Here is a 121,896-nt window from a genome sequence, read left to right as displayed (position 1 = left end):
AGGGGTGGGGTGGCAGATTCTGGGGCCATGGGAGGCAGCAAAGGCTCGAGGAGCCCAGCGCTCGCCACCGCGCCATGGAGCTGCACTCATGCGGCTGCGGAGCTGGTGGTGGAGGGAGGGACCCGCGCGGGGGGCGGGGGGGGGGCGAACGCGTCGGAAGCCAGAGAGCACCATGTCCCTGCGCTCCATCGGTCAGCGGGCGCGGGCCCACAGGATGGAGCCGCAGCACGTGCGCCCCATGCTTGGATCCCAGAGCCCAGCCTGGGAGGAACCGGTGAGTACCGCGCCCACGCCCGCGCCCACCCCTCCCGCTTGTCCTTGCTCCCCGCCTCCCCGTCCCGGCCATGTTCCATTCCGGAAGCGGTCCGGGATGAGGTCCCCAGCTGCTTCCCAGCCGGGACAGCGCTTCCTCCCGCGCCCTGGCTCCTCCTTGCTCGCCGCCCTAAGCGCCTTTGTCTGGTCGGCCTCTGGATCCAGAGAGGACCATTTCCGTGCTTCATTCTTTTCTCAGCTTTGCACTTTATTTCCTAGAGTGGCATGGAGGCCAGGGAAGTGGAGGGGGCTGGGTTGCGCGGTCAGCGGGTGCTGCCAGGAGGAGACGGGGGTTCACCTCTTGACCATGCGCTGGCAGTCACCTGGGCACGCAGGTTCCCGAGGAACTTGGCGTATATAAGTGGCTAAGGCATTTTATTAGTTCAGCACATATTCTTATCCAACACCTGTCGTGTTCTGAGATTGTTGGGCAAGCTGTTAACTCTCAGACAAGCGTTGTCCCCAAGAACCTTACTTTATAGCTGAAGGGTGACATCTATCCAAGTATGTGTCATAAAAAGTTCTCACGAGGGATTTTATTCAGAACTTTGTGTAATGACTACAATATTTAAGGATTTTTCAAATGCTTTATATAACTACATAAGAAAGTTGTGTTACCTGAACGACTAAAAGAGGAGTGTATTCAAGAGAAAGCAAGAATGTAGTAGAGGAAACACCTTTAAATGTAAAATTTTAATGTGTTCTTGGATTCGGTTAGCGAGAATTTTATTGAGGATTTTTGCATGGATATTCATAAGAGAAATTGGTCTGAAGTTCTCTATCTTTGTTGGATCTTTCTGTGGTTTAGGTATCAGAGTAATAGTGGCTTCATAAAATGAGTTGGGTAGAGTACCTTCTACTTCTATTTTGTGAAATAGTTTGTGCAGAATTGGAATTAGATCTTCTTTGAAGGTCTGATAGAACTCTGCACTAAACCCATCTGGTCCTGGGCTTTTTTTGGTTGGGAGACTATTAATAACTGCTTCTATTTCTTTAGGTGATATGGGACTGTTTAGATGGTCAACTTGATCCTGATTCAACTTTGGTACCTGGTATCTGTCCAGAAATTTGTCCATTTCGTCCAGGTTTTCCAGTTTTGTTGAGTATAGCCTTTTGTAGAAGGATCTGATGGTGTTTTGGATTTCTTCAGGATCTGTTGTTATGTCTCCCTTTTCATTTCTGATTTTGTTAATTAGGATTTTGTCCCTGTGCCCTTTAGTGAGTCTAGCTAAGGGTTTATCTATCTTGTTGATTTTCTCAAAGAACCAACTCCTCGTTTGGTTAATTCTTTGAATAGTTCTTCTTGTTTCCACTTGGTTGATTTCACCCCTGAGTTTGATTATTTCCTGCCGTCTACTCCTCTTGGGTGAATTTGCTTCCTTTTTTTCTAGGGCTTTTAGATGTGTTGTCAAGCTGCTAGTATGTGCTGTCTCCCGTTTCTTCTTGGAGGCACTCAGCGCTATGAGTTTCCCTCTTAGAAATGCTTTCATTGTGTCCCATAGGTTTGGGTACGTTGTGGCTTCATTTTCATTAAACTCTAAAAAGTCTTTAATTTCTTTCTTTATTCCTTCCTTGACCAAGGTATCATTGAGAAGAGTGTTATTCAGTTTCCACGTGAATGTTGGCTTTCCATTATTTATGTTGTTATTGAAGATCAGTCTTAGGCCATGGTGGTCTGATAGGATACATGGGACAATTTCAATATTTTTGTATCTATTGAGGCCTGTTTTGTGACCAATTATATGGTCAATTTTGGAGAAGGTCCCGTGAGGTGCTGAGAAGAAGGTATATCCTTTTGTTTTAGGATAAAATGTTCTGTAGATATCTGTCAGGTCCATTTGTTTCATAACTTCTGTTAGTTTCACTGTGTCCCTGTTTAGTTTCTGTTTCCACGATCTGTCCTTTGAAGAAAGTGGTGTGTTGAAGTCTCCCACTATTATTGTGTGAGGTGCAATGTATGCTTTGAGCTTTACTAAAGTGTCTCTAATGAATGTGGCTGCCCTTGCATTTGGTGCGTAGATATTCAGAATTGAGAGTTCCTCTTGGAGGATTTTACCTTTGATGAGTATGAAGTGTCCCTCCTTGTCTTTTTTGATAACTTTGGGTTGGAAGTCGATTTTATCCGATATTAAAATGGCTACTCCAGCTTGTTTCTTCAGTCCATTTGCTTGGAAAATTGTTTTCCAGCCTTTCACTCTGAGGTAGTGTCTGTCTTTTTCCCTGAGATGGGTTTCCTGTAAGCAGCAGAATGTTGGGTCCTGTTTGTGTAGCCAGTCTGTTAGTCTATGTCTTTTTATTGGGGAATTGAGTCCATTGATATTAAGAGATATTAAGGAAAAGTAATTGTTGCTCCCTTTTATTTTTGTTGTTAGAGTTGGCATTCTGTTCTTGTGGCTGTCTTCTTTTTGGTTTGTTGAATGATTACTTTCTTGGTTGTTCTAGGGCGTGATTTCCGTCCTTGTATTGCTTCTTTTCTGTTATTATCCTTTGAAGGGCTGGATTCATGGAAAGGTATTGTGTGAACTTGGTTTTGTCGTGGAATACTTTGGTTTCTCCATCTATGGTAATTGAGAGTTTGGCCGGGTATAGTAGCCTGGGCTGGCATTTGTGTTCTCTTAGTGTCTGTATAACATCTGTCCAGGCTCTTCTGGCTTTCATAGTCTCTGGTGAAAAGTCTGGTGTAATTCTGATAGGCCTTCCTTTATATGTTACTTGACCTTTCTCCCTTACTGCTTTTAATATTCTATCTTTATTTAGTGCATTTGTTGTTCTGATTATTATGTGTCGGGAGGAATTTCTTTTCTGGTCCAGTCTATTTGGAGTTCTGTATGCTTCTTGTATGATCATGGGCATCTCTTTTTTTATGTTTGGGAAGTTTTCTTCTATTATTTTGTTGAAGATATTAGCTGGCCCTTTAAGTTGAAAATCTTCATTCTCATCAATTCCTATTATCCGTAGGTTTGGTCTTCTCATTGTGTCCTGGATTACCTGGATGTTTTGAGTTAGGATCCTTTTGCATTTTGTATTTTCTTGGACTGTTGTGTCGATGTTCTCTATGGAATCTTCTGCACCTGAGATTCTCTCTTCCATTTCTTGTATTCTGTTGCTGATGCTCGCATCTATGGTTCCAGATCTCTTTCCTAGGGTTTCTATCTCCAGCGTTGCCTCGCTTTGGGTTTTCTTTATTGTGTCTACTTCCCCTTTTAGTTCTAGTATGGTTTTGTTCATTTCCATCACCTGTTTGGCTGTGTTTTCCTGCTTTTCTTTAAGAGCCTGTAACTCTTTAGCAGTGCTCTCCTGTAAATCTTTAAGTGACTTATGAAAGTCCTTCTTGATGTCCTCTATCATCATCATGAGAAATGTTTTTAAATCTGGGTCTAGATTTTCGGTTGTGTTGGGGTGCCCAGGACTAGGTGGGGTGGGAGTGCTGCGTTCTGATGATGGTGAGTGGTCTTGATTTCTGTTAGTAGGATTCTTACGTTTGCCTTTCGCCATCTGGTAATCTCTGAAGCTAGCTGTTTTAGTTGTCACTGTTAAGAGCTTGTTCTTCAGGTGACTCTGTTAGCCTCTATGAGCAGACCTGGAGGGTAGCACTCTCCTTAGTTTCAGTGGGCAGAGTATTCTCTGCAGGCAAGCTCTCTTCTTGCAAGGCAGGTACCCAGATATCTGGTGTTCGAACCAGACTCCTGGCAGAAGTTGTGTTCCACTCACTAGAGGTCTTAGGATCACGTGTGGAATCCTGTGTGGGCCCTTGCGGGTGTCAGGCGACTCAGCTGGCAAGGTAGCCGGGGCTCGAGTGGAGTGGAAGGGGTTTGTGCCCCAGATCAAGCCCGGGTAGCCTGCTTCCCTATGTACCGCAGTCTCAAGTTCCGCGCGATTGGATTGGGGCAGGCACTGTGGTCCACTCACCAGAGGTCTTAGGGTCCCGTGGGGAGTCCCGTGTGGACCCTTGCGGGTGTTGGGCAAGACTCTGCTGGCAAGGTAGCCCGGGGCTCGAGTCTCGAGTCGAGCGGAAGGGACTTGTGCCCCAGATCAGGCCCGGGTAGCCTGCTTCCCTATGTACCGCAGTCTCAAGTTCCGCGCGATTGGATTGGGGCAGGCACTGTGATCCACTCACCGGAGGTCTTAGGGTCCCGTGGGGAGTCCCGTGTGGACCCTTGCGGGTGTTGGGCAAGACTCTGCTGGCAAGGTAGCCCGGGGCTCGAGTCTCGAGTCGAGCGGAAGGGACTTGTGCCCCAGATCAGGCCCGGGTAGCCTGCGTCCCTATGTACCGCAGTCTCAAGTTCCGCGCGATTGGATTGGGGCAGGCACTGTGATCCACTCACCAGAGGTCTTAGGGTCCCGTGGGGAGTCCCGTGTGGACCCTTGCGGGTGTTGGGCAAGACTCTGCTGGCAAGGTAGCCCGGGGCTCGACATAGTACTTGAAGTATTAGCCAGAGCAATTCGACAACAAAAGGAGATCAAGGGGATACAAATTGGAAAAGAGGAAGTCAAAATATCACCTTTTGCAGATGATATGATAGTATATATAAGTGACCCTAAAAATTCTACCAGAGAACTCCTAAACCTGATAAACAGCTTCGGTGAAGTAGCTGGATATAAAATAAACTCAAACAAGTCAATGGCCTTTCTCTATACAAAGAATAAACAGGCTGAGAAAGAAATTAGGGAAACAACACCCTTCTCAATAGTCACAAATAATATAAAATATCTTGGCGTGACTCTAACTAAGGAGGTGAAAGATCTGTATGATAAAAACTTCAAATCTCTGAAGAAAGAAATTAAAGAAGATCTCAGAAGATGGAAAGATCTCCCATGCTCATGGATTGGCAGGATCAACATTGTAAAAATGGCTATCTTGCCAAAAGCAATCTACAGATTCAATGCAATCCCCATCAAAATTCCAACTCAATTCTTCAACGAATTGGAAGGAGCAATTTGCAAATTTGTCTGGAATAACAAAAAACCTAGGATAGCAAAAAGTCATCTCAAGGATAAAAGAACTTCTGGCGGAATCACCATGCCAGACCTAAAGCTTTACTACAGAGCAATTGTGATAAAAACTGCATGGTACTGGTATAGAGACAGACAAGTAGACCAATGGAATAGAATTGAAGATCCAGAAATGAACCCACACACCTATGGTCACTTGATCTTCGACAAGGGAGCTAAAACCATCCAGTGGAAGAAAGACAGCATTTTCAACAATTGGTGCTGGCACAACTGGTTGTTATCGTGTAGAAGAATGTGAATCGATCCATACTTATCTCCTTGTACTAAGGTCAAATCTAAGTGGATCAAGGAACTTCACATAAAACCAGAGACACTGAAACTTATAGAGGAGAAAGTGGGGAAAAGCCTTGAAGATATGGGCACAGGGGAAAAATTCCTGAACAAAACAGCAATGGCTTGTGCTGTAAGATCGAGAATCGACAAATGGGACCTAATGAAACTCCAAAGTTTCTGCAAGGCAAAAGACACCGTCAATAAGACAAAAAGACCACCAACAGATTGGGAAAGGATCTTTACCTATCCTAAATCAGATAGGGGACTAATATCCAACATATATAAAGAACTCAAGAAGGTGGACTTCAGAAAATCAAATAACCCCATTAAAAAATGGGGCTCAGAACTGAACAAAGAATTCTCACCTGAGGAATACCGAATGGCAGAGAAGCACTTGAAAAAATGTTCAACATCCTTAATCATCAGGGAAATGCAAATCAAAACAACCCTGAGATTCCACCTCACACCAGTCAGAATGGCTAAGATCAAAAATTCAGGTGACAGCAGATGCTGGCGAGGATGTGGAGAAAGAGGAACACTCCTCCATTGTTGGTGGGAGTGCAGGCTTGTACAACCACTCTGGAAATCAGTCTGGCGTTTCCTCAGAAAACTGGACATAGTACTACCGGAGGATCCAGCAATACCTCTCCTGGGCATATATCCAGAAGATGCCCCAACAGGTAAGAAGGACACATGCTCCACTATGTTCATAGCAGCCTTATTTATAATAGCCAGAAGCTGGAAAGAACCTAGATGCCCCTCAACAGAGGAATGGATACAGAAAATGTGGTAAATCTACACAATGGAGTACTACTCAGCTATTAAAAAGAATGAATTTATGAAATTCCTAGCCAAATGGATGGACCTGGAGGGCATCATCCTGAGTGAGGTAACACATTCACAAAGAAACTCACACAATATGTATTCACTGATAAGTGGATATTAGCCCCAAACCTAGGATACCCAAGATATAAGATATAATTTGCTAAACACATGAAACTCAAGGAGAATGAAGACTGAAGTGTGGACACTATGCCCCTCCTTAGATTTGGGAACAAAACACCCATGGAAGGAGTTACAGAGACGGAGTTTGGAGCTGAGATGAAAGGATGGACCATGTAGAGACTGCCATAGCCAGGGATCCACCCCATAATCAGCATCCAAACGCTGACACCATTGCATACACTAGCAAGATTTTATTGAAAGGACGCAGATGTAGCTGTCTCTTGTGAGACTATGCCGGGGCCCAGCAAACACAGAAGTGGATGCTCACAGTCAGCTAATGGATGGATCATAGGGCTCCCAATGGAGGAGCTAGAGAAAGTAGCCAAGGAGCTAAAGGGATCTGCAACCCTATAGGTGGAACAACATTATGAGCTAACCAGTACCCCGGAGCTCTTGACTCTAGCTGCATATATATCAAAAGATGGCCTAGTCGGCCATCACTGGAAAGAGAGGCCCATTGGACTTGCAAACTTTATATGCCCCAGTACAGGGGAATACCAGGGCCAAAAAGGGGGAGTGGGTGGGCAGGGGAGTGGGGGTGGGTGGATATGGGGGACTTTTGGTATAGCATTGGAAATGTAAATGAGTTAAATACCTAATAAAAAATGGAAAAAAAAATGTAAAATTTTCTGGCATGGGGTGCAATGGGGTTGACGATTTAATCTAAATATGTTTTGAAGGAACACTGGGTCCACCCGAATCTGTGTTGTTTATGTTTGGGACAGAGCATCACACTGTAGGACAGGCTGCTGTGGGATTTACCCGGTAGGCCAGGCAGGCCTGAAACTGCATGCCCTGGTCTTGCTTCAGCAGAGTACAAGGCATCATCAAATTCCCCAAAATCAGAGTCTTTAACTTTGATTCAGGGATCTCAAGAATCTGAATGAAGTGAGTTCTGGTTTCCTTCAGAATGAATCGATATGACCGCCATGCGGTAAGCTATACTTAGAACATTAATTGCTAGTCTATATATATTTTAAGAAGCCACACTGTCTGTCTGTCTGTCTAACACACACACACACAGACACACACAGACACACCGACACACAGAGAGAGAGGGGGGAGCGAGAGCGAGAGAGTAAGAGAGAGAGAGAGATATCAGATCTAAGCAGTAGAATCACAGCTTTTTGAAGCCCCAACTCTGTGTGCACAGAGACTCTCATTTTCAAGCTTTGTGTGTGTCCCCTCCCCCAAGCTTCCTAGTAGGTGGCACAGAACAAGCAGCTGGTACATGCTCTGGCAACCACAACTAGAGACCCAGCTCCATGCCTTTCCCACCAAGATATATTTATCCTCTGAGCCAAAATAAATCCATACTCTCTTAAAACAAAATGAAAGAACAACAAAGAAAGCAAACCTGTTTTCACTGGGATTCCAGTTCTGAGTTGGTTTTTCAAAAACTTTCTTAAAATTTAAATATAGGGTATTTAATATTTTACCATACAAACTTGACTAAATGGGATTACTGTGTTATCATGGCATGTGGCAACATGTATGCAAGAATTTGCTCTCTCTCTCTCTCTCTCTCTCTCTCTCTCTTCCCCTCTCTCCCATCTATGATGTATTTTTCAGTGAACACAGTTTGAGTTTCAAGAAGATTGGATCTTGTAACAAAGGGTATATTTTAATGTTTGAAGCTATATGTGATCATATTGACTAACAGCACACATGTGGTCCAGGCTTCATAAGAGAATGACAGTAAAAGAGCCATTAGCTAGAATCCAAGTACCTTCTGCCCTGCTTTCTATTAGAGGTAGGGACCAAAGAAAATGTTGGGACACAAGTTGAAGTAGGGGAGAGAAAGGAGGTGATGGGAATGCCTGGCCTGGTTCTGCCTGCCTTTAATTTCAGCACTTGGGAGTACTCAGAGACAAGTAGATATCTGTGAGTTCAAGGCCCTGCAGGCTCTTCCTGGGTGTGCTTCCAAGCATCAGTACTTGAGGCAGGTGTTCCTTCTGCATCCATATTCATCCTAATCTGAATTTTCAGGAGTATTTTATTTCACATTTAGATGAATAGGGGAATTTTGAGAAAGAAATGAAACATTCCTGGGGAAATTTTTGAAAATAAACAATCAGTTCCCCATGGGGGAATTAGTAATGAGTTTCCAACCAATCTAATGGAGGTCTTTGGAAGGAGGAGGTACTGAAAGGATTCCCTTCAGTGTTAGGAGTGGCTCCTGGAAAGTGCAGCATGAATTGTGAGGAGAGCTAGTTAGCATGGTTGCAGTGTCAGCTCCCCATGACATCAGCAGTTCCTTCCCTAGACATTCTTTTGTATCCTGGAGAGGCCTGGCATGGTTTGAGATGTCACCTGTGTTGTGGCAACACCAACTGCTCTTGGACCACTTTATGCACTGTCTTTCCTAATCATCCATAGATATGTTGGCCAGAGGAAGGATGCTACTTAGGAGAAAGAATGGACACAAGTGAGAGGAAGAAAGATGACCCTTGACCCTCAGACCAAAGCATCAAGAAATAAATGGTCCTTGAAAATGCGCCACCATAAGTATTGGTCAGAAGATGGGAAAATTCCTGAAGGAGACCACAGTCTGTTTCTGGGTCTTCAGGAATTGGGACTCAGTAGTTAGTCTCTCTTTCCCAGAGAGACTTCTGGCCTTCCCTGCTTGTCATGGATCCTGAATTTGTCAATGATTACAGGACATTAGTTTGTCCCAGATCAATGAAGTTTTAAGGCCAAAGCTGTTGTCCTGGGAGTTTCAGGCTTCTGCTCTTACAGGGGAAATGGGTTTGAATGGGACAAAAGTGAAAGCAGCAGCAGGCAGAGGACTGTGAGTGAGATGTCAGCACCTCAGGGCTGGGCATCACTGTCCTTTACCCCAGGGACTCCATTAGGTGAACTGTCTGTCCAGCTCTCCTAAGAAGGAAAGAAATTGGCTTCCCAGGGAAGACCTTTCATTTCTCAGATGTCACAGAAGAACGTCTCTGAACAGTGTTCCCTAAAAGTTGCCCACATAGGTAGCAGGTGTGGGTATCAGTTTGTTCTCTAGTCTAGCCACTGGACTGTCAAAATAGTGAGCCAGAGTAGAGACTGGTGCTTTCTTGCCAACTCTGGGCACACTGGGCTCTCACGCAGCTGACTTGGTGAGTCTGGGAACGCGTTGTGCTCTTGCACTGTTTTTCCATCCATAGTCTTGTTTCTAGAGTGACCTGACAGGAGATATGGGCATCTCCACACCATCTTGGTGCTTGTGGGCTATGATAATTTTCTGATGGTTTCTATACCACAAGCTTATGGACAGTACTGCCTAATTAAATCATACGTAGCTATGAATAAGCCTGAGGATCCTGTCCTTGGTCACATGATGCATGTGCTAATGAAGCAAAAGAGGAATGACTGGGTCACATGCATTCCTGTTTTGTCAGATGTCTGTATAGGACTCAGTGTTCTGTCAATGCTCTGTGCCTTGACAGTATGCATATTCACTTGTGTTCATCTACCCATAGGGGCTCCTGGTGTACCATCATCATCCCCAACACTCCTGTTCAGAAGATGGGTGAGGAAAGTGGAAAGTCTAACCAGTCAGCCGATGACCAGTGGGAAAAATGAGCTACAAGATCACCTGATCTTCATCAGTGAGAAAGCTTTGCACAAGAGGTATTTTTCATTCTGTCAAACATCATGGTCAATTTCTTGGGTCTATGGTATGGCCTACAATTTATTCTTATTAAATTTTATGGTACTTGGAGACTGTAACTCCAGGGTGTCACTGTGCCCAACCTTTTCTCGCTAAACGTTCTCACAGGCTGAACTTGAAGTCAGAGCAGGAGTGAGCTGCGGACATAGGGTATTCTATTTTTTTTATATGAAAATGAAAGCCTACAACTGAGGGATTGAAGAGGATGTGATGTCTCAGCATGTATTGATAGAAGCACTGACATGTGACCGTTTGAGTGAGATATTAGTTGCTGTGAGGTTTTGATTGATTGTTTGCTTGCTTGAGTTCGTTGTTTGTTTGTTTGCAAAGCTTTGTAATTGTCTGGCAGGTGTTGCTTGCTGAAGCTTGCTATATCACCAGGAAAGCTTGGTCCCATTTGGTCCATCCTGATACATGATGGAAGGTCTTGGGCTCATTAATACTCTTCTCAGATTTTGGGTCTTATAAACAGAATGTCCTCTGCATTTCCTCTGGATTCTATTTCAATTGTACTTTCTCATTCTCCCTGCAAACACACGCTGATTCTGTGTGCATGCATGTGTGAGTGTGTGTGACTCTCTCTATATTCTGGTCATAAGGGTATGTGGTAGGACCTGAGGAATTGCCTGCCTTACAGTCTGCTGACAATGCCAATGCTTAGGACTGGAAACCATACTTCAAGCAACAATGCACTTGCATTATGTGTTCAACTTGATGAAATATTTGAGTTCTGTGGTGAATTCACCATGACCTCCTCATTCTGGGTAATTCTCCCTGAAATGTGGATTATATAGTTTGGCCAAATTCATAGAACTAGGCCAAAGATCAAGAGTCCTTGTTCTGAAAGAAAAAAAAAAGGAGAAATGTCCTCATAGTTTCTGTATACCCACACCTGTGCCATAAACTACTGAGAGTTTAGAGACCTCGTCTGTCCCTCCAGTCCTATGCGGGAGCTCAAACAACCAGAACTCTAACCACCTGGACACCCAGCCTCTGGAGACCTTTGGACAAGATAGCAAGATTAATAAGCTTAGATGATCCTAGTACATAGGAGGTAGAAGGTAACATACTGTGAGCTTGGATAGTTCAGAATCCATCCTGGATTCAGGTGACCCTTGAAGCCTGTGTTCTTGGGACTCTTTGCTCTTGGGGCCAGGCCCAACCACAGATCAAATCCTTACTATGAAAAATTGAAAGTGGAGACTAAGCAGGTAATGTTGGACCTGCAGAGCTTACAGAATGTGTACACTGAGGCCTCAGAGACATTTGAATTCCTGGCAAAGAGAAAGGCTGCTATAGGTAACTGTCTGTCTTGCTTGGGAGCACATGAGCTGTAGAATTGCCATCTCTGCTTTTGATCCTGCACAGGAGACTCTCGAGCTCTGGTTCTTGCTTTCTGCCACTTCACACAGGAGCCTTTAGATTTTTCTGTTGTAAACCTGTGGGTTGAAACACTTTTTGGGGTAAAAAAAAAAAGGTCAAAGGACCCTTTCACAGAGGTTGTGTATCAGACAATCCTTTATCTCAGACACTTCTATTATGGCTTATAACAGTACAAAAATTATAGTACCCAAGTAGCAATGAAAATAATCTTAAGTTTGGGAGGTCACTGCATTAAAGCATCCACAGCATTTGGTAAATTGAGAAACCCTGGTCTTGACAGAAGAACTATTTGTATCATGTGAGGTCTTCTTGACCCCCGGGGCTGAGTCAGGATCTGTAGAGAGCTAGTTACCAGCAGACACATATATAGCAAGTATTCCCCTTGTTTCTCCTTTCCAATTCATAGTGCCTTTGCCCATTCCTTCGTGATGTTTCTCCATTAGGATGGACAGGTAGGGACAACTGTAGTCCACTTCTTCTTTTTAGGAAACATGGATCCCTCTTAGTGTTGGGACTTTTGGAAGTAGCATGAGTGTTTCTGGAATTTGCTGTTCTCTAATTTTTGCTTTCTGAGTGCAGCTCACCTAGATGTCCTGAGTTCTTATCTAGGTCTTCCTGAGAACCAGGGTCTGGTGGGGTTGATGGTGTTTCTTATAAGTTAATAGGAAAAGGATAGCAGGGGCTTTGTATGCATTGGGTGTTTGCAGAAACCTGCAGAGCCACCTTCTGATGGAACTGAATCAGCTGAAGAAGAAGGTAGACATTCTGAGGAGGTACAGGAATAAGAAAGTGCTGGAAGATGAGGCACTGGTGCTGCAGTACTTGTGGGACTTAAAGGGGCTCCATAAGGACCAATAGGAAGAGGCCAGTGACTTCCAGAGTCAGGAACAACAGGTAGAGACAGGCAGCTTTGTCAGGCTAATGGTTAGCTCCATCTGCCCTTGTAACTTCTAGACGAGCTCATCCACCTACCTGTGCTTTCATCCATTATCTTACTCATCCACACAGCAATCTAAGTACATACCTCATGACAGCCAATTGTTCAGGTCTATGTCCAAGCACAAATATTTCTGGGGAATGACCTTCTTGTGAGAAAGTGGATTATCAGCAAGCAAATCCACCTCTGCTTAATACTTCAGCCCAAAGATGAGTACAGTTCAATAATACACCACACACCTACAGGGTTCAGTGCACAGAGCTTTAAGTGAGTGAAGTCAGGGCTTGTGGCTTATTTGCTTGGCATCAGTCATATAATTCACATGTGAGAAGCAGCTTGCAAGGGTGGGGGGAATCCCTTTGCAAATGCCAAATGAGCAGTTCTTGATGTCATCTTTTTTGGGGTGACATGTGGCATTTCTCATCTTTGCTGTCTACATTTCAAGACAATCTTTTTAATCTGCCCAGGACAGACTCACACTGACTGAACTCTGACTAGCAGAGTGTTAGCCATGTTTTTTGTCAATGAGGCTGGAGTATTCTCCTTTTCTGTAGATTGCATTCTCCTGTTGACTGGATGACTATGGATGTGGGTAGGGATTCTGACAAGCTAGGGACATGGTGTCAGAGATTTAAGATTGCAAGAGGAAATTTTATGCAACCACTTCAGCATAGTCTGGCCAATCAAAGCATGCTCACCATAGCAATTGTATCTTCCACCGTTTGTTTAGCATAGTGTAAGATACCGCTGAAATTGCTGGTATGCTATAACTAAACGAATGTGTTCTTGCAGCACGAGGTGCTTTTTTTTTTGGTATTTTGCTCTCATTTACATACTCTGTGTGTGGTGGATAGGCTGCGGATATGTGTGTTTTTGTGTGTGTGTATATTTTCTTTTTTGTATAGTATAGGCATGTGGTATTTTTTTTCATGCACTTTTTCATGCATTTTCTTCATTTTCTAGAAGATCTCATTGGGTTTCATTTTCAGCCTCTGTCTTGAAATACTGTTTGCTCTTTCCCCCAGAAGCTCGCTGCTTTGCTTGCCTGGCTGATCATCAACCACTGGTATCCTTTGTAAACACTTGCATTTTTATTCCAGTGTGTGCATGCTTTTTGATACCCCTCCACTAAGAACACATTCTCTAATTATCAAAAACAGGATAGTCTGGAGCAAAGGCTATAGTACTGCTGAGCAGAAGGACCTGGTCATGCAGAAGAAGAACAAGCAATAAAAAAAAGAAAATCTGGTCTTGCTTGGTTGTCTCTCAGATGAAGTAGGAACAAAGCCTGGGAGGATCCTGTGGAGTGACTTTTGTGGGCTTCTTTCTGCTCATGGACAACCTGATGGTCACAGCCAGAAAGAGAACACATCAGAGTTTACATGGATCTAGTCTTCAGGACCTTCTGTCCAGGAAACAATATGTTTGATACTCAGTGAGTGTCTTCCTCCATTCCAAACTCTCTGATATGTTATGAGCTTGCTGTTTTTGAACACACAGAGATCCTCCTGTTTATAACTTTTAAGTGATGGGATTTAAAGGAGTGCATAGCCATCGTTGGAAGAAACTACACTTTTATTGAGAAATACTGCCTGTAGACCTGAGATTGCCACCCTTGAACCCGGGTCTCTGCAGTTTCTGCCTATTTCTAGTGAATAGTGTTCTCTGGATAGAGAAGATTTAGGAGGTAGCTGGATGAACCCAGGCAGAGCCTCTGCTGCAGGGATGCCTAGAGCACTTCAGAGGAGTGTTCTGTAACAGAGTCCCATAAGAGCCAGCATACAGCATCCAGAGCTAGTCCTAAGTCTAACACATCATAATGAAAGTCATTTTTAAACAAACAGGATCACTTTCCCTCCCAGGTCCTTCCCTCCCTCCCTAACATGGTAGGGGGCAGTTGGTGTGGGGAGAGGGAAACCTGATCTGGTATTGGTAGAGGGAAAATGATTGAAGTCCTGATGTCTGGCAGAAAGAATGTAAACAGGCAACCTCAGGAAACTGGACCCCCAGAATGCACCAGAGGCAGTGTCTTTTGCTTTGCAATTTTGTGAGGTCCCATTTGTCGATTCTCGATCTTACAGCACAAGCCATTGCTGTTCTATTCAGGAACTTTTTCCTTGTGCCCATATCTTTGAGGCTTTTCCCCACTTTCTCCTCTATAAGTTTCAGTGTCTCTGGTTTTATGTAGAGTACTTTGATCCACTTAGACTTGAGTCTTGTTTAAGGAGATAAGAATGGATCAATTTGCATTCTTCTACATAACTGCCAGTTGTGGCAGCACCATTTGGTGAAAATGCTGTCTTTTTCCCACTGAATGGTTTTAGCTCCCTTGTCAAAGATCAAGTGACCATAGGTGTATGGATTCATTACTGGGTCTTCAATTCTTTTCCATTGATCTACCTGTCTGTTGCTGTACCAGTACCATGCAGTTTTTAGCACAATTGCTCTGTACTACAGCTTGAGTTCAGGCATGGTGATTCCCCCAGAGGTTCTTTTATTGTTGGGAATAGTTTTTGCTATCTTAGGTTTTTTTTTTTTTTTATTATTCCAGATGAATTTGCAAATTGCATTTTCTAACTCAGTGAAGAATTGAGTTGGAAGTTTGAATCTGTAGATTGCTTTCATCAGGATAGCCATTTTGACTATATTAATCCTGCCAACCCATGAGCATGGGGGATCTTTCCATCTTCTGTGTTCTTCTTCAATTTCTTTCTTCACAGACTTGAAGTTCTTATCATACAGATCTTTCACTTCCTTAGTTAGAGTCACGCCAAGGTATTTTATATTGCTTGTGACTCTTGTGAATGGTGTTGTTTCCCTAATTTCTTTCTTAGCCCGTTTATCCTGTGTGTAGAGAAAGGGCATTCATTTGTTTGAGTTAATTTTATATCCAGCTACTGCACTGAAGCTGTTTATCAGGATTAGGAGTTCTCTGGTGGAATTATTAGGGTCACTTATACATACTATCATATCATCTGCAAATAGTGATAGTTTGACTTCTTCCTTTCCAATTTGTATCCCCTCGATCTTCCTTTGTTGTCGAATTGCTCTGGCTAGGACTTCAAGTACTATATTGAATAGGTAGGGAGAAAGTGGGCATCCTTGTCTAGTTCCTGATTTTAGTGAGATTGCTTCCAGCTTCTCTCCATTTAGTTTGATGGTGGTTTTCTGTAGATTGCTTTTGTCATGTTTAGGTATGGGCCTTGAATTCCTGATCTTTCCAAGACATTTATCATGAATGGGTATTGGATTTTGTCAAATGCTTTCTCAGCATCTAATGAGATAATCATGCGTTTTTTTTCTTTGATTTGGTTTATATTGTGAATTACGCTGATGGATTTGTGTATATTAAACCATCCCTGCATCCCTGGGATCCAGCCTACTTGGTCATGATGGATGATTGTCTTGATGTGTTCTTGGATTCGGTTTGTGAGGATTTTATTAAGTATTTTTGCATCCATGGTCATAAGAGAAATTGGTCTGAAGTTCTCTTTCTTTCTTGGATCTTTGTGTGGTTTAGGTATCAGAGTAATTGTGGCTTCATAGAAAGAATTGGGTAGAGTGCCTTCTGTTTCTATTTTGTGGAATAGTTTGAGGAGAGTTGGAATCAGGTCTTCTTTGAAGGTCTGCTAGAACTTTGCACTAAACCCGTCAGGTCCTGGACTTTTTGGGGCTGGGAGACTATTGATGACTGCTTCTATTTCTTTAGGGAAATGAGAGTGTTTACATCGTTAATCTGATTCTGATTTAACTTTGGTATCTGGTATCTGTCTAGGAAGTTGTTTATTTCATACAGGTTTTCAGTTTTCCTGAGTATAGCCTTTTGTAGTAGGATCTGATGATGTTTTGGATTTCCTCAGGTTCTGTTGTTATGTTATAAAGAACTCAAGTAGATAACCTTCATAAGAGCTAAGAACACAATCTAAAAATGAGGTAGAGAACTAAACACAACATTCACAACAACGCATCTTGAATGGCTGAGAAGCACTGAAGAAGTGTGCAAAGTCCTTTTTTTTCAGGTAAATGAATACCAAAATGACCCTGAGGTGGTGTCCAGCGTTATACTTTCCAGTGAAGAATGCTAAGATCAAAAAAACTCATGTGAAAGCATATGTTGGTGAGAATTTGAAGAAAGAGGAACATTCTTCCATTTCTGGTGGGACTGCAAAGTGCTATGGCAACTCTGGAAATCAAAATGGAGTTCCTCAGAAATTTTCAGATAGATCTACCTGAGAGCCAAGGACCGACCTTACTGGTGCATGGCCTGCTACTTTCAGTTTTCACTTGATGGCTTGTTACTCAGATTTTCTTATTGGGCTATGACTTTGCATTGTCTTTCTGATTCTCAAGCAGTTCTCTGTTCTTACACATTGTTTTGAGGTACCTCTAGCCACTGGGACTTATTTATACCTTCAAATCCCTCTAAATTGGGGGACTTCTAATACTTGGAGAAGCTGAGTGACAAAAGCAAAGTATGTTGAGCCCTTTGGTGTCCAGTGCACACGAATCTATGGGAGTTTAGATATGCTAATCCTCTAGAACATTCTTTAGGAAAGCAGCAGTATGCTCTCAGGTCCCTGTGTGACCTCAGTTACCTTTGCCAGCTTTGTGGGCTTCTCTACTGCTGGTCTGAGAACAATTGGAAACTCCTGGAATAGATGTCTCATATCTCATTTCCTTTGTCCTTGTTAGTATACTGATGGGATTCAGTTTGATGGAAATATACTCTCAAGAATAATTAATAAAACCAGTGCTTCTTACGGACCATCAGGATGAAGTACCAAGTTCAAGGACAGTTCTGCAAGAACTGCTCAAAGACAGCCAAGTGGAACAACAAGAAAGCCAAGCAGAAGTCATTCATTCCCAGCACCCTCAGCACCTTTCTCCAGGACAGGGTCACTCAGCTTTGGTAGAAGAAGGGATGACCTGAGATAGCTGCCACATATTCCCACAGAAAAGAAGCAGCCAGCAATATTGGGGAAAGAATATAGGTGTCAGGGGGCAGAAAGCAGAGTGTAAAGTGAATAAATAAAAAGATATCAATAAAAAATATTTAATTATTTAAAAAAATTGGACAGAATGTATTGTTCTAGTAACTCTAGTGTGTATACACAGGCAATAACTTTAACACCCAGAGAGAATAGATGTTGTAAAGTAGGGTGCCTTTGGTATTGACATAAACTAGGAACATAGCAAAGATAAATAAAAAAGAAAGATGTTTGTCCCATAGATCCATTATTCTCCTCAAGTCTAAGTGTTTGTGCTCACTTTTACCAGAACTCTGGAAACCTCTGTTAATCCAGGTCTCAGGGCTCATCCAAAGTACGGTCCTGAACTGGCTGTGGCCAAGGGTTCCTGTGTTGTTGGCTGACCTCTGCCTCAGGCTTCAGAGGAACTGGAGGGGCAGTGTTGGCCTTCAGGTGGCAGCCATTCCAGGTCCCCTACCATACCAGATAGCGAGTCTTCCACAGATGCCTGACATCTCAAAAATAGAAGCTTGGGTATTTCAAAGATTGGGATGCCACTCTACAGTCATGATGAGTTGATTACGTGAGACCATACAAGTTAACTAATGTCTGTATGACTGTTCTCTTTATTTGAAAGTGAGTAATGAGATCATCTCAGGAGTGGTTGCTAAGAATAAAATCACTGATTAACATAAATGATAGGACTGTACAGAGCATGGGCTTAATATTCTGGGTCCAGTGCAAATAGCTGGGAGAGTTCAAAACAAAACCAATAAAAGCAACAGGAATACAAACAACAACAATTGTTTAAAACCCTTTTGAGTGCTGAGATTACTGGCATGTACCAACTGTGGCTAACTTTTTTTTGTTTTTATAATTAACAACCAAACATACAAACAAACAAACATCCCTATTCCAATTCCAGCAGTTTGCATCAGAGAGAGCTGTGTGACACTGCATGCTGCTTCCTTTCCTCAGATAGCTCAGGTCGTCAGTCCTATACCAGGTCAGCTGGACCTAAGACAGTGTAGTTGAACTACTTGCTGTCACGACATGATTCTACAACAATCCTTTTCTTGATAAAATTGAGCCTCTATAGAGTAAGCCCCATGTTGTTGGAACCAGGACCCTTTAGGCCAGCAAACACACAAGCCACCCTTAGTGAAAGAGAAAAGGAAAAATCACATTGGAAAAAAATATGCGCCCTAATTGTAAGAAAAAGCACTCATCTTTGAAGCCATCACCTATCTCCCCCTGATTTTTGAGCTCTGCATATTGATATTGTGTGGCTCAAGAAGGTAGTGAAATTCAGATGTTTTCTGAAAGAAGATATACATGATTTTTCACTCTTAAATCTGTGAGGTTAGGGGGCACAGGTTCAGCAAAGCCAGCATAAGAACACAAAAGCCAGAGATGATAATGCCAAAGGGACAGCATCCTGACCTTATAGACACATTAAAATTGAGGTTTCATCTCAATTCAGGTCATTGCACTCCCAGCCCTACCTTCTGAGTATTATATTTGCTGTGAGTACAGTATGACGTTACAACCTGCAACACCCTCATTTCTCAACTTAGCAATTCTGGAAGACAGATATTGGAGAAGTAATTGCTATGAGGCTACAATGCAGTAATGTACAGTCCAGGATGACCACTACTCTCTGTTGCCCACTTAAATTGTCTGGATGTATTTGAGAATGGGAGCATGTGCAGGATAATGTTTTGAAGAAGGGACAGCAAGTTAACCATTTATATTTGCCCTGTAGATGATTCCGTATGTTCAAAAGAGTAGGGAGTTTTCTTTGTAAAAGATAGGGTTGTAAACCAGAGATTTTGTGAAACTCATGTATATATACATATATATATATATGAAAAAATGCCCTCTGTCAAGGAATACACCGTTAGAAAATATGGTCCATGTTTTGTACAATTAAACCTATAGGAGAAAGATATTTGCCTCTGTGAGACAGGAAAACCCTGGGAAATTGGAGTGTATGTCACATGAATTGACACAGCTGGTATATTTACTGTTGTGAAACATCTACTACATCCACAGTCCCTAGAGATTTGGGTGCTAACAAAATCTCTTAAGCATGTCAGAGTCCTAACCAACGTTCCCCCTCAAAAGCACATGACATCTAATGAAGCAGTAGAATTCTCCAGCTTTGGAAGGAGAAGTTGCCAAAGGGGATCCCACGGGTCCAAGAGAGGCTCCAGGAGAGGCTCCCCAGAAAAGGACCAAGCTGGGCAGAACTAGTTAACAGGTAGGTCATGGCAGTTGCTAGTGACATCATCAGTAATGCCTTCCTTGGAGAATCTCTTGTATCTAGGATAGAACTAGAATCTTCTGTGTTGTCACCTGTGTTGTGGTGACAGCAACTGCCTGTGGTTCATCCCTTCTGTTTGCTCTGGGTTCACCAGCAGGAATGTTTTCCTGGCTGCTCAGGCTATTTCAGAAAGAGAATGGCGATGAAGGAGAGACCAGACCAACAGAGAAGGAAGAGGGAATCCTTTCTCATGAAAAAGGAAGAAGGAAATGGTTATGGAGAAGGCACAGTGAGTCCTGGGCAGAGTTGGGGAACTTCCTGGTAGAGGTAGGCTTGAGCTGGGCCTTCCAGGAGTAGGTCTTACAAGCTGAAGCCTTGGACTTTGTCAATGTCAGAAAAAGAGTCAAGAATTTCTGATGATTAGTTTGACAGAGCCAGGAATTGACAAACCTGCAGCTACTTTGCTGGGAGCTATTTAATTTCATTTTGAGTGGCAAAAAATGTCAGGAGTGGGCACTATGAGAATAACAGTGTGTCCTTTCATGGAAGGGAGTTGAAGCACTTCATCTTCCAGATTACTGTAGGTAACTTGAGTCTCTGATGAAAAGAACAGAGAAGGATGCTCCCCTGGTCATGTCATGTGGTGAGGACTCAGACACATTGGATTTGAAGACACTCGATTAATTAGTGCTTGATAGTGCTAAGCACTATGAACTTCAGGATTTCCCTGCGTCCCATCTGATATGACCTGACAATGTTCCCCATATCTTTATGTCTGAGGCAGCTTATACATTTCAAGGCAACCGGGCCTGTAACAGGGAGTGTGGCATATGTCTGACAATGGTGGTTAGGAAGAGGAACATAGCTTAGCAAACCAGCTGGAAGATAGCTTTTCTGCTCTTTTAGGAATTCACTGTCTTTATCTTTTCTCTCCCTCCATCTTCTTCTTGGGACTCAGAATGGTCTCCCCTGCCCCTGGGCCATCAAGTATGCAAATTCTTTTGTGTTTACCTATCTGCAGGGTCTGCTAGAAATACTTCAACCCAAAATTCCAAAATGACCAAGAAGAGATCAAAAATAAATGAACTAGAAGAACTGAAATTGGATATGAGGAAGATCAGCAATGACATGGAGGAAATGTGTGGAATCCTGAACCTTTACATGTATGAGGATTTGAACTACAGGTAGGAATTATGCCCAGTACCCTGTTGACTGTATTGTGCCATCTGTTAACCCAATTTCCTTCCATGAATGGAGTGCGTCATCTCCCATCATTCAATTAAGTAGCCCTGACAGGTGTTTAATTGTTGGATAAACAAGGTGCTGTGTGTTTATTATCATCTTCTTTTGTACTTGACCTTGGGGTTTTTGCATTCTGATTGTTGCTGTGAACAGCTAGAATGTCCTGCTCACACTTACTGTCTCTCAGTGTGTGAATGCAATGCCTGCAGGCTTCAAGGCTTTACTCTGATATTGTTCATTATATTCTGAGAGATGGCACCTGTCTGGATTTATTTGGCATTCTAATTGTGTCTGTGTGTGTGAACATAGTTGCGTGTGTTTTGTTCAGGACTGGGGCTCTGGGACCTTTGATGGGGTCTGAGGAATTGTGTGATGCACAGTTTGCAGGTCCTGTTAGTGTTGAGTCCATAGAGGTCCAAAGTGATCACCAGGGAAGTTTGCTCCTGGTGTTTCCTTGTTGTCACACAGGAATCTCCTGGAGGAGATGTGATAAAGCCTTTCTCCTGTAAATACTAGTTGTGTCCTCTGGGAATTCACATAACAACAGAAACCAAGAAATGAGAATCCCTGCCTTAAAAATAAGAGGAAAGACATTACAGATATCTACTGGACCCTTGCCTGTGGCACAGTGTAGTGTAAAATTGTCATAGAAGTACTCTATTCCTACATGCTTGCCCGGGAAGCCCTTGAAGGTCAGCTAGCTCCATTTGGTCTCCTGGCTCTGCTGTCCTCTGCCCAGGATAGTAAGTTTAATTAGCACCTAGGGGACCCAGTTTGAATGAGCCAGGATGTGGCATGCACTTGGCTTGGGTAGTACATGATATAGCCTGTTTGCACATGATTATTGATTCCTTAATTCAGCATATTATTTGCTTCTTGGGCCATGCCACAGGATGAACACTGAATTCAACATCATTAAATCACAACATGAGAAGACAATGTTGGATATGAATAAAATGATCCAGTCCATAATTGGTTCCATGCAGTACTCCAAGGAACTGATAGAAGATAACTATTCCTACAGGTGAGTCAGTGACACAAATGAGACCCCCAGAACTAGGCAGGGAATGCTTCTGTCCTTTTAGGACTTTGAACAAAAGCAAGGGTTCTGGTTTTATGCTATCTGTTTTTATCCAGGAACCCTGCCCTGAGGCAAGGGTCTTGGATTTGTATCTCTTGGACACAGGTGTCCTAAGTGTGAAGAGTGTCCAAGACCCTCCAATCTTTATTCTTCCAAATTCAAGATCCTCTACATAGAAAACTTTTCCACCATGCTGGGAATATCCAGGAACCCTGAACCTCTGGGTTTCTGACCACAGATTAAAAGATCTAGGATTCCCAACAAAAATGTAAAGATTGCACACCTGTTTGGTCGTCTCACCTCTCTCAGAGGGGCTAAGCCCTCTCCCTGCTGAAGGTTTTATGGTACCACAGACCTATAATCAACCATGAGGAACATTTCCTCTTCTGTCATGTATATGGTGTACTCTTGGTGTCAGGGTTTTTAGAAGTTTGTTGAGTCCTGTGGAATATGGCTGGTATCTTGATATGACCTGCCTCTGTTTGGTGCTGCTATGTAACTGTGGACTCTTCTGGGGGCTGTCTGGGAATCAGGGCCCTTGCAGGGATCATAGGACTTGTAGGAGTGGCAAGCCAATGGAATCTGGCTGGGAATCACCAATTTTTCTTTGTGGATCAGCATTAAGGAGGACCACCTCCTCCGTGAGTGCACTCAACTCAACGAAAACGTAAGGATATTACTGAATGAGAACAGAAGGCTGCTGGTGGAGCAGGCTGGCCATAAGTGTCCTGTGGGGAAGAAAAGAGGTTCTGTGAGGAGGCCAGCAAGAACATCTGTGTCCCAAGTGCCAAGGAACAGCAGGTAGGATGATGCGTATCAGAGGCAGATTGCCCTCATGTCTAAACATAAACATAGACAATCAAATGTAATAGTCCACCAACTTCTCCAGGCACTCACCTATGTCTCCTCCAAGTGTTTGTTTATGTGATCATCTACAGGGCTCTCTGTGGAGGTAGCCTGGTTCAAGAAACTGCATATATGGCATGCAAATGTTCCTGCTCTGCTATAATCACTAAGGGAGATAGGTTGATTAGACATCACAACACTATATGCCTTAAGTTTGAAGGGTGCTGTGTTGGAGCCCTTCTTGAGAATAGCAAGAGCTTTGAGGGAAGAAGTAAAGGCCTGTAGCTCATTTGCTTTACAGGGAACTTGTGAGATTCTAGGTAGGAAATAGTTTGCAGGGATGACAGCCTAGTTTAATTGACAAATAAGTGGATTTCATTACTGTCTTTTGGCGGCTTTTCTATTCCCCCCTTTTCTGCTCTATCTCAAAATGGTCTCTTCAGGCTTTATATATCTTGGTTCACACTGAGAGAGCCTGAGTAGCAGCTTGTCAGTTTAATTTTTCTTTGAGTTCTGTTGAAGTGGTCATTCCTGGGCCTTAGATTCTGGAGTTGGCTGGATGACCAGAGATGATAGAAAGGCTTCACACAGGCTCAGGTTTGGTGTGTGATTTCTGAGGCTTCATGAAAAAATTTCTTAATATATGCCCCCAAATTGGACCATTGTTAGATGTTTCCCTCCCCCCTCCCCCCTCCCCCCAGACAGGGTTTCTCTGTTCACACTGGCTCTCCTGGAACTCACTCTGTATATCCTGCTGGCCTCAAACTCAGAAATCTGCCTGCCTCTGCCTCCCAATTGCTGGGATTAAAGGAGTGCTTTTTATTCCTCTAAAATTATCGCAGAGTCCTTGGGTCTCCCTTGAAATATTACCTCTGCAAAGTCTGAATTATCTTGGTCCTGAACCATAACAGATACCTCATTGTTTTCTGCTCAGTTATGATTTCATGTGAATAAGTCTGTGTGTGCTTGTGTGTGTGTCTGTGACTGTGTGTCTGTGTGTTTCTTTTTGTGTATGCATGGTTTTTCCGACCTGTGTCTCTATCAGCCTCAGTGGGGGCTGAGAGAAATGAGGACCTTCAGACAGTTCTGGTTGTATAAAACTGGTTATGTCTGTTAGAAGCCATGTTCAGAAAGTGGAAAAGAAGTCCACTTTGACCCAGTGCTTCCAGAACAAGGAGGAGTTATCCACAGAGTCTAGGGTGCTCAGGGTTGTAGTGGTCCTCAGAGCATCCCTGAAGGAGAAGCTATCCTGATGTCCATCTGCTGAAGGATGAAAAGGCCCTGTGTGGTACAGCCCTTCCATGAACTCAGTGTGAGATAATCCATGCAAGCTTTTGTCCTTCAACTAGTCAGCCTTATCCTACTCAAAATAGCCCTGACACAGTCACATTCTGGGGAGAAAACGTTTCTTTTGGATCCTGGTTGTAGACAGTTCCTATTACTTTGGGCTCATGCCTTTGGACACCAAGTCAGTTAGGTGATGGAAAAGGGAGATCCTATTGGAAGAAATTGTTTACTTTAGGACAAGTCTGAAACAGGGAACAAGAACAAGAGCCTGGTCCACCACCAACATGTGAGCCTAGGCTGGGAAACAAACCTATTCTACACAGCCTTGGGAACTTGCTGAGCCAGATTGGATAATAGGACAAGAACCCTGATTCCCAGACCGGTTTATGAGTGGAAAGCATATCACTGACTGCGCTGCCTATATGCTATGTCCACTAAGTACCTTTCCCATTCAAGATTTGTTTTTTTATTCCTGCAAAGTATCCTGGGAGATTTTTATATTTGTATTAACCACGAAACTAAAAAGGTCACTGCAAAACAATATGCTTGTATTGCATAAACACAAATATTATGTGTGTTTGAGAGTGTGCCCTGCAATAGTCATAGATGTACAGGGGTGTTGTTCTGTTTCTTCATGACCATCACTTTTAAGGTTCATTGCCCAGCCTTGGGAATATTTTTATTTAGCACACTCTTGCAGATTCTAGGAACCATGAATTACCCATGGGTATTGTGTTGTATGGTGTCTCTGGTTATTTGCAGATAGAAGATTGACAAGAGGAACCCTGTGAGGTTCCTGACTGGAGAAATAATCATAGCCTTCACTTCAGTTCAGGGCATGCTCCCACCCCATAAGGAATCCACATGGTTTCTAGGTAGCACACATCTCTCTTGAACTCACATTCAAACATTGCTACAATGTTATTACTCAATATAATGTACCCGCACAACTGGGGAAATGTGGTGTTTTTTAGAACTCCAGTATAATGTGTAGTTGACAGTTCAGTTTCTAGCAGTTTTTTTTTCCATTTTTTATTAGGTATTTAGCTCATTTACATTTCCAATGCTATACCAAAAGTCCCCCATATCCACCCACCCCCACTCCCCTGCCCACCCACTCCCCCTTTTTGGCCCTGGTGTTCCCCTGTACTGGGGCATATAAAGTTTGCAAGTCCAATGGGCCTCTCTTTCCAGTGATGGCCAACTAGGCCATCTTTTGATATATATGCAGCTAGAGTCAAGAGCTCCGGGGTACTGGTTAGTTCATAATGTTGTTCCACGTATAGGGTTGCAGATCCCTTTAGCTCCTTGGCTACTTTCTCTAGCTCCTCCATTGGGAGCCCTATGATCCATCCATTAGCTGACTGTGAGCATCCACTTCTGTGTTTGCTAGGCCCCGGCATAGTCTCACAAGAGACAGCTACATCTGGGTCCTTTCAATAAAATCTTGCTAGTGTATGCAATGGTGTCAGCGTTTGGATGCTGATTATGGGGTGGATCCCTGGATATGGCAGTCTCTACATGGTCCATCCTTTCATCTCAGCTCCAAACTTTGTCTCTGTAACTCCTTCCATGGGTGTTTTGTTCCCAAATCTAAGGAGGGGCATAGTGTTCACACTTCAGTCTTCATTCTTCTTGAGTTTCATGTGTTTAGGACACATGCTCCACTATGTTCATAGCAGCCTTATTTATAATAGCCAGAAGCTGGAAAGAACCTAGATGCCCCTCAACAGAGGAATGAATAAAGAAAATGTGGTACATCTACACAATGGAGTACTACTCAGCTATTAAAAAGAATAAATTTATGAAATTCCTAGCCAAATGGATGGACCTGGAGGGCATCATCCTCAGTGAGGTAACACATCCACAAAGAAACTCACACAATATGTACTCACTGATAAGTGGATATTAGGCCCAAACCTAGGATACCCAAGATATAAAATATAATTTGCTAAACACATGAAATTCTAGCAGTTTTTAATAGGTGAGAAACAATTCCAAGCTCAGGTGCTCTATGGCACTTGGGATGCACGTTATGATCTTAGCTGATAGGACATGTTGGTTTGTCCAGCTGAATAGAGCTGTTCTGGGAGAGACAGCTCAATTTACAAATGCTTAACTGGCCTTTGTTTCTTTCTTCCCTAAGTGTGATATAGTCCAGCAGAAAGCAGAACATGGCACAGACCACGACATGATCTCCCTCAAAGAGAAGTGCTGGAGGAAGAGCACTGAGTGTGCACAGGAAATACACCACTGTTGCCTCTCATCCCTAATAACCATGGCTGTAATGGGCTGTATGCTCCTCTTTTATTTTGTTTCTTTGGTATGAACAGGCCTTAATTTCATCTAGCCTCTGGCCCAGGAAGAGTGCACATTTAAAGGGACTCAGAGAAATGCTGAGACACATCAAGAGCTGCTGGGCATCCAGGAAGATTCTGAGAGTTTATATTTATCTTTTCCTGATGGGTCATCATCAATAATTACATGGAGATCAGTCAACAAAATTGTAAAACCTTGGATCCAAGTCTACAACATGTGTTCTGCTTTGACTTGGGAGGCCATATCCTTCAGACCCACACTCCAAAAGGAGAGTGTTGCTTAAATTTCTCCTGCAAAGTTTGTTACCTCCAGGAACTACTTTTCTACTAAGTTGCCAAGGACAGCCACAGGCTGTAAGTCTGTGCTACAAAATGAGCAGACTAAGAATTTTGCTTTGCACAATTTTTGTGGTTTGATTTTGGTTTGAGTTTTGATTAGTTTAGTTATTTGTTTTTTCTTGTTTTCATTCAAAGTTTTGTTATTTATTGGTTATTTATTGTTCTTTTAATTAATTTGATATTTTGATAAGGTTATACACAGTACATATTGACTGTCAGCTTTCAGTTACAATTGAGTACATTGCATTTTTTCTTATGACTAACACAGTGATCTCCAACTCTTCACTCTAAGAGCCTTGTTATTTCAGTTGTGATCATGAAATCCCACAGATATCAGACCCAGATGGATCTCTGCACTCTTCATGGGACTTGGGCTCCATAGTTTCTTCTGAGCCGGACTTAACTACAAAGTCCTTCATACATTCAGTATGGAGAGTTTTTCTAACTGTCTGTATAGGAACTTAATGATGGAAAACTTACCCATGCTGCATCGTTGCTGTCAAATATTTAGCTACTGTGAAAATCCTGTGGATTATGGTGTTGAACGCATTAATGGCAAATACATCAGTATTTCTGTAATAGCTCTCATTAAATCAAAGCATAGTCTAAGGGAATAAAAAGCTGTCAGAAAACACAGCAGTGTATGCTTCTGCGTTCCTTCAAATATACAATCACTGGTAATTGCAAGTGGTTTCTGTGGGGGTCCTTCAATGTTCATTTTATTACTTTATGATTCACCTGTGTCTGCCAAAAAACATCACTCAAAAACAATGAAGATTGTAATTAGGTATCATCCTATAAAATCCTAACAAATGCCTTTTTTATTTGATATTTTCTTTACTTACATTTCAAATGCTAAACCCTTTTCTAGTTTCCCCTCTGAAGATCCCCTGTTTACTACACCAACCCCTGCTCCCCAACCCACCCACTCCCTTCATCCTGGCCTTGGCATGCTCCTCTACTGGGGCATAGAACATTCATAGGACCAAGGACTCTCCTCCCAGTGATGACCAACCAGGCCATCCTCCTCTACACATTTACCTAGAGCAATGAGATCCATCATGTGTTTTCTTTGTTTGGTGGTTTAGTCCAAGTGATCTCTGGAGGTACTGGTTAGTTCATATTGTTGTTCCTCTTATGGGGCTCTAAACCCTTCAGCTCCATAGGTCCTCTCTCTAGCTCCTTCACTGGGGACCCTGTGCTCTGACCATTTGATGGCTGTGAGCATGTACTTCTGTATTTGTCAGGCACTGGCAGAACCTCTCAGTTGGCAGCTATATCAGGCTCTTGTCAGCAATCTCTTGTTGGCATCCGTAGTAGTGTCTGGTTTTTCTGGTTGTTTATGAGATGGATCCCCAGGTGAAGCAGTCTCTGGATGGTCATTCCTTCAGTCTCTGCTTCACATTATGTTGCTGTCACTCCTTTCATGGGTATTTTGTTCCTCATTCTAATAAGGATCAAAGTATCCTCACTTTGGTCTTCCTTTTTCTTGAGTTTTGTATGCTTTGCTATTTGTATCTTGGGTATTCCAAGGTTCTGGGCTAATATCCCCTTATCAGCAAGTACATGTCATATGTGTTCTTTTGTGATTGGATTACCTTACTCAGGATGATATCCTACAGATCCATCCATTTGTCTAAAAATATCATGAATTCATTCTTTTTAATAGCTGACTAGTTCTTCATTGTACAAATGTACCGTATTTTATGTATCCATTCCTCTGTTGATGGACATCTTGGTTCTTTCCAGCTACTGGCTATCATAATTAAGGCTGCTATGAACATAATGGAGCTAGTGCAGATTCAAGGCAATTTATATACTACATAGCCTATAAATCATCATTGTTACCTGACTTGAAAGGGACACAGCAAGTCAGACTCATCTGTCATTTGGGGACAATAAGTCTTGAGAGTAACTTTTAGGATTTTTCAAGTTTAAGACAAGCTTAAGTAGAGGACCAAAAGAGGAACGTGGCTGTTATCAGTCTGCAGTCAGTTGACCCCTAGAAAGGTTGGTATTAGTTAAGTGCTATATGCCTCTACAAATCCTAGTGTAAGTGGTCAGATTAACCCTGCAATTGAAAACATTACCAAACCAGGAATGTGCTATGCTGAGCACTCACAGAGAGTTATGAGGAGCTGTCTTAGGCTCCTTTTACAGCAAGTAAAAATAGACAAAGAGATCAAATATCCTAATACCACAAGATGATAAAACTGACAACTGTAGATTGCACTGAGTATCAGCGAGTTTAGATTCTTGTGCATCTACAGATTGTCATGCAGCATCTGCATCAGGGACAATACATAAGGAGATGGCTGCTCAGTGGCATGACAAACAACCAAGAAGAGCCATAGCCTCTACCCCTCTGATCTGGATGATGAGACTTAAAAGTCTTAGTTTGTCACCATCTCTCCCAGGACTGCTGGCATCATTTCTTGCATATGTTTACTCTAGCACTTGTCTACCTTAGGTACAAACACAGTGGACAGTCCCACAGCCCACAGAGGAGGCTCCACTACCACGCACTCACTCTATCACGACCAGGATCTTAGGATCCCAGGATCCCAGAATCCCAGGAGTTAGTCACACAAGAATCTTAGAGTCTCACAGGCAACTTGACTCCCAGGAACTGCGACACACCCAGAATCTCAGGGTCACAGGATCCCGGAATTTTACACCTGTATCCTTAGAGCTTTAATGATCAAGGACAAGGATGCAGCTGGGACTGAGGGTGTGAAGAAGATGCAGGACATGTTCAACGCTGAGATCCTGTTGTCTAGACATTCTTAAGCTCTGCAGATGTGGGCTCACAGATGCATCTTTGCACTCAAAGGACATATACTGATTGAAAAATTAGAATTACCTTCAATCTTGCTATTTCCTTAGAGAAGTGAGGTAGGATTTCTTCCTTGGGGAAACAATTTTTCCATGCTTTCTTAAGCACTTCAGTTTTACTTTGAAATCTTATGAAATGACTTCGTGAAGATGCACAAACTGTGATTCCCTAGGCTCATGGTGAATATCCTTCAAAGTCTTGTCAGCAGACTGATCTAAGAGTAGGGACCAGATGTCATTGTCATAATTCTGTTCAGGTTTGTACTTTAAACTTTTGCTGAATATGTGCTCGCGGAAAGTTTTTTTTTTTCCAGAGGTCTTGTTTTCAAAATAACTCTGTCTTTACATATTACAATGTATGGATTAAGAAAAAAGGAGCAACTACTTACTAATTCTCAGTTAAATATCTTCTTATGTGTTCCTGTACTCACACAATCACTAGAAATTGTTAATCAGTCCAAATCATTTATTTTAGTAGAGTAGACTATAACCATGAACCAATATACTTAGTTTACTATTGATGACTGTGTTGATTACAATAAATACATGAATGATATGACTGTACAGAGTATGGGCTTAATTTTCTGGGTCCAGTGCAAATAGCTGGGAGAGTTCAAACTAAAATTAGTAGAAACAGCAGGAATACTAACAAATCCCAAAGATCCAATATTCTCCTCAAGTCTAAGTGTTTGTGCTCACCTTTACCAGAACTCAGGAGACCTCTGTTCATCCAGGTCTCAGGTCTCACCCAAAATACAGACCTGAACCAGCTGTGGCCAAGTTTTCCTGTGTTATTGGCTGACCTCTGCCTCAGGCTACAGAGACCCTGGAAGGGAAGGCTTGGCCTTCAGGTGGCAGCCATTCCAGGTCCTCTGTCAGCTAATGGAGTCTTCCACAGAGGTCTGTCATCTCAAAAATAGAAGCTTGGGTATTCCAAAGATTGGGATGCCACTCTACAGTCATGATGAGTTGGTTACATGAGATCATACAAGTTAACTAATGTCTGTATGACTGTTTTCCTTATTTGAAAGTGAGTAATGAGATCATCTGAGGAGTGGTTGCTAAGAATAAAATCACTGATTAACATGAATGATAGGACTGTACAGAGCATGGGCTTAATTTTCTGCCTCCAGTGCAAAGAGCTGGGAGATTTCAAAACAAAACCAATAGAAACATCAGGAATACTAACTACAACAACTTTTTAAAAACCTTCTGAGTGCTAGGATTGCAGGCATGTACCAACTCTGCCTTATAATAAACAAACAAACAAACAAACAAACAAACAAACAAACATCCCTATTCCAGTCCTAACAGTTGCCTCAGAGAGAGCTGTGTGACACTGCATACTGCTTCCTTTCCCCAGATAGCTCAAGTCTTCAGTTCTCTACCAGGTCTGCTGGACCTAAGATACTGTAGTTGAACTTCTTGGTTCCATGGTATGATTCTGCAACAATCGTTTTCTTGGTAAAAATGAGCCTGTATAGAGTAAGCCCCTTGTTGGTGGATCCAGGACCCTTTAGGCCAGCAAACACAGGAGGAAATGTGGAGATAAGGTGTGGAGCAGAGAATGAAGCTAAAGCCATCCTGAGCCTTCCCCACCTGGAGATCCATCCCACATACAGACACCAAGGCCAGACACTATGGAAGATGCCAATAAGTGCTTTCTGAGAGGAGCCTGCTACAGTTGTCTCCTCAGAGGCTCCACCTGAGAGTGACAAATACCAAGGCACATTTTTGCAGCCCCTCTTTGGAATGAGCATAGAGTCCCCAGTGGAAGAGTTGGAGAAAGGACTGAATGAGCTATAGGGGGTTGCAACCATAGGAAGAACAACAATATCAACCAACCATATCCCCTAGATATCCCAGGGACTAAACCACCAATCACACATGGACTGGCCCATGGCTCTAGGCACATGTGTGCCAGATGACAGCCTTGTTGGACATCAATGGGAGGAAAGGCCCTTGGTCCTTTAAAAGCTCCATGCCCCGGTGTATAGGAATGCTAGGCTAGCAAGAGAGCACTGTGTGGTGGAGCACCCTCATAGAAGCAGTTCAAAGGGGCATGAGGTAAGTGGGTTTTAGGCAGAAAACCAGAAAAATAGCTAACATTTGAAATGTAAGATTAAAGTGTTTTAAAATAGAAAAAGAAATGATTTGAAGACCGAGAAATTAAACTAGACTGATGGACACTTGATCATGTACAAAGTCATGAATATGCAATGCAAAAAGAAACATCTTCAATAAATGTCGCTGGTCTAACTTGGAGTAAGTATGTAGAAAAATGAAAGTAGATGCATATTTGTCACCTGGCACAATACTCAAGGCCAGGTGAATTAAAGAACTCAACATAAAACCAGATTCACTGAATCTAACTGAAGAGAAAGCAGGAAAGACCGTCAAACTCATGGGAATGGGGATAAATGTCATAAACAGAAGTCCAATAGCTCAGACTCTAACATCAAAATTTATAAATGGGCCACAAGAAACTGAAAAGCTTCTATAAGACAAAGGGCATAGCCAATAGGACAAATTGGCAAACTACACATTAGGAAAAAAACGTTCACCAACAATGTCAAGGTCTGCCTGATCCAAAGTCAGGACTATGAAGCTCAACCCTATCTCAGAAAAGCAAAGCTAAACAAAAATAAAAATAAACGTTTGTCAAGAAAGCACTAGGTAGAAAAGTACTCTCATCTGTCTGAAATGCCCAAACGTGGTGGTGTGTGCTGTAGATTCAGCTACTCAGGAAACTGAGGCAGGAGGATGGTTTGAGGTCAGGGATTAGGTGGGAAGAACATAACAGACCCTGTCTTCTTATAAAAATAACCCAAATAACCCAAAAAACACCCACATCTGTAAAACAAAAAGCCCCAGAGTGAGAAATAAGTGCATAGGTATGTGTGTGTGTGTGTGTGTGTGTGTGTGTGTGTGTGTGTGTGTGTGTGTGACAGAGAGAGAGAGAGAGAGACAGAGACAGACAGACAGACAGACAGACAGACAGACAGACAGAGACAGAGAGAGAGACAGAGACAGAGAGGTGGTGCTAGCCCAGGGGAGCTTAGAAATAGTGACCATCTTTATTTCAGCTCCTAGAATGGTAGTTTTACCCCCACGGCCATCACATTCTTTTGAGAACATTTTCTGTACCACACATCACCACTTTTAAAATCTTTTTTAAAGAGGAGGATCTTATAATGCCTCTGTAATCATGGAGTTTCTGCAGCTTCATAATTTTAATTTTTTGCATATCACGTGTTTAGAATGCACTGAAAGCCTCAGCTTTGTCAACCACAATGTCAGTGGTTCTTTCTCAACCTGTGGGTCACAACCCCTGTACAGGATACCCTGCATATCAGATATTTACATTAAGACTCATAACGGTAGCAAAATTACAGTTAAGAAGTAGCAATGGAAATAATTTTATGGTTCAGACCATGAGGAACTGTATTAAAGAGTCACAATTATGAAGGAGGAGAACCACTGCTCTGGCCAATCATATCTGACTCGGTCTGTTTCCAGAGCAAGGCAGGTGCTTTGTAAATGTGTGCCTGTGTCATTCTGCCCACTTTCTCCATTTCTCTCCTGGGTTTAATTCTGTGTACTGTTCTTTTTCTTATGTTCTTCACACTCTGTCTCAGGCTTTGTTTTGGTAAAGTATGGACAGGCGACTGTTATCTAAGAAGGTTATGTTGATCAGGCAATACGTTCAGTAAGGGCACACCATGTGGTCTCCCTGACATTCTCACAGCACTGCTGAGGGATGAAGTAGATGTTCTCTTCACATCCACCATAACAACCCCAGGGGTACCATGATGACACTCTCTCCTGTAAGGCCCATAGAGAAACTCAGATTTCAACTGAGTGACAGCTGCCACTCAGGGGATCCAAGTGAGACACTACTAGTTCTGAGTAACATAGGCACAAAGGTGCAAGTAGTTTTTATTCCTTTGGCTTTTTGAGGCAATGTCTCTCAAAGGCCTTGAACCCCTGATCCTTCCCACCCTTTCAATTGATTTCTGCAGACTGAATAAGTATCAGGAATTTTGAATTACCTTTTCCTTAAACTGGGTTCTCTTGCAGAACTCGGGCTATGTTGTGTTTTATTTTGTTTTTCGTTTTCACTTCCACAGATTTGGAATGTTTTGGGTTGAACAGTATGTTAGAATGCAAGGGAGGTCTATCAGTTCTTAGTGGCTTTAAAGATTGGAGGGAAATGATGAGACTATTGTATAACAATGTTTGAAAACATGTTTAGATGGTTTCACAATGAATACATTATTGTGAGAACAGTGTTGATACCATGAGCCCCTGAATAATTCTTTTGTTATTACAGTGTTTGTGGGTTTCCTCTTTCCCTTCCCTCCTCCATTTACTTCCATCTCTTCCTCCATCCACCCCTCCACCCCTCTCTCACTCCCTCTTTCCCCCTCTACATCCCTCCCTCCTTCCTTTCTTCCCTTCCTTACTTCTATGAGGTTATATAAAGGAGGAACAGAGCAAGGAGAAAGAGTGGAGGATGCAAAGAAAAGCAGTGATGTCACACCTCACATTTTACCTTGTGTTTATAAACTAGTATGTACATTATTCATGATGGTCTCTAGTTATATTTTTTATATTTTAATGTTCACAATTTTATTACAAACATCCTTATAAAGGAGATACTAGTAGTATGAATGCCTATGAAGTTGGCCATGTTACCACATCCAAGTCATTAAAGAAACTACTAAGTATTTATGAGCAATCAACATCAAAACTTTAAAAATCTAAGTATATAGTAGCCTCCAAAAAACCTCCAGCTTGCAGATGGTGGTGGAGTAACCATTAATGCATCACCAAGGAGGCAGGAGCAGGGGGATCTGTGTGAGCGGAAGCCTAGCTTGATGACAGAGAAACTGCTTCAAACAAACAAATGAACACATAAACAAACCCTGGGGGGAGGGGAAGCTACAGACTGTATTGAAAACTTCTTTCTCTACCAGAGTACTAGGGATTGAACTCAGAACCTTGTGAATATTAAGTTAGCACTGAAAGCACCCACTACTGAGCTACATCCTGATAACATTCAATAAAATCCATTCATACGTGTATACAATGTATCTTAGTTGTAGTCATTCCTTGGTTACTCCCTCTAGCCTTACCACCATCACCTCCTGCCCCTAGCCTGTCTTCCATACGCTTCGATCAACACCCTTCCCTCAACAAGTCTCCTGTATCCCTCCCAACTTCATGTTGTTTAATAAAATCACCCACTAAGTCCAACTGGTGCTGCCTGTATTCGTGCATGCCTGCTGGGCATACAAAGGGGCGTGGGAAACCTGCCAATGGCCACCTTTCTCAAAGAAAAGTGGCTCTCTGTCCTTTAGTTTTTATCAGTTGCCATTAGCAACTCAGCAAGGGATAGGGTTGGGGTATTGAGAATCCCTCCCCCTCCAAAATGGAAAGTTTAACTCTCTGGATCTTGTGACGGGCTTGCATGGGTAAACATAGCTGCTGTGAATGTGTGTGTGTAACAGCCATGGTGTGTTCAGAGGCCAGCCTCTCACAGTATTCCTCACCATTCATCAGGTTTTTACACTCACTCTTTCCATAGCTTCTTCAATACTGTTTCCTGAGCCTTGAAGTAGGTAGGGATCCTGTACAAAACAAAAAACTGCATGATATTTATAGAGAAGCCAGTGTTAAGCCGTACTTAAGGTTCACATTTGTAATGAAATAGGTAACTGGGCCTCCACAAGTTCCATGGGAATCGCAGACTAACCATTTGGTTTTCCTCTGCCTCATTTTCTCCTCCTCCTCCTGCTCCTCCTCTTCCTCCTCCCCTTTCTTTAGCATCCTCCTCCTCCTTCTTCTTCTACATCCTCCTTTTCCTCTTCCTCCTCCATCTTCTCCTCTCCTTCTCCTCTTCCTCCCCTTCTTCATCTATTCATTCTTCCTTGAGCCTCCTGGCCCACTAGGGCCCTTCTATCTTGCATCACCTCTGCCCTCTCAAGGCATGCAATATCCTGTATCTCATTCTTCCTTTAGTTCAGCTGCCTTCTCTTCACATGGTGGTCTATCTTGGGCTGTCTGCTCAGACCACATCTCACCCAATTTCCTTGCTACATTCCCAGTGGACAAGCCCGGTGATTCACTCTTGATCTTTGGACAATATTCAGAATGAAGCAGGAAGAAAGCAAGCGGTAGTCTTTTGTGAGTACCTAAGTCTTCATTTTTCTTCAGGTCCTTTCTTATTGCCTTTAAGAGGAACATAATTCTTCATCAGCTATCATAGCCTCAGAGCAAGCCTTGTCACTTGGAGCTGTATCTTCAGGTTTCACCTTTTCCTTTGTAGGCATGAAGGTCCTCTCCAAGAACTCAGCAAAGCTGACTGGAATCCAGGCATTTCTTTCTGTTCTCTTGGAAGTCTGCAGGAAGACAGCTCCTGGGCCTTTTCTTCCTCCAGCCAACCCAGTCTCCTTCACCCAAGGTGACCCATGGCGTGCTGGGAGAAGGGGGGCTCTATCTGAGTGGGCTTTTTCCTGAGTCCAAACCAGATGCTTCCTTCTCCATACGATTGTCAGCTGGCTTCACTTTTCATATTATTTTAAGCTTTAATTATTTTTCTCTCCTTGCAGAGCAACAATTGTGGTAATAAAACCAGATACCAACTCTTATCTCAGGTTAGTAATAAAGTTGTTGCCTACTATCTAGAAATGTACCTGCCTTTTCTTTTTTCTTTCCTTTTCTCTTTCCTTTCCTTTCCTTTCCTTTCCTTTCCTTTCCTTTCCTTTCCTTTCCTTTCCTTTCCTTTCCTTTCCTTTCCTTTCCTTTTCTTTCCTTTCCTTTTATTTTCTTTCCTTTCCTTTCCTTTCCTTTCCTTTCCTTTCCTTTCCTTTCCTTTCCTTTCCTTTCCTTTCCTTTCCTTTCCTTTCCTTTTCGTTTCTTTTCTTTTCTGTAAAATGTGGCAATTTACAGGTTGGGATGTATCACCGTTGGTGGAGTGTTTACCTAGCTAGTATATACAAAGCCCTTGTTTAAATTCCTAGCACTGTGTAGGTATGGTGACTCGTGTCTGTAATCTCAGAACTCTACAGGTAGACATGTGGGAAGCAGAAATTCATCCTCAGCATACAGTGAGTTTCAAGTTGGCCTGACCCAGAAGAACTCAGGGGAAAAAAGCTGATGTCTTTTTTCTCTCTCTCTCTCTCTCTCTCTCTTTCTCTCTTTCTCTCTTTCTCTCTCTCTCTCTCTCTCTCTCTCTCTCTCTCTCTCTCTCTCTCTCTCTCTCTCTCTCTTTCTCTCTTTCATAATTCTTTTGGTAGAGAGAAGGAAAGAGATGAACATGTATTAAGTTCCCTGGTATCTACCAAATTTGTGTATTACTTGTCGGTTAATGTTATAACAAACATTAAATTGTGTTCAGAACCATATTTTGATTATTATCTTTGTGTGCTTTGGACCTCACGACAGTAATAGTTACCTGAGGTGCTTAACTACCGTTTCTGTGACAGTAAATTATTTAAGTTTACTCTCTCCCTCTACAGCCCAACAGTGTGTAGTTTGTATGGTTCATTTGTTGTTGGCTTGTTGTTATTGATGTTGTTTGTGTTGCTGATGCTAGAGTCTGGGGCCTTGGACATATTCGGCAGGCAAATGCTCCACCACTGAGCCTCCAGCCACTTTGCTGGAGGTTTTTGTAGCTGTAGATTGTAATGAAGAAGTTTTTCATCTTTTATATTTGAAAAAGATACCACGGCACGATACACAGCTACAACCAATGCACTAAGATAAATAACCAACCCAACAGAGTGACATTATGATGCAGTAGTTGTAAGAATCAATTTAAAAGATATATCACTTCATCCTTGGGTTTGCCTATGTTCTCATCTGTGAGATTTAAAATCTTTTGAAACATTGAATGAAGCCTCTCATCTATCATCAACTGCCATTAAATATCACATATTCACAGCTGGAGAAATGGACCAGCCGACATCCGGAAAAGTCCTCCAGTCATTCAAGAAAGAGTTCCTGACTAAGGACAAATTGTTTCAACTGATTTCTTTCCTGAGGTTTGATTTTGCATTGTATGTTCACTTTTAAAGCGGCTTGCTGATCTCTTCGTGGACCAGAGATGGAGGAAGTACTACTCTCTGTTTATTTTTTCACCACAAGATTAATTCAGGTCAATCTCAGCTCTCAGGTTTGTTCTTGTAGTGGTTTTGAAGGTTTCAAAGGAAAGGTTGCTGCATGGATTGCTATGAAGCTGCAGATGTTTGCAAGTGAGTTAGAGAGTGACTTCTACAAGCAGATCAGATTGGTGGTCCTGGTCTTCTGGCTGTTAGGGGAACACCACTTTGGCCACTGATTCAAAGAATGTTCTGTTGAGAGCATTTGCTAAGGGGGTTCTGATGATGGCAACTTGCTGATGTCAGGGAACTCCAGGGACATGAACTCACTGAATCACTGCTTTCATTGGAAAAGTAACTTTTGGCCATAACAATTCTCTGCTGGCTAACTTAATGTCAACTTGGCACCAGCTGAAGTTATCTGAGAGGAAGGAACCTCAATGGAGAAAATGCCAACACAAAATCATGCTGTTGGTACACCTATAGGACATTTTCTTAATTAGATTGATGGATGTGGGCCCAGCCCATTGTGGGTGGGGCCGTCACTTGCCTGGTGGTCCTAGGTTCTATAAGAAATTAGGTTGAGCAAGCCATAAGGAGCAAGCCAGTAAGCAGCATTCCTCAGTGGCCTCTGCATCAGCTCCTGTCTCCAGATTTCTATACTGTTTGAGTTCCTGTCCAGATTCCTTCCATGATGAGCTGTATTGTGGAAGTATAAGTCAAATAAACTTTCCTTCCAAAGGTACTTTGGTTATGATATTGCCACAATAGCAGCTCTAAGAAAGAAATTCCTATTAAAAAAAAGTCATTTAACATACCAACTAATAAATCTATTAGGATGTATGTTGGCACGTGATAGCAAGTAGGACTCTAAATGTTAATTTCTATGATAAGGGTTTGTTATTCCTAAGTACCAAGGAAGTGCAAATCAACCACAGTGACATTCTGCCTCATACCCCATACCTGTGAGCACAGATATCAAAAACAGAGCAGAGAGATCAGGCCCTGCTGACAGCATACAGTAAAGGCATCATTCTGTGTCTCTGCCTTCCCTCTGGGGGTCAGGAATGCCACCAATGTGCCACTTGGGGAAGGCAAAACTCAGGGATATTAGGCTGTGTTTCTTCCTAGCCCCTGGGGTGCTGAGCCACATTGCTCAGGGAAGGCTGAAACAGTCTCAGATAGGGGGCCCAGCCTGTGTTTCTCTGGCTGAAAACAGCAGGGTTGGGGGGAGGGGGAGTCCTATGCACCCAGAAGCTCCTGGGAACCATGATGAGTTGAAAATTGTGGTCCCAATCCGCTTGTGTATGCAGATACCACTGGGAACTTCAAGTAGTTGGGAACAGGAGCCAGTAGCCATATATGAACCCAGTGTGGGGAATTCAGCTTAGCTCCAGGTGAGTGCCAGGACTATGGAGGGGCTAGAAGAGGGGTCCTCTACAGGAGACTTAACCACAGCTCTGTGTGTCTAAGCCTTACCCCCGCCATCCCCATCCCCCCACAGCCCACTGTCCCCCATACCCTTCAGGTCTTTGATGAAGAAGACAGTCCTTGCTTGTCTAAACTGTTTTATTCAGGGTAGATGAAAATGCACAAGTCTTACTCTGGGTGAACCAGAGATTGAATATCTTTCACAGAATTGGAGGGAAGCTCATTGGCTAATCACTTAGAGCCTAGTTAGATACCCCATCACAATAGAAAACTCTATGCAATGTCACCGGTTGTCATGGTCCTCTGGTGACACAGTCCACTGCCTCACAAAGGATATCTGTGTGCACTCCAAGCAAGAATGTAAATTGGTGGAGCCACAGGCAAAACAACATGGAAGTTCCTGAAAAGAAATATAAAAAAGATGTAGCTTCCTCATGAGGTGTTTGAAATAATTGTCTAATATTCGCCTGTAGGCAAGTCTGTCGGGCATTTTCTTGTTTAAGGATTGATGTGGTAAGGCTAAGCCCACTGCAAGAAGTGGGTTGCCTTGGCAGGTGGTCCTGTGGTGTAAGGAAGCAGGCTTAACAAGCCATGAGGAGCAAGCCTGTAAGCAGGGCTCCACCATGGCGTCATGCGCTGACTTCAGTTCATGATGGTCTATAACTGTAAGCTGAGAGAAACTCTTTCCTGCCTGTGGTAGTCACTGTTCTATTACTGTGATGAAATACTACAAACAATGTAAGATACAATGAAGCTTTTAACTGAGGGCTTGCTTAGAGTTTCATATAGTCCAAGGTCATCATGGTTGGAAGTCTGGCCGCAGACAGGCAGGCCTAGTGCTAGAGCAACAGCTAAGAGCTAACTAACATCCTGATCTGCAGGGAGTAAGAGATTGACACTGATTCTGACTTGGTCTTTTGAAATGGGCTGAGAAAGAAATTAGGGAAACAACACTGTTCACAAGAGTAAAAACCAATAGAAAATACCTTGGTGTGACTCTAACTAAGGAAGTAAAAGATCTGTATGATAAGAACTTCAAGTCTCTGAAGAAAGAAATTAAAGAAGATCTCAGAAGATGGAAAGATCTTCTATGCTCATGGATTGGCAGGATCAATATAGTAAAAATGGCTATCTTGTCAAATGCAATCTACAGATTCAATGCAATCTTCATCAAAATTCCAACTCAATTCTTCAATGAATTAGAAAGGGCAATCTGCAAATTCATCTGGAATTACAAAAAACCTAGGATAGCAAAAACCATTCTCCAGGATAAAAGAACCTCTGGTGGAAATACATACAAAAGTTGACCAGATTTGGTACAAGCTTGTAATTCCATCCCTCAGAAGGTTTTTTAAAAATTGTTGTTGGTAGCCTGACCTAAAGCTGTACTACAGAGCATTGTGATCAAAAATTGCATGGTCTTGGTATAACGATAGACAAGTAGACCAATGGAATAAAATTGAATACACAGAAATGAACCCACACACCTATGGTCATTTGATCCTTGACAAGGGAGCTAAAACCATCCGGTGGAGAAAAGACAGCATTTTCAAAAAATGGTGCTGGCACTACTGGCGGTTAACATGTAGAAGAATGGGAATTGATCCATTCCTATCTCCTTGTACTAAGGTCAAATCTAAGTGGATCAAGGAATTCCACATAAAACCAGAGACCATGAAACTTATAGAGGAGAAAGTGGGGAAAAGCATAGAAGATATGGGCACAGGGGGAAAGTTCCTGAATAGAACAGGAATGGCTTGTGCTGTAAGATTGAGAATGGACAAATGGGACCTCATGAAACTGCAAAGCTTCTGTAAAGCAAAAGACACCGTCAATAAGACAAAAAGGCCACCAATAGGTTGGGAAAGGATCTTTACCTATCCCAAATCGGATAGGGGACTAATAACCAATATGTATAAAGAACACAAGAAGGTGGACTTCAGAAAATCCAATAACACCATTAAAAAGTGGGGCTCAGAGCTAAACAAAGAATTGTCACCTGAGGAATACCGAATGGCAGAGAAGCACTTGAAAAATGTTCAGCATCCTTAATCATCAGGGAAATGCAAATCAAAACAACCCTGAGATTCCACTTCACACCAGTCAGAATGGCTAAGATCAAAAATTCTGGTGACAGCAGATGCTGGCAAGGATGTGGAGAAAAAGGAACATTTCTCCGTTGTTGGTGGGATTGCAAGCTTGTACAACCACTCTGGAAATCAATCTGGCAGTTCCTCAGAAAATTGGACATAGGACTACTGGAGGATCCCTGAATACCACTCCTGGGCATATATCCAGAAGATGTTCCAACTGGTAAGAAGGACACATGCTCCACTATGTTCATAGCAGCCTTATTTATTATAGCCAGAAGCTGGAAATAACCCAGATGCCCCTCAACAGAGGAATGGATACAGAAAATGTGGTACATTTACACAATGGAGTACTACTCAGCTATTAAAAAGAATGAATTTATGAAATTCCTAGCCAAATGGTTGGACCTGGAGGTAGCATCATACTGAGTGAGGTAACCCAATCACAAAAGAATTCACATGATATGTACTCACTGGTAAGTGGATATTATCCCAGAAACTTAGAATACCCAAGATATGAGATACAATTTGCAAAACACAAGAAACTCAAGAAGAACTAATACTGAAGTGTGGACACTTTGCCCCTTCTTATAATTGGGAACAAAACACCCAGGAAAGAGTTACAGAGACAAAATTTGGAGTTGAGAAGAAAGGATGTATCATCTAGAAACTGCCATAGAAGTGGATGCTCACAGTCAGCTATTGGATGGATCACATGGCCGCCAATGGAGGAGCTAGAGAAAGTACCCAAGGAGCTAAAGGGATCTGCAACCCTATAGGTGGAACAAAATATGAACTAACCAGTACACTCCCCCCCAATCCCCCCCCCTCTGCCGGAGCTCGTGTCTCAGTCTGAGTATGTATCTGAAGATGGCCTAGTTGGCCATCAGTGGAAGAAGAGGCCCCTTGTTCTTGCAAACTTTATATGCCTCAGTACAGGGGAACACCAGGGCCAAAAAGTGGGAGTGAGTGAGTAGGGGAGTGGTAGGGGGAGGATATGGGGGACTTTTGGGATAGCATTGGAAATGTAAATGAAGAAAATCACAAATAAAAAAAGGGAAAAAAAGAGAACTTCAAGTCTCTGAAGAAAGAAATTGCAGAAGATCATAGAAGATGGAAAAGATCTCCTGAGCTATCTGGGGAAAGGAAGCAGCATGCAGTGTCACACAGCTCTCTCTGAGGCAATTGCTAGAACTGGAATAGGGATGTTTGTTTGTTTGTTTGTTTGTTTGTTTGTTTATTATAAAAGCATACAAAAGTTAGCCAGTGTTGGTACATGCCTGTGATTCCAGCACTCAGGTTTTAAAAAAATTGTTGTTGTTAGTATTCCTGTTGATTCTATTGGATTTGTTTTGAACTCTCCCAGCTATTTGCACTGGACCCAGAAAATTAAGCCCATGCTCTGTACAGACCTATCATTCATGTTAATCAGTGATTTTATTCTTAGCAATCACTCCTCAGATGATCTCATTACTCACTTTCAAATAAGGAAAACAGTCATACAAACATTAGTTAACTTGTATGGTCTCACATAACCAACTCATCATGACTATAGAGTGGCATCCCAATCTTTGGAATACTCAAGCTTCTATTTTTGAGATGACAGGCCTCTGTGTAAGACTCCATTAGCTGGCAGAGGACCTGGAATGTCTGGCGCTTGAAGGCCAAGGCTGCCCCTCCAGTGTCTCTGAAGTTGAAGCAGAGGTCAGCCAACAACACAGGAACACTTGGCCACAGCTGGTTCAGGTCTGTGTTTTGGATGAGCCCTGAGACCTGGATGAACACAGGTCTCCAGAGTTCTGGTAAAGGTGAGCACAAACACTTAGACTCAAGGAGAATGATGGACCTTTGGGATGCAAGTCTTTCTTTTTTTTTATCTTTGCTTTGTACATAGTTTATGTCAAAATCAACTTTTTCTATACTCCAGACCTTACTTAATCAGTCTGACAGAAATTTTGAACCCTCTGACAAACATCACTCCATCCCTCTTCTACCTTTTTCCCTGGACCATCATTCTCAGAGATGAGCCATTCTGAGGGAATCCTAATAGCCCCAAAGGTAGTCATCTTTGGCACTTGATCTTTAGGAAAGTAGGCAGAGTTCTGCCCCAGATGATTGCAGATGTTCCTCTTGGCCTTCAAATTGTCTGGAAACCTTTGGTCTTACTTCTCCCTTCTCATCTTATTTGGACCTAGATCCCAATATTTCCACACAAAACAGAGGCTGGAGATTCTTAATGATACCTTGTAGTTTATTGTTTCTGTTTAAAACACTAGGTAGAAACTCCCATGACCTCCCAAGACAAAATGATTTACAATTTGAAAGTCAGTGACCAAATGCCCTATTGTCTCCTCCCTGGAGAAATCATGATTAAAAAATTAATAATAATCCACGGTGGTAGTATGTTGCTTTGTTTGTTTGTCCGTTTATTAGTTTTGGGGGTGGTGGGTTTTTTATTTTGTTCTGTTTTTTTGAGACAAGGTCTGTCAGTGTAACCCTGGATGTCCGGGGAACTTACAACATAAAGCAGGATGGCTACAACCTCAGAGAGATCCACCTGCCTCTGCCTCCCAAGTGGTGGGATTAAAGTCGTACACAAGCATATCAGATAATAATCTTTTAATTGCCTAAACTATATCTCATAAAGGAAGAAAAACAGAAGTCAAAATTGCCTCACTCTAAAGCTACTTTCATGATTAATTAAAAGCAAGGTACTCATCAGCTGACTGTGTTCTCTGTTTAGCACACTTTTGCCAAATTTAGAGAACAATTTAAAGCCATTCAGAATTAACAATGAATATACATGAATGTCAAACAAAATAAGAAATCCATATCTTACTCAGGAGACATTTTTGACACACAAAGTTTTCTGACCTTGGCTGAAATAACTGTTTTATTGTTGTTTTGGGGGGTTTTGTTTGTTTGTTTTTTCTTTTTGTTTGTTTGTTTGGGTGTTTTTTTTTTGGTATTTTGGTTTTTTTTTTTTCTGAGACAGGGATTCTCTATGTAGCCCTGGCTGTCCTGGAGCTCACTCTGTAGACCAGGCTGGCCTCGAAGTCAGAAATCTGCCTGCCTCTGCCTCTCAAGTGCTGGGATTAAAGGCATGCATCACTGCTGCCAGGCAGGCTGAGATAATTCAATGGCTGAAAGTCATGGAGACAGTTCTCATCCGAGTGTACCACCGTATGACCAACCATTAACTATGCCAGCTTGAAAGTAGAGCAACAATCTCCAGCCATTGAGGCATAATGAAAGATTACTGTACTCACAGGCCAACAAAAGGCGCAAACAGACTTATTCACATTCAGAGTTTATAGCAATGTCCTTTCAGACCATTGATATCTACGAAATGCATATGAAATACCTACAGCACTGAGTCTAAAGGGGACTCCACCTCACAGGGAACATACAGAAGGGTAAAGAGGAAAACCAAGAATGGAAACCTTACTGCTCCCAGTTGCCTTTTTCAAGCCAACATCTCTTTCAAGCCTGCAGATTTTTTTTGCCTTTGGGAAATTAAATTGGACACAAAATCATCTTGCTTATCACATAGCAACGTAAATGTAACTACCTGAAGTCCTACTCAGCTGACAGGAGAAAAGATACAAGTGAAAAACAGAGAATGAGTAAAGAGGAAAAAAATGTACCTAGTCAATAGGAAGATGAACAAAATGGACCAAAGACATCAAAAAAGATGGAGGTGAGGAGGGCACTAAGATACAGGAGATCACTGTCAAACTACATGCCCTTCAAAGCACAGTCTTAGCCCTGAGCTGGGGCAGTGCCAGCACACTTCTTTTTTTTTTTAATTTTTTATTAGGTATTTAGCTCATTTACATTTCCAATGCTATACCAAAAGTCCCCCATACCCACCCACCCCCACTCCCCTACCCACCCACTCCCCCTTTTTGGCCCTGGCGTTCCCCTGTACTGGAGCATATAAATTTTGCGTGTCCAATGGGCCTCTCTTTCCAGTGATGGCCGACTAGGCCATCTTTTGATACATATGCTTCTAGAGTCAAGAGCTCCGGGGTACTGGTTAGTTCATAATGTTGTTCCACCTATAGGGTTGCAGATCCCTTTAGCTCCTTGGGTACTTTCTCTAGCTACTCCATTGGGAGCCCTATGATCCATCCATTAGCTGACTGTGAGCATCCACTTCTGTGTTTGCTAGGCCCCGGCATAGTCTCACAAGAGACAGCTACATCTGGGTCCTTTCGATAAAATCTTGCTAGTGTATGCAATGGTGTCAGCGTTTGGATGCTGATTATGGGGTGGATCCCTGGATATGGCAGTCTCTACATGGTCCATCCTTTCATCTCAGCTCCAAACTTTGTCTCTGTAACTCCTTCCAAGGGTGTTTTGTTCCCACTTCTAAGGAGGGGCATAGTGTCCACACTTCAGTCTTCATTTTTCTTGAGTTTCATGTGTTTAGGAAATTGTATCTTATATCTTGGGTATCCTAGGTTTTGGGCTAATATCCACTTATCAGTGAGTACATATTGTGTGAGTTCCTTTGTGAATGTGTTACCTCACTCAGGATGATGCCCTCCAGGTCCATCCATTTGGCTAGGAATTTCATAAATTCATTCTTTTTAATAGCTGAGTAGTACTCCATTGTGTAGATGTACCACATTTTCTGTATCCATTCCTCTGTTGAGGGGCATCTGGGTTCTTTCCAGCTTCTGGCTATTGCTATGAACATAGTGGAGCATGTGTCCTTCTTACCAGTGGGGCATATTCTGGATATATGCCCAGGAGAGGTATTGCTGGATCATCCGGTAGTACTATGTCCAATTTTCTGAGGAACTGCCAGACTGATTTCCAGAGTGGTTGTACAAGCCTGCAATCCCACCAACAATGGAGGAGTGTTCCTCTTTCTCCACATCCACACCAGCATCTGCTGTCACCTGAATTTTTGATCTTAGCCATTCTGATTGGTGTGAGGTGGAATCTCAGGGTTGTTTTGATTTGCATTTCCCTGATGATTAAGGATGTTGAGCATTTTTTCAGGTGCTTCTCTGCCATTCGGTATTCCTCAGGTGAGAATTCTTTGTTCAGTTCTGAGCCCCATTTTTTAATGGGGTTATTTGATTTTCTGAAGTCCACCTTCTTGAGTTCTTTATATATGTTGGATATTAGTCCCCTATCTGATTTAGGATAGGTAAAGATCCTTTCCCAATCTGTTGGTGGTCTTTTTGTCTTATTGACGGTGTCTTTTGCCTTGCAGAAACTTTGGAGTTTCATTAGGTCCCATTTGTCAATTCTTGATCTTACAGCACAAGCCATTGCTATTCTGTTCAGGAATTTTTCCCCTGTGCCCATATCTTCAAGGCTTTTCCCCACTTTCTCCTCTATAAGTTTCAGTGTCTCTGGTTTTATGTGAAGTTCTTTGATCCATTTAGATTTGACCTTAGTACAAGGAGATAAGTATGGATCGATTTGCATTCTTCTACATGATAACAACCAGTTGTGCCAGCACCAATTGTTGAAAATGCTGTCTTTCTTCCACTGGATGGTTTTAGCTCCCTTGTCGAAGATCAAGTGACCATAGGTGTGTGGGTTCATTTCTGGGTCTTCAATTCTATTCCATTGGTCTACTTCTCTGTCTCTATACCAGTACCCTGCAGTTTATATCACAATTGCTCTGTAGTAAAGCTTTAGGTCAGGCATGGTGATTCCACCAGAGGTTCTTTTATCCTTGAGAAGAGTTTTTGCTATCTTAGGTTTTTTGTTATTCCAGATGAATTTGCAAATTGCTCCTTCTAATTCATTGAAGAATTGAGTTGGAATTTTGATGGGGATTGCATTGAATCTGTAGATTGCTTTTGGCAAGATAGCCATTTTTACAATGTTGATCCTGCCAGTCCATGAGTATGGGAGATCCTTCCATCTTCTGAGATCTTCTTTAATTTCTTTCTTCAGAGACTTGAAGTTTTTATCATACAGATCTTTCACTTCTTTAGTTAGAGTCACGCCGAGATATTTTATATCATTTGTGACTATTGAGAAGGGTGTTGTTTCCCTAATTTCTTTCTCAGTCTGTTTATTCTTTGTATAGAGAAAGGCCATTGACTTGTTTGAGATTATTTTATATCCAGCTACTTCACCGAAGCTGTTTATCAGGTTTAGGAGTTCTCTGGTGGAGTTTTTGGGGTCACTTATATATACTATCATATCATCTGCAAAAAGTGATATTTTGACTTCCTCTTTTCCAATTTGTATCCCCTTGATCTCCTTTTGTTGTCAGATTGCTCCGGCTAATACTTCAAGTACTATGTTGAAAAGGTAGGGAGAAAGTGGGCAGCCTTGTCTAGTCCCTGATTTTAGTGGGATTGCTTCCAGCTTCTCTCCATTTACTTTGATGTTGGCTACTGGTTTGCTGTAGATTGCTTTTATCATGTTTAGGTATGGGCCTTGAATTCCCGATCTTTCCAGAACTTTTATCATGAATGGGTTTTGGATCTTGTCAAATGCTTTTTCTGCATCTAACGAGATGATCATGTGGTTTTTGTCTTTGAGTTTGTTTATATAATGGATTACATTGATGGATTTTCGTATATTAAACCATCCCTGCATCCCTGGAATAAAACCTACTTGGTCAGGATGGATGATTGCTTTAATGTGTTCTTGGATTCAGTTAGCGAGAATTTTATTGAGGATTTTTGCATCGATATTCATAAGAGAAATTGGCCTGAAGTTCTCTATCTTTGTTGGATCTTTCTGTGGTTTAGGTATCAGAGTAATAGTGGCTTCATAAAATGAGTTGGGTAGAGTACCTTCTACTTCTATCTTGTGAAAAAGTTTGTGCAGAACTGGAATTAGATCTTCTTTGATGGTCTGATAGAACTCTGCACTAAACCCCTCTGTTCCTGGGCTTTTTTTAGCTGGGAGACTATTTATAACTTCTTCTATTTCTTTAGGGGATATGGGACTGTTTAGAAGGTCAACTTGATCCTGATTCAACTTTGGTACCTGGTACCTGTCCAGAAATTTGTCCATTTCGTCCAGGTTTTCCAGTTTTGTTGAGTATAGCCTTTTGTAGAAGGATCTGATGGTGTTTTGGATTTCTTCAGGATCTGTTGTTATGTCTCCCTTTTCAGTTCTGATTTTGTTAATTAGGATTTTGTCCCTGTGCCCTCTAGTGAGTCTAGCTAATGGTTTATCTATCTTGTTGATTTTCTCAAAGAACCAACTCCTCGTTTGGTTAATTCTTTGAATAGTTCTTCTTGTTTCCACTTGGTTGATTTCACCCCTGAGTTTGATTATTTCCTGCCGTCTACTCCTCTTGGGTGAATTTGCTTCCTTTTTTTCTAGAGCTTTTAGATTTGTTGTCAAGCTGCTAGTATGTGCTCTCTCCCGTTTCTTCTTGGAGGCACTCAGAGCTATGAGTTTCCCTCTTAGAAATGCTTTCATTGTGTCCCAAAGGTTTGGGTACGTTGTGGCTTCATTTTCATTAAACTCTAAAAAGTCTTTAATTTCTTTCTTTATTCCTTCCTTGACCAAGGTATCATTGAGAAGAGTGTTGTTCAGTTTCCAGGTGAGTGTTGGCTTTCTATTATTTTTTTTTGGTATTGAAGATCAGCCTTAGACCATGGTGATCTGATAGGATACATGGGACAATTTCAATATTTTTGAATCTGTTGAGGCCTGTTTTGTGACCTATTATGTGGTCAATTTTGGAGAAGGTACCATGAGGTGCTGAGAAGAAGGTATATCCTTTTGTTTTAGGATAAAATGTTCTGTAGATATCTGTCAGATCCATTTGTTTCATCACTTCTGTTAGTTTCAGTGTGTCCCTGTTTAGTTTCTGTTTCCATGATCTGTCCATTGGTGAAAGTGGTGTGTTGAAGTCTCCCACTATTATTGTGTGAGGTGCAATGTGTGCTTTGAGCTTTACTAAAGTTTCTTTAATGAATGTGGCTGCCCTTGTATTTGGAGCATAGATATTCAGAATTGAGAGTTCCTCTTGGAAGATTTTACCTTTGATGAGAACGAAGTGCCCCTCCTTGTCTTTTTTGATGACTTTGGGTTGGAAGTCAATCTTATCAGATATTAGGATGGCTACTCCAGCTTGTTTCTTCATACCATTTGCTTGGAAAATTGTTTTCCAGCCTTTCATTCTGAGGTAGTGTCTATCTTTTTCTCTGAGATGAGTTTCCTGTAAGCAGCAAAATATCGGGTCTTGTTTGTGTAGCCAGTTTGTTAGTCTATGTCTTTTTATTGGGGAGTTGAGACCATTGATGTTAAGAGATATTAAGGAAAAGTAATTGTTGCTTCCTGTTATTTTTGTTGTTAAAGTTGGCATTCTGTTCTTGTGGCTGTCTTCTTTTAGGTTTGTTGAGGGATTACCTTCCTGTTTTTTCTAGGGCGTTGTTCCCGTTCTTGTATTGATTTTTTTCTGTTATTATCCTTTGAAGGGCTGGATTCATGGAGAGATAATGTGTGAATTTGGTTTTGTCGTGGAATACTTTGGTTTCTCCATCTATGGTAATTGAGAGTTTGGCTGGGTATAGTAGCCTGGGCTGGAATTTGTGTTCTCTTAGTGTCTGTATAACATCTGTCCGGGCTCTTCTGGCTTTCATAGTCTCTGGTGAAAAATCTGGTGTAAATTCTGATAGGCTTGCCTTTATATGTTACTTGACCTTTTTCCCTTACTGCTTTTAGTATTCTATCTTTATTTAGTGCATTTGTTGTTCTGATTATTATGTGTCGGGAGGAATTTCTTTTCTGGTCCAGTCTATTTGGAGTTCTGTAGGCTTCTTGGATGTTCATAGGCATCTCTTTCTTTAGATTTGGGAAGTTTTCTTCAATAATTTTGTTGAAGATGTTTGCTGGTCCTTTGAGTTGAAAATCTTCATTTTCATCCACTCCTATTACCCGTAGGTTTGGTCTTCTCATTGTGTCCTGGATTTCCTGGATATTTTGAGTTAGGATCTTTTTGCATTTTCCATTTTCTTTGATTGTTGTGCCGATGTTCTCTATGGAATCTTCTGCACCTGAGATTCTCTCTTCCATCTCTTGTATTCTGTTGCTGATGCTCAAATCTATGGTTCCAGATTTCTTTCCTAGGGTTTCTATCTCCAGTGTTGCCTCACTTTGAGTTTTCTTTATTGTGTCTACTTCCCTTTTTAGGTCTAGTATGGTTTTGTTCATTTCTATCACCTGTTTGTATGTTTTTTCCTCTTTTTCTGTAAGGACTTCAACCTGTTTGATTGTGTTTTCCTGTTTTTCTCTAAGGACTTGTAACTCTTTAGCAGTGTTCTCCTGTATTTCTTTAAGTGATTTATTAAAGTCCTTCTTGGTGTCCTCTGCCATCATCATGAGATATGCTTTTAAATCTAGGTCTAGGTTTTCAGGTGTGTTGGGGTGTCCTGGACTGGACGAAGTGGGAGTGCTGGGTTCTGATGATGGTGAGTGGTCGTGGTTCCTGTTAGTAAGATTCCTACGTTTACCTTTCGCCATCTGGTAATCTCTGGAGTTAGTAGTTATAGTTGACTCTGTTTAGAGATTGTTCTTCTGGTGATTCTGTTACCGTCTATCAGCAGACCTGGGAGACAGATTCTCTCCTCTGAGTTTCAGTGCTCAGAGCACTCTCTGCTGGCAAGCTCTCTTACAGGGAAGGTGCGCAGATATCTTGTTTTTGGACCTCCTGCTGGCCTAAGAAGAAGGCCCAAAACAGGGACTTTCTCAGAAGCTGTGTTGCTTTGGCAGTTCCCAGAAGCTGTCAGCTTCTGTGGTGCAGACTCTCACCTGTGCAGACTAAATTCCTAAGTTCCAGGGAGTCCCGGAATCAAGATGGCGACCGCTGCTGCTGAGGCTGAGGCCGCCTCCCAAGCCAGGCGGACACCTGTCTTCTGGTCCGGACGGTGGCCGGCTGTCTGTGGCCCGCCAAGGGTGCTGCCTCAGCGGCTCTGTGCTTCTGCCTGTCCCAGAAGCTGTCCGGTTCTCTGGCGCACCCTCTCACCTGTTCAGACTAATTTCCTAAGTTCTGCTGAGTCCCGGAACCAAGATGGCGACCGCTGCTGCTGAGGCTGGGGCCGCCTCCCAAGCCAGGCGGACACCTGTCCTCTGGTCCGGATGGTGGCCGGCTGGCCAGCACACTTCTTTTTCTCTGCCTGCCTGCCTGTCTGTCTGTCTGTCTGTCTGTCTGTCTGTCTCTGTGTTTCTCTGTCTCTGTCTCTCTCTCTCTCTGTTTCTCTGTCTCTGTCTCTGTCTCTCCCTCCCTCCCTCTCCCTCCTCCGTGTCTTTCTCTCTCCCTCCCCCCTCTCTCTCTCTCTCTCACACACACACACACACACACACACACACACACATCCTATTCTTTACATTAAAAGTTGTCCTATACACTACCCCGCCCCCCAAAATGGTGAGATTAGTGTACTGTCCTAAAACCACCAATTTCCTCCCACTAAAATGATTAATTAAATGATCTCATACCGTGTTATTTCAACCAAATGAAACTGTCTACACTTTGCCAACTTTGAACTGCTGAAAGCAATTTAGCACAGCTCATCTGAATGGCCTACTATCACTAAAAAGAAGGAAGTAAATATACAGAAAGCCATTAGGGAATAGTCCTACTAGCAGTTTTTAAACAGAATATATACACATTGTGTGTGTGTAAAAATATCTACGAATACAAAAATAGACAGTGATATTTTCTAAATGTCTATTTTTTGAGAGAGGGTCTCACTATGTCACCCAAGTTAGCCTTGATCTTTAGGCAATCCTCCTGCATCAGTTTCCCTGGTGCTGGGACTACAGGTATATACCATGTTATTTGGTTATCTTTAAAAAATGTATAAATGCATATATATATGCGTGTGTGTTTATATGTGTGTATATATATATATATATATATATATATATATATATATATATTCTTACGTGTATGTTGTACATAAATAATATATAACACTTGTAAGTGCATAGAGATTTTCTGGAAGCACCGCAAGAAAACATCACTTACGATTGCCTCTGAGAGGAAACCAGAGATCAGTGGAAGATGGGATTTCTCTCATGGCTAGAATCCTTTCCTGTAGCCTCTTGTATTGTTAGTATGTGTGGGTTTGAATATGCTTGGCCCAGGGAGTGGCACTATTAGGAGTTATGGCCTTGTTAAAGAAGGCATGGCCTTATTGGAAGAAGTGTGACAGTGTGGGGGTGGGCTTGTAGACTCTCCTCCTAGCTGCCTGGATGCTAGTCTTCTCCTGCTTGACTTTGGAACAAGATGTGGAATTCTCAAATATTCCTATACCATGCCTGCCTGGATACTGCCATGCTCCAGCCTTGATGATAATGGACTGAACCTCTGAACCTGTAAGCCAGCCCCAATTAAATGCTCTCCCTCTGTTGCCTTGGTCAAGGTGTCTCTTCATAGAAATGAAACCCTAACTAAGACAGTATGTCTGACTACATACATGTCTTATTGTTGTTTTGAGATAGGGCCTTACAAGATAGGCCAGACTATAGTCAAATTTACCATCCTCTTGCCTCAGCCTTCTGAGCAGTATAATTAAAATACCCATTGCCAGCTTGTACAATGTTTTCAATTAAGAAAATGCCTAGACACTTTTCAAATGTCTCAAGTAAAGCAATGCCCATTTTAGTATGCAAATACTTTAGTGTATCATGAAATATTTACAAAAAGTATTTCAAACAAGGTTAATTACTTAAACTCTGGCCTTTTGTTAGTTTGGTTTTGAGACAGAGTTTGATGTAGCCCAGGCTGGCCTGGGACTCCCTTTGTAAATGAGGATAGTCTTGAAGCAGTTATCCCCTGCCTCTATGTCCTGAGCATTAGAATTCCAGGTGAGTGACACTGCACCTTGTTTCTATGCAATACTGGGAACTAAATCCAGAGCTTCATGCATGCTAGCAAAGCAGTCTACCAGTGAGCTGCCTCCCCAGCCCAAACTGTTCTGCACTGTTCACTGGCTGCCAAACAGGGGCATGACCCCGGGGATCTTCAATGGGAACTAAAGTGAGTGGGCTTGTTCTAATGATAATATTCACATTGCAAGTATTTCATAACTATGCAGTCATTCATGGAAAGATATTTGTGTGTGTGTGCGCACGCGCGTGCACGTCACAAGCACATATTCGATGAGGTCATGGTCAGCTGTCTTCCTCTTCCTCCTCCTCCTCCTCCTCCTCCTCCTCCCCCTCCCCCTCCCCCTCCCCGTCCTCCTCCTCCTCCTCCTCCTCCTCCTCCTCCTCCTCCTCCTCCTCCTCCTCCTCCTCTTCTTCTTCTTCTTCTTCTTCTTCTTCTTCTTCTTCTTCTTCTTCTTCTTCTTCTTCTGAGACAGGATTTCTCTGTGTAGCCCTGGCTTTCCTGGAACTTACTTTGTAGACCAGGCTGGCCTCAAACTCAGAAATCCACCTGCCTCTGCCTCGCAAGTGCTGGGATTAAAGGGTGGCATCACTATGACCTGCAGCTGTCTTCTTTAGTCACTTTGCTCTTTAATTTTTGGACAAGGTTGATCCTTAAACCTGAATCTCTGATTGGCTTGGCCAACAACTCATGGGGATCCTCCTGTGAATGCCTCCCCAGCACCTGCCTTTTATCAAATGTGGTAGAGGGGTCTGAATAAGAATGATTGCCCCCATCCCTGACCCCTCCCTACCCCCACTCCACACAAGCATGCCCCCAGTCTATGGAATGTAAACACTTGGTCCTCAGTCAGTGGCATTATTTGGGAAGGAATTAGGAGTTTCTTTCTGGAGGAAGTACCTCACTTGGGGGGGGGGGCAGGGTCTGGGAATTTAAAGCTTCACACTGCTCTCAGTTGGCTCTCTCTGTTCCAGGCCTTCAGTGCATCATGCTGCAGCTTCCTGCTTCTACTGCTATGCCTGCCTCATGCAGCAATGCCTCCACACCAGGATGACCTCTTATGCTTTTGGAAGTAAAAGCCCCAAAACAATCTTCTATAAGCTCTCCTGGTCAAGGTATTTTTATCACAGCAACAAAAAGGCAACAAAGACACATGAGTATTGGGGATGTGCCTCAGTTCCTCCACTTACACAGCAAGCACCTTACAGTCCGAGTCCTTGCTCCTCCCCTCAAATATTTTCAAGTTCTATGAACAACACACTCACCTGTGGGCCATACACCTAACTACACAACTCGATCAGGAGCACATTTGTACATCTATATGTAAGCATGTAGTATGTATAAGTGTGTGAATGCAGAACTAAACGCACTATTAGTAATCCTAACCCATCATACTTAGAGGGTCTTGATGTATCTTCAGGATGACTGAGAAAACACTGTTAGTGTGTGTACTGGCTAGTTTTGTGTCAACTTGACACAGCTGGAGTTATCACAAAAAAAGGAGCTTCAGTTGAGGAAATGCCTCCATGAGATCCAACTTTAAGGCATTTTCTCAATTTATGATCAAGGGGGAAAGGCCCCTTGTGGGTGGGACCATCTCTGGGTTGGTAGTCTTGGTTCTATAAGAGAGCAGGCTGAGCAAGCCAGGGGAAGCAAGCCAGTAAAGAACATCCCTCCATGGCCTCTGCATCAGCTCCTGCTTCATGACCTGTTTGAGTTCCAGTCCTGACTTCCTTGGTGATAAACAGCAGCATGGAAGTGTAAGCTGAATAAACCCTTTCCTCCCCAACTTGCTTCTTGGACATGATGTTTGTGCAGGAATAGAAACCCTGACTAAGACAAATTGGTACCAGAAGTGGGGTATTCCTGTGACAACCTGACCATGTTTTGGGGAGGACTGTGGAAGGACTTTGGAACTTTGGGCTTGAAGATCCATTTGTTGTTAAGAGCTTTGTCAGATGTTGTGTAGGAGCTTGGAAGATAATGTTGAGAACAGTGCAGAAGATGGAGGCCTGGCTTGTGAAATTTCAGAGGGAAAATTAAAGACTCTTTTCAGGGCCATTGCTGTTTTGATTGTGAAGATTCTGTAGTTCTGGTTAGCTGGGGCTGAAGAATCAGCTGTGATTAACAAGATACCAGAACTACTATAGCAAAAACTTTGCATTACTGGGACTATTGATGCTGGTTAGCTGGAGCTAAGAAATTAGCTGTGATTAAGAAGAGACCAGCATCGTTGAGGTGACATCTTCTGGGAAGTGTTTTCTGAAAGTACAAAGAGGCTGTTCCAGAGATAGCCAAGGTTGTACTCCTTCTGCAGCGGGACTTGGTAATGTGTAAGGGTCACCCAGGTGGTACTGGTTTTGAAGGCATGAAGGGGTCACGAAGAGCAGCTGAGGCTCGGCACTGTGAGAGGGCATGGGAAGGCCATTGGTGAAGGTGCAGCCTCAGTTGCAATTGACGGCCCAGGACTGAAGGGGTCATGCAGTGTTTTGGAGATGCCAGTACCATGAGATGACCACCAAGAGCAGCAGCAGCAGTGGAGTACAGGCATCTGGAGCCTAGAGGACGACACGTGTGCTACAAAGGGCATGGCTGAAGAAGTGACCCAAGCCCTTGGAGGAGCCCAGAAGATCGTGAGTTGGATCCCAAACATTGGATGGTTGGAGATTGATTTTAGCTTTTGATTGTGACTGTGCCCTGATATTTTCCCTCTTGAAGGAAGTATTTTAGTGGAGCCCACAGTTAAGAGACTTTTAATTGTAAAAAGACTTTGGATTTTAAAAGAGATGGATATTTTAAAGAGTTGAAATTTTAAGAATATGTAAAGACTGTGGGACGTTTAAAATTATTTAGATCTTGGGGATGAATAAGAATGTAAGGGTTGAGGCTTACTAGTGATGTGTTTGTGTATCAAGTTGACAAGGGGTCAATTGTACTGGCTAGTTTTGTGTCAACTTGACACAGCTGGAGTTATCACAAAAAAAGGAGCTTCAGTTGAGGAAAAGCCTCCATGAGATCCAACTGTAAGGCATTTTCTCAATTAATGATCAAGGGGGAAAGGCCCCTTGTGGGTGGGACCATCTCTGGGTTGGTAGTCTTGGTTCTATAAGAGAGCAGGCTGAGCAAGCCAGGGGAAGCAAGCCAGTAAAGAACATCCCTCCATGGCCTCTGCATCAGCTCCTGCTTCATGACCTGTTTGAGTTCCAGTCCTGACTTCCTTGGTGATAAACAGCAGCATGGAAGTGTAAGCTGAATAAACCCTTTCCTCCCCAACTTGCTTCTTGGACATGATGTTTGTGCAGGAATAGAAACCCTGACTAAGACAGTGTGGCCTCAAAACCAACTAAGCCTTAGCCAAATCTGGGGCCTGTGCCTCTATTCAAGCCTCTCTCACCTTATACTCCTAGGGAGAAGATGAGGAAATATCTTCATTCTCCTAAGGGTGTTTCTCTTCTTACCTGGATAATTCCCAAAGACTAGGAACCCACTCTTACCTTTAGTAGCTCTACTTAAATTACCTCCTCCACAGACCTCACCTTCTCCTCTCAGGAGCAGTATGTGAGCTAAGAGCCACCATGATGGGCACAACAGCACAAGTTACAGCCTGGAGTGCCACAGTGATGGGCACCACAGCACAAGTTACAGCCTGGACTGCAGGAGGTGGGCCATGAGGCAGAGGCCCATTAGTCTTAGCAACTTATTACTGTGACTTCAGATGTTTGAACACAAAAACATTTTTTATAAATACTGACATATGAGCCAGTATAAAATGCAGATTTCCTGATATTCTGATATGAATATCAGAAGCAGTATTCAAAAACTTGATAATTAGCCATAATCATGGCAAATGTTTCACAGAAAGTCCAAAAAAAAAAAAAAAAAAGAACAACAACAACAAACCCAAACACCTTTAATCCCAGCACTCAGGTGTCAGAGGCAGGCAGATTTCTGAGTTTGAGGAGAGCCTGGTCTACAAAGTGAGTTCCTGGACAGCCAGGGCTATACAGAGAAACGCTGTCTCGAAAAACCACAACAACAACAAAACAAAAACAAACAAACAAAAACATTTTCTTAGATTTATTGTAGCCGTCATAAACATGCTTTATCCAAAAATTAAACATTACAATCTTTCATGTTCATTAAGCCAACAACTTAATAGTGCCCTCTATCAAATTTTTTGTTCAATCTTACTTCCTCAGTTCAATTTATGCCATCCCTAATTTTTTTTCAAATGGCATGAATCTTACTTGCCGATATTGATATTAATAGGCATGGAATTTTGACCATTGCATATAAGTATATGATATGCCAAATTTGAAACCTGCCATTTTTCTCTTTAACTCACTTTTTCAGGTTTGTTTGTTCGTTTTGTTTTGTTTTGTTTTTTATGACACAGGGTTTCTCTGCATAGTCCTGGCTGTCTTGGAACAACCTTTGTAGACCAGTCTTGAACTCAGAAATCTGCCTGCCTCTGCCTCAGGAGTGCTGGGATTAAAGGCTTGTGCCACCACTGTCCGGCCAGGGTTTTGGGTCTTTTGGTTTGTTTATTTTTGTTTTTGTTTTGTTTTGTTTTGAATAATTTTTCACAAGTTAAATGTATGGTTAGCTTTAGTTTTCAAAAAATCGAAATTCAGAAAAATTACAAATGCTATGAACTTCAAATCCGTCTCCATTAAACAGTAGTTCCAAGATGTCTGAGTAAACATGGCTGAAGCAACCTTTGACTCTGGTAACTGAAGTCATTGTCATGTATACATCTACTGAATTTTACATGCCAGCACATGCTCAAACAAACACTAATCCAAACTGTTTCCATGTAAGACTCCCATAAGCCTTAGGCAGTTAATTGTCATGAAATGAGTGTGGATGAATTGCTTTTGCAAATCTGTTACTAGAGGGAGCATCCACTAATTTAATCATTTCCCTCCTCAAAATCTTGCTTTAACTCCTCCACCAACGACAGTCTAGGTGTTGAAGACTTCTAAACTAAGAAGAATGTTAAAGTATCTAAGTCCCTTAACATCCAGTAGCCTCTGCCTTCATTATTAAAGGAAAGCTCAACTTTGAGACTAATCAGCACAAAAATGCCACAAAAGCACTACCACACCCTGAAATACCCTAAAGAAATTAATTTGTGATGAACCACCATGGATGTCTGAGCCCTATACTTTGAGGGAACCTGCAACACAGAAGCCTGGGCAGCCTGTGGGCACAGCACACCAGGGAAACTGACTGAGAGACTCAAGCTGCTCAGCTTGCTGTGGGTGGGAAAGCACAGTGGCTGGCAGAATACAGCTTCCAGCAGGGCTTCCATAGCATGCAGCTCATGGGTGAACGACCAAACTCCCTTTAAGTTTCCTAGGTGGGATCTCGCCACCCGGCTCTAACCGTGCTTCAAGATGCTTGCTATGATGGCTAGACAAGTGTTCCAGAACACACCATAGATATCTCTTCAACACACCTCTTGAATCCCTAGAGCACCTTCCAGTCCTCTGCGCCAGGCCACGCCCCATCCAGGCCGCCCCCCCCCTCCCCCTGCACCACTCTTCTGGATACCACTTCCAGGGATCTCCCAGAGCATTCCCTCTGCCCACAGCCCTCTCACAGGTCCACGGCTGAGCCTTAGCTTGGTCCCTATCTGTTCAGAGGTGGACACTTTATGGATCAGCTTCTGGGGCCCCTCCTGTTCCAATTCACTGTAGGATGAATCCTCTCCAGGTCCTGCAGCAGTGGGGCAAACCACACTAGCCTCAGGGACAGCTCCTCCTGTGAAGCCCTGAGGGTGGTGCTGGCTGCAGGCCCAGGCATCCTCTCTGATTCCTGCAGGGACACAGCAGTGCCCCAGGGGCTGTGGTCAGCTGCTGGGCTCTGCCCGAAAGTCTTAGCCCTGCCCCTAGCTAGCACCATCTTCCGCGATCCCCTCTGTGCAGCACCCTGGACCCGGGACCCTGGATCACAAGCCTCCCCTGCCTAGACCTCTTGGGTCCTCTGTGCACTTCACGCCTGGGTACCCAGCCTTGGGATGTTCTGGTGTTGCTGACCCAGGATATGACCAGCACCAGAATGAGATGACAGATGTCGAGATACGCCTCGAAGGACCTCCCTCTCACTCCTCCTAGGGTCTGGAGGGCTCAGAGGAAATAGAGTAGAGATAGGAAGGGGCATGAAGCAGCAGGTCAGGCAGTGGAGATCCTCCTCCCCTTGTTCTAGGCAGCAGGAGTGAGGAGAAGGCTCCTGAGGGAAAGGGGGACATGGGGCTATCTCCTATGTTCTGGGGTGCACTCTGGACCCCGAATACCTCCACATACTCGAACCACAAAGTACAACTCCAGCTAAGTAAAAGTTCCCTCTGCCCGGGAGAAGAACTCGGTCTCATGGACCCTCACTCATCACCATTGCTAGGACCTTACCTCCGCACCTCTGCCTGGGGGTTCGGGGCCTTTAGGCCACCTCTACAGTGCTGTTTAGCTTTGGGCCCACCCCCATCTGGCGCATTAGGTAGAGAAGAGCATTTTCTGGGAGGTTCAGCTCTGCTCTGAGAGCTTTTGGTTCAGAAAGAGTGATTCCCTTTGGCTAACAGGAAGCTGGGAAGGGCATGGTGAGGACTCAGAAACAAGAGAGGACATGCATGCAGCCCAAGATGACAACATGCCGAAATAAATGTCTAGGCTAAAGCGCCCATCCAGAATGCCTGGAAGAATGCATTGAACTACGTGAACAAAGTACAAAGCAAAGAATATATATACACACATCCACAGGAGAGAACACCTCTCCCTGGTCCAGACTAAAGTCTGAGGAAAGAGAATCCACAGGCTGGAGCCTCAGCTCCCAGGCTTCCCTGGCCAGCTGCTTCAGCACAGCCACAGGGAAGAGCTACCTTGCAGCAGCAGTGCACAATGCACATTCGACCTCAAAATCCTACACAGGTGGGGGAAGAGGGGCTGAAGGAGAGGGTAGGAAAAGGACAGGCTTCCTGCTGTCCACCTTAGAAAACTTCACAGTGCTGTTAGTGATTTTCCAATGGTGAATTCTCTACTGACTTGGGGGGGGGGTGCTCTCTTCAGTAGATCAATTCTTTTAGCCCTTCAGGTTCCTCCTTTAGTTTGTCACTTAGCCTTGACCTTGAAAATTCCTGGAAACTAAGATTTGGGGTTTTGATTCTTTCAGGTTTCAGGTGCAACCTTAAGCCCAGCAATGATCCCCTGCCAGCTCTAAGAGATTTTAACTACACTGAAAACGTGAAATCCCTTTAGGTCATTCAGCAAGAGAGTGCTGCCATGTTTCTCAAACACAGAGACAGCCTCTCTTGTGCTTCAGTTATTCCCTTTAGCGAGGGAAAACATGGGGTAAAATGGACTTCAAAAGTCCTTCTGGCCCTATAATATGAACTTCTGTACCTACAAGTACACACTGCCGAGAACTTTCTAAGAAACAATAGCATTAAATGGCCTTGGTCGGAGATCCAGATCAGTGCCTAGAGTACAGAAAGCCTATACACAGCCAAAACCAAAACAATGCCCTTTTATTGACCTTTGTCTTAGTCTGACTATTTGGTCACAGACAAGTCAAGACAAAGACCCCTAGTAAAAGGCCTAACACAGTTCAGACTTTTCCTTTTAATGTAAAGAAGACAGAGGGCACAAGCTGGGACCAAAATGTGATTATGATTCTAATGTTCTCTTCCCCACACTCTATATAGTGAAAGGTCACTTTGGCAGCTATCCTGTATTTCAACCTACACATTAAACTTTCAGGTTTTATATAGCAACATTTCCCAGAATCCAGTCAAGGGTGACTGAAGTGAAAGGTGGTCTAAGGCCCATGCCTATTTGGGAAAGAAGACGGGTTCCATTTCTTACTCTTTGAAAGGATGATGATTGCTTAGAGACACATTGCACAGCTTCACATCCAGGAGCCAGGCAATTAATTCCTCAAAGTGCAGGCATCTGTTACTTATAAAAACCTAGCCTTGCAGCCCACTCTGATCAACACAGAATTCAGTAGCCAGTTCCTAAGGCCTGTAACTTTGAAAAGCAAAGCCAGTCTAAGCTGGTTCCTGCTAAGTAAATGACTGCAACTCAACAGCATCTGCAGCTGTAGAGGAAACCCAGGATGGCTGAAAATACTGTGTAGGCAAAGAAAGGAAAGCTGCCTCATTTCCCACTAAAGGCAGCTCAGGGGAAAAGCCTGGTGGAAGCCCATTGCTTCTGAGAAACTTTCAAGGAATCCCCAATTTAAAATAGTTTCTGACCTACTAACTGCTTCTCCTAGTTAAAAGCTTTCACAGTGGTTCTCTGACCTAAGGGACATGCACTTGCCTTTTCTTTGTTCAGTTTGTTTCTTTGTTTTGAGGGAGTCCCCTAGCACACCTCAGGCCCAATCTGACTTGGCATTTATGGCAGGTCTCCAGCATCAAACTCTATTTCTCGAAATGGCTACTACCATTTCAAATACATGGCATATTGTCTCATTTGGTTTATAAAAAGTTCCTTGACTTTCTTTAGTGTTTTAGATTTTCAAATATTTTCTCCCCTGCTGCTCATGAATTCCCTTTTATTACTGTTACTTTGAGATCTTCATTGGTGAGCCATTGTAGTGCACACCTTTGGTTGCAGAATTCCAGAGGCAGATGCCAGCAAGCCTCTGAAATGTGAAGCCAGCCTGGGCTATACAATAAAACTTCCATGTAGAACATATCACTAATCTTGTTGAAAGCTTGCATGTTGGAGTTTAAGGTATGAGTGCTCCCAAGAGCTGGAAGCCAGTCTGGGCTACATTGTAACAGGCCCGCAAGGGCTACACAGCAAGATCTTGTTTCAAACAAACAAACAAACAAACAAAAGCAAGAAAGAGTCTTGGCCATATAGTGTATAGATGCTACCGTCAGGGTTAAACAGAAAGGAGTAAAGCTGAACCCCCAGTCAGTTTTCTTCTTAATAAGGTGCCATACCATCACTCCCAAAGTACAAGAGACATAAGCCAAAGATGATTAAAACTTTATGAACACTCTATTACTACTTACAGGTATTTTGAACTAATCAATTGCACACAAGCAGAATCATGAGTCACTTAAATCTTACCCGCGTTCTCGCGACCGGCCAGGAAAGACGCAGCAAACCAGAATCTTCTGCGGCAAAACTTTATTGCTTACATCTTCAGGAGCAAGAGTGCAAGAGCAAGAGCGCAAGAACACAAGAGCTTTATTGCTTACATCTTCAGGAGCAAGAAGCAAGAGCCAGAGCAAGAGAGCAAGAGAGAGAATGGCGAAACCCCGTCCCCTTTTAGGAGAATTATTCTCCGCCTAGGACGTATTACTCCCTGATTGGCTGCAGCCCATCGGCCGAGTTGTCGTCACGGGGAAGGCAGAGCACATGTAGTGGAAAACTACCCTTGGCACATGCGCAGATTATTTTTTTACCACTTAGAACACAGGATGTCAGCGCCATCTTGCAACAGCGAATGTGAGGGTGGCTTCCTACACTTAAAGTGTCTAATCCCATGTCCTACGGTTTTACCTTCAATTGTGATAGAACTTAAGAGTTATGTGTCATATCTTGAAAACCATGAGTGGGTACTTGAGAAGCCATGGTGCAGGGCTCATGTTCCTGATCAGTCCAGAACCAAAGGACTACAGATGGAACCAGCACAGACTGGAAGGCTGCCCTGGCAGCAATATGGAACTGACTCAGCAATCACTATGTATTCCATAGTCAGAACTTAACATTCAAAACGTTTGCCCTGGGTCAATTTTCTTAGTTGTTACGCCGATAACAAAACATTCCGTGAGCAACAGTGCTGTCGATTACAGGAACTTCTGTGGTCCTAGCCCACAAGGCCAAAGACTCACCATCCAGGCAGAATGTGGAACTGTACAACCTCTAGCTTGTATTGTGGCCTTTTTGCTTTGAAACACTTCTCTTTCTAAGTGTCCATTAATTCTGGACTATTAACTGGTATACTGCCATCAGTTAATGCCAACAGGTACAGAACCATTTGAAAATAAAAACCAATTTTAGGCAATGACGTATAGTCAAGCCTCTCTCCACTTAAGGTATTTTGTAAATACTCCCACATTTTTAAACTGAGCTCGAATTCTAACTACCTATCTGCTACCCACTCCCACCCAAGATTAAGGACTGCTTTGCTAAATATCTTCTAATCGCTCATTCTCAACAGCAAAACACTTTGATTCTACTTACTTATTTACTTTAGTGATGCTAGGGCAAGCCTTGCACTGGCATATGCTCTGTCCCAGATCTACATCCCAGCCCCCATTTTTTTCTTCTGTCTCTGGATCCAGAGTCTCAATATGTAGCTTATGCTGGCTCCCCAATCTGGGCCCTCTTTCCTCACCTAGTTGTTGTGAATACAGGTGTGCAGCACCACACCCAATTCCCCAAATACTTTTTGGGCTAAAATTTAAATTATGCCCATATTCACTAACACTGGACTATATTCCAAAGCTAGCAAGAAAGAAAACCAAGAAACTTACTCTGCTAGCAAGTATCTCCTTTAGGCTCAAGACTTAGCCAGAATAACGCTAAATAAAGCTAATATGTATCCAAATGTATCTGATTAACTTAATTTCACTCCCTCACAGAGAGAATGGCAGGAAGTCCCAGAAAATCCCTTTTCTCCACATGAATCTCCAAGGAATCTTTTGTTTTTCTCTCTGAATAGGAGAAATCAGGCCATCAAAGTTTAGGCTCCATCAGGAGAGAGGGAGAGAGGGAGATAGAGGAAGAAAGAAAGAGAGAGAGAGAGAGAGAGAGAGAGAGAGAGAGAATGAGAATAAGGGAATGGAGAAGGGAAGAAGGGAGAAGGGAGGAGGGAGGAGAGAGGAGAAAGAAGAGAGGAGAGAGAAGACAGAAGAGAGAAGAGAAAGCATAGTATGCCTTGGTTGCCTGGTGAAACAAAAAACATCTATGAGTATTTTAACCTATATGTCTTTGACACTGCAGACCTTTTGCATAGGAAGTCTTTCCATCCAGAAAATAAGCATCAGAGAGATAGTCAGCTGTCCTTTCAAAATAGGACAAGAGAAATATACTCTTCTGCATTTTGGCCAGAATAAATCTGATAATATGCAAGGCTTCTCTCTCTTTTAGGGGTGATGATCAGAATGGTCTCAAGCAACTCCAGAATTTCCACACCAAAGCAGAAGGCTTATGAACTCCAGGACCAAAAAGTCCAGCCAAGCAGCTATTGAAGCTAAAACTAAAGGCAGATTCAGCAGTGCAGCCAAATCCCCACTGAATCTAATGGAAGAGAAAGCAGGAAAGAGCCTCAAACTCATGGGAATGGAGATAAATATCATAAACGAACTCCAATAGCTCAGGTTCTAACATCAAAATTTATAAATGGGCCACAAGAAACTGAAAAGCTTCTGTAAGACAAAGGGCATAGCCAATAGGACAAATTGGCAAGCTACATATTCGGAAATAATGTTTACCAACTCCCCATCCAATGCACGGCTAATATACAAAATATATAAAGAATTCAAGTAGCTAGCCACCATAAGAGCTAAGAACACCATCTAAAAATGGGGTATAGAACTACACAAAAAATTCACAATGAATCTTGAATGGCTGAGAGCACTGAAGAAGTCTGCAACGTCCTTAATCTTCAGGGAATAAAACCAAAATGACCCTGAGGTTGGTGTCCAGCAGTATACTTTCTAGTGAAGAATGCCAAGATCAAAAACTTCTGTGAAAACACATGGTCAGAATTTAAAGAAACAGGAACATTCTTCCATTTCTGGTAGGACTGCAAACTGCTATGACAACTATGGAAATCAATATGGAGGTTCCTCAGAAATTCCCACATAGATCTACCTGAAGGCCATGTACCAACCTTACTGGTGAATGGCGTGCAACTTTCCTTTTTCACTTGATGGTTTATTACTCAGATTTTCTTATTTATTGAGCTATGATTTTGCTCTTGGTAAGCATTTGGTCTCTCTGATTCTCAAGCAGTTCTCTGTTCTCACAAATTTTTTGAGGAACCTCTAGCCACTGGGACTTATTTATACCTTCAAATCCCTCTAAATTGGGGTACTTTTTATACTTGAGGAAGCTGAGTGACAAAAGCAAAGTATGTTGAGCCCTTTGGTGTCCAGTGCAAACGAATCTAAGGGAGTCTAGATATGATAATCCTCTAGAACATTCTTTAGGAAAGCAGCAGGAAAACAGCAGTATGCTCTAAGGTACCTGTGTGACCTCACTTACCTTTGCCAGCTTTGTGGGCTTCTCTACTGCTGGCATGAGAACAATTGGAAACTCCTGGAATAGATGTCTCATATCTCATTTTCTTTGTCATTGTTAGTATACTAGTGGGAGTAGGTTTGATGGAAAAATACTCTCAAGAACATTAATAAAACAAGTGCTTCATATGGGCCATCAGGACAAAGTACCAAGTTCAAGGACAGTTCTGCAAGAACTACTCAAAGCCAGCCAAGTGGAGCAAGAAGAAATCCAAGCAGAAGTCATTCATTACCACCACCCTCAACACCTTTCTCCAGGACAGGGTCACTTAGCTTTGGTAGGAGAAGGGATGACCTGAGATAGTTGCCCCATGTTCCTTCAGAAAAGAAGCAGCCAGCAATATTGGGGAAAGAATATGGGTGTCAGGGGGCAAAAAGCAGAGTGTAAAGTGAATAAGTAAAAATATATTAATACAAAAATATTTAATTATTTAACAAAATGGGACAAAATGTATTGTTCTAGTAATTCTAGTGTGTATTCAATGGAATCACTTTAACACACAGAGAGACTAGATGTTGTAAAGTAGGATGCCTTTTTTATTGACATAAACTATGAACATAGCAAAGATAAATAAAAAAGAAAGACGTGCATCCCAAAGATCCATTATTCTCCTCAAGTCTAAGTGTTTGTGCTCACCTTCACCAGGACTCTAGAGACCTCTGTTCATCCAGGTCTCAGGGCCCATCCAAAATACAGTACTGAACCAGCTGTGGCCAAGTGTTCCTGTGTTGTTGGATGAGCTCTGCCTCAGGTTCCAGAGACACTGGAGGGACAGCCTTGGCCTTTAGGCGGCAGCCATTCCAGGCCCTCTGCCAGTTAATGGAGTCTTCCACAGAGGCCTGTCATTTCAAAAATAGAAGCTTGGGTATTCCAAAGATTGGAATGCCACACTACAGTCATGATGAATTGGTTACATGAGAACATACAAGTTAACAAATGTCTTTATGACTGTTTTACTTATTTGAAAATGAGAAATTAGATCATCTGAGGAGTGGTTGCTAAGAGTAAAATCACTGATTAAAATGAGTGATAGGACTGTACAGAGAATGGACTTAATTTTCTGGGTCCAGTGCAAATAGCTGGGAGAGTTCAAAACAAAACCAATAGAAACAACATGAATACTAACAAAAACAATTGTTTAAAAACCTTCTGAGTGCTGGGATTAGAGCCATGTAACAACTCTACCCAATTTTTAATGTATTAATAATAAACAAACAAACAAACAAACAAACATCCCTATTCTAGTTCTAGCAGTTGCATCAGAGAGAGCTGTGTGACACTGCATGCTGCTTCCTTTCCCCAGATAGCTCAGGTCTTCTGTCCTATACCAGGTCAGCTCGACCTAAGACAGTGTAGTTGACTTGTTGGTGCCATGGCATGATTCTGCAACAAGCCTTTTCTTAGTAAAATTGATCCTGTACAGAGTGAGCCCCTTGTTGTTGGATCCAGGACCTGTTAGGCCAGCAAACACACAAGCTACCCTCAGTGAAAGAGAAAAGGAAAAATGACATTGAAAAAAATATGCGCCCTAATTGGAAGAAAAAGCCCTCAACTTTGAAGCTATCACCTATCTCCCCTTGATTTTTGAGTGCTGCATATTGATATTGTGTGGCTCAAGAAGGTAGTGAAATTCAGATGGTTTCCCAAAGAAGACATACATGATTTTTCACTCTTTATCTGTGAGGTTAGCGGGCATTATAGCACAGATTCAGCAGGCCCAGCATAAGAACACAGAAGCCAGAGATGATAATGCCAAGAGACAGCATCCTGAACTTATGGACACATTAAAATTGAGGTTTCATCTCAACTCAGGCCATTGCACTCCCTGCCCTACCTCCTGAGTCTTATTTTTGCTGTGAGTACAGTATCATGGTACAACCAGCAACATCCTTATTGCTCAACTTCTCAATTCCGGAAAACAGATATTGGAGAAGTTATTGCAATGAGGCTAAAATGTAGTAATGTAAAGTCAGGGATGACCTTTGCTCTCTGATGCCCACTTAAATTGTCTGGTTGTATTTGAGAACAGGACCATGTGCAAGATAATGTTTTGAAGATGGGACAGCAAGTTTACCATTTATATTTGCCCTGGAGTTGATCCCCTATGTTTCAAAGAAAAGGGAGTTTTCCTTGTAAAAGATAGGATTGTAAATAAGAGATTTTGTGAAACCCATTGATATATATATATATATATATATATATATATATATATATATATATATATATATATATATATATGGAAAAATGCACACTATAAAGGAATGCACAGTTAGAAAATTTTATCCAGGTTTTATACAATTAAACATATAGAAAAAGATATTTGCCTCTGTGAGACAGGAAAACCCTGGGAAATTGGAGTGTATGTCACATGAATTGACTCAGATGGCATATTTATTTTTGTGAAACATCTACTACATCCACAGTCCCTAGAGATTTGGGTGCTAACAAAATCTCTTAAGCATGTCAGAGTCCTAACCAACGTTCCCCCTCAAAAGCACATGACATCTAATGAAGCAGTAGAATTCTCCAGCTTTGGAAGGAGAGGTTGCCAAAGGGGATCCCACGGATCCATGACAGGTTCCAGGAGAGGCACCCCAGAAAAGGACCAAGCTGGGCAGAACTAGTTAGCAGGTAGATCATGGCAGTTGCTAGTGACATCATCAGTAATGCCTTCCTTGGAGAATCTCTTGTATCTAGGATAGAACTAGAATCTTCTGTGTTGTCACCTGTGTTGTGGTGACAGCAACTGCCTGTGTTTCATCCCTTCTGTTTGCTCTGGGTTCACCAGCAGGAATGTTTTCCAGGCTGCTCAGGCTATGTCAGAAAGAGAATGGCGATGAAGGAGAGACAAGACCAAAAAAGAAGGAAGAGGGAATCCTTTCTCATGAAAAAGGAAGAAGGAAATCATTCTGGAGAAGGCACAGTGAGTCCTGGGCAAGGTTGGGGAAATTCCTGGTAGAGGTAGGCTTGAGCTGGGCCTTCCAGGAGTAGGTCTTACAAGCTGAAGCCTTGGACTTTGTCAATGTCAGAAAAAGAGTCAAGAATTTCTGATAATTAGTTTAACAGAGCCAGGAATTGACAAACCTGCAGCTACTTTTCTGGGAGCTATTTAATTTCATTTTGAGTGGCAAAGAATGCCAGGAGTGGGCACTATGAGAATAACAGTGTGTCCTTTCATGGAAGGGAGTTGAAGCACTTCATCTTCCAGATTACTGTAGGTAACTTGAGTCTCTGATGAAAAGAACAGAGAAGGATGCTCCCCTGGTCATGTCATGTGGTGAGGTCTCAGACACTTTGGATTTGAAGACACATGATTAATTAGGGCTTGATAGTGCTAAGCACTATGAACTCCAGGATTTCCCTGCATCACATCTGATATGACCTGACAATGTTCCCCATATCTTTATGTTTGAGGCAGCTTATAGATTTCAGGGCAAGGGGGCCTGTAACAGGGAGTGTGGCATATGTCTGACAATGGTGGTTAGGAAGAGGAACATAGCTTAGCAAACCAGCTAGAAGATAGCTTTTCTGCTCTTTTATGGATTCACCCTGTCTTTACCTTTTCTCTCCCTCAGTCTTCTTCTTGGGACTCAGAATGGTCTCCCCTGCCACTGGGCCATTAAGTATGCAAATTCATTTGTGTTTATCTATCTGCAGGGTCTGCTAGAAATACTTCAACCCAAAATTCCAACATCACAAATCAGATATCAAATATAAATAAAGTAGAAGAACTGAAATTGCATATAAGGAAGACCAGCAATGAGAGGAAGGAAATGTGTGGAATCCTGAATGTTTACATGTATGAGGATTTAAACTACAGGTAGGAATTATGACCAGTACCCTATTGATTGCATTCTGCCATCTGTTACCCCAATTTCCTTCCATGAATGGGGTGTGTCATCTCCGATCATTCAATTAAGTAGCCTTGACCTGTGTTTAATTGTTGGATAAACAAGGTGCTGTGTGTTTATTATCATCTTCTTTTGTACTTGACCTTGGGGTGCTTGCAATCTGATTGTTGCTGTAAACAGCTGGAAGGACCTGCTCACACTTACTGTCTTTCAGTGTGTGAATGCAATGCCTGCAGGCTATCACGGCTTTACTCTGATATTGTTTATTATATTCTGAGAGATGGCACCTCACAGGATTTATTTGGCATTCTAATTGTGTCTGTGTGTGTGAATGTAGATGTTTGTGTGTTTTGTTCAGGACTGGGGCTCTGGGACCTTTGATGGGGTCTGAGGATTTGTGTGAAGCACAGTTTTCAGGTCCTGATAGTGTTGAGTCCATAGAGGTCCAAAGTGATCACCAGGGAAGTTTGCTCCTGGTGTTTCCTTGGTGTCACACAGGAATCTTCTGGGGGAGGAGGTGTGATAAAGCCTTTCTCCTGTAAATACTAGTTGTGTCCTCTGGGAATTCAAATAACAACAGGAACCAAGGAATGATAATCCCTGCCTTAAAAACAAGAGGAAAGTCATTACAGATATCTACTGGACCCATGCCTGTGGCACAGTGTTGTGGAAAATTGTCATAGAAGTAGTCTATTCCTTCATGCTTGTCCAGGAAGCCCTTGAAGGTCAGCTAGCTCCATTTGGTCCCCTGGTTCTGCTGTCCTCTACCCAGGATAGTAAGTTTAATTAGCACCAATGGGACCCAGTTTGAATGAGCCAGGATTTGGCATGCACTCGGCTGGTTAGTCCATGGCATAACCTGTTGGCACATGATTATTGAATCCTTAATTCAGCAGATTATTTGCTTCTTGGGTCATGTCCTAACACAGGATGAACACTGAATTCAACATCATTAAATCACAACATGAGAAGACAATGTTGGATATGAATAAAATGACCCAGTCCATAATTGGTTCCATGCAGTACTCCAAGGAACTGATAGAAGATAACTATTCCTACAGGTGAGTCAGTGACACAACTGAGACCCCCAGAACTAGGCAAGGAATGCTTCTATCCTTTTAGGACTTTGAACAAAAGCAAGGGCTCTGGTTCTATGCTATCTGTTTTTTATCCAGGAACCCTGCCTTGAGGCAAGGATCTTGGATTTGTACCTCTTGGACTCAGTCGTCCTAAGTGTGAAGAGTGTCCAAGACCCTCCAATCTTTATTCTTCCAAATTCAAGATCCTGTACATTGAAAACTTTTCCACCATGCTGGGAATATCCAGGAACCCTGAACCTCTATGTTTCTGACCACAGATTAAAAGATATAGGATTCCCGACAAAAATGAAAAGAGTATACACCTTTTGGGTCTTCTACAACTCTCAGAGGGGATAAGCCCTCTCCCTGCTGAAGGTTTTATGGTACCACAGACCTATAATCAACCATGAGGAACATTTCCTCTTCTGTGATGTATAGGGAAAACTCTTGGTGACAGGGTTTTCAGAAGGTTGTGGAATCCTCTGGAATATGGGTGGTATCTTGGTTTGACTTGTCTTTGTTTGGTTCTGCTATGTATATTGTGGACTCTTCTCAGGCTTTCTGGGGATCAGGGCCCTTGCAGGGATCATGGGACTTGTAGGAGTGGCAAGCCAATGGAATCTGGCTGGGAATCACCAATTTTTCTTTGTGGATCAGCATTAAGGAGGACCACCTCCTCCGTGAGTGCACTCAACTCAACAAAAAAGTAAGGATATTACTGAATGAGAACAGAAAGCTGCTGGTGGAGCAGGCTGGAACGCAAGTGTCCTGTGGGGAAGAAAAGAGGTTCTGTGAGGAGGCCAGCAAGAACATCTGTGCCTCAAGTGCAAAGGAACAGCAGGTAGGATGATGTGTATCAGAGACAGATTGCCCTCATGTCTAACCATAAACATAGACAATCCAATATCACAGTCCACCAACTTCTCCAGGCACTCACCTATGTCTCCTCCAAGTGTTTGTTTATGTGATCATCTACAGGTCTCTCTGTGGAGGTAGCCTGGTTCAAGAAACTGCATGTTTGGCATGCAAAAGTTCCTGCTCTGCTAGAATCAATAAGGGGGATAGGTTGTTTACACACCACAACTCTACATGCCTTAAGTTTGAAGGGTGCTGTGTTGGAGCCCTTGTTGAGAATAGCAAGAGCTTTGAAGGAAGAAGTAAAGGCCTGTAGCTCATTTGCTTTACAGGGATCTTGTGAGATTCTAGGTAGGAAATAGTTTGCAGCGATGACACCTAGTGTAATTGACAAATAAGTGGATTTCATTGCTGTCTTTTGGCGGCTTTTCTATTCCCCCTTTTCCCCCTCTATCTCAAAATGGTCTCTTCAGGCTTCATATATCTTGGTTCACATTGACAGAGCCTGAGTAGCAGCTTGTCAGTCCTATTTTCTTTCAGTGTTGTTGGAGTGGTCTTTCCCGGCCTGAGAGTCTGGTGTTGGCTGGCTGACCAGAGATGACAGAAAGGCTTCTCACAGGCTGAGGTTTGGTGTGAGATCTGAGGCTTCATGAAAAAATTTCTTAATATATGGCCCCAATTCTGACCAAGAAGAGTGTACTCTAGTGATTTTGGTTAGATGTTTTTTTTTTTTTCCACCCCCTGTGACAGGGATTCTCTGTGCAGCCCTGGCTGTCCTGGAACTCACTCTGTAGATCAGGCTGGCCTCAAACTCATAAATCTGCCTGCCTCTGCCTCCCAAGTGCTGGGATTAAAGGAGTGTGCCACTATGAACCGGCAACTCTAGTGGCTTTTATTCCTATAAATAATCACAGAGTCGTTGGGTCTCCCTTGAAACAACTCCTCTGCATAGTCTGAATTATCTTGGTCCTGAACCATAACAGATACCTCATTGTTTTCTACTCAGTTTTGATTTTATGTGAATAAGTCTGTGTGTGCTTGAGTGTGTGTGTCTGTGTCTGTGACTGTGTGTCTGTGTGTTTCTTTTTGTGTATGCATGGCTTTTCCGACCTGTGTCTCTCTCGGTATGTTGGGAGGCCAGTCAATGTCATCTGAATTGCCCAGTCATTCTCTATATTACTTCTTTGAGCCTTGGTCTCTCAATAAACGTGACATTTACTGTTCTGTTCTGTACAGTAGTCTTTGCATCTTCTGTCCACTATCAGGTAGCACCCCTCTCTTATTTATTTTAACAAATTGATAAACGACACAGCTATTTTAAAAATAAGTGTTAGATTTCTTCACTTTCCCTGCATAGAGTTATCTCCCTGGGCAACTTGGTTTTGTCTTATTGGCTCCACCATGAACATGCACAGAATCCTACCCTGCATAACTCTGCTAACATTGTTTTTGCTAACTATATCGTGGGCATGGCTTTGTTTCAGGTTAGATTCCCCCTCATAGTTGGCACAGTGCTGCATTTTATAAAGGTCACAGCACGTCATTCAACCAGCTTTCTTCTGACTGATATTGAGGAAGATTTAATATCACATGAATTGTAATAGGTTGAAAAGTTCCTGGGTAGTGACCAAAAGTCACTGTCTTCCTCAGATGCTACCAAGGAACCAGTGTAGGTATAGTGAGGGGACCAAGAGAGTCAACATGGGGCTTGCTGTGGGCTTTTCTTAGGAATCTCTTTCTTGGGAATTTGGTATTGTGTTGCCCAGGTTATCTGTGCAGAGCTTGTAACTTCCTTGTAGGACCAGAAAGTGTCTGCATGAAAAAAGTTTCTGAAGAGGACTTAATTACAGATGAGGGCCTCAAAGACTACCTGAGTCTAAGAACCTTACACACGTACACATCAGAGGTCCTAGTAGGTGCTCATGCAACAGGAAATGTGCTGGGCAACAGTAATATTTTCATTGATATGTGTTTGTGTGTCTCTCTGTGTGTATTGTGTCCTGTATATGTTTGTGTTTCTTTTGTCTGGTGTGTGTGTTTGTCTGTGTGTGTTTTGACGACCTTTGCCTGAGCTTGTTTATACTAAGGTTGTGTGTTTGTTTAATACAAGGTAATTTTGTGTTTGTGATATGGGTGCTTTTATATACAAATGTGTGTGTGTGTGTGTTCGTGTGTGTTTGATTGTGCATAAATGCAGCTGTGTGTGTCTCTAGAGGCCAAATTTAATGACAAATGCACTCTGAGGTTTTAGTTTGAACCTATGAAATATCAAATACAGCAGTCCAATTATTCTGCATGCTCACCTGACTCCAAAGAAAAAAAGGACACAAATATTGTTGTAGGGTCAGATTTTTAATAACTCGAGACAAAACAATTGATTCTCATTGAAATCTTTAGGGCAAATGTAAGAGTTATGGTATATGGAGGTAAGGAGGACATTGCTGTATAAAATCCATGTGTTTATGTCCCTTTTCTGCTCTTGGTGAATTGTGAAGGACCACTGGAAGGTCAGGTGGCTCACTGTGTCTTCTAAGCATTCCAGGTTGTTTTCCTCATTGCCTGCCACCATTGCATTTCCTGCTACCTCTGCTCAGTAAAGCTTTGCCTTGTAGTTTGTCTTGGATTTTACTCATTGAGAGATTGAGTTGCTTGGAGCTGAACTTGCATCGATCAGAATTCCCATAGCTGTGGAGCAAACCAGGCCTGTTACAGGAGCCCATTGAGGGTCTTGATAATCTAAAGTACTCACAATATCTTATCTGTGTAGCATTTAGCATGACTGTTCTTGAACATCATTATCTCAGAGTTAAAATCAGCCTTAGTGGGGGTTGGGAGAAATGAGGACCTTCAGACAGTTCTGGTAGTATAAAATTGGTTATGTCTGTTAGAAGCCATGTTCAGAAATTGGAAAAGAAGTTCACTTTGACCCAGTGCTTCCAGAACAAGGAGGAGTTATCCACAGAGTTGAGGGCGTTCAGGGTTGTAGTGGTCTTCAGAGCAGCCCTGAAGGAGAAGCTATCCTGATGTCCATCTGCTGAAGGATGAAAAGGCCGTGTGGTGCAGCCCTTCCATGAACTCAGTGTGCGATAATCCATGCAAGCTTTTGTCCTTCAAATTGTCAGCCTTATCCTACTCAAAATAGCTCTGACACAGTCACATTCTAGGGAGAAAAATGTTCCTTTGCATCCTGGTTGTAGACAGTTCCTATTACTCTGGGCTCATACCTTTGGACACCAAGTCAGTCAGGTGATGGAAAAGGGAGATCCTATTGGAAGAAACTGTTTACTTTGGGACAAGTCTGAAACAGTGAGCAACAACAAGAGACTGGTCCATCACCAACATGTGACCCTAGGCTGGGAAACAAACCTATTCTACACAGCCTTGGGAACTTGCTGAGCCAGATTGGATAATAGGACAAGAACCCTGAAATTCAGACTGGTATATGAGTGGAAAGCATATCACTGATTGAGCTGCCTATATGCTATGCCCACTAAGTACCTTTCCCATTCAAGATTTGTTTTTATGCCTCCAAAGTGTCCTGGGAGATTTTTATATTTGTGTTAACCGGGAAACTAAACAGGTCACTGCAGTACAATATGCTTGTATTGCATAAATACAAATATTATGTGCGTTTGAGGGTGTAACCTACAATAGTCACAGGGGTGTTTTTCTGTTTCTTCATGACCATCACTTTTAAGGTTCAGTGCCAGGCCTTTTGAATATTTTTATTTAGCAAAGTTTTGCAGATACTGTGACCTATGAAGTACCCATGGGTTTTGTGTTGTATGGTGTCTCTGGTTATTTGAAGATAGAGGGATTGACAAGAGGAACCCTGTGAGGTTCCTGCACTGGAGCAATAATCATAGCCTTCCCTTCAGTTCAGGGCACACTCGCACCTCATAAGGAATCCACATGGTTTCTAGGTTGCTTGCATCTCTCTTGAACTCATATTCAGACATTGCTACAATGTTATTGCTAAGTAAAATATACCTGCACAAGTGGGGAAATGTGGTGTTTTTTAGAACTCCAGTATAATGTGTAGCTGATAGTTCCAATTCTAGCAGTCTTTAAAAGGTGAGAAATATTTCCAAGCTCAGGTGTTCTATGACACTTGGAATGTATGGTATGATCTCAGCTGAAAGGTATGTTGGTTTCACCAGCTGAATAGAGGTCTTCTGGGAAGGACAGCTGAATTGACAAATGCTTACAAGGCCTTTTCTTTTCTAGCTTCCCTAAGTGTGAAACAGTCCAACAGAAACTGGAACATGGCACAGACCACGACATGATCTCCCTCAAAGAGAAGTGCTGGTGGAAGAGGACTGGGTGTGCACAGGAAATACACCACTGTTGCCTCTCATCCCTAATAACCATGGCTGTAATGGGCTGTATGCTCCTCCTTTATTTTGGTTTCTTGGGTATGAACAGGCCTTAATTTCATCTAGCCTCTGTCCCAGGAAGAGTGCACATTTAAAGGGACTCAGAGAAATGCTGAGACACATCAAGAGCTGCTGGGTATCCAGGAAGATTCTGAGAGTTTAAATTTATCTTTTCCTGATGGGTCATCATCAATAATTACATGGAGATCAGTCAACAAAATTGTAAAAACTTGGATCCAAGTCTACAACATGTGTTCTGCTTTGACTTGGGAGGCCATATCCTTCAGACCCACACTCCAAAAGGAGAGTGTTGCTTAAATTTCTCCTGCAAAGTTTGTTACCTCCAGGAACTGCTTTTCTACTAAGTTGCCAAGGACAGCCACAGGCTGTAAGGCTGTGCTACAAAATGAGCAGACTAAAAATTTTGCTTTGCACCATTTTTGTGGTTTGATTTTGGTTTGAATTTTGATTAGTTTAGTTACTTGGTTTTTCTTGTTTTCATTTGAAGTTTTGTTATTTATTGGTTGTTTATTTGTTTTTGTAATTAATTTGATATTTTGGTAAGGCTAAACAGAGTACATACTGACTGTCAGCTTTCAGTTACAATTGAGTACATTGTATTTATTCTTAGGACAAACACAATGATCTCCAACTCTTTACTCTTAAGATCCCTGTTATTTCAGTTGTGATCATGAAATCCCACAGATATCAGACCCAGATGGATCTCTGCATTCTTCATGGGACCTGGGCTCCATAGTTTCTTCACAGCCAGACTGAACTACAACGTCCATCATACATTCAGTGTGGAGAGTGTGTCCAACTCTCTGGATAGGAACTTAATGTTGGAAAACTTACCCATGCTGCATCCTTGTTGTCAAATATTTATCTACTGTGAAAATCCTGTGGATGATGGTGTTGAACACATTAATGGCAAATACATCAGTATTTCTGTAATAGCTCTCATTAAATCAAAGCATGGTCTAAGGGAATAAAAAGTTCTCAGACAACACAGCAGTGTATGCTTCTGCTTTCCTTCAAATATACAATCACTGGTAACTGCAAGTAGAGATAATAAATTCCACAATCTTTTTGGGGACAGGTTTCTCTGCGGGTCCTTCAAAGTTTATTTTATTACTTTATGATTCACCTGTGTCTGCCAAAAGACATCATTCAAAAACGATGAAGATTGTAATTAGGTATCATCATATAAAGTCCTAACAAATGCCTTTATATTTGATATTTTCCTTACATACATTTCAAATGTTAAACCCTTTCCTTGTTTCCCCTCTGAAGATCCCCTTTTTCCTACCCCCCAACCCCTGCTTCCCAACCTACCCACTCCCTCTTCCTGGCCCTGGCATTCCCCTCTAATGTGGCATAGAACTTTCACAGGACCAAGGATCTCCTCCCAGTGATGACCAACCAGGCCTTCCTCTACGACATATTTAGCTAGATCCATGAGTTTTACCATGTGTTTTCTTTGGTTGGTGGTTTAGTCCCAGGGATCTCTGGAGGTACTGGTTAGTTCATATTGTTGTTCCTTCTATGGGGCTGTAAACCCTTCAGCTCCATATGTCTTTTCTCTAGCTCCTTCACTGGGGACCCTGTGCTCTGACCAATAGATGGCTGTGAGCATCTACCTCTGTATTGGTCAGGCACTGGCAGAGCCTCTCAGTAGACAGCTATATCAGGCTTCTGTCAGCAATTTCTTGTTGGCCTCTGTAGTAGTGTCTGTTTTTTATGGTTGTTTATGCAATGGATCCCCAGGTGAAGCAGTCTCTGCATGGTCATTCTTTCAGTCTCTGCTTCACATTCTGTTCCTGTCACTCCTTCCATGGGTATTTTGTTCCCCATTCTAAGAAGGATCAAAGTATCCTCACTTTGGTCTTCATTTTTCTTGATTTTTATATGCTTTGCGACTTATATCTTGTGTATTCTTAGATTCTGGGCTAATATCCCCTCATCAGCAAGTACATATTATATGTGTTCTTTTGTGATTGGATTACCTTACTCAGGATGATATCCTACACATCCATCCATTTGTGTAAGAACTTCATGAATTCATTCTTTTAATAGCTGAGTATCTCTTCATTGTTTAAATGTATTATAATTTCTGTATCCATTCCTCTTTTGACTGACGTCTTGGTTCTTTACAGCTACTGGCTATCATAATTAAGGCTGCTATAAACATAATGGAGGAGGTGCTGATTCAAGGAATTTATATACTACATAGCCTATAAATCAATGTTGTTACTTGACTTGCAAGGGACACAGCAAGTCAGACTCATCTTTCATTTGGGGACAATAAAACTTGAGAGTAACTTTCAGGATTTGTCAAGGGTAAGACAAGCTCAAGTAGAGGACAAAAAGGGGAAGGTAGCTGTTATCAGTCTGCAATCAGAGGACCCCCTAGAAAGGTTGTTATTAGTTAAGTGCTATATGCCTCTACAAATCCTAGTGTAAGGGGTCACATTAACCCTGCAATTGAAAACATTACCAAACCAGGAATGTGCTATGCTGAGCACTCACAGAGACTTATGAGGAGCTGTCTTAGGCTCCTTTTACAGCAGGTAAAAATGACAAAGAGACCAAATATCCTAACTCCACAAGATGATAAAGCTGACAACTGTTGATTGCACTGAGTATCAAGGAGTTTAGTTTTTTGTGCATCTACAGGTTGTCATGCAGCATTTGCATCAGGGACAATACATAAGGAGGTGGTTGCTCAGTGGCATGACAAACAGCCAAGAAGAGCGATAACCTCTACCCCTCTGCTCTGGATGCTGAGACTAAAAAGTTTTAGTTTGTCACCATCTGTCCCAGGACTGCTGGCATCATTTCTTGCATACATTTACTCTAGCACTTGTCTAACTTAGGTACAAACCCACAGCCCACAGAGGAGGCTCCACTATTAGCCACTCACTCTATCAAGACCAGGATCTTAGAATCCCAGGATCCCAGAATCCCAGGATTTAGTCACACAAGAATCTTAGATTCTCACAGGCAACTTGTCTCCCAGGAACTGCGACACACCCAGAATCTCAGGGTCACAGGATCCCGGAATTTTACACCTGTATCCTTATAGCTTTAATGATCAAGGACAAGGATGCAGCTGGGACTGAGGGTGTGAAGAAGATACAGGACATGTTCAACGCTGAGATCCTGTTGTCTAGACATTCTTAAGCTCTGCAGATGTGGGCTCACAGATGCATCTTTGCACTCAACTGACATATACTGATTTTAAAATTAGAATTACCTTTAATCTTGCTGTTTCCTTAGAGAAGTGAGGTAGGATTTCTTCCTTGGGGAAACAATTTTTCCATGCTTTCTTAAGCACTTCACTTTTACTTTGAAATCTTTTGAAATGACTTCCTGAAGATGCACAAACTGTGATTCCCTAGGCTCATGGTGAATCTCCTTCAAAGTCTTGTCAGCAGACTGATCTAAGAGTAGGGACCAGATGTCAAAATTCTGTTTAGGTTTTTACTTTAAACATTTGCTGAATATGTGCTCCCGGATTTTTTTTTTTTTTTTTTTTTTTTTTTGCAGAGGTCTTGTTTTCAAAATAACTCTGTCTTTACATATTACAATGTATGGATGAAGAAAAAGGGGCAACTACTTACTAATGCTCAGTTAAATATCTTCATATGTGTTCCTGTACTCACACAATCACTAGCAATTGTTAATCAGTCAAAATCATTTATTTTAGTAGAGTAGAATATAACCATGAACCAATATTTTACTATTAACTACTGTGTTGATTACAATATACATGAATGATAGGACTGTACAGAGTATGGGCTTAATTTTCAGGGCCCAGGGCAAATAGCTGGAAGAGTTCAAACTAAAATTAATAGAAACAGCTGGAATACTAACAAATCCCAAAGATCCAATATTCTCCTCAAGTCTAAGTGTTTGTGCTCACCTTTACCAGAACTCTGGAGACCTCTGTTCATCCAGGTCTCAGGTCTCACCCAAAATACATACCTGAACCAGCTGTAGCCAAGTTTTCCTGTGTTATTGGCTGACCTCTGCCTCAGGCTTCAGAGACCCTTTAGGGGCAGCCTTGGCCTTCAGGTGGCAGCCATTCCAGGTCCTCTGTCAGCTAATGGAGATGCCTGTCATCTCAAAAATAGAAGCTGAGGTATTCCAAAAATTGTGATGCCACTCTACAGTCATGATGATTTGGTTATGTGAGAACATACAAGTTAACTAATGTCTGTATGACTGTTTTCCTTATTTGAAAGTGAGTAATGACATCATCTGAGGAGTGGTTGCTAAGAATAAAATCACTGATTAACATGAATGATAGGACTGTACAGAGCATGGGCTTAATTTTCTGCTTCCAGTGCAAAGAGCTGGGAGAGTTCAATATAAAACCAATAGAAACATCAGGAAAACTAACTACAACAACTTTTTAAAAACCTTCTGAGTGCTAGGATTACAAGCATGTACTAACTCTGCCTTATAATAAACAAACAAACAAACAAACATCCCTATTCCAGTTCTATCAGTTGCCTCAGAGAGAGCTGTGTGACACTGCATGCTGCTTCCTTTCCCCAGATAGCTCAGGTCTTCAGTTCTCTACCAGGTCTGCTGGACCTAAGATACTGTAGTTGAACTTCTTGGTGCCATTCATTTGTATGATTCTGCAACAATCCTTTTCTTGGTAAAATTGAGCCTGTATAGAGTAAGCCCCTTGTTGGTGGATCCAGGACCCTTTAGGCAAGCAAACACAGGGGGGAATGTGGAGATAAGGTGTGGAGCAGAGAATGAAGCTAAAGCCATCCTGAGCCTTCTCCACTTGGAGATCCATCCCACATACAGACACCAAGGCCAGACACTATGGAAGATGCCAATAAGTGCTTTCTGACAGGAGCCTGCTACAGTTGTCTCCTCAGAGGCTCCACCTGAGAGTGACAAATACCAAGGCACATTTTTGCAGCCCCTCTTTGGAATGAGCATAGAGTCCCCAGTGGAAGAGTTGGAGAAAGGACTGAATGAGCTATAGGGGGTTGCAACCATAGGAAGAACAACAATATCAACCAACCATATCCCCTAGAACTCCCAGGGACTAAACCACCAATCACACATGGAGTGGCCCATGGCTCTAGGCACATGTGTGCCAGATGACAGCCTTGTTGGACATCAATGGGAGGAAAGGCCCTTGGTCCTTTAAAAGCTCCATGCCCCGGTGTATAGGAATGCTAGGCTAGCAAGAGAGCACTGTGTGGTGGAGCACCCTCATAGAAGCAGTTCGAAGGGGCATGAGGTAGGTGGGTTTTAGGCAGAAAACCGGAAAAATAGCTAGCATTTGAAATGTAAGATTAAAGTGTTTTAAAATAGAAAAAGAAATGATTTGAAGACCGAGAAATTAAACTAGACCGATGGACACTTGATCTCCTACAAAGTCAAAAATATACAATTCAAAAAGAAACGTTTCAATAAATGATGCTGGTCTAACTGGGAGTAAGTATGCAGAAAAATGAAAGTAGATGCATATTTGTCACCTGGCACAATACTCAAGGCCAGGTGGATTAAAGATCTCAACGTAATACCAGATTCACTGAATCTAACTGAAGACAAAGCAGGAAAGAGCCTCAAACTCATGGGAATGGGGATAAATGTCATAAACAGAAGTCCAATAGCTCAGACTCTAACATCAAAATTTATAAATGGGCCACAAGAAAGTGAAAAACTTCTATAAGACAAAGGGCATAGCCAATAGGACAAATTGGCAAACTACACATTAGGAAAAAAAGGTTCACCAACAATGTCAAGGTCTGCCTGATCCACAGTCAGGACTATGAAGCTCAACCCTATCTCAGAAAAGCAAAGCTAAACAAAAATAAAAATAAATGTTTGTCAAGATAGCACTAGGTAGAAAAGTACTCTCATCTGTCTGAAATGCCCAAACGTGGTGGTGTGTGCTGTAGATTCAGCTACTCAGGAAACTGAGGCAGGAGGATGGTTTGAGGTCAGGGGTTAGGTGGGAAGAACATAACAGACCCTTTCTCCTTATAAAAATAACCCAAATAACCCAAAAAACACCCACATCTGTAAAACAAAAAGCCCCAGAATGAGAAATAAGTGCATACGTATGTGTGTGTGTGTGTGTGAGAGAGAAAGAGAGAGAGAGACACAGAGACAGACAGACAGACAGACAGACAGACAGAGACAGATAGAGAGACAGAGACAGAGAGGTGGTGCTAGCCCAGGGGAGCTTAGAAATAGTGACCATCTTTATTTCAGCTTCTAGAATGGTAGTTTTACCCGCACGGCCATCACATTCTTTTGAGAACATTTTCTGTACCACACATCACCATTTTTAAAATCTTTTTTAAACAGGAGGATCTTATAATGCTTCAGTAAGCATGGAGTTTCTGCAGCTTCGTAATTTTAATGTTTCGCATATCACGTGTTTATAATGCACTCAATGCCCCAGCTTTGTCAAGCACTATGTCAGTGGTTCTTTCTCAACCTGTGGGTCACAACCCCTGTAGAGGATACCCTGCATATCAGATATTTACATTAAGACTCATAACGGTAGCAAAATTACAGTTAAGAAGTAGCAATGGAAATAATTTTATGGTTCAGGCCAAGAGGAACTGTATTAAAGAGTCACAATTATGAAGGATGAGAACCACTGCTCTGACCAATCATATCTGACTCTGTCTGTTCCCAGAGCAAGGCAGGTGCTTTGTAAATGTGTGCCTGTGTCATTCTGCCCACTTTCTCCATTTCTCTCCCGGGTTTAATTCTGTGTACTGTTCTTTTTGTTTGTTTGTTTGTTCTATGCACTCTGTGTCAGGCTTTGTTTTGGTAAAGTATGGACAGGCAACTGTGATCTAAGAAGACTATGTGGATCAGGCAACATGTTCAGATCGGGCACACCATGTGATCTCCCGGACATTCTCACAGCACTGCTGAGGGAGGAAGTAGATGTTCTCTTCACATCCACCCTAACAACCCCAGAGGGTACCATGATGACACTCTCTCCTGTAAGGCCCACAGACAATCTCAGATTTCAACTGAGTGACAGCTGCCACTCAGGGGATCCAAGTGAGACACTACTAGTTCTGGGTAACATAGGCACAAAGGTGCAAGTAGTTTTTATTCCTTTGGCTTTTTGAGGCAATGTCTCTCAAAGGCCTTGAACCCCTGATCCTTCCCACCCTTTCAAATGATTTCTAAAGACTGAATAATTATCAGGAATTTTGAATTACCTTTTCTTTAAACTTGGTTCGCTTGCAGACTTGGGCTATGTTGTGTTTTATTTTGCTTTTCGTTTTCACTTCCACAGAGTTGAAATGTTTTGGGTTGAACAGTATGTTAGAATGCAAGGGAAGTCTGTCAGTTCTTGGTGGCTTTAAAGATGGGAGGGAAATGATGAGACCCTTGTATAACAATGCTTGAAATCATATTTAGATGGTTTCACAATGAATACATTATTGTGAGAACATTGTTGATACCATGAGCCCTTGAATAATTCTTTTGTTATTACAGTGTTTGTGGGTTTCCCCTTTCCCTTCTCTCCTCCATATACCTCCATATCTCCCTCCATCCATCCCTCCACCGCTCTCTCACTCCCTCTTTCCCTTCCTCCCTCTCTTCCTCCCTCTATCCCTCCATCCCTCCTTCCTTTCTTCCCTTTCTTACTTCTATAAGCTTATATAAAGGAGGAAGAGAGCAAGGAGAAAGAGTGGAGGATGCAAAAAAGCGGTGATGTCACACCTCACATTTTCACTTGCATTTATAAACTAGTATGTACATTATTCATGATGGTCTCTAGTAATATTTTTTATATTTTAATGTTCACAATTGTATTACAAACATTCTTAAAAAGGAGATACTAGTAGTATAAATGCCTATGAAGTTGACCGTGCTACCACATGCAAGTCATTAAAGAAACTACTATGTATTTATGAACACTCAACATCAAAACTTTAAAAATCTAAGTATATAGTAGCCTCCAAAAAACCTCCAGCTTGCAGATGGTGGTGGAGTAACCATTAATGCATCACCAAGGAGGCACGAACAGGGGGATCTGTGTGAGTGTAAGCCTAGCTTGATGACAGAGAAACTGTTTCAAACCAACAAAGGAACACATAAACAAACCCTGAGGGTATGGGGGAGCTACAGACTGTATTAAAAACTTCTTTCTCTACCACAGTACTAGGGATTGAACTCAGGACCTTGTGAATATTAAGTTAGCACTGCAAACACCCACTACTGAGCTACATCCTGATAACATACAATAAAAACCATTCATTGTTGTATACAATGTATCTTAGTTGTAGTCATTCCTTGGTTACTCCCTCTATCCTTACCACCACCACCTCCTGCCCCCAACCTGTCTCCCATACACTTAGATCAACACCCTTCCCTCAACAAGTCTCCTGTATCCTTCCCAACTTCATGTTGTTTTATAAAATCACCCACTAAGTCCCACTGGTGCTGCCTGTATTCGTGCATGCCTGCTGGGTCATACAAAGGGGGGTGGGAAACCTGTCAATGGCTACCTTTCTCAAAGAAAAGTGGCTCTCTGTCCTTTAGCAGTTATCAGTTGCCATTAGCAACTCAGCAAGGGATGGGGTTGGGGTATTGAGAATCCCTCCCCCTCCACAATGGAAAGTTTAACTCTCTGGATCTTGTGAAGGGATTGCACAGGTAAACACAGCTGCTGTGAATGTGTGTGTGTAACAGCCATGGTGTGTTCAGAGGCCAGCCTCTCACAGTATTCCTCTCCATTCATCAGGTTTTTACACTCACTCTTTCCATAGCTTCTTCAATACTGTTTCCTGAGCCTTGAAGTAGGTAGGGATCCTGTACAAAACAAAAAACTGTATGATATTTATACAGAAGCCAGTGTTAAGCTGTACTTAAGTTTCACATTTGTAATGAAATAAGTAACTGGGCCTCCACAAGTTCCATAGGAATCACAGACTAACTATTTGGTTTTCCTCTGCCTGAATTTCCTCTTCCTCCTCCTGCTCCTCCTCCGCCCTCTTCTTTTTCTCCTCCTCCTTCCTCTTCTTCTTCTCCTCCTCCACTTTCTTCTTTTTCTCCCTGTCCCCCTTCCCTCCTCCTTCTCCTCTCCTCCCCCTCTCCTCCTCCTCCTTCTTCTTCTACCTCCTCCTTCCCCTCTTCCTCCTCTTCTTCATCTTTTCATTCTTTGTTGAGCCTCCAGGGCCCTTCTATCTTGCATCACCTCTGCCCTCTCAAGGCATGCAATATCCTGTAGCTCATACTTCCTTTAGTTCAGCTGCCTTCTCTTCACATGGTGGTCTATCTTGGGCTGTCTGCTCAAACCACATCTCACCCAATTTCCTTGCTACATTCCCAGTGGACAAGCCCCGTGATTCACTCTTGATCTTTGGACAATATTCTGAATGAAGCAGAAAGAAAGCAAGTGGTAGTCTTTTGTGAGTATCTGAGTCTTCATTCTTCTTCCGTTCCTTTCTTATTGCCTTAAGAGGAACATAATTCTTCATCAGCTATCATAGCCTCAGAGCAAGCCTTGTCACTTGGAGCTGTATCTTCAGGTTTCACCTTTTCCTTTGTAGGCATGAAGGTCCTCTCCAAGAACTCAGCAAAGCTGACTGGAATCCAGGCATTTCTTTCTGTTCTCTTGGAAGTCTGCAGGAAGACAGCTCCTGGGCCTTTTCTTCCTCCAGCCAACCAAGTCTCCTTTACCCAAGGTGACCCATGGCATGCGGGGAGAAGGGTGTCTCTACCTGAGTGGGCTTTTTCCTGAATCCAAACCAGATACTTCCTTCTCCATACTATTGTCAGCTAGCTTCACTTTTCATTCTATTTTAAGCTTTAATTTTTTTTTCTCTCCTTGCGGAGCAACAATTGTGGTAATAAAACAAGATACCAACTCTTATCTCAGGTTAGTAATAAAGTTGTTGCTTACTATCTAGAAATGTACCTGCCTTTTCTTTTTTCTTTCCTTTTCTCTTTTCTTTTCCTTTCTTTTTTTCTTTCCTTTCCTTTCCTTTCCTTTCCTTTCCTTTCCTTTCCTTTCCTTTTTGTTTCTTTCCTTTCTGTAAAATGTGGCATTTTACAGGTTGGGATGTAGCACCGTTGGTGGAGTGTTTACTTAGCTAGTATATACAAAGCCCTTGTTTCAATCCCTAGCACTGTGTAGGTATGGTGACTCATGTCTATAATCTCAAAACTCTACAGGTAGACATGTGGGGAGCAGAAATTCATCCTCAGCGTTCAGTGAGGTTCAAGTTGGCCTGAACAAGAGAAACAAGGGGGGGGGAGCTGATGTCTTTCTCTCTCTCTCTCTCTCTCTCTCTCTCTCTCTCTCTCTCTCTCTCTCTTTCTCTCCTTCTCCCTCCATCTCTCCCTCACCCTCTCCCTCTCCCTCTCCCTCTCTCTCTCTCTCTCTCTCTCTCTCTCTCTCTCTCTCTCTCTCTCTCTCATTCTCTCTCTCTTTTTGTCCAAATTCTTCTGGTAGAGAGAAGGAAAGAGATGAACATGTATTGAGTTTTCTGGTATCTCGCCAAATTTGTATATTACTTGTTGATTAATATTATAACAAACATTAAATTGTATTCAGAACCATATTTTGGTGACTGTCTTTGTGTGCTTTGGATCTCATGACAGTGATAGTTACCTGAGGTGCTTAACTACCATTTCTGTGACAGTAAACTATTCAAGTTTACCCTCTCCCTCTACAGCCCAAGGCTGTGTAGTTTGTATGATACATTTGTTGTTGGCTTGTTGTTATTGATGTTGTTTGTGTTGCTGAGTCTAGAGTCTGGGGCCTTGTACATGTTGGGCAGGCAAATGCTCCACTACTGTGCCTCCAGCCACTTTGCTGGAGGTTTTTGAAGCTGTAGAGTGTACTGAAGAAGTTTTTCATCTTTTATATTTGAAAAAGATACCACGGCATGATACACAGCCACAAACAATGCACCAAGATAAATAACCAACCCAACAGGGTGACATTATGATGCAGTAGTTGTAAGACTCAATTTAAAAGATATATCACCTCATCCTTGGGTTTGCCTATGTTCTCATCTGTGAGATTAAAAATCTTTTGAAACATTGAATGAAGCCTCTCATCTATCATCTACTGCCATTAAATATCACATATTCACAGCTGGAGAAATGGACCAGCCGACACCCGGAATAGTCCTCCAGTCATTCAAGAAAGAGTTCCTGACTAAGGACAAATTGTTTCTACTGGTTTCTTTCCTGGGGTTTGATTTTGCATTGTGTGTTCACTTTTAAAGCTGCTTGCTGATCTCTTCGTGGACCAGAGATGGAGGAAGCACTCCACTCTATTTATTTTTTCACCACAAGATTAATTCAGGTCAATCTCAGCTCTCAGGTTTGTTCTTGTAGTGGTTTTGAAGGTTTCAAAGGAAATATTGCTGCGTGGAGAGCTATGAAGCTGCTGATGTTTGCAAGTGAGTTAGAGTGACTTCTACAAGCAGATCAGATTGGGGCCGAGGTCTTCTGGCTGTTAGGGGAACACCACTTTGGCCACTGATTCAAAGAATGTTCTGTTGAGAGCATTTGCTAAGGGGGTTCTGATGATGGCAACTTGCTGATGTCAGGGAACTCCAGGGACATGAACTCACTGAATCACTGCTTTCATTGGAAAAGTATCTTTTGGCCATAACAATTCTCTGCTGACTAACTTTATGTCAACTTGGCACCAGCTGAAGTTATCTGAGAGGAGGGAACCTCAATGGAGAAAATGCCTCCACAAGATCATGCTGTTGGTACACCTATAGGACATTTTCTTAATTAGATTGATGGATGTGGGCCCAGCCCATTGTGGGTGGGGCCGTCACTTGCCTGGTGGTCCTAGGTTCTATAAGAAATTAGGTTGAGCAAGCCATAAGGAGCAAGCCAGTAAGCAGCATTCCTCAGTGGCCTCTGCATCAGCTCCTGTCTCCAGATTTCTATACTGTTTGAGTTCCTGTCCAGATTCCTTCCATGATGAGCTGTGATGTGGAAGTATAAGTCAAATAAACTTTCCTTCCAAAGTTACTTAGGTTATGATATTGCAGCAATAGAAGCTCTATATAACAAATTTCAATTAAAAAATTCATTTAACATATCCAACTATTAAATCTATTAGGATGTATGTTGGCACATGATAGCAAGTAGGACTCTAAATGTTAATTTCTATGATAAGGGTTTGTTATCCCTAAGCACCAAGGAAGTGCAAATCAACCACAGTGACATTCTGCCTCATACCCCATACCTGTGAGCACAGATATCAAAAACAGAGCAGAGAGATCAGGCCCTGCTGACAGCATACAGTAAAGGCATCATTCTGTGTCTCTGCCTTCCCTCTGGGGGTTAGGAATGCCACCAATGTGCCACTTGGGGAAGGCAAAACTCAGGGATATTAGGCTGTGTTTCTTCCTAGCCCCTGGGGTGCTGAGCAACATTGCTCAGGGAAGGCTGAAACACAGTCACAGATAGGGAGCACAGCCTGTGTTTCTCTGGCTGAAAACAGCAGGGTTGGGGGGAGGGGGAGTCCTGTGCACCCAGAAGCTCCTGGGAACCATGATGAGTTGAAAATGTTGGTCCCAATCCTCCTGTGTACGCAGACACCACTGGGAACCTCAAGTAGTTGGGAACAGGAGCCAGTAGCCCTAGTTGAACCCAGTGTGGGGAATTCAGCTTAGCTCAAGGTGAGTGCCAGGACTATGGAGGGGCTAGAAGAGGGGTCCTCTACAGGAGACTTAACCACAGCTCTGTGTGTCTAAGCCTTACCCCCTGCCATCCCCATCCCACCACAGCCCACTGTCCCTCACGCCCTTCAGGTCCTTGATGAAGAAGACAATCCTTGCTTGTCTAAACTGTTTTATTCAGGGCAGATGAAAATGCACATGTCTTACTCTGGGTGAACCAGAGATTGAATATCTTTCACAGAATTGGAGGGAAGCTCATTGGCTAATCACTTAGAGCCTAGTTAGATACCCCATCACAATAGAAAACTCTATGCAATATCACTGGTTGTTATGGTCCTCTGGTGACACAGTCAACTGCCTCACAAAGGATAGCTATGTGCACTCCAGGCAAGAATGTAAATTGGTGGAGCCACAGGCAAAACAACATGGAAGTTCCTCAAAAGAAATATAAAAATGAGGTAGCTTCCTCATGAGGTGTTTGAGATAATTGTCTCATATTGGCCTGTAGGCAAGTCTGTGGGGCATTTTCTTGATTAAGGATTGATGTGGTAGGGCTAAGCCCACTGCAAGAAGTGGATTGCCTTGGCAGGTGGTCCTGTGGTGTAAGAAAGCAGGCTGAAGAAGCCATGAGGAGCAAGCTTGTAAGCAGGGCTCCACCATGGCGTCCTGCACTGACTTCAGTTCATGATGTTCTATAACTGTAAGCTTGGAGAAATTCTTTACTGCCTGTGGTAGTCACTGTTCTATTGCTGTGATGAAATACTATAAACAAGGTAACATACAATGAAGCTTTTATCTGAGGGCTTGCTTAGAGTTTCATTGAGTCCATGGTCATCATGTTTGGAAGTATGGCCCCCAGACAGGCAGGCCTAGTGCTAGAGCAACAACTAAAAGCTTACTAACATCCTGATCTGGAGGGAGAAAGAGATTGACACTGATTCTGACTTGGTCTTTTGAAATGGGCTGAGAAAGAACTTACGGAAACAACACTGTTCACAAGAGTAAAAACCAATAGAAAATACCTTCGTGTTACTCTAACTAAGGAAGTAAAAGATCTGTATGATATGAACTTCAAGTCTCTGAAGAAAGATATTAAAGAAGATCTCAGAAGATGGAAAGGTCTTCTATGCTCATGGATTGGCAGGATCAATATAGTAAAAATGGCTATCTTGTCAAATGCAATCTACAGATTCAATGCAATCTTCATCAAAATTCCAACTCAATTCTTCAATGAATTAGAAAGGGCAATCTGCAAATTCATCTGGAATTACAAAAAACCTAGGATAGCAAAAACTGTTCTCCAGGATAAAAGAAGCTCTGGTGGAAATACATACAAAAGTTGACCAGATTTGGTACAAGCTTGTAATTCCAGCCCTCAGAAGGTTTTTTTTAAAATTGTTGTTGGTAGCCTGACCTAAAGCTGTACTACAGAGCAATTGTGATCCAAAATTGCATGGTCTTGGTATAACGATAGACAAGTAGACCAATGGAATAGAATTGAATACACAGAAATGAACCCACACACCTATGGTCATTTGATCCTTGACAAGGGAGCTAAAACCATCCAGTGGAGAAAAGGCAGCATTTTCAAAAAATGGTGCTGGCACTACTGGCGGGTAACATGTAGAAGAATGGGAATTGATCCATTCCTATCTCCTTGTACTAAGGTCATATCTAAGTGGATCAAGGAATTCCACATAAAACCAGAGACCATGAAAATTATAGAGGAGAAAGTTGGGAAAAGCGTAGAACATATCGGCATAGGTGGAAAGTTCCTGAATAGAACAGGAATGGTTTGTGCTGTAAGATTGAGAATTGACAAATGGGACCTCATGAAACTGCAAAGCTTCTGTAATGCAAAAGACACAGTCAATAAGACAAAAAGACCACCAACAGATTGGGAAAGGATCTTTACTTATCCTAAATCAGATAGGGGACTAATAACCAATATGTATAAAGAACACAAGAAGGTGGACTCCAGAAAATACAATAACCCCATAAAAAAGTGTGGCTCAGAGCTAAACCAAAAATTGTCACCTGAGGAATACCGAATGTCAGAGAAGCACTTGAAAAATGTTCAGCATCCTTAATAATCAGGGAAATGCAAATCAAATCAACCCTGAGATTCCACTACACACCAGTCAGAATGGCTAAGATCAAAAATTCTGGTGACAGCAGATGCTGGCAAGGATGTGGAGAAAGGAGAACACTCCTCTATTGTTGGTGTGATTGCAAGCTTTTACAACCACTCTGGAAATCAGTCTGGCAGTTCCTCAGAAAATTGGACATAGTACTCCTGGAGGATCCCAGAATACCTCTCCTGGGCATATATCCAGAAGATGTTCCAACTGGTAAGGACACATGCTCTACTATGTTCATAGCAGCCTTATTTATAATCGCCAGAAGCTCGAAAGAATCCAGATGCCCCTCAACAGAGGAAGGGATACAGAAAATGTGGTACATTTACCCAATGGAGTACTACTCAGCTATTAAAAAGAATGAATTTAGGAAATTCCTAGGCAAACAGATGGAACTGGAGGACATCATACTGAGTGAGGTAACCCAATCACAAAAGAATTCACGTGATATGTACCCACTAATAAGTGGATATTAGCCCAGAAATTTAGAAAACCCCAGGTATGAGATACAATATGCAAAACTCAAGAAACTCAAGAATAACTAAGACCAAAGTGTGGACACTTTGCACCTTTTTATAATTGGGAACAAAACACCCATGGAAGGAGTTACAGAGACAAAATTTGGAGCTGAGAAGAAAGGATGTACCATCTAGAAACTGCCATAGAAGTGGCTGCTCACAGTCAGCTATTGGATCGATCACCGGGCCCCCAATGGAGGAGCTAGAGAAAGTACCCAAGGAGCTAAAGGGATCTGAAACCCTCTAGGTGGAACAACAATATGAACTAACCAGTACCCTCTCCCCCTTCACCCCTCTTCCGGAGATCATGTCTCAATCTGCATATGTATCAGAAGATACCCTAGTTGGCCATCAGTGGAAAGAGAGGCCCCTTGTTCTTGCAAACTTTATATGCCTCAGTACAGGGGAACACGAGGGCCAAAAAGTGGGAGTGGGTGAGTAGGGGAGTGGTAGGGGGAGGATATGGAGGACTTTTGTGATAGCATTGGAAATGTAAATGAAGAAAATCACAAATAAAAAAAGGGAAAAAAAGAGAACTTCAAGTCTCTGAAGAAAGAAATTGCAGAAGATCATAGAAGATGGAAAAGATCTCCTGAGCTATCTGGGGAAAGGAAGCAGCATGCAGTGTCACACAGCTCTCTCTGAGGCAACTGCTAGAACTGGAATAGGGATGTTTGTTTGTTTGTTTGTTTGTTTATTATAAAAGCATACAAAAGTTAGCCAGAGTTGGTACATGCCTGTGATTCCAGCACTCAGGTTTTAAAAAAATTGTTGTTGTTAGTATTCCTGTTGATTCTATTGGATTTGTTTTGAACTCTCCCAGCTATTTGCACTGGACCCAGAAAATTAAGCCCATGCTCTGTACAGACCTATCATTCATGTTAATCAGTGATTTTATTCTTAGCAATCACTCCTCAGATGATCTCATTACTCACTTTCAAATAAGGAAAACAGTCATACAAACATTAGTTAACTTGTATGGTCTCACGTAACCAACTCATCATGACTATAGAGTGGCATCCCAATCTTTGGAATACCCAAGCTTCTATTTTTGAGATGACAGGCCTCTGTGGAAGACTCCATTAGCTGGCAGAGGACCTGGAATGTCTGGCGCTTGAAGGCCAAGGCTGCCCCTCCAGTGTCTCTGAAGTTGAGGCAGAGGTCAGCCAACAACACAGGAACACTTGGCCACAGCTGGTTCAGGTCTGTGTTTTGGATGAGCCCTGAGACCTGGATGAACACAGGTCTCCAGAGTTCTGGTAAAGGTGAGCACAAACACTTAGACTCGAGGAGAATGATGGACCTTTGGGATGCAAGTCTTTCTTTTTTTTTTATCTTTGCTTTGTACATAGTTTATGTCAAAATAAACTTTTTCTATACTCCAGACCTTACTTAATCAGTCTGACCGAAATTTTGAACCCTCTGACAAACATCACTCCATCCCTCTTCTACCTTTTTCCCTGGACCATCATTCTCAGAGATGAGCCATTCTGAGGGAATCCTAATAGCCCAAAAGGTAGTATTCTTTGGCACTTGATCTTTAGGAAAGTAGGCAGAGTTCTGCCCCAGATGATTGCAGATGTTCCTCTTGGCCTCCAACTTGTCTGGAAACCTTTGGTCTTACTTCTCCCTTCTCATCTTATTTGGACCTAGATCCCAATATTTCCACACAAAACAGAGGCTGGAGATTCTTAATGATACCTTGTAGTTTATTGTTTCTGTTTAAAACACTAGGTAGAAACTCCCATGACCTCCCAAGACAAAATGATTTACAATTTGAAAGTCAGTGACCAAATGCCCTATTGTCTCCTCCCTGGAGAAATCATGATTAAAAAATTAATAATAATCCACGGTGGTAGAATGTTGCTTTGTTTGTTTGTCCGTTTATTAGTTTTGGGGTGGTGGGTTTTTTATTTTGTTCTGTTTTTTTGAGACAAGTTCTGTCAGTGTAACCCTGGATGTCCGGGGAACTTACAACATAAGGCAGGATGGCTACAACCTCAGAGAGATCCACCTGCCTCTGCCTCCCAAGTGGTGGGATTAAAGTCGTACACAAGCATTTCAGATAATAATCTTTTAATTGCCTAAACTATATCTCATAAAGGAAGAAAAACAGAAGTCAAAATTGCCTCACTCTAAAGCTACTTTCATGATTAATTAAAAGCAAGGTACTCATCAGCTGACTGTGTTCTGTGTTTAGCACACTTTTGCCAAATTTAGAGAACAATTTAAAGACAATCAGAATTAACAAAGAATATACATGAATGTCAAACAAAATAAGAAATCCATATCTTACTCAGGAGACATTTTTGACACACAAAGTTTTCTGACCTTGGCTGAGATAATTGTTTTATTGTTGTTTTGGGGGGTTTGTTTGTTTGTTTTTTCTTTTTGTTTGTTTGTTTGGGTGTTTTTTTTTTTGTATTTTGGTTTTTTTTCTGAGACAGGGATTCTCTATGTAGCCCTGGGTGTGCTGGAGCTCACTCTGTAGACCAGGCTGGCCTCGAAGTCAGAAATCTGCCTGCCTCTGCCTCTCAAGTGCTGGGATTAAAGGCATGCATCACCGATGCCAGGCAGGCTGAGATAATTCAATGGCTGAAAGTCATGGAGACAGTTCTCATCCGAGTGTACCACCGTATGACCAACCATTAACTATGCCAGCTTGAAAGTAGAGCAACAATCTCCAGCCATTGAGGCATAATGAAAGATTACTGTACTCACAGGCCAACAAAAGGCGCAAACAGACTTATTCACATTCAGAGTTTATAGCAATGTCCTTTCAGACCATTGATATCTACGAAATGCATATGAAATACCTACAGCACTGAGTCTAAAGGGGACTCCACCTCACAGGGAACATACAGAAGGGTAAAGAGGAAAACCAAGAATGGAAACCTTACTGCTCCCAGTTGCCTTTTTCAAGCCAACATCTCTTTCAAGCATGCAGATTTTTTTTGCCTTTGGGAAATTAAGTTGGACACAAAATCATCTTGCTTATCACATAGCAACGTAAATGTAACTACCTGAAGTCCTACTCAGCTGACAGGAGAAAAGATACAAGTGAAAAACAGAGAATGAGTAAAGAGGAAAAAAATGTACCTAGTCAATAGGAAGATGAACAAAATGGACCAAAGACATCAAAAAAGATGGAGGTGAGGAGGGCACTAAGATACAGGAGATCACTGTCAAACTACATGCCCTTCAAAGCACAGTCTTAGCCCTGAGCTGGGGCAGTGCCAGCACACTTCTTTTTTTTTTAAATTTTTTATTAGGTATTTAGCTCATTTACATTTCCAATGCTATACCAAAAGTCCCCCATACCCACCCACCCCCACTCCCCTACTCACCCACTCCCCCTTTTTGGCCCTGGCGTTCCCCTGTACTGGAGCATATAAATTTTGCGTGTCCAATGGGCCTCTCTTTCCAGTGATGGCCGACTAGGCCATCTTTTGATACATATGCTTCTAGATTCAAGAGCTCCGGAGTACTGGTTAGTTCATAATGTTGTTCCACCTATAGGGTTGCAGATCCCTTTAGCTCCTTGGGTACTTTCTCTAGCTACTCCATTGGGAGCCCTGTGATCCATCCATTAGCTGACTGTGAGCATCCACTTCTGTGTTTGCTAGGCCCCGGCATAGTCTCACAAGAGACAGCTACATCTGGGTCCTTTGATAAAATCTTGCTAGTGTATGCAATGGTGTCAGCGTTTGGATGCTGATTATTGGGTGGATCCCTGGATATGGCAGTCTCTACATGGTCCATCCTTTCATCTCAGCTCCAAACTTTGTCTCTGTAACTCCTTCCAAGGGTGTTTTGTTCCCACTTCTAAGGAGGGGCATAGTGTCCACACTTCAGTCTTCATTTTTCTTGAGTTTCATGTGTTTAGGAAATTGTATCTTATATCTTGGGTATCCTAGGTTTTGGGCTAATATCCACTTATCAGTGAGTACATATTGTGTGAGTTCCTTTGTGAATGTGTTACCTCACTCAGGATGATGCCCTCCAGGTCCATCCATTTGGCTAGGAATTTCATAAATTCATTCTTTTTAATAGCTGAGTAGTACTCCATTGTGTAGATGTACCACATTTTCTGTATCCATTCCTCTGTTGAGGGGCATCTGGGTTCTTTCCAGCTTCTGGCTATTGCTATGAACATAGTGGTGCATGTGTCCTTCTTACCAGTGGGGCATATTCTGGATATATGCCCAGGAGAGGTATTGCTGGATCATCCGGTAGTACTATGTCCAATTTTCTGAGGAACTGCCAGACTGATTTCCAGAGTGGTTGTACAAGCCTGCAATCCCACCAACAATGGAGGAGTGTTCCTCTTTCTCCACATCCACACAAGCATCTGCTGTCACCTGAATTTTTGATCTTAGCCATTCTGACTGGTGTGAGGTGGAATCTCAGGGTTGTTTTGATTTGCATTTCCCTGATGATTAAGGATGTTGAGCATTTTTTCAGGTGCTTCTCTGCCATTCGGTATTCCTCAGGTGAGAATTCTTTGTTCAGTTCTGAGCCCCATTTTTAAATGGGGTTATTTGATTTTCTGAAGTCCACCTTCTTGAGTTCTTTATATATGTTGGATATTAGTCCCCTATCTGATTTAGGATAGGTAAAGATCCTTTCCCAATCTGTTGGTGGTCTTTTTGTCTTATTGAAGGTGTCTTTTGCCTTGCAGAAACTTTGGAGTTTCATTAGGTCCCATTTGTCAATTCTTGATCTTACAGCACAAGCCATTGCTGTTCTGTTCAGGAATTTTTCCCCTGTGCCCATATCTTCAAGGCTTTTCCCCACTTTCTCCTCTATAAGTTTCAGTGTCTCTGGTTTTATGTGAAGTTCCTTGATCCACTTAGATTTGACCTTAGTACAAGGAGATAAGTATGGATCGATTTGCATTCTTCTACATGATAACAACCAGTTGTGCCAGCACCAATTGTTGAAAATGCTGTCTTTCTTCCACTGGATGGTTTTAGCTCCCTTGTCGAAGATCAAGTGACCATAGGTGTGTGGGTTCATTTCTGGGTCTTCAATTCTATTCCATTGGTCTACTTCTCTGTCTCTATACCAGTACCCTGCAGTTTTTATCACAATTGCTCTGTAGTAAAGCTTTAGGTCAGGCATGGTGATTCCACCAGAGGTTCTTTTATCCTTGAGAAGAGTTTTTGCTATCTTAGGTTTTTTTGTTATTCCAGATGAATTTGCAAATTGCTCCTTCTAATTCATTGAAGGATTGAGTTGGAATTTTGATGGGGATTGCATTGAATCTGTAGATTGCTTTTGGCAAGATAGCCATTTTTACAATGTTTATCCTGCCAGTCCATGAGTATGGGAGATCCTTCCATCTTCTGAGATCTTCTTTAATTTCTTTCTTCAGAGACTTGAAGTTTTTATCATACAGATCTTTCACTTCCTTAGTTAGAGTCACGCCGAGATATTTTATATTATTTGTGACTATTGAGAAGGGTGTTGTTTCCCTAATTTCTTTCTCAGTCTGTTTATTCTTTGTATAAAGAAAGGCCATTGACTTGTTTGAGTTTATTTTATATCCAGCTACTTCACCGAAGCTGTTTATCAGGTTTAGGAGTTCTCTGGTGGAGTTTTTGGGGTCACTTATATATACTATCATATCATCTGCAAAAAGTGATATTTTGACTTCCTCTTTTCCAATTTGTATCCCCTTGATCTCCTTTTGTTGTCAGATTGCTCCGGCTAATACTTCAAGTACTATGTTGAAAAGGTAGGGAGAAAGTGGGCAGCCTTGTCTAGTCCCTGATTTTAGTGGGATTTCTTCCAGCTTCTCTCCATTTACTTTGATGTTGGCTACTGGTTTGCTGTAGATTGCTTTTATCATGTTTATGTATGGGCCTTGAATTCCCGATCTTTCCAGAACTTTTATCATGAATGGGTGTTGGATCTTGTCAAATGCTTTTTCTGCATCTAACGAGATGATCATGTGGTTTTTGTCTTTGAGTTTGTTTATATAATGGATTACATTGATGGATTTTCGTATATTAAACCATCCCTGCATCCCTGGAATAAAACCTACTTGGTCAGGATGGATGATTGCTTTAATGTGTTCTTGGATTCAGTTAGCGAGAATTTTATTGAGGATTTTTGCATCGATATTCATAAGAGAAATTGGCCTGAAGTTCTCTATCTTTGTTGGATCTTTCTGTGGTTTAGGTATCAGAGTAATAGTGGCTTCATAAAATGAGTTGGGTAGAGTACCTTCTACTTCTATCTTGTGAAAAAGTTTGTGCAGAACTGGAATTAGATCTTCTTTGATGGTCTGATAGAACTCTGCACTAAACCCCTCTGGTCCTGGGCTTTTTTTAGCTGGGAGACTATTTATAACTGCTTCTATTTCTTTAGGGGATATGGGACTGTTTAGAAGGTCAACTTGATCCTGATTCAACTTTGGTACCTGGTATCTGTCCAGAAATTTGTCCATTTCGTCCAGGTTTTCCAGTTTTGTTGAGTATAGCCTTTTGTAGAAGGATCTGATGGTGTTTTGGATTTCTTCAGGATCTGTTGTTATGTCTCCCTTTTCAGTTCTGATTTTGTTAATTAGGATTTTGTCCCTGTGCCCTCTAGTGAGTCTAGCTAATGGTTTATCTATCTTGTTGATTTTCTCAAAGAACCAACTCCTCGTTTGGTTAATTCTTTGAATAGTTCTTCTTGTTTCCACTTGGTTGATTTCACCCCTGAGTTTGATTATTTCCTGCCGTCTACTCCTCTTGGGTGAATTTGCTTCCTTTTTTTCTAGAGCTTTTAGATTTGTTGTCAAGCTGCTAGTATGTGCTCTCTCCCGTTTCTTCTTGGAGGCACTCAGAGCTATGAGTTTCCCTCTTAGAAATGCTTTCATTGTGTCCCAAAGGTTTGGGTACGTTGTGGCTTCATTTTCATTAAACTCTAAAAAGTCTTTAATTTCTTTCTTTATTCCTTCCTTGACCAAGGTATCATTGAGAAGAGTGTTGTTCAGTTTCCAGGTGAGTGTTGGCTTTCTATTATTTTTTTTGGTATTGAAGATCAGCCTTAGACCATGGTGATCTGATAGGATACATGGGACAATTTCAATATTTTTGAATCTGTTGAGGCCTGTTTTGTGACCTATTATGTGGTCAATTTTGGAGAAGGTACCATGAGGTGCTGAGAAGAAGGTATATCCTTTTGTTTTAGGATAAAATGTTCTGTAGACATCTGTCAGATTCATTTGTTTCATCACTTCTGTTAGTTTCAGTGTGTCCCTGTTTAGTTTCTGTTTCCATGATCTGTCCATTGGTGAAAGTGGTGTGTTGAAGTCTCCCACTATTATTGTGTGAGGTGCAATGTGTGCTTTGAGCTTTACTAAAGTTTCTTTAATGAATGTGGCTGCCCTTGTATTTGGAGCATAGATATTCAGAATTGAGAGTTCCTCTTGGAAGATTTTACCTTTGATGAGAACGAAGTGCCCCTCCTTGTCTTTTTTGATGACTTTGGGTTGGAAGTCAATCTTATCAGATATTAGGATGGCTACTCCAGCTTGTTTCTTCATACCATTTGCTTGGAAAATTGTTTTCCAGCCTTTCATTCTGAGGTAGTGTCTATCTTTTTCTCTGAGATGAGTTTCCTGTAAGCAGCAAAATATCGGGTCTTGTTTGTGTAGCCAGTTTGTTAGTCTATGTCTTTTTATTGGGGAGTTGAGACCATTGATGTTAAGAGATATTAAGGAAAAGTAATTGTTGCTTCCTGTTATTTTTGTTGTTAAAGTTGGCATTCTGTTCTTGTGGCTTTCTTCTTTTAGGTTTGTTGAGGGATTACCTTCCTGTTTTTTCTAGGGCGTTGTTCCCGTTCTTGTATTGGTTTTTTTCTGTTATTATCCTTTGAAGGGCTGGATTCATGGAGAGATAATGTGTGAATTTGGTTTTGTCGTGGAATACTTTGGTTTCTCCATCTATGGTAATTGAGAGTTTGGCTGGGTATAGTAGCCTGGGCTGGAATTTGTGTTCTCTTAGTGTCTGTATAACATCTGTCCGGGCTCTTCTGGCTTTCATAGTCTCTGGTGAAAAATCTGGTGTAAATTCTGATAGGCTTGCCTTTATATGTTACTTGACCTTTTTCCCTTACTGCTTTTAGTATTCTATCTTTATTTAGTGCATTTGTTGTTCTGATTATTATGTGTCGGGAGGAATTTCTTTTCTGGTCCAGTCTATTTGGAGTTCTGTAGGCTTCTTGGATGTTCATAGGCATCTCTTTCTTTAGATTTGGGAAGTTTTCTTCAATAATTTTGTTGAAGATGTTTGCTGGTCCTTTGAGTTGAAAATCTTCATTTTCATCCACTCCTATTACCCGTAGGTTTGGTCTTCTCATTGTGTCCTGGATTTCCTGGATATTTTGAGTTAGGATCTTTTTGCATTTTCCATTTTCTTTGATTGTTGTGCCGATGTTCTCTATGGAATCTTCTACACCTGAGATTCTCTCTTCCATCTCTTGTATTCTGTTGCTGATGCTCAAATCTATGGTTCCAGATTTCTTTCCTAGGGTTTCTATCTCCAGTGTTGCCTCACTTTGAGTTTTCTTTATTGTGTCTACTTCCCTTTTTAGGTCTAGTATGGTTTTGTTCATTTCTATCACCTGTTTGTATGTTTTTTCCTCTTTTTCTGTAAGGACTTCAACCTGTTTGATTGTGTTTTCCTGTTTTTCTCTAAGGACTTGTAACTCTTTAGCAGTGTTCTCCTGTATTTCTTTAAGTGATTTATTAAAGTCCTTCTTGGTGTCCTCTGCCATCATCATGAGATATGCTTTTAAATCTAGGTCTAGGTTTTCAGGTGTGTTGGGGTGTCCTGGACTGGACGAAGTGGGAGTGCTGGGTTCTGATGATGGTGAGTGGTCGTGGTTCCTGTTAGTAAGATTCCTACGTTTACCTTTCGCCATCTGGTAATCTCTGGAGTTAGTAGTTATAGTTGACTCTGTTTAGAGATTGTTCTTCTGGTGATTCTGTTACCGTCTATCAGCAGACCTGGGAGACAGATTCTCTCCTCTGAGTTTCAGTGCTCAGAGCACTCTCTGCTGGCAAGCTCTCTTACAGGGAAGGTGCGCAGATATCTTGTTTTTGGACCTCCTGCTGGCCTAAGAAGAAGGCCCAAAACAGGGACTTTCTCAGAAGCTGTGTTGCTTTGGCAGTTCCCAGAAGCTGTCAGCTTCTGTGGTGCAGACTCTCACCTGTGCAGACTAAATTCCTAAGTTCCAGGGAGTCCCGGAATCAAGATGGCGACCGCTGCTGCTGAGGCTGAGGCCGCCTCCCAAGCCAGGCGGACACCTGTCTTCTGGTCCGGACGGTGGCCGGCTGTCTGTGGCCCGCCAAGGGTGCTGCCTCAGCGGCTCTGTGCTTCTGCCTGTCCCAGAAGCTGTCCGGTTCTCTGGCGCACCCTCTCACCTGTTCAGACTAATTTCCTAAGTTCTGCTGAGTCCCGGAACCAAGATGGCGACCGCTGCTGCTGAGGCTGGGGCCGCCTCCCAAGCCAGGCGGACACCTGTCCTCTGGTCCGGATGGTGGCCGGCTGGCCAGCACACTTCTTTTTCTCTGCCTGCCTGCCTGTCTGTCTGTCTGTCTGTCTGTCTGTCTGTCTCTGTGTTTCTCTGTCTCTGTCTCTCTCTCTCTCTGTTTCTCTGTCTCTGTCTCTGTCTCTCCCTCCCTCCCTCTCCCTCCTCCGTGTCTTTCTCTCTCCCTCCCCCCTCTCTCTCTCTCTCTCACACACACACACACACACACACACACACACACATCCTATTCTTTACATTAAAAGTTGTCCTATACACTACCCCGCCCCCCAAAATGGTGAGATTAGTGTACTGTCCTAAAACCACCAATTTCCTCACACTAAAATGATTAATTAAATGATCTCATACCATGTTATTTCAACCAAGTGAAACTGTCTACACTTTGCCAACTTTGAACTGCTGAAAGCAATTTAGCACAGCTCATCTGAATGGCCTACTATCACTAAAAAGAAGGAAGTAAATATACAGAAAGCCATTAGGGAATAGTCCTACTAGCAGTTTTTAAACAGAATATATACACATTGTGTGTGTGTAAAAATATCTACGAATACAAAAATAGACAGTGATATTTTCTAAATGTCTATTTTTTGAGAGAGGGTCTCACTATGTCACCCAAGTTAGCCTTGATCTTTAGGCAATCCTCCTGCATCAGTTTCCCTGGTGCTGGGACTACAGGTATATACCATGTTATTTGGTTATCTTAAAAAAAATGTATAAATGCATATATATATATGCGTGTGTGTTTATATGTGTGTATATATACATACATATATATATATATATATATATATATATATATATATATATATTCTTACGTGTATGTTGTACATAAATAATATATAACACTTGTAAGTGCATAGAGATTTTCTGGAAGCACTGCAAGAAAACATCATTTACGATTGCCTCTGAGAGGAAACCAGAGATCAGTGGAAGATGGGATTTCTCTCATGGCTAGAATCCTTTCCTGTAGCCTCTTGTATTGTTAGTATGTGTGGGTTTGAATATGCTTGGCCCAGGGAGTGGCACTATTAGGAGTTATGGCCTTGTTAAAGAAGGCATTGCCTTATTGGAAGAAGTGTGACAGTGTGGGGGTGGGCTTGTAGACTCTCCTCCTAGCTGCCTGGATGCTAGTCTTCTCCTGCTTGACTTTGGAACAAGATGTGGAATTCTCAAATATTCCTATACCATGCCTGCCTGGATACTGCCATGCTCCAGCCTTGATGATAATGGACTGAACCTCTGAACCTGTAAGCCAGCCCCAATTAAATGCTCTCCCTCTGTTGCCTTGGTCAAGGTGCCTCTTCATAGAAATGAAACCCTAACTAAGACAGTATGTCTGACTACATACATGTCTTATTGTTGTTTTGAGATAGGGCCTTACAAGATAGGCCAGACTATAGTCAAATTTACCATCCTCTTGCCTCAGCCTTCTGAGCAGTATAATTAAAATACCCATTGCCAGCTTGTACAATGTTTTCAATTAAGAAAATGCCTAGACACTTTTCAAATGTCTCAAGTAAAGCAATGCCCATTTTAGTATGCAAATACTTTAGTGTATCATGAAATATTTACAAAAAGTATTTCAAACAAGGTTAATTACTTAAACTCTGGCCTTTTGTTAGTTTGGTTTTGAGACAGAGTTTGATGTAGCCCAGGCTGGCCTGGGACTCCCTTTGTAAATGAGGATAGTCTTGAAGCACTTATCCCCTGCCTCTATGTCCTGAGCATTAGAATTCCAGGTGAGTGACACTGCACCTTGTTTCTATGCAGTACTGGGAACTAAATCCAGAGCTTCATGCATGCTAGCAAAGCAGTCTACCAGTGAGCTGCCTCCCCAGCCCAAACTGTTCTGCACTGTTCACTGCCTGCCAAACAGGGGAATGACCCCGGGGATCTTCAATGGGAACTAAAGTGAGTGGGCTTGTTCTAATGATAATATTCACATTGCAAGTATTTCATAACTATGCAGTCATTCATGGAAAGATATTTGTGTGTGTGTGCGCACGCGCGTGCACGTCACAAGCACATATTCGATGAGGTCATGGTCAGCTGTCTTCCTCTTCCTCCTCCTCCTCCTCCTCCCTCTCCTCCTCCCCCTCCCCCTCCCCCTCCCCCTCCCCGTCCTCCTCCTCCTCCTCCTCCTCCTCCTCCTCCTCCTCCTCCTCCTCCTCCTCCTCCTCCTCCTCCTCCTCCTCCTCCTCTTCTTCTTCTTCTTCTTCTTCTTCTTCTTCTTCTTCTTCTTCTTCTTCTTCTTCTTCTTTTTCTTCTTCTTCTGAGACAGGATTTCTCTGTGTAGCCCTGGCTTTCCTGGAACTTACTTTGTAGACCAGGCTGGCCTCAAACTCAGAAATCCACCTGCCTCTGCCTCCCAAGTGCTGGGATTAAAGGGTGGCATCACTATGACCTGCAGCTGTCTTCTTTAGTCACTTTGCTCTTTAATTTTTGGACAAGGTTGATCCTTAAACCTGAATCTCTGATTGGCTTGGCCAACAACTCATGGGGATCCTCCTGTGAATGCCTCCCCAGCACCTGTCTTTTATCAAATGTGGTAGAGGGGTCTGAATAAGAATGATTGCCCCCATCCCTGACCCCTCCCTACCCCCACTCCACACAAGCATGCCCTCAGTCTATGGAATGTAAACACTTGGTCCTCAGTCAGTGGCATTATTTGGGAAGGAATTAGGAGTTTCTTTCTGGAGGAAGTACCTCACTTGGGGGGGGGGCAGGGTCTGGGAATTTAAAGCTTCACACTGCTCTCAGTTGGCTCTCTCTGTTCCAGGCCTTCAGTGCATCATGCTGCAGCTTCCTGCTTCTACCGCTATGCCTGCCTCATGCAGCCATGCCTCCACACCAGGATGACCTCTTATGCTTTTGGAAGTAAAAGCCCCAAAACAATCTTCTATAAGCTCTCCTGGTCAAGGTATTTTTATCACAGCAACAAAAAGGCAACAAAGACACATGAGTATTGGGGATGTGCCTCAGTTCCTCCACTTACACAGCAAGCACCTTACAGTCCGAGTCCTTGCTCCTCCCCCTCAAATATTTTCAAGTTCTATGAACAACACACTCACCTGTGGGCCATACACCTAACTACACAACTCGATCAGGAGCACATTTGCACATCTATATGTAAGCATGTAGTATGTATAAGTGTGTGAATGCAGAACTAAACGCACTATTAGTAATCCTAACCCATCATACTTAGAGGGTCTTGATGTATCTTCAGGATGACTGAGAAAACACTGTTAGTGTGGCCTCAAAACCAACTAAGCCTTAGCCAAATCTGGGGCCTGTGCCTCTATTCAAGCCTCTCTCACCTTATACTCCTAGGGAGAAGATGAGGAAATATCTTCATTCTCCTAAGGGTGCTTCTCTTCTTACCTGGATAATTCCCAAAGACTAGGAACCCACTGTTACCTTTAGTAGCTCTACTTAAATAACCTCCTCCACAGACCTCACCTTCTCCTCTCAGGAGCAGTATGTGAGCTAAGAGCCACCATGATGGGCACAACAGCACAAGCTACAGCCTGGAGTACCACAGTGATGGGCACCACAGCACAAGTTACAGCCTGGACTGCAGGAGGTGAGCCATGAGGCAGAGGCCCATTAGTCTTAGCAACTTATTACTGTGACTTCAGATGTTTGAACACAAAACCATTTTTTATAAATACTGACATATGAGCCAGTATAAAATGCAGATTTCCTGATATTCTGATATGAATATCAGAAGCAGTATTCCAAAACTTGATAATTAGCCATAATCGTGGCAAATGTTTCTCAGAAAGTCCAAAAAAAAAAAAAAAAAACAACAACAACAACAACAACAAACCCAAACACCTTTAATCCCAGCACTCAGGTGTCAGAGGCAGGCAGATTTCTGAGTTTGAGGAGAGCCTGGTCTACAAAGTGAGTTCCTGGACAGCCAGGGCTATACAGAGAAACGCTGTCTCGAAAAACCACAACAACAACAAAACAAAAACAAACAAACAAAAACATTTTCTTAGATTTATTGTAGCCGTCATAAACATGCTTTATCCAAAAATTAAACATTACAATCTTTCATGTTCATTAAGCCAACAACTTAATAGTGCCCTCTATCAAATTTTTTGTTCAATCTTACTTCCTCAGTTCAATTTATGCCATCCCTAATTTTTTTTTCAAATGGCATGAATCTTACTTGCCGATATTGATATTAATAGGCATGGAATTTTGACCATTGCATATAAGTATATGATATGCCAAATTTGAAACCTGCCATTTTTCTCTTTAACTCACTTTTTCAGGTTTGTTTGTTCGTTTTGTTTTGTTTTGTGTTTTATGACACAGGGTTTCTCTGCATAGTCCTGGCTGTCTTGGAACAACCTTTGTAGACCAGTCTTGAACTCAGAAATCTGACTGCCTCTGCCTCAGGATTGCTGGGATTAAAGGCTTGTGCCACCACTGTCCGGCCAGGGTTTTGGGTCTTTTGGTTTGTTTATTTTTGTTTTTGTTTTGTTTTGTTTTGAATAATTTTTCACAAGTTAAATGTATGGTTAGCTTTAGTTTTCAAAAAATCGAAATTCAGAAAAATTACAAATGCTATGAACTTCAAATCCGTCTCCATTAAACAGTAGTTCCAAGATGTCTGAGTAAACATGGCTGAAGCAACCTTTGACTCTGGTAACTGAAGTCATTGTCATGTATACATCTACTGAATTTTACATGCCAGCACATGCTCAAACAAACACTAATCCAAACTGTTTCCATGTAAGACTCCCATAAGCCTTAGGCAGTTAATTGTCATGAAATGAGTGTGGATGAATTGCTTTTGCAAATCTGTTACTAGAGGGAGCATCCACTAATTTAATCATTTCCCTCCTCAAAATCTTGCTTTAACTCCTCCACCAACGACAGTCTAGGTGTTGAAGACTTCTAAACTAAGAAGAACTTTAGAATATCTAAGTCCCTTAACATCCAGTAGCCTCTGCCTTCATTATTAAAGGAAAGCTCAACTTTGAGACTAATCAGCACAAAAATGCCACAAAAGCACTACCACACCCTGAAATACCCTAAAGAAATTAATTTGTGATGAACCACCATGGATGTCTGAGCCCTACACTTTGAGGGAACCTGCAACACAGAAGCCTGGGCAGCCTGTGGGCACAGCACACCAGGGAAACTGACTGAGAGACTCAAGCTGCTCAGCTTGCTGTGGGTGGGAAAGCACAGTGGCTGGCAGAATACAGCTTCCAGCAGGGCTTCCATAGCATGCAGCTCATGGGTGAACGACCAAACTCCCTTTAAGTTTCCTAGGTGGGATCTCGCCACCCAGCTCTAACCGTGCTTCAAGATGCTTGCTATGATAGCTAGACAAGTGTTCCAGAACACACCATAGATATCTCTTCAACACACCTCTTGAATCCCTAGAGCACCTTCCAGTCCTCTGCGCCAGGCCATGCCCCATCCAGGCCGCCCCCCCCCCCCGGCCCCCCTGCACCACTCTTCTGGATACCACTTCCAGGGATCTCCCAGAGCATTCCCTCTGCCCACAGCCCTCTCACAGGTCCACGGCCGAGCCTTACCTTGGTCCCCATCTGTTCAGAGGTGGACACTTTATGGATCAGCTTCTGGGGCCCCTCCTGTTCCAATTCACTGTAGGATGAATCCTCTCCAGGTCCTGCAGCAGTGGGGCAAACCACACTAGCCTCAGGGACAGCTCCTCCTGCGAAACCCTGAGGGTGGTGCTGGCTGCAGGCCCAGGCATCCTCTCTGATTCCTGCAGGGACACAGCAGTGCCCCAGGGGCTGTGGTCAGCTGCTGGGCTCTGCCCGAAAGTCTGAGCCCTGCCCCTAGCTAGCACCATCTTCTGCGATCCCCTCCGCGCAGCACCCTGGACCCGGGACCCTGGATCACAAGCCTCCCCTGCCTAGACCTCTTGGGTTCTCTGTGCACTTCACGCCTGGGCACCCAGCCTTGGGATGTTCTGGTGTTGCTGACCCAGGATATGACCAGCACCAGAATGAGATGACAGATGTCGAGATACGCCTCGAAGGACCTCCCTCTCACTCCTCCTAGGGTCTGGAGGGCTCAGAGGAAATAGAGTAGAGATAGGAAGGGGCATGAAGCAGCAGGTCAGGCAGTGGAGATCCTCCTCCCCTTGTTCTAGGCAGCAGGAGTGAGGAGAAGGCTCCTGAGGGAAAGGGGGACATGGAGCTATCTCCTATGTTCTGGGGTGCACTCTGGACCCCGAATCCCTCCACATACTCGGACCACAAAGTACAACTCCAGCTAAGTAAAAGTTCCCTCTGCCCGGGAGAAGAACTCGGTCTCATGGACCCTCACTCAGCACTATTGCTAGGACCTTACCTCCGCACCTCTGCCTGGGGGTTCCGGGCCTTTAGGCCACCTCTACAGTGCTGTTTAGCTTTGGGCCCACCCCCATCTGGCGCATTAGGTAGAGAAGAGCATTTTCTGGGAGGTTCAGCTCTGCTCTGAGAGCTTTTGGTTCAGAAAGAGTGATTCCCTTTGGCTAACAGGAAGCTGGGAAGGGCATGGTGAGGACTCAGAAACAAGAGAGGACAGGCATGCAGCCCAAGATGACAACATGCCGAAATAAATGTCTAGGCTAAAGCGCCCATCCAGAATGCCTGGAAGAATGCATTGAACTACGTGAACAAAGTACAAAGCAAAGAATATATATACACACATCCACAGGAGAGAACACCTCTCCCTGGTCCAGACTAAAGTCTGAGGAAAGAGAATCCACAGGCTGGAGCCTCAGCTCCCAGGCTTCCCTGGCCAGCTGCTTCAGCACAGCCACAGGGAAGAGCTACCTTGCAGCAGCAGTGCACAATGCACATTCGACCTCAAAATCCTACACAGGTGGGGAAGAGGGGCTGATGGAGAGGGTAGGAAAAGCACAGACTTCCTGCTGTCCACCTTAGAAAACTTCACAGTGCTGTTAGTGATTTTCCAATGGTGAATTCTCTACTGACTTGGGGGGGGGTGCTCTCTTCAGTAGATCAATTCTTTTAGCCCTTCAGGTTCCTCCTTTAGTTTGTCACTTAGCCTTGACCTTGAAAATTCCTGGAAACTAAGATTTGGGGTTTTGATTCTTTCAGGTTTCAGGTGCAACCTTAAGCCCAGCAATGATCCCCTGCCAGCTCTAAGAGATTTTAACTACACTGAAAACGTGAAATCCCTTTAGGTCATTCAGCAAGAGAGTGCTGCCATGTTTCTCAAACACAGAGACAGCCTCTCTTGTGCTTCAGTTATTCCCTTTAGCGAGGGAAAACATGGGGTAAAATGGACTTCAAAAGTCCTTCTGGCCCTATAATATGAACTTCTGTACCTACAAGTACACACTGCCGAGAACTTTCTAAGAAACAATAGCATTAAATGGCCTTGGTCGGAGATCCAGATCAGTGCCTAGAGTACAGAAAGCCTATACACAGCCAAAACCAAAACAATGCCCTTTTATTGACCTTTGTCTTAGTCTGACTATTTGGTCACAGACAAGTCAAGACAAAGACCCCTAGTAAAAGGCCTAACACAGTTCAGACTTTTCCTTTTAATGTAAAGAAGACAGAGGGCACAAGCTGGGACCAAAATGTGATTATGATTCTAATGTTCTCTTCCCCACACTCTATATAGTGAAAGGTCACTTTGGCAGCTATCCTGTATTTCAACCTACACATTAAACTTTCAGGTTTTATATAGCAACATTTCCCAGAATCCAGTCAAGGGTGACTGAAGTGAAAGGTGGTCTAAGGCCCATGCCTATTTGGGAAAGAAGACGGGTTCCATTTCTTACTCTTTGAAAGGATGATGATTGCTTAGAGACACATTGCACAGCTTCACATCCAGGAGCCAGGCAATTAATTCCTCAAAGTGCAGGCATCTGTTACTTATAAAAACCTAGCCTTGCAGCCCGCTCTGATCAACACAGAATTCAGTAGTCAGCTCCTAAGGCCTGTAACTTTGAAAAGCAAAGCCAGTCTAAGCTGGTTCCTGCTAAGTAAATGACTGCAACTCAACAGCATCTGCAGCTGTAGAGGAAACCCAGGATGGCTGAAAATACTGTGTAGGCAAAGAAAGGAAAGCTGCCTCATTTCCCACTAAAGGCATCTCAGGGGAAAAGCCTGGTGGAAGCCCATTGCTTCTGAGAAACTTTCAAGGAATCCCCAATTTAAAATAGTTTCTGACCTACTAAATGCTTCTCCTAGTTAAAAGCTTTCACAGTGGTTCTCTGACCTAAGGGACATGCACTTGCCTTTTCTTTGTTCAGTTTGTTTCTTTGTTTTGAGGGAGTCCCCTAGCACACCTCAGGCCCAATCTGACTTGGCATTTATGGCAGGTCTCCAGCATCAAACTCTATTTCTCGAAATGGCTACTACCATTTCAAATACATGGCATATTGTCTCATTTGGTTTATAAAAAGTTCCTTGACTTTCTTTAGTGTTTTAGATTTTCAAATAATTTCTCCCCTGCTGCTCACGAATTCCCTTTTATTACTGTTACTTTGAGATCTTCATTGGTGAGCCATTGTAGTGCACACCTTTGGTTGCAGAATTCCAGAGGCAGATGCCAGCAAGCCTCTGAAATGTGAAGCCAGCCTGGGCTATACAATAAAACTTCCATGTAGAACATATCACTAATCTTGTTGAAAGCTTGCATGTTGGAGTTTAAGGTATGAGTGCTCCCAAGAGCTGGAAGCCAGTCTGGGCTACATTGTAACAGGCCCGCAAGGGCTACACAGCAAGATCTTGTTTCAAACAAACAAACGAACAAACAAACAAAAGCAAGAAAGAGTCTTGGCCATACAGTGTATAGATGCTACCGTCAGGGTTAAACAGAAAGGAGTAAAGCTGAACCCCCAGTCAGTTTTCTTCTTAATAAGGTGCCATACCATCACTCCCAAAGTACAAGAGACATAAGCCAAAGATGATTAAAACTTTATGAACACTCTATTACTACTTACAGGTATTTTGAACTAATCAATTGCACACAAGCAGAATCATGAGTCACTTAAATCTTACCCGCGTTCTCGCGACCAGCCAGGAAAGACACAGCAAACCAGAATCTTCTGCGGCAAAACTTTATTGCTTACATCTTCAGGAGCAAGAGTGCAAGAGCAAGAGCGCAAGAGCACAAGAGCTTTATTGCTTACATCTTCAGGAGCAAGAAGCAAGAGCCAGAGCAAGAGAGCAAGAGAGAATGGCGAAACCCCGTCCCCTTTTAGGAGAATTATTCTCCGCCTAGGATGTATTACTCCCTGATTGGCTGCAGCCCATTGGCCGAGTTGTCGTCACGGGGAAGGCAGAGCACATGTAGTGGAAAACTACCCTTGGCACATGCGCAGATTATTTTTTTACCACTTAGAACACAGGATGTCAGCGCCATCTTGCAACAGCGAATGTGAGGGCGGCTTCCTACACTTAAAGTGTCTAATCCCATGTCCTACGGTTTTACCTTCAATTGTGATAGAACTTAAGAGTTATGTGTCATATCTTGAAAACCATGAGTGGGTACTTGAGAAGCCATGGTGCAGGGCTCATGTTCCTGATCAGTCCAGAACCAAAGGACTACAGATGGAACCAGCACAGACTGGAAGGCTGCCCTGGCAGCAATATGGAACTGACTCAGCAATCACTATGTATTCCATAGTCAGAACTTAACATTCAAAACGTTTGCCCTGGGTCAATTTTCTTAGTTGTTACGCCGATAACAAAACATTCCGTGAGCAACAGTGCTGTCGATTACAGGAACTTCTGTGGTCCTAGCCCACAAGGGCAAAGACTCACCATCCAGGCAGAATGTGGAACTGTACAACCTCTAGCTTGTATTGTGGCCTTTTTGCTTTGAAACACTTCTCTTTCTAAGTGTCCATTAATTCTGGACTATTAACTGGTATACTGCCATCAGTTAATGCCAACAGGTACAGAACCATTTGAAAATAAAAACCAATTTTAGGCAATGACGTATAGTCAAGCCTCTCTCCACTTAAGGTATTTTGTAAATACTCCCACATTTTTAAACTGAGCTCGAATTCTAACTACCTATCTGCTACCCACTCCCACCCAAGATTAAGGACTGCTTTGCTAAATATCTTCTAATCGCTCATTCTCAACAGCAAAACACTTTGATTCTACTTACTTATTTACTTTAGTGATGCTAGGGCAAGCCTTGCACTGGCATATGCTCTGTCCCAGATCTACATCCCAGCCCCCATTTTTTTCTTCTGTCTCTGGATCCAGAGTCTCAATATGTAGCTTATGCTGGCTCCCCAATCTGGGCCCTCTTTCCTCACCTAGTTGTTGTGAATACAGGTGTGCAGCACCACACCCAATTCCCCAAATACTTTTTGGGCTAAAATTTAAATTATGCCTATATTCACTAACACTGGACTATATTCCAAAGCTAGCAAGAAAGAAAACCAAGAAACTTACTCTGCTAGCAAGTATCTCCTTTAGGCTCAAGACTTAGCCAGAATAACGCTAAATAAAGCTAATATGTATCCAAATGTATCTGATTAACTTAATTTCACTCCCTCACAGAGAGAATGGCAGGAAGTCCCAGAAAATCCCTTTTCTCCACATGAATCTCCAAGGAATCTTTTGTTTTTCTCTCTGAATAGGAGAAATCAGGCCATCAAAGTTTAGGCTCCATCAGGAGAGAGGGAGAGAGGGAGATAGAGGAAGAAAGAAAGAAAGAGAGAGAGAGAGAAAGAGAGAGAGAGAGAGAGAGAGAGAATGAGAATAAGGGAAGGGAGAAGGGAAGAAGGGAGAAGGGAGGAGGGAGGAGAGAGGAGAAAGAAGAGAGGAGAGAGAAGACAGAAGAGAGAAGAGAAAGCATAGTATGCCTTGGTTGCCTGGTGAAACAAAAAACATCTATGAGTATTTTAACCTATATGTCTTTGACACTGCAGACCTATTGCATAGGAAGTCTTTCCATCCAGAAAATAAGCATCAGAGAGATAGTCAGCTGTCCTTTCAAAATAGGACAAGAGAAATATACTCTTCTGCATTTTGGCCAGAATAAACCTGATAATATGCAAGGCTTCTCTCTCTTTTAGGGGTGATGATCAGAATGGTCTCAAGCAACTCCAGAATTTCCACACTAAAGCAGAAGGCTTATGAACTCCAGGACCAAAAAGTCCAGCCAAGCAGCTATTGAAGCTAAAACTAAAGGCAGATTCATCAGTGCAGCCAAATCCCCACTGAATCTAATGGAAGAGAAAGCAGGAAAGAGCCTCAAACTCATGGGAATGGAGATAAATATCATAAACGAACTCCAATAGCTCAGGTTCTAACATCAAAATTTATAAATGGGCCACAAGAAACTGAAAAGCTTCTGTAAGACAAAGGGCATAGCCAATAGGACAAATTGGCAAGCTACATATTCGGAAATAATGTTTACCAACTCCCCATCCAATGCACGGCTAATATACAAAATATATAAAGAATTCAAGTAGCTAGCCACCATAAGAGCTAAGAACACCATCTAAAAATGGGGTATAGAACTACACAAAAAATTCACAATGAATCTTGAATGGCTGAGAGCACTGAAGAAGTCTGCAACGTCCTTAATCTTCAGGGAATAAAACCAAAATGACCCTGAGGTTGGTGTCCAGCAGTATACTTTCTAGTGAAGAATGCCAAGATCAAAAACTTCTGTGAAAACACATGGTCAGAATTTAAAGAAACAGGAACATTCTTCCATTTCTGGTAGGACTGCAAACTGCTATGACAACTATGGAAATCAATATGGAGGTTCCTCAGATATTCCCACATAGATCTACCTGAAGGCCATGTACCAACCTTACTGGTGAATGGCGTGCAACTTTCCGTTTTCACTTGATGGTTTATTACTCAGATTTTCTTATTTATTGAGCTATGATTTTGCTCTTGGTAAGCATTTGGTCTCTCTGATTCTCAAGCAGTTCTCTGTTCTCACAAATTTTTTGAGGAACCTCTAGCCACTGGGACTTATTTATACCTTCAAATCCCTCTAAAATGGTGGGACTTTTTATACTTGAGGAAGCTGAGTGACAAAAGCAAAGTATGTTGAGCCCTTTGGTGTCCAGTGCACACGAATCTATGGGAGTCTAGATATGATAATCCTCTAGAACATTCTTTAGGAAAGCAGCAGGAAAACAGCAGTATGCTCTAAGGTACCTGTGTGACCTCACTTACCTTTGCCAGCTTTGTGGGCTTCTCTACTGCTGGCATGAGAACAATTGGAAACTCCTGGAATAGATGTCTCATATCTCATTTTCTTTGTCATTGTTAGTATACTAGTGGGAGTAGGTTTGATGGAAAAATACTCTCAAGAACATTAATAAAACAAGTGCTTCATATGGGCCATCAGGACAAAGTACCAAGTTCAAGGACAGTTCTGCAAGAACTACTCAAAGCCAGCCAAGTGGAGCAAGAAGAAATCCAAGCAGAAGTCATTCATTACCACCACCCTCAGCACCTTTCTCCAGGACAGGGTCACTTAGCTTTGGTAGGAGAAGGGATGACCTGAGATAGTTGCCCCATGTTCCTTCAGAAAAGAAGCAGCCAGCAATATTGGGGAAAGAATATGGGTGTCAGGGGGCAAAAAGCAGAGTGTAAAGTGAATAAGTAAAAAGACATTAATACAAAAATATTTAATTATTTAACAAAATGGGACAAAATATATTGTTCTAGTAATTCTAGTGTGTATTCAATGGAATCACTTTAACACACAGAGAGACTAGATGTTGTAAAGTAGGATGCCTTTTTTATTGACATAAACTATGAACATAGCAAAGATAAATAAAAAAGAAAGACATGCATCTCAAAGATCCATTATTCTCCTCAAGTCTAAGTGTTTGTGCTCACCTTCACCAGGACTCTAGAGACCTCTGTTCATCCAGGTCTCAGGGCCCATCCAAAATACAGTACTGAACCAGCTGTGGCCAAGTGTTCCTGTGTTGTTGGATGAGCTCTGCCTCAGGTTCCAGAGACACTGGAGGGACAGCCTTGGCCTTCAGGCAGCAGCCATTCCAGGCCCTCTGCCAGTTAATGAAGTCTTCCACAGAGGCCTGTCATTTCAAAAATAGAAGCTTGGGTATTCCAAAGATTGGAATGCCACACTACAGTCATGATGAATTGGTTACATGAGAACATACAAGTTAACAAATGTCTTTATGACTGTTTTACTTATTTGAAAATGAGAAATTAGATCATCTGAGGAGTGGTTGCTAAGAGTAAAATCACTGATTAAAATGAGTGATAGGACTGTACAGAGAATGGACTTAATTTTCTGGGTCCAGTGCAAATAGCTGGGAGAGTTCAAAACAAAACCAATAGAAACAACATGAATACTAACAAAAACAATTGTTTAAAAACCTTCTGAGTGCTGGGATTAGAGCCATGTAACAACTCTACCCTATTTTTAATGTATTAATAATAAACAAACAAACAAACAAACAAACATCCCTATTCTAGTTCTAGCAGTTGCATCAGAGAGAGCTGTGTGACACTGCATGCTGCTTCCTTTCCCCAGATAGCTCAGGTCTTCTGTCCTATACCAGGTCAGCTCGACCTAAGACAGTGTAGTTGACTTGTTGGTGCCATGGCATGATTCTGCAACAAGCCTTTTCTTAGTAAAATTGATCCTGTACAGAGTGAGCCCCTTGTTGTTGGATCCAGGACCTGTTAGGCCAGCAAACACACAAGCTACCCTCAGTGAAAGAGAAAAGGAAAAATGACATTGAAAAAAATATGCGCCCTAACTGGAAGAAAAAGCCCTCAACTTTGAAGCTATCACCTATCTCCCCTTGATTTTTGAGCGCTGCATATTGATATTGTGTGGCTCAAGAAGGTAGTGAAATTCAGATGGTTTCCCAAAGAAGACATACATGATTTTTCACTCTTTATCTGTGAGGTTAGCGGGCATTATAGCACAGATTCAGCAGGCCCAGCATAAGAACACAGAAGCCAGAGATGATAATGCCAAGAGACAGCATCCTGAACTTATAGACACATTAAAATTGAGGTTTCATCTCAACTCAGGCCATTGCACTCCCTGCCCTACCTCCTGAGTCTTATTTTTGCTGTGAGTACAGTATCATGGTACAACCAGCAACATCCTTATTGCTCAACTTCTCAATTCCGGAAGACAGATATTGGAGAAGTTATTGCAATGAGGCTACAATGTAGTAATGTAAAGTCAGGGATGACCTTTGCTCTCTGATGCCCACTTAAATTGTCTGGTTGTATTTGAGAACAGGACCATGTGCAAGATAATGTTTTGAAGATGGGACAGCAAGTTTACCATTTATATTTGCCCTGGAGTTGATCCCCTATGTTTCAAAGAAAAGGGAGTTTTCCTTGTAAAAGATAGGATTGTAAATAAGAGATTTTGTGAAACCCATTGATATATATATATATATATATATATATATATGGAAAAATGCACACTATAAAGGAATGCACAGTTAGAAAATTTTATCCAGGTTTTATACAATTAAACATATAGAAAAAAGATATTTGCCTCTGTGAGACAGGAAAACCCTGGGAAATTGGAGTGTATGTCACATGAATTGACTCAGATGGCATATTTATTTTTGTGAAACATCTACTACATCCACAGTCCCTAGAGATTTGGGTGCTAACAAAATCTCTTAAGCATGTCAGAGTCCTAACCAACGTTCCCCCTCAAAAGCACATGACATCTAATGAAGCATTAGAATTCTCCAGCTTTGGAAGGAGAGGTTGCCAAAGGGGATCCCATGGATCCATGAGAGGTTCCAGGAGAGGTACCCCAGAAAAGGACCAAGCTGGGCAGAACTAGTTAGCAGGTAGATCATGGCAGTTGCTAGTGACATCATCAGTAATGCCTTCCTTGGAGAATCTCTTGTATCTAGGATAGAACTAGAATCTTCTGTGTTGTCACCTGTGTTGTGGTGACAGCAACTGCCTGTGGTTCATACCTTCTGTTTGCTCTGGGTTCACCAGCAGGAATGTTTTCCAGGCTGCTCAGGCTATGTCAGAAAGAGAATGGCGATGAAGGAGAGACAAGACCAAAAAAGAAGGAAGAGGGAATCCTTTCTCATGAAAAAGGAAGAAGGAAATCATTCTGGAGAAGGCACAGTGAGTCCTGGGCAAGGTTGGGGAAATTCCTGGTAGAGGTAGGCTTGAGCTGGGCCTTCCAGGAGTAGGTCTTACAAGCTGAAGCCTTGGAGTTTGTCAATGTCAGAAAAAGAGTCAAGAATTTCTGATCATTAGTTTAACAGAGCCAGGAATTGACAAACCTGCAGCTACTTTTCTGGGAGCTATTTAATTTCATTTTGAGTGTCAAAGAATGCCAGGAGTGGGCACTATGAGAATAACAGTGCATCCTTTCATGGAAGGGAGTTGAAGCACTTCATCTTCCAGATTACTGTAGGTAACTTGAGTCTCTGATGAAAAGAACAGAGAAGGATGCTCCCCTGGCCATGTCATGTGTTGAGGTCTCAGACACTTTGGATTTGAAGACACATGATTAATTAGGGCTTGATAGTGCTAAGCACTACGAACTCCAGGATTTCCCTGCATCACATCTGGTATGACCTATAATGTTCCCCATATCTTTATGTTTGAGATAGCTTATAGATTTCAGGTCAAGGGGGCCTGTAATAGGGAGTGTGGCATATGTCTGACATTGGTGGTTAGGAAGAGGACATAGCTTAGCAAACCAGCTAGAAGATAGCTTTTCTGCTCTTTTATGGATTCACCGTGTCTTTACCTTTTCTCTCCCTCAGTCTTCTTCTTGGGACTCTGAATGGTCTCCCCTCCCCTGGGCCATCAAGTATGCAAACTCATTTGTGTTTATCTATCTGCAGGGTCTGCTAGAAATACTTCAACCCAAAATTCCAACATCACAAATCAGATATCAAATATAAATAAAGTAGAAGAACTGAAATTGCATATAAGGAAGATCAGCAATGAGAGGAAGGAAATGTGTGAAATCCTGAATGTTTACATGTATGAGGATTTAAACTACAGGTAGGAATTATGACCAGTACCCTATTGACTGTATTCTGCCATCTGTTACCCCAATTTCCTTCCATGAATGGAGTGTGTCATCTCCGTTCATTCAATTAAGTAGCCTTGACCTGTGTTTAATTGTTGGATAAACAAGGTGCTGTGTGTTTATTATCATCTTCTTTTGTACTTGACCTTGGGGTGCTTGCAATCTGATTGTTGCTGTAAACAGCTGGAAGGACCTGCTCACAGTTACTGTCTTTCAGTGTGTGAATGCAATGCCTGCAGGCTATCACGGCTTTACTCTGATTTTGTTTATTATATTCTGAGAGATGGCACCTCACAGGATTTATTTGGCATTCTAATTGTGTCTGTGTGTGTGAATGTAGATGTTTGTGTGTTTTGTTCAGGACTGGGGCTCTGGGACCTTTGATGGGGTCTGAGGATTTGTGTGAAGCACAGTTTTCAGGTCCTGATAGTGTTGAGTCCATAGAGGTCCAAAGTGATCACCAGGGAAGTTTGCTCCTGGTGTTTCCTTGGTGTCACACAGGAATCTTCTGGGGGAGGAGGTGTGATAAAGCCTTTCTCCTGTAAATACTAGTTGTGTCCTCTGGGAATTCAAATAACAACAGGAACCAAGGAATGATAATCCCTGCCTTAAAAACAAGAGGAAAGTCATTACAGATATCTACTGGACCCATGCCTGTGGCACAGTGTTGTGGAAAATTGTCATAGAAGTAGTCTATTCCTTCTTGCTTGTCCAGGAAGCCCTTGAAGGTCAGCTAGCTCCATTTGGTCCCCTGGTTCTGCTGTCCTCTACCCAGGATAGTAAGTTTAATTAGCACCAAGGGGACCCAGTTTGAATGAGCCAGGATTTGGCATGCACTCGGCTTGGTAGTCCATGACATAACCTGTTGGCACATGATTATTGAATCCTTAATTCAGCAGATTATTTGCTTCTTGGGTCATGTCCTAACACAGGATGAACACTGAATTCAACATCATTAAATCACAACATGAGAAGACAATGTTGGATATGAATAAAATGACCCAGTCCATAATTGGTTCCATGCAGTACTCCAAGGAACTGATAGAAGATAACTATTCCTACAGGTGAGTCAGTGACACAACTGAGACCCCCAGAACTAGGCAAGGAATGCTTCTATCCTTTTAGGACTTTGAACAAAAGCAATGAATTTATGAAATTCCTAGGCAAACAAATGGAACTGGAGGACATCATACTGAGTGAGGTAACCCAATCACAAAAGAATTCACATGATATGTACCCACTAATAAGTGGATATTAGCCCAGAAATTTAGAAAACCCCAGGTATGAGATACAATATGCAAAACTCAAGAAACTCAAGAATAACTAAGACCAAAGTGTGGACACTTTGCACCTTTTTATAATTGGGAACAAAACACCCATGGAAGGAGTTACAGAGACAAAATTTGGAGCTGAGAAGAAAGGATGTACCATCTAGAAACTGCCATAGAAGTGGCTGCTCACAGTCAGCTATTGGATCGATCACCGGGCCCCCAATGGAGGAGCTAGAGAAAGTACCCAAGGAGCTAAAGGGATCTGAAACCCTCTAGGTGGAACAACAATATGAACTAACCAGTACCCTCTCCCCCTTCACCCCTCTTCCGGAGATCATGTCTCAATCTGCATATGTATCAGAAGATACCCTAGTTGGCCATCAGTGGAAAGAGAGGCCCCTTGTTCTTGCAAACTTTATATGCCTCAGTACAGGGGAACACGAGGGCCAAAAAGTGGGAGTGGGTGAGTAGGGGAGTGGTAGGGGGAGGATATGGAGGACTTTTGTGATAGCATTGGAAATGTAAATGAAGAAAATCACAAATAAAAAAAGGGAAAAAAAGAGAACTTCAAGTCTCTGAAGAAAGAAATTGCAGAAGATCATAGAAGATGGAAAAGATCCCCTGAGCTATCTGGGGAAAGGAAGCAGCATGCAGTGTCACACAGCTCTCTCTGAGGCAACTGCTAGAACTTGAATAGGGATGTTTTTGGTTTGTTTGTTTGTTTGTGTGTTTGTTTATTATAAATCACACAAAAATTAGCCAGACTTGGTACATGCCTGTGATTCCAGCACTCAGAAGTTTTTTTTAAAAAAATTATTGTTGTTTGTATTTCTGTTGTTTCTATTGGTTTTGTTTTGAACTCTCCTAGCTATTTGCACTGGACCCAGAAAATTAAGCCCATGCTCTGTACAGTCCTATCATTCACGTTAATCAGTGATTTTATTCTTAGCAACCACTCCTCAGATGATCTCATTACTCACTTTCAAATAAGGAAAACAGTCATACAGACATTAGTTAACTTGCATGGTCTCATGTAACCAACTCATCATGACTATAGAGTGGCATCCCAATCTTTGGAATACTCAAGCTTCTATTTTTGAGATGACAGGCCTCTGTGGAAGACTCCATTAGCTGGCAGAGGACCTGGAATGGCTGGCGATTGAAGGCCAAGGCTGCCCCTCCAGTGTCTCTGAAGCTTGAGACAGAGATCAGCCAACAACACAGGAACACTTGGCCACAGCTCGTTCAGGACTCTATTTTGGATGAGCCCTCAGACCTGGATGAACACAGGTCTCCAGAGACCTGGTGAAGGTGAGCACAAACACTTAGACTCAAGGAGAATGATGGATCTTTGGAATGCAAGTCTTTCTTTTTTATTTATCTTTGCTTTGTGTAGCCTCCCCTCCCTGAGCCTTAATGGTTCAACTGTTTACACCTGGATGGAGCTTGCAGGCTCAATTGTTCTGCCATGCCCACTGCTGTAAGCTGCTGCTTTGCTGTTCAGAGCCATACAAGTGGTCACCCTGCTACTGGACTCCAAGATTATTTGGCAGGAATCCGGCCTTTCCTTCCTTCATAACTGAGTGCTGGAAAAGTAAAAATTGAACCTTTAGCAAAGACCTTTGTCTTGGTTCCTTCCTTATCTTTCGCAGCCCAGCCCCTCTTCTCTTCCAGGTTTCCAAAATGCCTTTCCAGGCTAGAACCCAGGCTGTGATCTGCTGGCGCGACACAACATTTGGCGAACTAACGAGGGACTGAGAAAAGGCAAAGGATTTTTGGAAGAGGCACTGCTGGTTTGGAGCTCCATAGAAGAAGAAAATAATTAAAGGATAAAGGAAATTCATACTGGAGAAGGTCGGTATAGGCTAAGCTGAAACATCGTTAAACCCGAGAGCTAATTCACTTAGGTTCAGCAGTGAAGCTTAACAGGAGCTGGGTACTGTAACAGGCGGTAGGCCGTGGCTCACAGAAGCTACATTTTTAGGCGTGAGAAAAGAAAGGGTTTATTAAAAGGGAATTAATAATTAGGCAGATTGCATCATGAGGGAGGAAATTGTCCCAAAAAGCAGAGAGAAATTTCAGGAGTGCCACGCTTTGTTATCTCTGGGCCTTATAGCAGAAGTAGTACTGTGTCCCCTTTTGTGTCTTGTCTAATGTCTGGTGCACCAATCTGTTCTCGTGTTCAATTCATGTATGTTCGTGTCCAGTCAGTATGAATGAATGTTCTATGTTTTATGTTGGATAATAAAGATGGTAAAAGAAACTTTATCTTCAAAGCCGAGAGCTGCCACGTGCTTCAGCCAGGAATCAGACACGTGGCAGGAGGGCCCCTGCTGGAAAAACTGTTCGTTTTAGGAAAAAAGGGCAAGTGCACAGCTTCTTAGTTTTGGAGTAAAAAAGCTGATAAATGGTTCGTGATTAATGTGTTTGACAAATGGTAAAGTGCCTTTTATTCTATGATTATAGCTACAAAACTTAATATTCTCTGATTGGTCTAAATGTAACTGCTTCATTTGGTTCCTTTTTATTGGTAATGTGCTCTGAGTGTTTTCACAATCAGCTCATAAGTTGTTGGTTAAGATTAATAATTGTTACATTGTTACAGATGGTTAGTGTTAAATTTGATAACTCAAGTTTAGAGTCCTTCTGACAGGTGGCATAAGGCAGGCCAAGAGGCTGGGTCTCTAAAGATATTTCTAGTTTAGATAATAATTAATGTGGTTCCTATCCTAAATAGTAAAATTTAAGATAAGATTTAAAGCAATGCCTCTTTATTAAAGCATTAAAGCTTGCTTTAATAGGTATTCATAGGTATCAATTGGCAGCCAAACTTTGTAATATGATAGTAATGCTCCTATATTGATTTTAAAGATGATAAATTGTTTTAAACTTGGGTTTTGCTTTCCCGAGGTTGTAGGTATTATCCTAATCTTGCACAAGAAACTTAAAAATTATGGTTAATGCCATTGTTCCATTGACTGCAGCTTGCAGTTTGATTACAAATTTAAGATTTTCTACTCACCCATATATTGTTAATTAAGATAATTACAAGAGTAATCATCTTATGAGAGTGCTCACACAGCTCACTTCATACAAAACTGTGACAGAGTTATCTAGTTATGTTTGTCTTTCTGCATATATCAGACCCTCAAACAATCAGTTTGGCTATAGTTGCTGCCTGGCAGGAAACTGCAGTATGGGCAATTTTTCCACAACACTAAAGTTGTGAAAAACGTTTTAACTGTAAGTCATCTTATGATAGAGTATCAAAAATTAGAGGCGTAGACCGTTATATTGTTTCTCTAGAATCTGTCCTTATTACAGGAGGGCCAGGATGCTCAGATTAAAAAATATTTTATATTTGAGTCAATGCAGGGCTCTGGGCAGCCCCAGAGCGGCTTGTGGCCTTCTTGTGTTTTGCAAACAGTGCCTGAGAAAGTTTTTCCCTGTGTTCAAGAAAATTTCTTTTTAACAGTGTTGCAGATCTATTCAGATGTTTAAAAATAATGCTTAAATTTAAAGAGTTTTGTTTCTAGTGATCTGGTAATCACTAGAAAATTCTGCCTCTAGGTATGGCTATTGTAACTTTACTTTATGTAAGAAAAATTTTTATTGTTTCTGCTTCTATACAAGAAGCCAAGAGTTTTAATCTTTCAGTGTATATTGTCTCCTAAGTGGAAAGTATTTTATTAACTAATGCTTCTCAAGGGAAGTTTACCTTAAATCCTTGCTCTCACCCAAGAGATTCAGAGACAATATCCTTTTATTACTTAGGGTTTTAGTTTACTACAAAAGGTTTTACAAAAAAATAAAGAAAGCTTTTATAATTGTTATTAATTATATTCATTGGTAATTAAATATTAGTTGTGCCCAAGACAATTCTTTGGCCAGAAAAAATATTATTGTAAAGTCATTTTTCTCATTTCCCAGCTGATCGTTGGCCCACGTGGGCCCAACTAGCTGCTGTGGGGCGGAGTCTTAAGACACACAGTTTCCCCTGTTTCAGCACAGATAATCTAGTTGTGGGCTGTAGATGTTGTTTTAAAATGCTGAACAATCAAACCTTAATTTGTATATTAATAGT

The 121,896-nt window shown here is 42.3% G+C and overlaps 2 protein-coding genes and 1 long non-coding RNA gene across 3 annotated transcripts; all 3 read left to right on the top strand.

Annotated features, from left to right (window-relative positions):
* The first annotated feature begins 240 nt into the window (after window positions 1-240).
* On the top strand, window positions 241-27,744 carry Gm3411 (predicted gene 3411). The gene is made up of 6 exons (NM_001270812.1): window positions 241-274; window positions 10,071-10,221; window positions 20,836-20,998; window positions 21,949-22,080; window positions 22,756-22,938; window positions 26,417-27,744. Exons 3-6 carry the CDS (start codon window positions 20,871-20,873, stop codon window positions 26,424-26,426), a joined length of 453 nt encoding a protein of 150 aa, NP_001257741.1. The 5' UTR covers window positions 241-274; window positions 10,071-10,221; window positions 20,836-20,870; the 3' UTR covers window positions 26,427-27,744.
* A 26,468-nt stretch (window positions 27,745-54,212) lies between these two features.
* Window positions 54,213-64,394, top strand: Gm41093. Its single transcript, XR_874184.1, has 2 exons — window positions 54,213-54,339; window positions 64,333-64,394. It is a non-coding gene; the product is annotated as a predicted gene, 41093 (long non-coding RNA).
* A 3,886-nt stretch (window positions 64,395-68,280) lies between these two features.
* Gm21560 (predicted gene, 21560) lies at window positions 68,281-75,550 on the top strand. Its single transcript, XM_011244836.1, has 5 exons — window positions 68,281-68,410; window positions 69,145-69,307; window positions 70,268-70,399; window positions 71,075-71,258; window positions 75,500-75,550. The coding sequence occupies exons 1-5, from the start codon at window positions 68,281-68,283 to the stop codon at window positions 75,506-75,508; spliced, it is 618 nt and encodes a 205-aa protein (XP_011243138.1). The 3' UTR covers window positions 75,509-75,550.
* The last annotated feature ends 46,346 nt before the right edge of the window (window positions 75,551-121,896 follow it).

Source organism: Mus musculus, chromosome 14 (assembly GCF_000001635.26).
Source record: "Mus musculus strain C57BL/6J chromosome 14, GRCm38.p6 C57BL/6J".
In the NCBI taxonomy this organism is placed as follows: Eukaryota; Metazoa; Chordata; class Mammalia; order Rodentia; family Muridae; genus Mus; species Mus musculus.
This window is presented reverse-complemented; position numbering and strand designations above follow the sequence as displayed.

Excerpts from the sequence above, each read along its gene's own strand:
- Gm3411 (NM_001270812.1), top strand. The coding sequence starts at position 20,871 with ATGACCAAGAAGAGATCAAAAATAAATGAACTAGAAGAACTGAAATTG. Across the intron at positions 20,999-21,948 it reads TATGAGGATTTGAACTACAG|GATGAACACTGAATTCAACA; the intron begins GTAGGAATTATG and ends GCCATGCCACAG. Across the intron at positions 22,081-22,755 it reads GAAGATAACTATTCCTACAG|CATTAAGGAGGACCACCTCC; the intron begins GTGAGTCAGTGA and ends TTTGTGGATCAG.
- Gm21560 (XM_011244836.1), top strand. The coding sequence starts at position 68,281 with ATGTTTTCCAGGCTGCTCAGGCTATGTCAGAAAGAGAATGGCGATGAA. Across the intron at positions 68,411-69,144 it reads ATCATTCTGGAGAAGGCACA|GGTCTGCTAGAAATACTTCA; the intron begins GTGAGTCCTGGG and ends ATCTATCTGCAG. Across the intron at positions 70,400-71,074 it reads GAAGATAACTATTCCTACAG|CATTAAGGAGGACCACCTCC; the intron begins GTGAGTCAGTGA and ends TTTGTGGATCAG.